The 136818-nt window shown below is 62.4% G+C and overlaps 3 protein-coding genes and 1 long non-coding RNA gene across 10 annotated transcripts; 2 read left to right on the top strand and 2 right to left on the bottom strand.

Moving 5' to 3' along the window:
• Window positions 1-28542: 28542 nt before the first annotated feature.
• Window positions 28543-34619, bottom strand: LOC131491066 (uncharacterized). The gene is made up of 2 exons (XR_009251289.1): window positions 31288-34619; window positions 28543-31203 (listed from the first exon to the last, which is right to left on the bottom strand). It is a non-coding gene; the product is annotated as an uncharacterized LOC131491066 (long non-coding RNA).
• Window positions 34620-34764: 145 nt separating this feature from the next.
• Window positions 34765-36856, top strand: TMEM250 (transmembrane protein 250). 3 transcript variants are annotated; one of them, XM_058693562.1, is made up of 2 exons: window positions 34765-34865; window positions 36181-36856. In XM_058693562.1, exon 2 carries the CDS (start codon window positions 36231-36233, stop codon window positions 36717-36719), a length of 489 nt encoding a protein of 162 aa, XP_058549545.1. In that variant the 5' UTR covers window positions 34765-34865; window positions 36181-36230; the 3' UTR covers window positions 36720-36856. The 3 variants fall into 3 exon arrangements, with proteins under 3 accessions (XP_058549545.1, XP_058549544.1, XP_058549543.1); XM_058693561.1 differs by having other exon boundaries at window positions 34787-34869; XM_058693560.1 differs by lacking the exon at window positions 34765-34865 and adding an exon at window positions 34981-35236.
• A 3305-nt stretch (window positions 36857-40161) lies between these two features.
• Window positions 40162-41201, bottom strand: LOC131491060 (uncharacterized). The gene is made up of 2 exons (XM_058693558.1): window positions 41006-41201; window positions 40162-40659 (listed from the first exon to the last, which is right to left on the bottom strand). Exons 1-2 carry the CDS (start codon window positions 41184-41186, stop codon window positions 40169-40171), a joined length of 672 nt encoding a protein of 223 aa, XP_058549541.1. The 5' UTR covers window positions 41187-41201; the 3' UTR covers window positions 40162-40168.
• A 13484-nt stretch (window positions 41202-54685) lies between these two features.
• NACC2 (NACC family member 2) lies at window positions 54686-123927 on the top strand. 5 transcript variants are annotated; one of them, XM_058693545.1, is made up of 7 exons: window positions 54686-54823; window positions 93806-94233; window positions 94567-94738; window positions 118946-119110; window positions 121382-121487; window positions 121832-121929; window positions 123266-123927. In XM_058693545.1, exons 2-7 carry the CDS (start codon window positions 93868-93870, stop codon window positions 123769-123771), a joined length of 1413 nt encoding a protein of 470 aa, XP_058549528.1. In that variant the 5' UTR covers window positions 54686-54823; window positions 93806-93867; the 3' UTR covers window positions 123772-123927. The 5 variants fall into 5 exon arrangements, with proteins under 5 accessions (XP_058549528.1, XP_058549527.1, XP_058549529.1 ...); XM_058693544.1 differs by having other exon boundaries at window positions 94564-94738; XM_058693546.1 differs by having other exon boundaries at window positions 54687-54823; window positions 94582-94738.
• Window positions 123928-136818: the final 12891 nt, after the last annotated feature.

The raw sequence follows: 136818 nt of genomic DNA, 5'->3' as shown, positions 1-136818 counted from the left end.
ACGTCACTTGAAGGTAGACCGTGGCAGGGAAGGGCGTATAATCCCTAAAACAACCAGTAACAACACAAAGATAAAGCGTCATCACTGATCAGCCAAAGGATGAGACGCAGTGAGACAGTAAAAGTACCTGATTAAGTAAAGGACAGCACAGGGAAGGGAACAGAGCAGACGGAGGAACAGAAAACAGCAGGTGCACCTACGGCCACGGCGACCGGGCTAACGGCCCCATGAAAACACAAGGGCTGCGTTCCTCGGCCCGCGACACAAGGTGGGAGAGAAGAGAAACTCGGAGCGTCTGAGTCTGTTTATGAGACCTACTGAGAGGCGCCTGGGGGCTCAGCGGGTTGAGCGTCAGACTCTCGATTTCAGCTCAGGTCATGATCTCGCGGTTTGTGGGTTCAAGCCCCGTGTCCGTTGTCGTGCTGATGATACAGAGCCTGCTTGGGATTCTCTCCCTCCCTCCCTGCCCTCCCCCTGCTCTCGCTCTCTCTCAAAATAAATAAACACGAAAAACAAATTTGTAAGACCTTCTGGAAATAGTCCAATTCACAGAAACAGAAAGTAGGACACAGGTTACCTGGGGGGGTGGGGGGGGGGGGAGGGGAAGTCAGCATTTAACCAGGACAGAGTTCAGTTTGGGAAGGTGAGAAAGTTCTGGAGACAGACACTGGTGAGGGTTGCACAACAGTGTGAGTGTCCTTGGTGCCACCGAGTGGTAGGCCTAAAAGTGGTTAAAATGGGGGCGCCTGGGGGGCTCAGTTGGTTGAGCACCAGACTTCGGCTCGGGTCATGATCTCACATCACGGTTCATGGGTTCGAGCCCCCATCAGGCTCTGTGCTGACAGACCGGAGCCTGGAGCCTGCTTCGGATTCTGTGTCTCCCTCTCTCTGTCCCTTCTCAGCTCTCTCTCTCTCAGAAATCAATAAATGGCTTAAAAAAATGTTTTAAGGGGTTAAAATGGCAAATTTTTTTTTTATTTTAATTTTTTTTTTTTTCAACGTTTTTTATTTATTTTTGGGACAGAGAGAGACAGAGCATGAACGGGGGAGGGGCAGAGAGAGAGGGAGACACAGAATCGGAAACAGGCTCCAGGCTCCGAGCCATCAGCCCAGAGCCTGACGCGGGGCTCGAACTCACGGACCGCGAGATGGTGACCTGGCTGAAGTCGGACGCTTAACCGACTGCGCCACCCAGGCGCCCCTAAAATGGCAAATTTTATACGTTACGTATCTCTCACCACAACTTTAAAAACAACGCGATCTAACAAAACCCGTCGAGTTGTACAGTTTGTTACTGTTAAGTCATCTCTGCGCCCAACGTGGGGCTTGAACTCACGACCCTGAGATCCAGAGCTGCGCACTCCTCTGACTGAGCCAGGCGGGAGCCCCAAACGGTACCGTTTAAATGGGCGCAGCGTCTGGTACGTGAGCTACGAGCTGTGTTCCAACGACACCGTTTAAAGGAAAACGACGGTGACCGTCAGACTCGAGATAAAACTCACTGTGTGCCAGGCACCGCTCGACACCAGTGGTCTGGACACTGTGACCCCCACACCGGGGGTCAGCAAGCGTTGCCTCGCCCGCCCCCAGCCCGGCTCACCCGTGCAGGGTAGACGCGTGACGAGGAGGCGCCGGAAGGGGCCGGGGCGGCGAGGCTTCCGGAGGCCGTGGGGCCCGTGGGCGCCGGGGAAGAGGCTCGGGGCGAGGGAGCTCCCGGCTGGACCCGGCGTGGCCCATCTTACCAGCATTATTAATAATAGCAAAGAAATAGCATCCTCCCAGATGTCTAAACGTCGGGGAAACCATTAAGGGTTTTATGCTACAACCAATCCATTGAGGATTTTTGCAGCCATTAAGAAAATATTTTTCAAACAGAGTATTGACTAACTCGGGGAAATGTCCGCTGCCACGAGTAGAAAACAGGAAATAAAATGGACCACGTGATGCGATTATGACGCGGCGCTCAGCGCGTGTGCACGCACACAGGTGCACACACACACACACACACACACACACACACACACACAGCTGGCGTCTCCCCCACCTCTGCGGAGGAGGAATTATGGCCCCATGACAGCCACCGCCCTGGCCCAGCCACCGTCGGGAGTGCGACACTCTGGGGCTACTCCCTCCTGTCCCAGGCTGGCCCCGCCGTTTCCCCAGGGTAACACGCTGCTGGGATGACCCCTCCCTGTCGCCCCGTCGTGTCCCCCTGCCCGACAGCCCTTGCCCGCGGCCCCGTGTGAGGGCACGCGGACAACAGGCTGTGCTGTGCCCTCGATGCACAGATTCCGCGTCCCGGGAACAAACGAGAATCTTACTCGAATCCTCATAAATCTTCGATTCCTGACAAATCCAAAGGAAGACGGGGCGAAGGAGGAAGGGGGCGGGAGAGAGCCGGAGTCCCCTGCTAATTCTTTCAAACGGCTGTTTATTGAAATGAGGCACCGGGGATAAACCACAGCCTGATCGATAATGGCCTGTCTAATACAATCAGCGAGGGCCGCCCGCACCCCCAGGTGAAGGCCAGAGGAGAGAGAGGCCGGAGAGGCGCCCCCCTCATACCTGCGCCCCCGCTGCCGCCACCCCACCCCGGGGACGCCGCGCGCCTCTGAGGCTGGCCGCCGGGCCCCCCGCAACCCCTCCTTCCCTGCAGGGAGGGTTACCCAGAGAGGAGGGCGGCCCGAGGGGAGCAGGGCTCCCGGCCAGCCTGGGGTGCGGCCACACTGCGTGCTGCTCCCCACGGGCTCTAGCTTGCCGGTGGGCTTTGCTCCCCATATCACAGCGCCCGGTCCCGGGAACGCGCGGCCGTTGTCCGCTCTGGGTACCCTGCTCCCAGCCTGGGCCTCCGTGACCCCGTGTCTCTCAGTGTCCAGTGCCCGGCCCCCACCCCCTGCTCCCCGCCTCCCCGTTCTGGGGGAGGAGCTGCAGGGTGGGGCGAACTCAGGGGCTCCCCCTGGAGGCTGCGTCTCCCTAAAGCAGCTCTGACTCTGCTGGCAGCCCCGGGCCCAGACCGCCCTGCCCCTCTTGCTCCAGGCCGCGTGGGGTCTCGTGAGTCCCAGTGGGGGTCGCAGGCAAGCTGACCCTGGCCTTGTGGGGTGGAGACCCCGGCCGCTCCCAGCTCCCCAGCGATGGTCCCGCTCTCTGTGCGCCTCCCTCGCCTCCCAAGATGATGCCGAAAGCGACCCCTACCGCGACCTCAGCTGAGCCCAGAACTAGTCTCAGGCGAGAGCCTGCCTGGTCCTGCTCCAGGCGAGGACTAGTCCAGGGTGGGGTGGGGGGCACCGAGGCAGGCGGGGCTGCAGCCAGGCCAGGTGGTGCCCACCCAGTGGCTCTGAGTTCATCAGTCGTTGGAAAAGAGCCACCTGTGAGCTGTGCTGGCTTCCCTGGCCCGGTCCGTCGTAGGAGTGTGACAGACACAGGCCACCGCGTGCGGTCCACGTCCCCACCCCACCGCGAGGGAGAAGGCGCACCGAGATACGGCGGCCTCGAAGCAGCATGCCCTCGCTGGCGGGGACGTTTACCCCATCCCATGGAATGGGAGGGCGTTGTGTGAACCCCCCTGTCCTGCCAGGATCTCTGGGGCTGAGAGGTCTCTGTGATGCTGGGCATGAGGCAGGCCCCAGGAAATTTCAGGTCAACCAATCTCACTCCAGCCTTTGTCTGACCTCGAGGGTCAGCTCGCCCTTGACCTCGCCGGGCGAAAGCTGTGGCTTTATGGTCGGTCGGCTGCCTCTCTCCAGGAGGCTCTGCGTCCCCGTTCAGCTCCTACAGGTGAGGGGTGAGCGACCAGAGAGGAGGCCGGTTTGGCAAGGTCCCGGGGCCGACAGGTGTGGCAGGACCCAGGCTCTGCTCCCCGGCTGCACAAGCAGAAGGGGAAAGTGACCCCCCCCCCCCCGCCAGGTTTTACTTCTCCAGGGGACACATCGCCTGCAGGCAGCCTTTCCTGGAGCCCACTGACCCGAGCGGGGTTTGCCGTGTCCCCTCTGCAGGGACATGGGGAGGGGCTGGCCAGCCAGCAAGGCCAGGCCTGGCCCCTACAGGATCACGAGGGACCTGCCCTCTGGCCCTTTCTTCCTCCAGGAAATGTCTTCCCTGTGACTGGTCCCACGTGCTTTCCCCCAAAGGAAAAGCACGGGACAGGGTGTTGGAGACACTGCTACCTGCAGGAGGGGAAGGCCACCTCGCCCCCAGGGTCCCCTGACCAACCACCTCTAGGCACCTGCTCCTAGAGGCCCGGGCTCCCGGGCCCCTCCCTTAGGGCTCCTGCCACAGGCAGCGTCCCCGCGTCCCTGGAAACACAGTGGCTGCCACAGGGCGAAAGCTCCAGAGCCCAGCTCCATAGCCCTTCGTCCACAACTCTGGCCCCCGTGGGCTGGCCACAGGTCTGGGGAAGATGAGGTCACACTCACGGACGTGCTGGGCGTGAGGCTTGCCGGGAGAGCAAGGAATGGCCACCTCAACCGACCCGGAGACCCCCACCCTGTGGGCCTGGGAAACGGCAGGGGTCCACAGCCTCACTAACTCCAGGCGGGTTGACGGTCCGAGGGAGCACCCTGGCCTGGCGCCCCCCAAAACTCAGCTCTGCCCAGGGGACGGCGGCCCTCCGGGGGCCAGTCCCCCTGCAGGCTGGAGACCGGGCTCGTGTCCACGCACACCTTCCACAAGGCCAAGCCCTCCCTGGGTGTGGATCTGCTTCTGGCTCCTCTGACCACCCTCCACTCTGGCCTCAGTTTCCCCACCTGCAGGGGAGGGGTCCGGGGTGGCCCCAGTGGTTCTGGGTGCCGGTGCCACGCCCGGGAGGGGAGGATTCTGCTCGCTGTCCCAGGGGATGACCAGGTGGCCATGGCGCCTTTGTTTCGAGCGCCCGGGCCCGGGGACCAGCGGACAGGAAATTCGGGGCCCACCGGATACAGGGTGGGTGAGGCTGCGGGCAGGGCCGCCCGGGCCCCGGGCACGGGGAGAGGAACGGCCGACTCTGAGAGGAAATCAAAAGCAAATTATTTTCGGGATTATGGCTCTCGAGCCTCGGCAGGATACGGCCCATTTTTCAGAGCAGACAAAGCCATTTTCCGAGGGATCAATTTTGCCCGAACAAGTCTCCTCCTCTCGGCCCACAATCCATCATATCTCCCCATTTGCAATTTCTCGTGTCTGAGTGTTTTAAGTTTCCTATGAATTATTTCGTAAAGCTTTCTTTCCTCCCGCCGAAGCAAGGCGCTCCGGCCGGGCCCGAAGCCGCGGGCGCACGCTCGGTCAGGGGCCCGGCACCGTCAGCCCCGGTCACGGTCACGGCCGCGGAGGCGAGACCCGGGTGCAGGCAGGCAGGCCGGCGGAGAGGGTGGGACGGTGGCGGGGACGGGTCCCCAGCACTGGGGGTGGGGGGTGGGCGGGGAGGCGGGTGCGGGGAAAGTTTTTGAAGAGATTTATTCTGATGTGCTGCTGAGGGAGGGCCATCCTTCAAGAGGCAGGGTGTATAAAAATTTCCCGGCCTGTTGATTGGTCTGTCACAGTGATTTGTGGCTCTTCCCCCGAGGTAATGGGGAGCAACTGTGCCCGTGAGCGACAGCCGGACAGATTGCTGCGCCGAGCGGGCGGGAGGCCGCGGCCGCCGGCAAGATTTATTGACCTCGACCCACGGAGGTCCCCTCAGTGCTTTTAATCTGGCCTTTAAGCTTGTCACCAGCACTGATTGCGGCCCGGCCGGCTCCCCGGGGCCCCACAGGGCAGAGGCTCGGGGCTGCCCCGGGTCTTGCCATCTGGCCCGCTGCCCCCCCCCCCCCCCCCCGCCCCGGATGCCCCTGTCCCGAGGAGAGACAGTGACCCTCTGCCGGGGCTGCTGCCTTTTCATAACCCGGCTTTATTGAGAGACAAGCCGCATACCACGAGGTTCACCCGCTGGAAGTGTTTGTGCGGTGGCTTTACGGTGTTCACGGGGCCGTGCGGCCACCACCACCGTCCACGGCTCTCTCTGCCCCAGAGAGAAACCCCAGAGACGGCCCGGCAGTTTCTTACTAGGCTGAGCAGACTCTCACGACGCCAGCCGGCTGGAGCTCTCCTTGGTGTTTACCCAGAGGAGTGGAGAAGTCACGTCCACACAAGAATCTGCACACGTGCATTTGCAGCAGTTTGCGCGGAATCGCCAAGTCGGAAGCAGCCAAAACATCCTTCCGGAGGTGACGCGTATGTGAGCTGGGGTCCAGCCAGGGCGCGGAATACTGGTCAGCGCTAGAAAGAATCGGGCAAAGAAGCCGGGGGAACACATGGAGACACCGAAAACACTGTTGGTAACTAAGAGAAGCCAGTGTGAAGGGACCGTCCGGTGCGGCTCAAAACCACCATGAGTTGTAGGGGCGCCCGGCGGGCTCAGTCGATTGAGCGTCTGACTTCGGTTCAGGTCATGATCTCACGGTTCATGGGTTCGAGCCCCGCGTCGGGCTCTGTGCTGACGGCTTGGAGCCCGGAGCCCGCTTCGGATTCTGGGTCTCCCTCTCTCTCTGCCCCTCCCCTGCTCGCGCTCTGTCTCTCTCTCTCAAAAATAAATAAACATTAAAAATAATTGTTTTTTAAACCACCAGGGGTTATCACCACCCGCCTGTTAGAACGGCCATCGTGACGAAGACAGGAGATGACAGGTGCTGGGCAGGACGCGGAGACGGGGTCCCTGGAGCAGGGCCGGGGAAGGCAGGCTGGGGCAGCCGCCGGGGAAACAGCGTGGCGCTTCCTCGAGAAGCCGTACAATCCAGTAACGCCACGTCTGCGTGTTTATCTGAAGGACGTGAAACCGTCGTGTCACAGAGGCATCCGCACCCGCGTTCACTGCAGGGGGCTCGTCATTCACAGGGGCCAGGACTGGAGGCCACCTGAGCGTCCCCTGATGCCATAGGGTGGAATATTACGCAGCCACAGGAAAGAAGGCAGTCCTGTCATTTGCGACGACGAGGATGGGCCTGGAGGGTGTTACACTAGGGAAACGAGTCAGGCAAATGCCGTGCGATACCCCTTGTGTGCGGGACCCAAAAGCACCTGCACCCACAGAGGCAGAGAACAGACTGGTGTCGCCAGGGTCGCAGGTGGTCAAGAGATACAAACCTCCGGGTGTAACGAGGTAAGTACGGGGCTGGGAAGTACCGCACGGTGACCGAAGTTAGCGATGTCGCGTGTTTCAAAGTTGCTGAGACAGTAGAACTCGTGAGTTCTCGTCGCTGGACAGAAGGGCTGTAACCTCGAGGGGCGAGGGGGTCCGCCGCACGTACCCCCCCTCCCCCGCCATGCCTTGTGGCCCGTGCACGTCAGTCCTGTAATAACACCCAGGAGGGGCAGGCGACTGCAGGGTGCCGCCTCTGTGACCTTCCGGAAAAGGCGAAACTTGGCAACAGTAGGAGGGTCAGGGCTGGCAGGGGCTGGGCAGGAGGTCGGGACGACTGGGGGGGGGCCCAGGGCATCGTTAGGGCCGTGAAACACCTTTGTGCCATACTGTAAAGGAGGACACACACGCCCAGTCCCACAACAGCACGGGCGGGCCTCAGGCACACCGCGGACATTGGGTGATGATGACGTGTCAGTGCGGGCTCAGCAGGTGTGACAAACGGGCCACGAGGGGGGGTGTTGGTAGCGGGGGAGGCCTTGCACAAGTGGGGTCAGGGGTGGACGGGGGAGACCTCAGTCCCTTCTGCCTGATGCTGTGAACATAAAACCCCTCTTAAAAATAGTCCAGTGGTGTTTTTCAATGTTTATTTATTTTTGAGAGAGAGAGAGAGAAAGAGAGAGAGAGAGGGACAGAGCAAGAGTGGGGGAGGGGCAGGGAGAGAGGGAGACACAGAATCCGAAGCAGGCTCTGAGCTGTAGGCACAGAGCCCGACGTGGGGCTCAAACTCACCAGCCATGAGATCATGACCTGAGCTGAAGTTGGATGCTCAACCGACTGAGCCACCCAGGTGCCCCTAAATACCTTCTTAAAAATTTTTTTTTTTTTTTTTTTTTTTTTTTTTTTTTTACTATTTACTTATTTTTGGGAGACAGAGTGTGAGCGGGGGAGGGGCAGAGAGAGAGAAAGACACAGAATCTGAAGAGGCTCCAGGCTCTGAGCTGTCGGCACAGAGCCCGACGCGGGGCTCGAACTCACAGACCGCGAGATTATGACCTGAGCTGATGTTGGACGCTTAACCCACTGAGCCACCCAGGTGCCCCGGTCCAGTTTTTTGTTTTTTTTTTTTTTTTATGATTTTGTTAAAGTTTACTTATTTAGGTAATCTCTACACCGAGTGTGGGGCTCAAACTCACAACCTCGAGATGAAGAGTTGCACGCTTCTCTTGACTGAGCCAGCCAGGAGCCCCCAAAATAGTTTCTAAAAGGACCCCCTCCCCCCACACCCCTCCTGGTGGCCACGCCCCCTGCAGACGCTGGTGCGAACGGAGCCCTGGTGTACGGCTGCTCCGGCACACGTGATGCCTCTGGGGGCCGCCCGTGGTGCGGGGGGCGGGGCGCGTCAGGGTGGCTCCCTTCAGGGCGGAATGATGTCCCCTCCTCAGGACAGGAGCGTCTTCTTTGTCCGTCACCAGTGGACGGGCCCGTGGGCTGCTCCCCCTTTGGTGGCCGTGAGCGGAGCCACCGTGGATGCTGCACACTGTCATCTCCTACTCCCCCCCTCCCCCCCCCCCACCGCCGGGGAAGCGAACGTGCCCGCTGTCCACACCCGCGGCACACGGAGGTGCGTGGAGAAGCAAACCGCTGCCTCCCGCGGACCCCGGGCGCCAGCACACCTCCCGTTCTGTCCCGGGCCTTGTTCCCTCCGCGCCAGGACCCGTCTGCCCCCCAGCTGCGTGTCCGCCTGTCTTAGCCGTGACTCCGTATTTAGCGTCAGGCTTTCCCTGCGCTCCTGAAACCCTCCCGCGAGTCGTTTTAAACCGACGTCTGCGCGTCCGGGCAGTGGTGGCCCCGCTGTTTGCTTAACGTCTTTCCCAGCGCTCTGGGCACCAAGAATGATGCCTCCCAGAGGCGCCATCCAGCCCCCTGCTAGGGGCCCAAGTCCTGACGTGGCCATCGGCCAGGTCAAGGGCCAATGACGGAGACCAGAGCAGACCCTCGGGGCCCAGCGTGTGCCTCAGGCTTGCCTCTCTCCATGACCCTCAGAGCGCCCCTTTCTTCCCTCTGGGTCCCCAACTGGCCTCCACCTGCCCTTCCGGCACCCACCCCAGGCCCACAGAGGGTTTCTGATACCCTGGGCGAGGGGTGGGATGGGCGGGCCTGGCCACCTGCTCCTGTCCTGTTCCCGGGCTGCGTCCCCTGGACACTGCAATCCAGGTTCCTAACCTTGTCCCCTGTGTGTCCGGGAGGAACGTGCTCCCTGTCCCGACAGTCACAGGGGGCAGAAAACTGCCCGCAGTCGGGATCAGAGTTACCAGCACAGAGCCCATACGTGAGCCGCTCTGTTCCGGGCACATCCCTGGTGACGGCTCACGGAACCCCCTCTCTCACGGGGAGGCGCCCCTTTCACAGATGAGCAAACCGCAGGATGAGAGGGGCCTGCTCCAGGTCTCAGGCTGGCGGGTGACCGAGCTAGTACCGCCCCGGATGGCCCCTTTCACTCTGCTCTTTGAGGAGGGGGCGTCAGGGGCAGGGGGGCCCGACCCCGGAGGAGGGAGGCCTTGTGCAGGCTGCCGTCCCGAGCAGAGGGCTGGACGGGGTCCCCTCCTAGTTAAACGACAGCAGATCTGTCTCTTGAAAGCTCTGAGGGTGACCCAGGTGGCCAGAGTGAGGGCCCAGGGTGTCCCCTGGAGTGAACCCCCACCCTGCCCTTTCTTCTGGACCTTGTGGGGACATGACCCCCTCTGGAGGCATCTGAGGGGCAATGGCACGGGCACACAGCCCACGACGGGGGTCTGGTCGGAGGGCAGCTCCCCGCCCCTCACCCAGAGCTGGGGGCCCCCAAGGAGGACGGGGCCGGGAGGCCGAGGGCAGCCCAGAGGGCAAGGTCCACGCCTTCCTGCCCTCTCAGGGACCAGACCCGCCGCGGGCCCCGTGGGAGGTGGTGCACTGTGGGGCTCCAGCCGGAAAGTGGGATGGGGGCCTTGTGCCCCAGATTCTCGGGGAAATGAGGAAGTCATGGGGCAGCCCGTCTGTCACCTGCACGGGGGCCAAACCCCCTTTCCTCCAGCAGAGCCGGAAGCCTCGAACATTTGAAGATCAGAGTAATGATCGCAGCGACACCAGGGGCCCGGCGGGGACACTGAGAGGAGGTGACTTGGAACCGATGCACTTCGCCTCTTTAAAGACACCTTTTCCGAGCCCCTCCCTCGGCCGGGACTCGGGCACAATCTATTCCGAGCTCGCACTTGGAAATTAAATTCCTTTTAGCCAAAAAGGAGCCTGGCTTCAATCAGCCTGGGGCACGTCCTCCCTCGCCCGCCCCAGCCCACCCTCCCCACCGCGGCCCCCGGAAGTATGCAAATGGGGGCACCTTGCCTTGCGGCCAGCCATCGATCCTGAGGCTCTCATCAGGAAAGCGAAATTAAAATGGAACCGCGGCTGCAGGGCTGCTTGGGTATTCTCGGACACGTCTCTCCCGGGCCCGCCTGGCCCCTGACCCCGCTGCGGTGGGAGGGCCTGTCCTGTCAGCCGATGGCCCTGACCTTGAGAACTTCCGGCGGGCCTACTGCAGGACCCCCAGCCGGGTCGGGTCCCATGAGCACCTCGTGCCCTGGCGTGGGAAAGCAGGTCTCTAAAGCGAGTGTCCCTCCAAGCATGGCCTGTGGCCCGCCGGGTCAGACTGGCCGGCGAGCGTGATGGGAATCCAGGCCCCGGTCCCCATGGAAGATCCCAGAGCGGGGAGGGGGGGCTGGCTGGGCCTGCGGTCCCCTCCCCCGGGGTGTCAGTGCAGTGCACACCCCTGAACCCTCACCTTCGTCCACGCGCCCACTCATCCCACAAATGGCCAGGGCTTCGGGGAGCCGGGACTGGTGCTGGGTCCCGGAGATGCGGAAAAGACAGACGTCGCCCCCCGAGCCTGTCAGACCGTGGTTGCTGGTGAAGGGCCTCCGGGAGGGGAAGGACGGCTCTGTGATGGGGGCGGGGGTGGTGAGGGGGACCCCCTGTGGCAGAGATAGATCGGCAGGGACCCACTGCCACTCGTCCCAGGCCAGAGCAGGCCCCGGAGGGCACTTCTGGGGTCGTGGCCCCTTCCCTCCCTGCGGGGCCCCCAGGCCAGGAGGCAGAGGCTTCCAGAGGCAGGAACCACAAGAGGGAGTTGGAACGTACTTGGGGTGAGGGCGCCCAACACTTCCCGAGCTGCTCTTGGGTCCTGTCCCCACTCAGGCTGCCCTGGGGGCTGGCAAGTCAGGGCCAGACCCACCCCAGGAGCCCACAGGAAGGGGGCCTCGTGGACGCAAGGGGCAGAGCGAGGGGACACCGCGAGCTGATGCTGTTCGGGAGGAGGCAGGATGACCGGTGGCTAGGCTCTCCTCACCCCAGCCCACCAGCCTCCTGGGGCCTCCCGTCCCTACCACAGGGCCTTTGCCCCTGCTGCTTGCTGCCCCCAGGGCCTCCTGTAGCCGATTCCTTCTCGCCACGCAGGTGACCTCCTCCCTGCTGACCTGGATCAGCTCCCTGGCCTGCAGGTCCTCTGGCACGACCCCCTCGACTTTCACCCACCCTTGACAGTCACATATTCTGCCGGTCTGTCTACCCACTGGCCCCCTGAGGCCAGGAACTTGGTGGAAAGCCGTGCTTGGCTCCCTGAGGTCAGACCTTGTGCGCAGACCATCCTGGCGCTCTGTCTGTGCATTTCGCTCCCTCCCACCAGACCCCTCATTTTGTTTCCGTTGTTACCCCCGTTTTAACAGGGTGGGACCCCTCTAATAAGGGGCAGGACGGGACCCGGAGTCCTGCGCGTGCCCCCGGGGGGCAGAACTAAGGCATCAGGCGGTCTGTGGCCCGTCTCTCCCAAAGGGGGCCTGAGGGCGGACCAGAAGGGGTGCGTGGGGTCGGTCCGGCCCCCTGGGGGTCTGGGGGCCGCCCGTGCCAGGGCGGGGAGCCGAGCGGCCCCATCTTGGATTTAGAGCTCTAACGTTAATTACGATGTGTGACGCTCACTGTAGGAAACTGATTCATTCCCAACAATCAAGGCTACACTGCATAATATATTTAATTAGCCAGATTTCCTGTGCACGTCGGCGGGACGGAACTGGCAAGTCCTCGGTGTAATACACTTAATTCCGAGATAAATCATTGTTTGTAGAGGCCCACGCTCAGCCCGCCCCACCCAGGGGACCAGGGGCACTCAGGGGTGGGCGCTGGCCTCGCCCGCCACCCCGTGGGCACATATCCGCGTGGAAGCCCCTCCCGGGGTGGGGCGAGCGAAGGAGGAGGGCCGGCTGCCTGGGCCGGGGCAGTGGAGGCCGAGGGAGCTCCGGCAGCCTGTGTTCCGCACAGAGAGCTGTGACGTCCTCCCGAGCCCTTGGGCGAAGTGTGCAGAACCCCCCCCCCCCCCCCGGGACTGCCATCTCAACTAGGTGAGGACCAGAAAAACCATCTTGCGGGTGTCAGCGCTGGGGGCAGGCTGCTGGGAAAGGGGGCGCCCCCGTCATCTGGGCCCCGTGTCCCCCACTGCAGCCCAGCCCTGGCCGCCCAGGCGGTGCCGCACAGCTCTTAGGAGACCCCGGGTCTTTGGGGCACCCTGGCCCCCACCTGAGCTCTATGAGGACCAGGGTCCCCTGACAGAATCCACACAGCTTCCATCACTGACTTACAGGGACGTCCCCGGGACCAAAGTGTAGACCTTGTCCCTCGTAGCAGACAGGAGGGGGCAGGGGAGGGGCCCCCGTGTGCGTCCTCCACCCGCTGGGGGGGGGGGGGGGGTGGCAGGGCCCTGACGTGCGTCCCTCTTGCACAGCCCGCCTGCCCCGGGCTCCCGTCACCTCATGTGCTGCCATCTGCCACCCGCGTGGCCGGCCTCGTGCATAACTCAGGCACCTTGGAGAGGCCCCGGCCAGTGCTACTGACAAGGGCTGACTAGCCTGATCGGATGTCGAGACATCGGACCCACCACGAACAGGACCCGTGTCTTTCTCTGCCCTGTCTGTGCTCCGGTGACAGGCCAGGCAAGGAGCAGCGTGGGCGGCGTCCTCCCTGCTTGGGTGCCTCAAGACACGGCCACCTGCTCGGGCGGCTCGGGGGGGGGGAGGGGGGGCGGCAGGGGGCTGGGATCCGGCCCCGGCCCTTACCTGCCTTGTGCACTTCGTCGGCTCGCCACAAGCCCAGCCCTCGAGCCTCAGTTTCCTATCTGTGAAATGGACGCCGGGCAGCTCAGCGTTGGAGCCCGGGATGAGGGCTGCCCCAAGGTGCCCGGGAGCCCCTGGCGGCCCAGCAGACTGGAGAGCTGGCCTTGAACCTGAGCCTGTGCTCGGCCCCAGGGCTCTGCCCTCCACCCTGCACGGCCACGCCCTCTCGCTCTGTGAAACTGGAGATGTAACACGGGCCTCTGGCGCCTGACCCTAAACTGAGATCTCAGACCGTGGTCTGCAGCGCCTAGTGCCTGCGACCACCCCCACCGGGGCCCCTGTGTCCTGTTGTGCCCGTGGGCTTCTGGGCGTCGTGGCTCTTCATCCCGGCCCGGTCGGGAGCCACCGGGAGACGGGGTAGCGCCCTGCCCCTTCTGCCATGAGGGTGTGGGGCAGGGCTGACCCCTGATGGCCCTTCCTGGCCCAAATCTCAGGTGTAACCACAAGGAGCTCTGGCCTAAGCGGAGAAGCAAATATGTACATGCCTGCCACCTGCTGCTGGCCGGTCCCTGCCTGTGGTCCAAGCCTGGCCCCATGTGCCCAGGATGCCCGGCCTCAGAGGACCCAGCCTCCAGGACCACAGAGCCGCCCTAACTGAGGACCCCCAGATATGTCTGTCCCAGGGGGCACTGCAAGTGGAGAGAAGGGTGGGTGGGCCGCCTCCTCCCTCTGCCCAAGGGGCCCCTTTGAAGGCTTTGAGAGTATAGGGACAGAGAGCCGAGGGCAGAGAGGGGCTCACCAAGAACCCCAAGGGCCCTCGCGGGCCCGCCCGGGTCTTGGCACCTGCTCCCGTGGTGCCGACCGTGTCCTTTCTGAAGTGGGCCCGGCCCTTCCCAGTCCTGCCCTTCTCGCGTGGGCACCTGCGGCCCAGGTAACCTGAGCCGGTGTCTCTGGGGCTGCCGCTGCTTTGTTAAGAAAAGAGGGCTCCCGGTCCTTAAATAATTGATGACAGGCATTAACAATTGACCCTGGAGAACATCTGGCAGGTACAGGGCTTTCACCCATGGTGGCGTCGGATCAGACTGCCGTTCAGGGGGCTGCTGTGGCCGAGTGTCCCCCGCCCCTCCCCATGACCCCGTGTGGAAGTGTGGGGTTGGCCCGGGGCGGGGGGCCTGCTGGGGAGCTCTCTCTGTTCCCAGTGGTGCACATGGGCTCCGACGGGCGCTCGTGAGTACACACACGTCACAGGTACGCGTGCATGCTCCCCCCCCCCACACATCGCAGGGATCCCCGTGCACCGTGCACGGCCCACGCATGTGTCCCTGCGTGATGGGTGTGCACACGGCATGCTGTGCGTGTGCTTGCTTGCACATACACCGATGCACACACCACGCACGTGTGCACATGTCCTTCTGTGAGGGCTACCTGTCGTCCCAGCCTGGCTCTGGGGGCCTCAGGGACCTCGCTCAGCCCTGCCCCCCTCCGGATGTGGGATAAGGAAGGGCCTGCACCCCGTAGACAGAAGCGGCGTCAGCAGATCTACCGGGCAGCGGGCTTCCCACCGGGGCCTGACAACACAGAGTTGGGGGTGCCGGGCGAGGAGCGGGTGGGCCGGTTCGGTGCCGCCTGGTGAGTCTGACCCCGGGGAACCCCTTCACCGGGAGTGGCTGCTCTGGGGACAGACAAGCTGGCACCCGACCCTTCGTCTCATGTCACTGCATTTACTCCTCACACCTGGGCATCATCACCCCATTTTACAGCTGGGGAAACTGAGGTCAGAGTGGGGAAGAGCTTGCCCAGAGCCGCCCAGCACCACACCGGGCGGCCAGATGCCCAAATCCTCGCTCATGCGGGGGCCTGGCAGCACCCAGGGCAGGGGGCCCACACCCTCCCGATGCTGGTGGGTGCTCATGTGGACGGTGGCGCCCCCCCTACTTCTGAGCTGCTATAAAGCCCCCTGGAGCTGAGGGCAGGCAGCCGGAGCCAAGGGCGCCCCACCAGGTGAGAGGAAGTCAGCAGCCCACTGTGGGCTGAGGCAGGGAGGGGCCTCCCTGGCTCTGGAACGTTCCAGGGCTCAGGTGCTGAAACTAGGTGGGGCAGTGATGTCTGCGGAGGGAAATGGGAGGGCTCGCCAGGGCCAGGCAGCACCCCTCGGTTTGGGGGGGAGGAGGGGAGGAGGAAGGGGCTTGCACCCCACCCAGGACCCCACATGGCTGGCTAAGGAGAAAACAGCCGCACGCCAGGTGGGGGCCTCTGCAGGCCGGGCCTCGAGACACCGGCGATCTGCCCGGAGCAGGCATGGCCTGGGGGCCTGTGACACCCCTGCCTTGCCGTGCTCCCCCAGCCCCACCCCACCCAGGGGGCATCTCACACTCTGGGCCCCAAGTCAAGGATCGCCTGTGACAGGAAGCCCGGCACGGTGTCCCTTAATTGTGGCTGTGACTGGACTCTCAGGGTCGTATTCCGGTTGATGTCCCTAATGACCCTGACGTTGGCCGAGTGTCCAGTCAGGAGGTCGACATGCCCAGGCATCCAGGACCTGCTGGGTCTCCAAGGTCCCCGGGCTCGTGTTGGGAGCCGGACTGCAGCCTGTCCCCTACTTCCCGGCGGGCGACCAGGGGGCGGGGCGGACATTGTGACCGTGCATGTGTCTGTGGAGCAGACCTTCTAGTTGCCAGGGCAGGCGGGCAGGAGCAAAACTCAGAGCGGGCCACTTGCCGGCCACACGTGGAGCTGCCCTAGTCGGGGAGGGTCCCGGGCCGATCCCAGCAGCGCCCCCCAACCCCGCCCCAGGCCGGCCTCACGGGCTCAGAGAGTCATTTCCCGTAACTGGTCCAGGCTGGGCCGAAACCTTCCCATGCATGAGTGGTGGAGGGAGGTGTGAGCCCGCCCTGTGGAGGGACGAGAAGGCCACTCTCTGGGCATCAGACTCTGGGGGACACGCCAGCCCCTCCCCTCCCGCAGGGATGCGGGCAGATCCGGAAGGGGCCACTCCCCGTCCTCGGCCCTGCTCCTCTCCTGCCCACCTCTGCGCCCACAACTTGGAGGACACGGACCTACAGAGGCGAGTGTCTCAGGGGTCCCTGGAGGGCCCATCAGCCTGCAGACCCCCGAGGGCCTTCTCCAAGTCTCGTGGGAAGGGACTGAGTCGGGGCTCCCTGTCCAGAGCCTGCCTTAGCTCCCCTTCCCAAAATGGCCTGGAGCTTCTGCTGGCCCCGGACCCCGGGGGACCCTGCAGTCAGAGAGGCAGCTGGGACACGGGGTGTCTCCAGGTGAGAGGAGCAGGGGGAGGGGCTGTCCCTCACTGCAGGCCACCTCCCACCTCACCCCCAGCCCATCAGAGAGGGAAGGGGGCCCCTGTGGCCCCCGGGCTGGGGCCTTGCTGCTTGAGCGATTTCAGTTGGCCTCCGGCATCCACAGCCACACCAGGGCCGGGGTGCTGGGCGCAGGGGTCTCCTTAGTGTGGCCCTGGCTCACGGCCCCCCTGCTTTCCCAGAGGGAACCCGCGCTTCTTCCTGGGCCAGGGTGGCCCTATCTCCCAGACCCCGCCCAGCGGCCACCAGGTGAACCGAGCCCAGAAGGGGCCCTCTCCTCCCTGGGGGTCTGCAACCTGGCCTTCCTGGACCTCTCTGGTCATCCCCTGAGGTCACGGAGCATAGAGGCCGCTGGGAGGCTTGCAAACATGAATAATGTTTAGATTTTCCGTTTTATGACCTAGAGACAGGCTTTCAAATGGCCTCACCAGGAGGACGCAAGGGTCTCACTTTGTGAGGCGCACAGGCCGGCCCCCACTGCAGGATGCCCTCGCGATTCTCGAGGGACCTCTGGCCGTGAGCGATGACTCCGAATCGCCCAGGGGACGGTCCCTTCAGCTCGTAGAATAGTGATTCCGGTCCCCCTCATTGATCTCCCTGAGTTTTTAAAGGAAATTTTATTTGTTTGGGGTTTCTAGTCATTAAGTTAAAACCAGTAAAATAGAGCAAAATCAATACCCACAGGGCACAGCACAGCCCGTCCTATCAAGATGTAAAAACGGGCAGAATAAATTGTGACTGGGATTCGGGCTGGGGGAGGGGCCACAGCACAGAGAGAGGCCGGCCAGGCACCCTGGAGATGCTCCCTGACCGCAGAGGGAGCCACCGAGGGGAGGGTAGGGTGGTGCGGGGGCTGCAGGGGTGGTGCGGGGCTGCGGGGAGGGGGCGGTGCAGGGCTATGGGGCTAGCGCCCCCCCCACACCCCCCGGCTCTCCCCTTCCCCTCCAGCCCTCTGCGCAGATGCAGATTCTTTCATTCAAACTCTGGATGCACATTTGAGAAAGTGAGTGGTTTGTGACTCTCAGCTCCGATGACACCAGCCCACATCTGCCCCTGGCGTGCGTGGGGACAGCCCGGCACAGACGCGCCAGGAGGAGGCCGGCCAGCCTCCCGCTGGGCACCGGCCAAGCACCAGGCAGGGCTCGTTAGGCTGTGAGGGCCATGAGGGGGCAGTTGCCTGGGACCGGGGGCCAGCAGGACCGACCGGCCGTGGTGACGCGGTCTCTGCCCGGGAGAGCTGCCCACGCTGCTGGGGAGGCCAGAGTCGCCTGGGCTGAGGGTTCTCGGCCGTCAGGTGGGGTGGGGGCAGAGACAGCTGAGGGGTTGTTTCGGGGCAGAGTGGGCTCCGTGTCCAGAGTTCCAGAAGCTTCTCATCACGGGAGAGCCACGCGTGTGTCTCTGCTGATGGGAGCTGGCTGGAAAACCCATAACCTCTAGTTTCTAAAGCTCAGCCCCTCACGGGACAGGACGGAAGGCGGGCAGCCTGGGCGCACCCTCTGTAATTCACGTGCCATACGGTCCCCCCGCTTAGGGGTGTTCAGTTCAGTGGGTTTTGTGCAACCATCACCAAGGTCAGCTTTAGAACATTGTTTTACCCCAGAGAGAAACCTGGGAGGCCCCAACACCGGCCATAATGCACACGGACCTAGAGGACACCGTGCTCTGCGAGGTGAGCCTGTCACCGAAGGACAAGCCCTGAAGGTCCACTCACAGGAGGCTCTACAGTCATGAGACCCACAGACACAGGGAGCAGGGGGCGTGGGGAGCAGGGCTGGGGGAGGGGAAGGTCCGTGTGTCACGGGACAGAGTCCAGTCTGGGGAGATGAACACGTTCTGGGGACGGACGGGGGGACGGCCGCACGACAGTGTGAATGCGCCTGGTGCCCCCGAACTGTGCCCCAAAAATGGTTAAGACGGCAAATGTCGTTACGTATCATTTACCACCATTAAGAGAAAGGGGTGCCTGGGGGGCTCCGTCGGTTGGGCGTCCGACTTCTGCTCGGGTCATGATCTCACAGCTCGTGAGTTCAAGCCCTGCGTTGGGCTCGGTGCTGACAGCTCGAGCCTGGAGCCTGCTTCCGACTCTGTGTCTCCCTCGCTCTCTGCCCCTCCCTTTCTCTCTCTCTCTCTCTCTCTCTCTCAAAAATAAATAAAAATTAAAAAAATCTTTAAAGGCAATCCCAAAATGTATCCCAATTAGGGAGGAGAAACGCCCTCTACAGAGTTGCTGTCCGGCCCGGGAGGACCCGGGGTCCAAGGTCGCCATCGTATATTGAACAGAGGGATGCCTAGTCCTTCTGTGGCTTCAGACAATGAAAGGCCACCGCCCACGACGCCCCGTAGGTGTTCCAGGCGTTTTCACCTTGCCGGCGTCCTCCAGCTGCGGTGTTCTTGGGGGACAAGGAGCGAGCGCTTTCTGCGCGCCAACCCCCGCCTCTCTCCCGCGTCCCCGCTGGGTGTCAGGCCCCAGTGCGGCCACCACCGGGCACTCTGCCCCCGGGGCATCTGTGGTGAGGCAGGCAGGGGGCAGCCGACACGTGCCGGCTGTCCGACCCCCCAGCCCCACTCCTGTCCCATGAGCTGGCGTGGGGCATGAAGGGCGGCCGGGCAGTGATCGGGGCTCCCCATCCAGAGGCCCACTGAACCAGAACACTGTCGCTGACTGCGGGGGTTTCCAGAAACCCAGTCTGCAGCGGGGGTCGGCCTGCCGGGCCCCGCCTGTCTTTCCCATCAGGAAAAACGCTTGGTTTCGAGGAACCCCCAGCTGGGGAGGGATCTTCAGCTAAGGAAGCCCAAAGCAGGTGTGGGGTGTAGGGTGTAGGAAAGGGGGTGGGGAGAGGGAGGCAGGGGAGGGTGGCTGGGGGGCCTGCCTGCGGGGCTCTGGGAACACAGCTCTCCATTCCGGGAGCTTTGGCCCTCGGCCGCTGTCCCTTTGTGTCCGCCCCCCAGAATCCGGGACTTCACGTGGCCGAGGTGTTTGACACTTGAATTCCACAGGAAATTAAATCAATTACAGAGTCTAATAAAAGATCCCAGGTTGTTAATTAAGCGAACCTTAATTAAATGGTGAGCACCACTCTGTCGATGCTCTGATCAGGCCCTGGGGGCTGGGAGCGTCTGGGGAGCCCGCGGGGCGCTGGCGGGAGGGGGTTGCTGACGGCACATCCGCCCGCGGGGTCTGGCTGCCGGAGGCCGGCCCTGGCAGTTGTCTCCGGACAGCCGGGCACTGAGCGGGGGCAGGGGGGCTGAGATCCTGCCCTTCAGAAGGTCAACCACTTCCGGCCCAGCTGGACGGGGCGGCTCACCATTGGACAGAGGAGGCGAGGCCCCCAGGGACACGCTTGAGGTCACAGAGCGGGGCCTTCGTCCCGGGGCACTCCGCACCCGAGCTCCCGCTGCCTCTTCTCGCGGCGGCCGTGGCTCCAGGGCACCTACGTGGTCCTCTCTGCCCGCAGCTCCCTGCAGAGGGCCAGGCTGGGCCTCGCTCATCGGCTCACCGTGCCCTGCCCGGCCCACCTGGGCTCCTCACACTCTCCTGGCCCTGAACCGCGGGGGGGACCATCTGTGCTGGGCCCGGAACGGTGGGCGCCACCCCTCACTTGTCCCCAACCGCCCGCAGCCCGGCCCTACGCACAAGTGCCACGGAGTGACCCGGTGGCCAAGCGGGAGGGGGCGGCTGCCTGGGCCAGGGGAACAGGCCCGGGAGGCTTTTCAGGAGACGGAGCGCTGGGGGAGCATGGAGGACGTTTCGCCCCCGAGGCAGGGAGGGACTGGACAGGGGCCAGTGAGGGCCGTGTGCGGACGGTGGACAGACTGAGTTCGAATTCTGATCATCACGAAGCCGCAGGCTTGTGACTTCACATCTCTGTGCTTCTATTGATCGGAGACGAAAACAGTGGTGTTGGCCTTGGCTGCTGGACAGATTCAGGGCAGCCGGGTTGCCCAAAGAGAGTTCCCAGCAGGACCGTCCTGCATCCTTCCTCCCCGGCCTCCTGAGCCCGCCTGAAACAGCACAAGCATCTTGTTTCGGGGGAATTCCTCCCTGCTGCTTGGACAGACGGAGCAGGAGAGGCCGGCCTCAGCCAGCCCCAGGCCCACAGAGCAGGGCCCTCACCCTGGGCACCCTTGGCTGGATAGGACCGTGCAGTCCCACCCAGCACTTTGGGGTGGTCCCAGCTCCCTGTGGCTTGGAACTCCGGCACACGGGGCACTGGCCTCCTCCCTCCTGGACGGCACTGTGCATCCGCTGTGGGAATCCCTTCAGGAGCCGCCCCGGGCGCGGGGGGTCCCTCGAGCTTCTCCCCTCCCCCACAGCTCTGTCTCACTGTCTCTCCCCTGAGGAGCCTGTCTCTCCTCAGGCTCGGGGCTCCGCAGCGCCTCTCTGCACCCCGCCCCGGTGCCCAGAATCTGATGGATGCGTGTCGCTGTGACACCGTGTGTGTCCTACCCCGGGCGCCGAGAACCAAACTGCATAATAAAAAAAAGGAACCTTCGCGCGATTGTCTGATCTGTATTTATTTCATAACATGCAGAATTAATAAGATACTGACTTTAAGGCAACCATGGCAACCAAATGCAGAAAGGCTTGTCCCGGCAAATAGATGAATTCATAAATAACCCTGAAGTGCTGATATCAACAGTCTCAGGACCCTGCCGCAATGCTAATGCGGCATCCCTGTCCCTGCGCTCAGGTCCGGGCCAGGGCCTCCGAGGAGTGCCCCCCGTAAGGGGTGACATACCCCCAGCCGTTACCCGGGACCCCCAGCCGTTACCCGGAGCCGGCCCAAGACGGGTGAGTGTTGTGTGGCCGGGGAGACGGCAGAGCGCCGTGCCTGTGGGGGCCGGGTGTGCAGATCAATGGCCCTGGGGGGGGCACAGGGGAGCCAGGCTGTCTCCCTACAGCTCTGACCGCTAGACGGTGGGGCCCTGGCCCTGCCTTCCAGATCAACAAGGATGCTCAGGTAAGAAGGCATTCGCTCATTCGTTTCGGCGATCATTCATTCATTCGTTTGACAGACAGATGTCTACTGGCCCCCGAGAGTGTGGGGGTACAGCAGTGGGTGTCTGGGGGAGACCCTGGGCACACGGGCAGATAACCTTGGTCAGTGAGGTTAGAGCTGTGGGCGCAGCACTGAGACAGGCCCCTGCAGACTGTCCCTGAGCACCAGGCAGAGAGCCTCCCTTGAGGCTACTGGTTTTGCTGCCTTGACTCTTCGGTTCAGCACCTGTCAACAACAGCCCAGCGTGGCACGAATGACCTCCTCACTGGCCATCAGGCCGCCCGCGGGACATGGCCAAGCCATGCTTCCCACGGGCGTGTCCCCTGCATGCAGCTGGGCAGTGCCACGGGGGCTGTGCGCCCAGGCCACCGTCAGTCCTCGGCCTGGCTGGCTCGTCCTGGGGGCGCCGGTGCCCTCGCCCCCGAGCCCACGTCTCCTCATCTGAAGGCAGTGAACCCCGGCCCCCGTTTGACCAGGTTCCCGAGAGAGACTCCAGATGAAAAAGCGCAACCTGGGTTTGGAGGAAGGGGATGAATCGGGGGTGGGGGGTGGGCAGAGGGTTTTCAGGGCACGGGATGGCCGCACGACCCGTATGGTGGGGACAGGACGTTGCACGTCTGCCCAAACCCACGGACGCCCAGAGGGAGCCCTAACGTCACCTGTGGGCTCAGCGACAATGATGTGTGGACACAGGTTCATCAGCTGTAATGAGTAAACCTCTCTGGTGGGGGTGTTGGTAGAGGGGGAGGCTGTGCTTGTTGGGGGGCACAGGGGCAAAGGGGAAACCTCCGTTCCTTTCCCTGCATTTTGCTGTGAACCTCAAATGTTCCGAGTGTGTGTGAGTGTGCGTGGGCGTGTTTAAAGCGAACCCCTCGGGGAGGTAACCCTTCTGTGTCATCGCAGACACTTTTATCAGAACATCCCCGTAGAAGAGGTCTTTCCGAGCTCGTGTGTGGCCCCCACCCCAGACCTAATGGAACTCTTCCCGGGCAACCCCTGTTCTGCAAGTGTGCTTTGCGCCCGCCAGACTCATTTGCCCAACAGATGGCTGTGTCAGACCCGAGGAGCTGGGTGGGACGGGCGGGGGGGTGAGGGCCGAGGCAGGGGTGGAGCCATCTGGGGCGGGGGATGACCCAGGCTGTGCCCCAAAGCCACCGGGGAGAGGACAGCGTGAGCCACTCGGCGGGGCTTCAAGTCTCCTGTCTGCACCTGCTGCAGCCGCCCTGGCCACCCACGGGAGACACTCGGGCCAGCAGGCATCAGCGGCCAGGAGGGTGCAAAGACGGACGCCGGGAACACTCCCGGAGAGCTGGCAGTCTGTCCCGAGGCCCATGGACCTTATCAGCAGCAGCACCGGCGGCTGGGCCCCCCGCAGCCTGTGGGGATGGGCCACACTCACCCCCTTTACCAGGAGGGCGTCCGGTGCCCCTTCCTCTGCGTGCCCCACCGGGGCAGGAAGAGACTGGTGAGTGTCCAGCTGGACCCATGACCCCTGGCCCTGCCCTGTCCCCTTGGTAGCTGTCTGGTGCCTCCACACCCATCCGAGCCCCCTGCCCACAGTCACATTTCTTATCAACCTCGGCACCCTTCGTGTTCTTACCTGTGAATTGGGGTCTCCAAGCCTGGCCTGTGGTGGGGCGTCACCACCCCCCCCCCCCGCCCCCGCCTTCCTGCAAGAAAATCTTGCAGGATTTTCCACACCCCACCTGATGACAGTGCCCTGCTGTTTCAGAAGCAAGGCAGCGGGCGCCCCCTGCAGGCCCCTGGAGGGGGGTCTCGGCGCTGGGAAGGTAAGGGTGCTGCGGAGGGAGTCCTGCCGCCCTCACCCCCACCGGGGCCGCAGGCCAGGGGTCCCAGGAGCCCGGCGCTGCCCCCTAGCGCAGGAGGAAAGCGCGGGAACGGGGCTTGAGGGGAGATCCCGAGGGCCCGGGTCAGGTGGGGGGTGGGGACTCCAGGAGGGGGCCGGTCCTGACGCACAGCCCTCCCCTGGTGCCCCCCACCCGCTCTGCTCGGGGCTCCTCATGTACAGGGGGTGCAAGTCTCTCCCGGGCTCTGCGCTCTGCTCACCCCTAGAAGTGGGGCACCCAGGGTGCGCCAAGGAAGCTGGGCTCCCCAAGCGGCCGCACCCCCACCCGGCTGCAGCTCAGCGCAGCGCGCGGCGTGACAGCAGTTACCGTGGCCCCATCTCAGTCAGCTGACCCCAAGAGGAAACAGGCACACAGAGAGGGAGCGACCTGCCTGGGTCCCTTGGAGAGACTGGAGAGCCTGAGTGCCCCGGGAGCAAGGGATGAGCGGGGGTGCGCTGCGTGCGCAGGGGTGCCCCAGGATGAGCCGGGGTGCCCGGCGGCAGAGCAGGGATGGGTAGCGGTGCCCCCGGGAGCAGGGGTGAGCTGGGGTGCTCCGGGGTGCGTGGAGGTGCACGGTCCCGGGGACGCCGCGGCCCCACGCCGCCGGGTATCCCGGCGGCCAGGGTTGCTGGCTGCGTGGACCGTGCCGATCCCGGCCCGGGGGCGCCCTCTGCCGGCCGTCGGGCCCACCAGCCGCGCCGAGAGCACGGGAAGGGGGGTGGAGGGGGCGGCGGGGGCGGAGGGGGGAGGGCTCTCCGCCGTCCCGACGCCCACCTCTGCCCTCAGCGGGTCTTCCCTCGCTGTGGCTCCGTCAGGCACAGCGGTGCTGGCGGGCACCAAGCCACCTGCTCCTTAGAGACGTACACCTGTCGGTGCTGACGCCTCCGAAGCGGGTCCCTCCTACAGTGCACCCCGTGGGGACAGCGTTTGGCAATATTTTTTCTTTCTCCGCCGTGTGTGAAACTATGGTGAACCTGCAGCCAACGTCATCTCGGGTCTGTGAAGGGCAGCGGGCAGGCCCCATGGTGAGCACCGAATACTGTGATTATTCCCGTTTGATGAGGAGGAACCTGCCCCAGGACGCCCCAGCCCTTAAGGGGCATGTGCGGATCACTGCCGGGAGTGGGCAGGGAGGGCCTCAGGGAGGCGGTTCCTCCAGATCCACATCACAGGGCCAGGGCCTGCAGCCGGAAAGGGGAGCCCAGCTGATGGTGGGCATCAACAAGCCAGTCCTGGGCCACCTTCAGGGCAGGCTGGATCCAGCACCTGAGTCCCATGCCTGCAAACGTGTGGTGCTCCCGGGAGCCCAGAGCAGGCTCTCCGGACCAAGGACATGTGCGGGAGGTGAGGGAAGGAAGGGGCCACTTGGTCCGCTCTGATGTCGACCCAGCAGGGAGGAGAGCTAACCCTCACATCTGACCCTTGCCCAGTGCCGAGAGCTCATGGTCTCCACACTGCGTTGAGGGGTGACGTCGAGGGCTGCCCCGTGTGCCTCTGTGCCCGCTGGTTCCCACCTGTCCGTGTCAGCGGCACCGCCCATCTCACTGCACAGAGGCAGGAGCTGGGCCCCAGGGGTGGTGAGACCCTGGAGGTCCAGCCAGGGTGTGGAGGCCCCTGAGGGCGGTGTGGCCCCTGTGCCACGGCCTGGGGAGCCGGTGCTTGGAGACTGGGGTCAGGAATGTGACTCCTCCGGGACGCTGTGCTCATATGGACGCAGGACAGGGCAGTTTCTGTGCCTGGGGTACATAGTTTCTGCTGCTTTCCTCGGAGGGCCAACAAACCAAAGCCGTGCCCCTTTGCTGCTCATGACACCGAGTCTTGGGAGCTTGTTCTCCATGGAGTTGGGGACCCCGCGAGGACAAAGTGGCCGTCACCTGGGCCTGGGCTGGTGCCTTGGCCAGCCAGGAACCTGGACAGGGTCGGGGGTCCCTCAGCACCAGCCTGCCTCCTTAGGTTCTGTCCCTCCCAAGGTTCACCCCGGTTGATTTCCTTCCACGAAACCCCAAAACCCAAGGGGCGGGAAGGCCCGGGACCCCCGGTGACACTGCCCCCTCTGCTGGGTCAGCGGGTGATGCCCAGGCAGCTCGAGTAGGGCCAGCACAGGTATGGTGGCCACATGTCACCCCCAGCAGCCCCCACCGAGCCTGCGCACTCTTCCCTGCACACCAAGACCAAAACCTCCTAAGCCCACTGCCTAGAAGACCCCCCCACCCCCACCCCGGTCGTGGGCCTGGCTGAGCCCTCCTCACTCACCCTCCAGCCTGCCCAGAGCTGGTTCCTGCCTGGCCCTCTGCTCCCCAGTCCCCTGGGCAGTGGGGGGAGGGGGGCTTGACTACTATATCAGCCTCTACCCCCACCCCCCACCTGAGCACCTCAGAGGCAAGACCAACCTCATCGTGGCCTCAAGGAGCCCAGCTGGGAAGGAAGGCTGAGGGTTCTGCTGAGCAGTTGTGCCCCTGGGACCCTGGGACAAACACCGCTGTCAGGCAGGCCGCTTTTAGGGGTTCCGAGAAGCTGACTTCGGCTCACCCTGGCCAGGCAGGCCCTGTGCTGGGCTTAGGGTCATACAGCTCAACCAGACCCAGGCCCTAGTCTCGAGAGGAGCTGGTGCCCAGCAGGCAGTCCTGCAGGGATAGGTTCTGAGATGGGTAGTCAAGGCATCCACTTGGCCCAGCCCTGGAGGTCAGGAAGGCTTCCTGGAAGAGGAGGGGCCTTGAGCTGACTCTTAAAGGATGAAAGGGACAATTTCGCAAGGGGACGTACCCCAGGAGAGGAGGACCCTGGCAGCTGGGTGTCCTGGGGCTGAGGTCTCCCGGGGGGCGGTGGCTGAGCCGCAGAACCTCTAGAGGCTGTGGGTCGGGTTTGGCTTTGAGAAGATTCCCCGTGCCGTGGGGGTAACTGCAGGAGGACCCACGGGAAGGAAGCTTCTGGAAGGGTGGCAGGGCATGATGGAGGACAGATCATGATTTGAAAGGCATTAACACCGCAGGTGCCCGTACGAGGCCGCGCGCTAGGGCGCTCGTCAGTCTGCGGCCTGGACACAACTCCGCGTCCGTCCACGGGGCGGGCAGCCCCTCCGTCCCCACCACCAGGAGGCCCTCCTGCCAGGCTCCGCCCACCCTCAGTCTTCCAGGGCTCTTCATTCAAGTTCAAGCAGTCAGGAGCGTGTTTTTATCTACCTCTCCCTTTCTTTGTATTGTGGTGAAGTGTTTGTCCTGTAACATTTACCACCTTAACCGTTTTGACGTGTACGTATCAGGGGCACCCAAGCACATTCATGCCGTCGTGCAGCTGTCCCCTCTGTCGGTCCCCAGAACGTGATCAGGACTCTGTCCTGTTACACACGGACCCCCTCCCCGCCCCGTCCTCCCGCCACCTGTATCTGTGGGCCTGAGTGTTCAGGGCCTCCTGTGAGTGGATCCCACAGGATTGGTTTTGCGAGTCTGGGTGACACTTCCCTGCTTCACTGTCTGTGATTTGATTAACTCGGTGCCTCTGTGAGCTGACCTCCAGGGGACAGGCTGGACTCGGGCTGCGTCCCCTGGCCGGGACCAGCTGCACCTGTACGCGGCATCGCGAGCAAGTGGGCCCGTCGTCGGGCGAGTCACAGACCATCACCCTCTCCGCTTCTGCTGGGGCGCCCTCGGGCCTTTCCTTCCGGAGACGCCCCTGAGCCCCCTCAGGGGGATGAGTGTGACATCCCCCGAGGCCTCCTCACAGAAGTCCGTGGAGCCTGCCCCTCGCCGGTGGTGACGGTGACGAGGAGGCAGCCTCCTGTCTCCGTGCTACGGACACTCTTTGCTGCTTGTTTTGGAAACAACAGGAGGTGTCATTCCCTTGATGGGTTCGCAGGACACTGAGTCTGTACCAGAGACAGCGCGGGGGGCGGGGGGGGGGGCAGAGCTCGGCAGGGAGCCCCCAGCAGAGGCTCGGCCCTGGGTCATCTGTGCAGCAAGGGGGCTGGAGGGTCTCCGTCCGGAGCCTCGAAGCGTCAGCCCACACCAGCAATCCATCCAGAAGAAACACGAAGCGTGTGCCCACAGATTCACGTCCCAGGATGTTCATCACGGCATTATTTACAACCGCCAACAATTGGCCCCGACACACGTCCGGTCGGAGGGGGACGGTGAGGTAGATGACGGGGCGCCGGCCGCCGGAATAAACGCCACGCGGCCCTTACACGCCAGACTTAGGCAGAGTGTTCACGGTCGTGGAAAAATGTTCGTTCTATACTAAGGTCAAGCGGGGGGAAAAGCAGAAGGCAAAGCCAGGTTTGCAACATAAACTCTATTTTGACAATTAAATAAAATAAACACTTTCCCTGGCAGAGCAGAGCCAGCTCAGTGAGTTCAGCTGTGTGCCACCTCAGGGGCCAGGCCTGGAGACACCGGCCTCTCCCCGCAGGCCCGGGCGCGAGCGTGGGCTCCTCCTTGCCCTGTATGCCTGTCACTGTGCCACCCCCCCGCCCCCGAAAAAGGACAAAGTGCAGTTAAGTCAAAACCCTCATTTAATCAAGAATGAGGGTGGCTCCGTTGGTTAAGCATCTGACGCTTGGTTTTAGCTCAGGTCGTGATCCCATAGTTCGTGGGTTCGAGCTCCATGTCAGGCTCTGCACTGACACTGTGGAGCCTGCTCAGGATTCTCTCTCTCTCTCTCTCTCTCTCTCTCTCTCCCCGTCTCTCTGCCCCTCCCCTGCTCGCACTCTCTCTCTCTCAGAATAAATAAATAAACCTTAAAAAAAAAAAAAAAAAGAATCAGTTTGGAATGGGCAGGCTCCAAGGGGAAAAGGCAGCGGGACAGAACGTTCCAAGCACATTCTGGAAGGGGCTGGCGTCCGCGGCTGATGAGAGCACGGGGCTCCTGGAGTCAAGCAAACCCAGAATGGAATTGGTTCCAGATGGTGATGCCCAGGTCTGGCTCGTCCAGAACCGCACGCTCGAGGGGAGTTGAGCCGGGTGCCCGGCTGATAGGCTCTTCCTCTGTGAGCCGGGAAGAGGGGATCGCTGGCCTCACGGAAAAGAGCGCCTTTCTCGGTGGCCCTCCTGCCCGCTGCTCCGAGCCCCTCCTCTCCCACGGCATGCACACCCTCACTCACTCATCAGTTCCCGGCCTCCCGATTATTCTGGGGCTGATTAAATTAGCAAATGCAATCACAATCTGAAGCAAGTTAATTGGGAGAATTTATTGGACCTGCCAGTTTTATGCATGTTTGATTAAGTATTATAAGGTTTGTTTTTGATCTTGCATAATTTAACTTTAAATCCTGCACTGGGGGGCTCATCAACCATTAACGGCCAAAATAAACCTCTTTTAAAATGCAGCTATTTGTGATTTATTTCTGAATGCAATATCTTCCAGATTTTTTTTTTGGTGCTGTTGCCTAAGTGACAAATATGTTAAAAGTAACATTTTGAGCCATTCCGCTCACCCTATAAATCTCGCGGAACATATACAATTCATTAAAAGTTTTGGAAGGAGTACAAGTTAGCATTTGTATCGCAACAAGTGACACATAAATGCGTCTGTCTGTCTTCCTGGCGCGCCGTAAAATATATCCGCCTCCCTCCCGAGCTCCTGAGAGCCAGACAAACCGCCCATGCTCTGGGGTTATGATAAACTCTGCAGCAAATCTTCTCCACTGTCAGCACAGAACTGTTCAATCAACAGGAGTAGGAGCATGTCTTTGTGAAATTAGCACAGGGGAAAATACGGCCTGGGCCCGGGGACGCGGTGGCTACAAGGGGCCGGGCCCCGTGTGAGCACCAGCCTCGAAAGCGAGCCTCCGGTGCCCCCTTCGTGGCCTGGGCCTGGGTTTTAGGAGGGCACATCCAATAAGTAAGCAGGCATAAGGCCTGCTGCCCAGGGAGGGGGGCGGGCCACCGAGAAGCTGGGCTGCGTGGCCTCCGCCTTACTGCGCTGAGAGGCCGAGCCCCTGTCTGCGCGCTAAGACCGTGTTGGTTCACAGCCATTTACCTGCTTCCCGGTGGCGGCGTGGCATTTATTGGGCACGGATTCTGCCCTGGCCTCGGCTAAAGGCTTTGCCGCTGGGGCCACACTACCTCCCCAGCTCGCAGACGAAGGCTGAGCACTTAGGAAGGTGAAGAGATTCATCCGAATGTGGAGCAGCCGCCTCTCGTAGCTTGGGGCCAGGGCACTTGTGACATCGGGGCAACCGTGTCATCGATAAACCATAACCCAGCAGCCCTGGGCAGGCCCCCGCGTCACTCACAAGGTCCTCAGAGGTGGCCTGTGTGCTTCCCCAGCGCCCGGCCTAACCCGCCTCCCTCCAGCAGCCCCCTGCCGCCCTGCTCGAGGGCGGTGTGCACGGGGCCCAGGCTGGAGCCGGGAGGGCTAAATGCCCTACGTGCCCATGGCTGTCACCGGACGACGCCAGGCCTCCAGGCTTCTGGTTTGGAATGCTCAGCGCGAACCAGGCACTTTCATCCGCCAGCCGGCCAGTCCACACCGGGCCCTGCTGTGTGCCAGGCACCCGGGACACAGGAGGAAACAGTTTTCCACCCTCAGGAGCTTCAGCCCGAGGGTGGGATGGGGGCCTGCGGGCAGAGGGCCTCCCTGCCCTGGCCACACTGAGACTGATGCCCAGCTCAAGCCTGCCCCGGACTTGGGAAGACGGGAGAGAGCCGGCCAGCCCGGGGACAGTGAGGAGGGGAGGACAGGTGAGTGAGACCCCATCCCTTCTCCCTAACTGCTGGAGGAAGCAAGCCCACCGAGAACAGAGGACCCGTCTGCCTGTCTCCCCTGCTCCGGCCCGCCGGAGAGCCGACACCCAAAGAGGAACGCTTCTGTGTGCGTTCAGGCCAGCTCGGGACAGGGACTGTGTCCGAGGCCGGCCCCTCCTAAGGCCGATGAGGACTTGAGTCCGGTGCTGGCCCCCTGAGCCCCTGCGAGACGGGGACAGTAGCGGCAGCCTTCGCAGGTTCCTGTGACTAGCGCTGTCGGGAAGCGCTCGGCGTGGCCTGGCCACTGCCACCCCTCACAGCTGTGCCCGCCACCCTGGCTGCCCAAGTGACCCCAGGACGCGATGGCTTAACATGATGATAAGCACATGTGCTCGATCACCAGGGGGCCGGTCAAAGCCCCACGGACCTCGGCTCCCAAACAGCCGCGGATCCCCCCCCATCCTGGAGGCCGGACGTCCCAGACGCCGGCGCGGGGCAGGGCTCGTTCCTCCCGAGGCCTCCCTCCGGGGCTCGCACACGGCCGTGTCGAAATCACTTAGCTTCCCCGTGAGGGACCCAGGACAGAGCAAGATGGGGGCATCACTGTCACCTCGGCCCTGCCCTCCTGGCCACGCAGGTCAGCCCTATCCGCTGCAGGCTGGCGATCGGCCACCCTGGAGGCTGACTCCACAAGAGCTGGCACCAGCTACCGGCTTTACACCCAGGGCAAGGTCAAGGCCTGTGTCCGATCGCCACCGCCTGACGGACGAGACAGAGGGGGGGCCCGGCTGACGCCTTGCCCGCAGCTAGAAAGTCGTGGAACCGGGGCCACCCTGGGCGGGCTGGGTCCCGATCACCCTGCCGCACTGCCTCTGTGAATGCCACCTAGCGTTTCTAGGGTGACCAACCTCTGGACGTCCAACCGGCCCTTGGGACAGACTGGCAGGTGGTCCCCGGGACTCCAGCCCAGGGCCCACCCTGATGAGAAGAGCATCGGGTACGGAATCACCGACGTAGAGCGTGAGGCACAGCAGGGATGGGACAGGCCGGGGTCCGTCAGCGGGGCACCCTGCCGCCCCCACGTGGGCTGGGATTCTACAACCAAAACCAGCAGGGAAACTGCCAGGGGCCAGACGGCCAGAGGCTCTGCCGGAGGGCCGCCTCAAACAGCGACGTCCGCAGGGCGTCGGGAGGACGTGGCTCGGCGTGCGTGGCACACGGAAGCCACCTGTGGGCGGTGAATCCATCCTGGCCGTCAGACCTGATGAGCAAAATCTCTCCTGTAAACAGGAGGCAAGGGCACTTCCTCTCAAGTCGGTTGTAAGGACTTGAAAGGACACGTCGCCCCACTCGAGCCACTTGGGCGTGTAAGAGACGGCCGGAGTCTAGTACTGAAAAACAGCACCTATCTCCTTCCGGTGGCAGGGTCTCCGCGGCCGGGACCGGACAGCGCCCGCGCAGGGCTTCTCTGCCCTGTGCCGTTGGGGTTTCAGCTGCGAAAGCCTAGGTCAGCCAAAGGGCGAGGCCCTGAACGACCTTCACTCACAGGCCTGATGCCCCCGCCAGAGGCTCACAAGGCAGGGCACCGGGGCCCCCAACAATGCTTCTCCACGCGACCTCCCCAAATGCCCTCCGCGTGCCCCCCACACGCCCAACATGTGGCACACAGGTGTGAGTCCCCCTCGAGCCCCTACGTGCCCCCCACATGAACCCCACAACCCCCACAAGCGCTCGGCAGTGACCATCACGTGCCCCATACACAGCCCCCACATACCTCCCACGTACCCCATGTGCCTGCCACACAGCCCCGTCACCCCACATTAGACCCATGTGCCCCCCACGAACCCTCCAAATTGCCTCCCTTACGCGCTTCCTGTACGGCCCGCACGTGACCACCACGTGATCACACGAGCCTCCTCCACTCACAGGCCTGGTACCTTCCCCGGACACACGAAGGCTGGGCTCAGATGGGCCGGGCACTGAAGCCCCCCACAGGGCCTCCCCACGAACCCCTCAGATGCCCCCACGTGCCTGTCACAGGGCCCCTGCAGGTCCCCCCATGTGACCCACTGTCCACCAGCACAGCAGGTGGGTGCGGGGAGGGGGCGTCAGGACATTGAGGTGGAAGCCGCACAGCCTCTGACCCATCCCCGGAAGTGGGGTCCCTGGGGCTCGGATCTGGTCATAAGGCAGCCGGAGCCAAGGGGCGGAGTCCCAGCCCACGTCTGTGTGCGAGGGACCGGGGCCGTCGAGCCCCTCTGTGAGCTGGGGGGCTTGCTCAGGCCTCTGACTGGACCACGGGAGGCGCGATCTCCCTGGAATCCCCAAGACGAAGCCTTCCCCCTGAAGGACACACGGCAAATGACATCGCTGTTACTGTGAGCCTGAAGTCACGCTTGACCCCTGCCAAGGCCTGGGAAGTCAAAACACGACCCGAGAACGGCAGCCGTCCTCCCCGTGTTTAAACTGGGGAGCAGGGCTCAACAAACCTCACAGAGGCCGACGAGTAGTGGTCCTCAGGTTTGTGGGCCGTTGGCTCTCTTCTCGGGGGGCTGCTCGGTTCTGCCGCGGCAGCTGGAAAGCGGCCACAGACGACACAGAAATGGTTAGGCTCGGTCTGGGGCGCCCTGGTTTGTGGCCCTGCCCTGAAGCCTCCAACGGACTCAGACCCTTTCTGCCAGCTCTCCCCACCCCAATCTGGGCAGCCAGCTCTGTGGCAACCCCAGCAGCATCCCGGCAGGTGGCGCCAGGCCACCGGCTGCAGCTCTGACCCCTGTGGGGAGGCCCGGGGCTGCAGCCGGGAGGGGGATGCTCAGGATGGAGAGCAAGATTGGGATCCCCACCAGACCCCCAAACAAGGGCCTGCAAACAAACACAGCAGGTGTTCAGGGGCTTCCCCTGGCCCTGCCACCCAGGTAGGTGTCCCTGAGGACACAGCCCCATCCTCACTCTCCTCAGGGCTCTGTACCTGTAGTGGCAAGGTGGCAGCGTCTTTTTCTTAAATTTTTTAAGTGTTTATTTATTTTTGAGAGAGAGAGAGAGAGCGGGGGGGGGGGCGGGCGGGGGCAGAAACGAGAGGGAGACACAGAATCCGAAGCAGGCTCCAGGCTCCGAGCTGTCAGCACAGAGCCCAACGCGGGGCTCGAACTCACGAACCGTGAGATCATGACCTGAGCCAGATGCTCAACCGGCTGAGAAGGTAGCAGCATCTTGATGCAGTGAAACAACAAAACCTATCAGACTGTGTGGTCCGGAGTACTATTCTGGAAGCTTCTAGAGTTGTTGAATTTTTTAAAAATGTTTATTTATTTTTGAGAGAGAGACAGTGTGAGCAGGGGAGGGAGAGAGAGAGGGGGAGACACAGGATCCGAAGCAGGTTCCAGGCTCCGAGCTGTCAGCACAGGGCCCGACACGGGACTCGAACCCACGAACCGTGAGATCATGACCTGAGCCGAAGTCGGACGCTTAACAGACTCCAGGCGCCCCTGGAGCTGTTTAAACACACGTGTGGGCCACTGGATCACAAAATAGAAATGTCTCACCGTGGGCCATGATAAGAAAACCGAGCCAGTGGGGGACATAGGTCTATAAACCAAACTGGAACTTTGGGGATGGAAGAAAGGAATGGTCGAGAGGAAACAAATCCCCTCCACTCACACTCAGGAGGGGTAAGGGGTGCCCGGGAAGGGGGGATACGTGGTTGGAGGCACCTTCCAGAGGAGAGGATACTTGACCGGGGTCTTGAAGGGTGAGTAGGAGCTCGGCAGGTGGAGAAGGAGCAGAGGAGCAGAACAAGCAAGTGTGAAGGGAAAGGTCATGTATGAGAGCAATGGGGCTTCCTCACAGAGCCCAGGAGGGGGCCTGTGGGGCGGGGGGGGGGTCCCAAGGGGAGAGGGCTGGACCTGGGGCTGGAGAGGAAAACCACCACCTCAGGGTGGAGGGTGGAGCAGGGGCCACTGCAAAATCCCAGGCCACAGAAAGACCGCGTTTCAAGAAATATTTAACATCTCCCCCTTCTCTCCCATCTTCTCCCGCTGCCCCTTCACAGGCGCTGTGGGCACTTTTCAAACCTCTCCGGGCCTCAGGCCTACCTGCCTCCCCCCACCAGTTCCGCATCCTGACCCTGCCAGACCCTCCCCACCAGCTGGGCGCGATCGGAGAACCAGGACCGCATGCCCAGTGAATCAGAGCTAGGATGTGAGTGCGCTGGGGTTAGGCCAACTTCAGGGGTGCCAGCGGATGGGGAGAGCCCGGTGGCCAGCCTGGAGGAGGGCAGCCCACCGGCAGCTACCGTGAAGGTGTCCATCAGCGTCCACACACAACTGCGACCAAGCCCAGCCCCCGGTGGCACAGACAGCCGCGTCCACGAGTGTGTGGCCCGCAGACCCCCAAGCTTGAGAGGACTCGGACACTCTAGGGGCACCCAGTGTCCCCGCGACGCTGACACCCAGTCGGGTCGAAACGCTTAAGTCTGCACTGCATCCTCATTGTCCCAGGAAGGGGCAAGCCCAGGGTTGCGGCTGGAGTCGCCCCCCGGCCCGGCCGCAGCCCTGCGGGTCGCACACGCGAACGGCCGCGGCCGGTCCGGGACCAGCGTGGACCCTCAGCAGCAACTCGAGGGGCGCGCCGCTCGCAGCCCAGCCCTCGCGGGCGCGCGCCTGCGCACTGCCAGCCGCCTCGGGCACCGCGGCGCGTGCGCGGAGGAGCTGCCCACGATCTGCGCCTGCGCAACACAGAGCGAGCCGCCGGCGGCGTACGCGGTGCGAGGGTTCGGTCGGCAACGTTAAGGGCCGCGCGCGCACGCAGGCACGTAAGCACGCACGCCCTGGGGAAGGGCCGCGTTCCGGCCGCTCGCAGTCGGCCGGAGCAGGGGGAAGGGAGGCGCCTTCGGTGTCGGCACGGGCGGAGGGGTGGGAGGGAAGCCCTACGGTGGCCGCGGAGGGACGGCGCTACGGCTCCCACGCTGGGCCAAACGCTGCCGGCCGCCGGACGCGCGAGCCCCGGGCCCTCCGGGGCGCCCTCGGGCGGGGACGCGTGAGCGGCCGGGCCCCGCAGTCGCCGCGCCCTCGGCACCATGCGGCCGCCCTGCTCCTGCAGCCCCTCGTGCCGGGGGGACCCGCCGGCCCGGCCGCCCGCACCGCCGGCCTCCCCCGACGCCGGCGCGGAGAGGGCACCTGGTGAGCGGCGGGCGGGCCTGCCCCGGGGTGGCGGGCGGCCGCCGCGTGCCGGGTCCCCGCCGGTCCTCGCCCGCCCCGGAAGCCCGCGGCGCCGACGCTGGAGGACCGTGCGTGGGGGCGGCGGCAGGCGCGTCCCCGCGACGAGCAGGGAGCGGGCGGGGACCCTGCGGACGAGGCCGGGCCGAGGCGAGCCGCGCGGAGCCGCCCGGAGGCGCGGGACCAGGTTCTGGCCAAGCCTGCGGGAAGGGCCGGGCGCGCCCGGCCGCCGCCTCCGAGACCCTCAGCGCAGACCCCGGGTCCCCGCGGCAGGGCCCCCGTGTGATGTGTCTCCCGAGCCAGCAACCAACCTGGCCGCCCCGGTCTCACACGTCCTGTACTTGCATGTTTTTCCACCCACAAGTTATTTAGGCGACCTGTGAGTGGCAGTTACCAGAGAGCCACTTGGTATTTATTTCTCCTTTCCTTGCGCCCAATCTGTGGGCCTGTGATGGCACCACTGGCAGTCAGCTGTCCTCCGCCTGCCGGGCACGGCCACCAGCTAACCCCCAGCACCCCGGGGAGCACAGCGCAGCGAGCATCCCTGCTTTGCAGAGCAGGGATGGGAGGGTGACGTAAACCGCTCCAGCTTGCTCGTAGTGGGTGACCGCGCCAGGGTTCAGGCCCGGCAGGTGACCTCGGAGCCCCGCAACCCGCTGTCTGCAGCACTTGGCCTGTCAAGTTGCTGAGGCGAACTCATCCGTCTGTGTCCCCGTGAAATGTCCCCAGTAGTGCCTGTGGAAAGAGCAACACTCCCTCCCCCCCCCCCCCCCCCCCAGCCCCAGCAGATCCCCCTGACCTAGACTCAGTTCCGCCGCGGCCCCAGGGCTGGCTGCTTTCCCAGAACGGATGCACCTGCTCACATCGTCCCGGGGCTGACCCGGCTCCTCTTTGTCGCTTTCCTGCAGGCCACCGCCTCCCCCAGGGCTCAGCTGCTGGCTTCCAGGCCTAGGTGCCCATGACGCCTATGCTGACCACTGCCCGGACACCACCGCTGCCACAAGCTAGCACCACCGCCCGGGCCCCAATGCCGGTCATGCCCATCCCGCGGCGGGTGCGCTCCTTCCACGGCCCGCACACCACCTGCCTGCACGCAGCCTGCGGGCCGGCGCGCACCTCCCGCCCGGCGCGCACTAAGTACAACAACTTCGACGTCTACATCCGGGCGCGCTGGCTCTACGGCTTCATCCGCTTCCTGCTGTACTTTAGCTGCAGCCTGTTCACGGCCACGCTGTGGGGCGCGCTGGCCGCCCTCTTCTGCCTGCAGTACCTGGGCGTGCGCGTCCTGCTGCGCTTCCAGCTCAAGCTGTCGGTGCTGCTGCTGCTGCTTGGCCGCCGGCGCGTCGACTTCCGCCTCCTGAACGAGCTGCTCATCTACGGGATCCGAGTAACCGTGCTGCTGGTTGGGGGCCTGGGCTGGTGCTTCATGGTCTTCGTGGACATGTGAGGGGCAGCGGCGGGCCTGGCTCTGGGGTTTCTCTGGCCCGACCGGCGGCGGTGGGTGCGCCTGTGGCCGCGTTCTCCTCGACGGGGTAGGTCAGGTCCTTGTTCTTCCCAAGCCGGCTCACGGATGGGGGTCGGCCCGTGGGGGAGGGGGGCTGAGGCTGCGCCGCGAAGGGGACGCCGGTGCCCCCTCTGCTGCCGGATTTCCGCCTCGATCCTCCTGGTGTGCCCGCGTCGGTACAGCGCCCGTGGCCGCCAGCCTGTACTTCCAGCCCCCGCGCTGCCAGGGTGGGCCCCGTTGGCCCCGTCTGCCCCGGGGGAGCCTGTGCGTCCCTGCTGCCTGTCCGGCACACAGGCGTGGGCCGGGGTGTGCGAGTCCGTCCTGGCCAGCCGCCGGCCCCCTTCCCGCGAACCCCCAGCCCCTGCCCCAGCCTCAGGGGAGCGTCGGGCTCAGCTTGCTGAGGTACCACACTGCCACGAGGCTGTTCCCTCTGCCCTGGGCCACCGAATCCGGGCACGGCTCGCACACTCTGCGTCTGCGACCCTGAGAGGCGTAGGGGGTCCTGCGTCCCAGGCCAGGCTTCAGGGTCTTGTTGGTTTGCTTAGATGCAGTCCGGTGGGGGTGCGGGCGGCCTTGGCAGCTTCCCTAGACCAGGGGCCAGCCCTGGGCAGTGCTGGGCCCGGGGCAGGCCCGTCTTCTTCGGCCGGTTTGTTGACCTCAGGTTGGATGCCACAGCCTCTTCAAGTGTGGATTTCTGAGGAGGCAGCTTAACTCCTTGCTTGCTGGGGGAGGGGCTCTGGCTTCTCTTCCTCGGAGGGGTGGCTGGAAGGGAACCGCACGTGCACGGAGCTGACGTCAGAGGTCTCGAGGAGGTGCAGCACGGCCTGAGCGGGCACCGCAGAAGCACAAGCAAAGCTTCTGTGTAAAAAGCACCTCTCAGGGTTACGCGTGTGCCCCAGGGCCGGGCCTCTAAGCCAGGGACGTTCAGCCCCGTGCTCCTGCCCTGGTGGCCGCCAGAGCAGCTGTGGAGTGAAAGGCAGAAATGCACGGGGGGCGGGAGAGAACAAAGGGCTGGTAGTCCAGCGGGGGCCAGTGTGTTGCCCGGACCCCTGGCCTTGGGCTTCTCTGTCGGAGGAGGACAGAGTGGCCTGGGGGCTCGGTAGTCACCGTGGGTCTCTGGGCAGGTGAGAAGGCGCTTTGAATAATCGTGCTGGGGCAACAGGCAGAGACCAGGGACAGGACACGGCCCCATACTAGGGAGTGACAGACCCACGCTTCACCCTAGCTTGTCCCCACCCCCACCCCCGGGCGTGGGCAGCGCCCCTTTGACCCTGCCTGGCCGGGCAGTCCGGTGGCGGCGGTAGGGAGCTGTCAGACGGTTGGGTCCCACTGGAAGAGAGCCCCCAAGTCCGGTGGAGGAGGCGAAGGGCGCTCGGCGGCGAACCGCGCTCTGACTTGCAGCTTCCAGGTCGCCGACCCGAGGGCGGCCCGAAGGCTCCTGGTTCGCAGTTCTCTTAGTTCCCGGAGGGCAGGCGGGGAGCTGACCTGCGTGCACGCCGCTGCTCAGCGCCGCAGAATCTTTTGCACTAAGTCGTGCTGTTTCCTCAAAGTTTTGTTTCGTGTTAATTGGCTCGGATTCCCCCAGAGCTCCCGTCGGTGGGGTGGGCACGTGTCCGCGAAGTCAGGACGGCAGGAGGGGTCCGGCCGTGCCAGGGGGTGGCGCACTGAACACAAAGATACTCTGCGTCTCGAGTGCCTGTTAAATTCTTTATTGAAATGAGCCACCTGCATTAAACTTATTTTTTTAACGTGTTGACGGAGTGATTGTTTAAAGGTCAAAATCTTATTTTATTTTTTAAGGATGTAACCAACCGAAAACGTCGCAGATGGCGTCTGTCACGAGTAACACTGGGAACGTGTTGAAGCGGTCACCTGTGATGCCAGGGGAGGGACAGGCGTGGTGGGCTTTGGCGGGCCCACCTTGACCTCGAAGTCCTGGGGACCCGGTCGGGATGGCAGGGACAGTGGCAGCGCTGGCGGGGGGCCCTGGCCGGGTCCACGAGGGCCGACTCCCACCAGCAGACGGGCGTGAAGGGTCCTTACAGGGCGAGGAGACGCCCGTGCGGTGAGTGGGAACAGGTCACAGGAGTGAGCGCAGCGTGAGTTCCACTTCAGGGGAGGATACGTGTGTGCGGAGAGAACCCTGGCTGAAAACTAAAGTCGTGGTTCTTGTTTAACCAAAAGCACGTGGGGCGCCCGACCGGCCCAGCCCGCAGAGCGTGCGCGTCTCAGATCTCAGGGTGGGGAGTTCAGGCCCCACGTTGGGTGTGGAGGCTACTGAGAAAAAAGCGTAAGTGACCAAAACACTCGGAAAGATGACAGACGCCTGATTACTTAGCGCCCTCAGCTTGTCAGGGTTTCCTGGCTTCTGTGCAGGGACGCCCGTGTCTGACTTCTCCCAGGTCACCGACGAGGGCAGCATCCCTCCAAGCTGCCGTGGCAGCCAGAAAGTGCCACGCAGAGGCCGTTCTCTGCGGCCTCCGGAATCTTGTGGAACGGAGGGTTTTCTCAGAAGAAAACAATCCAAGTCATGTGGGGGGTAGCCTTCGATGGCAGAGCTGGTAACATCCCCGAGAGTGGCAGAGGCTGCTCAGGAGGTGGCGTTTGTCCCGCCTCGGGCGGCCCTTGGGGCCAGGCCGGGCGTGCACCTGTAGGCATGGTCCCCGGCACGCCGAGCCTCAGGACGCCGGCCTTCCCGGGGCTTCGCCTGGTTTGAGGCCGCGGGGGGGGGGGGGGGGGGGGGGGGGGGCGGGTGCTGTCTTCCCAGGCGCCCGAGGCCTGCGTGGCGGGGGCGCTGCTGCGCCACCGGCCTCGCGGGACGCTGAGGCCTGACCCGGGTGCCGTGGCTCCCAGGTAGCGGACCAAGCAGGCTGTGATGGTGCTCGGTGAGCGCGAGCCCTTGGGGTTTGAGGTGCCGTCCAGTGAGGGGTTTCCCGCCAACTCCCACCCACCTCGGGGCCGAAGTCACCCCTGCCCTCAGCCCCTCTCTTCGAGGACAACATGCAGGGTCCCGGGCGGGTGGACGGCAGGAGGGATGTGAGGTTTCAGTTAAGGAGCTGCCACTCAGAGTGGTCCGGGCCCCGGGGCACCACGTGAGGTGGTGGCTGGCTCAGCTGGGGAGGGTGACCTGTGAGGGCAGCTTCTGGGGAGAGCAGGCTTCCTGCCGAGGTGTCTTCTTCAGAGCAGAGCATCTGCTCATTGTGGGCTCGGCATCTTCAAGAAGAAAGGAACGACCTACAGGCCTGGAGGCTTCCGGGGGCCACGAGGAGGCAGGTGCCGGGGCCAAGTGGAGGCGAAGCCTGGCCTGAGCACAGGAGCCAGAGCTGGTCTGACCAGACCCCAGAGCCAGTGAGCTGGGAGGGCAGAGGGGGCCCCTGGTGGAGAAGATGGGCTCAGAGAGCATCTGGAAGGTTCTGCAAGTGGCAGTGCTGTCCCCGGTGATGGGACAGGACGGAGGTGGGGGCGAGCGGGCCCTTGATTTGGGAACCTGGCCTGCCCGAGAGCTGGGGGGGTGGGGCTGGGGCTTGGCCCGGGGGCAGTGGGTGTGGGGGAGAGGGAAGCCAGGCAGGAGGATGGTCCAGTTGGCGAGGTCGCAGGGAGGCCAGGGTGAGGACAGAAGCAAAGGGAGGCACAGGGCGGGGGCGGGGCGAGGAGGAAGCGGGGAAGCACTTTCCTTGAACAAAGGCGCAGGTGCTGGGTCCCTGCGGGCCAGAGCCAGGTGCTGGGACGCAGGAGGAGAAGCCTCTGGACACTTCTGTGCACTCAGGTTCACTGTCCAGTTTGTCCCTTTGCTGAGGGACTCCCAGGGCCTGACTCCTCCGTGGCTGGTGTGAGGGGCTGTCAGAGGGGATGGCGGCCAGGAGGGGCAGTGACTTGGGAGCTTCTGGAAACCAGATGCTTATTTGAGAAAGTCTGGGTGCCGTGCAGACCCCGGCGCAGCCGACCGGGCACCTCATGCTCTCTCTGCACTTCTGGCAGCCCCTGAGGAGGTCGCACCTCGAGGGGCAGTCAGTCCCCCGTGTCGTTCCCCATCCCCGCACCCCCTTCCCGGGGCGGGGGGGTGGGCAGCCAGCTGCATGGTGGGAGGAGGACACAGCCCCACCTGGGAGGACGACTGGGGTGGGCACGGCCCCTCTCTGGAGCGGAGCGTGACCCCCTCCCCCGGGGGCTGCTGCGGAGGACAGGGCGATCTGCTGGGGCTCCCTGCACAGATACGGCTGGTCCCTGACCTTGAGAGGTCCCTGTCGCTTCCAGCGTGCGATTGGGCGAGGGAGCTGGCGCATGGCAGGGCGTTAGGTGCTGATTCAGCCCTTTCTGGGAAGGGAGCGAGCTTTCTTCTCCTTTCTCCCTCGGTGCTGTTAGGAAAGGGCCTCTCTGGGCCAGCTCCTCCAGGATGGCTTTTCCTCCCATCCCCTCGAGGCTGGCCCGTGCCACTTTCCAGAAATCCCAGCCCGGGGGGCTGCCGCCTCCCTGACAGCTCCCAGAGGCGGGAGCGCCCTGCCTCAGCAGCATCCCTGCCCGGAGGGGACAGGGAGGGCGGAGGGCGGGAGGGAGCCGCTGATTCAGCGGCTCCTGGGCTGCGCCCCTCCCCCTCGCCTCCCCCCCCCTCCCCCCCCCGCCGCGGGCAGCGTGCCCAGGCCTGCTGGCGGCTGTGTCACACGGGGCCTCTGGCAGGGTTGCTGTGGCGCTCGTTGTGTGGCCGGCTCTGCGCCTGGTGCTGGGGGAGGGCCTGCCGCAGAGGAGGGTGCGCGGTGAGCAGGGCTACCTGGGCCCGGGAAGCGAGCGCGCCCTTGTCCAAGAGAGGGCAGAGCCCCACTCCTGGGCCCGTGCGGCCTCACAGGAGCCCAGGCCAGGCCAGACTTCCTCCAGCTCTGGCCAGTTCGACCAGCTCACCTACCACCCTGACCTGGGGCGGGACGCTTCCCCAGCCCTGGGCGGGGACATGATGCAGTGCTGGCCTGTCCTTGGCTCCGGCCTGGCCAGCTGAGGGGGGCAGCTGGGGCCAGAGCCCGGGGGGCACGAGCCAGAACCTCCTAGGGTCCAGCATGGGCCTGGTTTGCTCCTAACTGTGCTGGGAAGCCCAGAGTGGCAGGTGGCTGGGGGGGCGGGGCACTGAGGGCAGGCCCCAGGCCAGGAAGGTGCTGGCGCCCTGTGAATGGGGTTGAGCGGAGACGGGCCCTTCCTCAGCATGCCTGTCACGGAGGGGGCCACGGGCTGGGGGCAGACACCTGGGGCAGGGTGGGGACCGGTGTGGGCCTGGAGGCCCAGGAGGAGTCTGGAAAGGCAGGAGGGAGGCCACAGGAAGATGGGGTGGGGGCGGCTAGGCTAGGTCGCTGGGTGGGGAGGTCTGTGTGTTTGGGCAGGGCAGGGCCTGGGGCACCCCACCGACCTCTGCGTGGCAGTCCTATCCGTGGGCGAGTGTTCAGACAAAAGCCCACGGGCCCACCGGCCGATGTGCTGATGTGCAAGCCTGACCAGCGCGTGGGCAGCAGCGTGCTGACCGCCATCCGGTCCCCTTCCTGAGAATATTCATGCCTAGTCCTGGCTGAAATGCCGCATGAATATTCATGCGGAGATCAATCAGTCCAGGCCGACGGTGATGTGATGTCACAGGGAGGAGAGCAGTGAGCAGTCAGGTGGCGGTGCGTCCCCTGTGCGGTGCCGGCGAGGTGCCCCCACCGTGGGGCCGGGTCCAGGTCCCCGGGGCACAGGAGGCCGGGCCGGGGCTGCAGGCCCTTTCCTTCCAGGTGGACCCAGAAGAGGCCTCGGGGCTTTTGCACCGGGTGCCGCGGTCTCAGAAGGGCAGGGAACGGCGACCTGCCTGCCCTCACTGGGGTCAGGAGTCCTCCCCGGGAGTCCCCCGGCCCCAGGCACCCGGGGCCCCCTCCTGACGCCCTGCCAACTCAGGTGAGCAGAGGTGGTGCGTTTCCAGGTCTTTGCAGCGGCCCAGCCGCACCCCTGCTCCATTCTCCCACCGCCTGGACCCCCAGAACTCTCCTCCCGCGCAGGGCAGGGGCAGGGGCAGCCCTTGGGTGATGGAATGTGAGTTCGTTATTTACAACACGGCCTGACGGCCTGACGTAAGGGTAACGGGAATTACTTGTGCTCGACTAGCCCCGCCCCCTGTTCGCGGCTCCAGGCTCCCGGATGTGGCGCGAGGGTCCGCCGATGACACAGCCTGGAGTGGGTTCAGCCCATGCTCAGCACCACGCGTGTGGTGAGTGTGCATTTCAGAGCAGTGCAGCCCCTTCGGCCCGCCGCGTGGCTGGGGTGTGCGTGTGTGTGCACTCACACGTGCGCGTGCCCCTGCGTGCAGGTGTGTTTTCTGTTCACCCAGAGACCGAGCAGGGCGGGGTGGACAGGTCCTGGCCCGGCCCACCGGCACCGGTGTTTCCCCCAGGTGCTCTCCGAGGGGACCAGGGGAGCCCTCCATGGCCACTGTCCCCGTGTCCCTGCCTTGAAAACAGACTGCTGTAGAAAGCTGAAACCCTTCCCGCGTCTGGGTCAGATGGTCCTGAGCTGAGCCGCATGAAGGGCCTTGTTTCTTGGACACTGTGCTGTGCCGTGTTCCCTCCCCTCCGGGACCAGCTTTCCCTGCAAGATGGGGGAGAGGAAAGCCAGAGCGGCCGGACTCACAGTCCGGAGGGGACAGGGCTGCTGCTGCACGAGGCTCTTCCCACAGCGGGAGGGTAGCCGGAGCAGGTGTTTCCCACTGGCAGGAGCTGCAGAGGGGAAGGTGGGGGACTCCTGATGTCCGTCCCCACACCGCCCCGGTGGGCCAGAGCTCTGGGTGGCCCTCTTCTGGGGAAGGCGTGGAAGCCAGGGGCCGAGGCTGCGTCAGGGAGATGAGATGGCCCTGTGACAGGGCAGGAAGGCCCTTCGTGGCCCAGACGTGTTCCAGGTCCTGACCTCAGGGGTAGGTGGCCAGACCTCCGGGGGTGCGGCATGCTGGCACAGCTGTGGGATGGACGAACAGGGGTGAAGCGCTGTCCTATCTCAGGGCATCCCCGCGGCCGTAACCCAACACCACCGACGGCCCCACGACCACGGCTCTGGAGGCTGCGAGGCCAGGATCCTGCACGGGCAGACTTCTCGCTGTGTCCTCCCGCGGTGGGAGCTGCGAGGGAGCTCTGGAGTCCCTCCCCCGAGGCTCCACCCCACGACCCCCTCCGCTCCCCAAGGCCCCGCGTCCTAACACCTTCACCTCGGGGTGGACCCTGAGGATGGCATGTTCTCGTGCCCGTAGGCCCTTGACGCTTTCTGCACGACTGTGTCCAGGGTCACTCCATGCTCTGCGAGCTCGGTGTCCTCGGCGGAGCGTCTCCCTCCAGGAGCGTCCGTGGGGATGGGCGGCTGCCTTTGGCCGAGCTCTCCTGGGCAGGTAGCCGCCGCCTCGGACCTGGCCCCCGGCGCCCTCGCACGGGTCTTCCCTGGGCGTCCCCGGCTGCGCCTCCGAGGCCCGCTTCCGGGCAGTGTGTGTCCGGCCCTCACCTGTGTCCTGCAGGAGGCACAGACTGTCCCCCAGCTGCTGCGCCCGCCCTGGCGTGACCGGGCCAGGCTCCGCCGTCCCTCCCGGGAGGAGGGGAGTCCGCGAAGCCACCCCGCGCCTCAGCCTTCTCGGGAGCAGGAAGCCACAGCTGCTGTGCAGCTGCACAAAGCAGTGGAAATTTAGGACAAAAGAGGAAGGAGATGGGAGCATCCGATTTAAACTGAGGGGAGGCGCGCAGAAGCCGAAACGGTGCTGCCCTAATTCACGTGCACGGAGAGCCACCAAGTCCGCCGCCGCTGACGCGGAACCAAAATACTCACCCAGTTTCCTTCTGTGTAAGGGATCCAAACTCGCCTCCGAGGACTCACAGATGTCCCCGGGCCCCGTGGGGCGCGGCCTCAGATGGCCCCTGTGCACAGCAGTCCCCCTCCGGCCGCAGGGTCCCGGGGCGCTGGTCCGGCTGCAGAAGAGGGTCCAGCGGAAGCAGAGGCTGGGGGAGCTGGGGGGGGTGGGGGGCAGGCGAGCTCCGCAGTCTCCAGCCGCCGCCTGAGGACCCACTCTCAGCGGAGCCGCGGGGCCCAGGGTTGGCGAGCAAGCCAGCGAGCGGAGGGGGCGAGCCCCAGCCCCAGCGCCTAGCTGCCGGGGCCCCCCCCTCCAGCCTGGAGCGGGGTCTGTGTGCCGACACCAACTAAGCCAGTGCCAGCAGAGGAAAAGCCCATCTCTGCCAGGGTGGCCGCGGTGCAGGCTGACAAGCCGTGACCCCTCAGGGAAGTTTAGGAACCTCTGGTTCTTACTGGGCCTCAGTTACAAGCTCCAACCGACCAGAACGAGCCTGCTCTGCCTGGGTTTGGGAGAGGTGGCTTCTACGATCCAGAGGATTCAACCCAGCTGTCTGTCCAGGCCTTTGGCGAAATGCCCAGGGGAAACCCCTCCCCTGCGCCGCTTTGGAGGGGAGTCAAGGAGAGGGTCTGCCCCTGCTCACACACCTGTCTGGAGCCAGGCGCGCCCAGCCCGGGATGCCCTGGCTGGGGCCGGGTGTGGAGCGTGGGGGGCGGGGAGGGGGCAGGTTCCACCACCAGCGGGGGCCGGGACCCCACACCCTCAAGCACCTTCGCCCTTTCTGTTCACCGGGGAGACACTCTCGACCTGGCTCCTGCCTCCCCCGATGTGCCGTTCTCTCTCTCTCTCTCAAATAAATAAACTTAAAAAACAAGGAGGTACCTGGACCCAGTGGACACAGGGCTGTGGCAGTTCCCCAGTGGGGCAGGGGTTCCAGCAGCCATGGGGACGTGTCACCAGCACGTAGGCCAGGCCTGAGCTAAGGCCACACCTGGTGACCGGAAGGCCCACTCTGGCCCTTCCCCCAGGCTGACCACCTCATGTGGGCAGCCTGAATCCGAACCACCAGGGCCTCTCCCAGAATTCTCCAGGACGGGGGCGCCTGGGTGGCTCAGTTGGTTAAGCATCTGACTTTTTTTTTTTTTTTTAATTTTTTTTTCAACGTTTTTTATTTATTTTTGGGACAGAGAGAGACAGAGCATGAACGGGGGAGGGGCAGAGAGAGAGGGAGACACAGAATCGGAAACAGGCTCCAGGCTCCGAGCCGTCAGCCCAGAGCCTGACGCGGGGCTCGAACTCACAGACCGCGAGATCGTGACCCGGCTGAAGTCGGACGCTTAACCGACTGCGCCACCCAGGCGCCCCAAGCATCTGACTTTTGATTCACTCACTCTCTCTCTGCTCCTCACTCCCTCTCTCAAAATAAATAAACACTGAAAAAAAAAAGAAGAAGAATTTTCCAGGACAAAAGACAGATGACGAGGATGATGGCCATGGCCAGCAGGGACCAGGGCCCTGGTGTCCACCGGGCAGGGCTGGATTCAGTCTTCCTTGCAGCCCTAGTCACCACCCAGAGCAGACAGTCGGGTCCTCAAGGGGCAGGGGATGCCCCCCCACCCCCCATCTGTCACTTTTGGCTTTTTTCCCTGGGGAAGCCCAGACCGTGGCCATCTGAGGGGACCCCACGGGCCACAGGGCAATTCTGGGACACGTGACCGCATGGCCACACACAGGCAGGGACGAGGGACAGCACACACCCCTTTCTCCTCCGGGGGGGGGGGGGCGAGGTTGTGAGCAGGAGGACTCTGCCTGGGACAGCCACATAGAGTGACTGCAGGGGCTCGCTCCATGGGCCCTCCTGCCAGCTCCTCCCGGTCGATGGCTAGCTGTGGGTCATGGGCTCCCCCTGCCCTCCCGAGCCCTGGAGAGTCTACGTGAGGCGTGTCACCTGGGTCAGGGCTTGGAGCGTAGAGGCCCGGGGCCTCCTCTGTGCTGCCCATCTGAGCAGAGAGCAGGCCCAAGACCCCTTGCCGGGGAACTCGGATGTCTTGCGAGCCAGAATGGCAGTGGAGGGAAAGGAGGAGTGGGAGCCACAGCTGGGGTGGCCCATCACCCCGCCATGCTCCACACCACCCCCAGGGGCCCGTCCGGGGGTAGGCCATGCCTGCGGTGGGCCCAGGAGCAGGGCTGCTGGGGGCTTGGAGGAGGCGTGCCCCTCGAGGCCACTCTGCTCCCAGCCTTGGGGCTCAGTGGGGAGCCCCAAGGTGAGGGACAGCCCGCAGCCCATGCTGAGGTTTTAGGTGAAGGCACGGAGAGGAGTCACCGCATCAGCGGCCCTCGGAGAGGCAGCGGGGCATGGAGAGGAGGGTCCAGCGGGTCGGAGGGCAAGAGAGCAGAGCGGATGTGTCCCCTCCTAACCCACCAGCTCTGCTGGTGGACACACCCGGGCCCACTGCGCTGGCCCCACCACCTCTGGCTGAATGGCTTTAGTCTTTCCGTGCCTCCAGACCAGCAAGCGCCCGGCTTTCCGCACAGGACCAGACCCAGATTTGAATCTGAGGGGCCCAGCTGCCCTCTAGCTGCCTGACAGTGGGTGAAAGCTCCTGGCGAAAGAGCCTGCACGTGCAGACCCCAGGTCCAGCGGTCCTGCCTGGGGACTGTGCTCCCTGGAGTCTGGGGTCTGAGCCATCGCGTCCCCTCCATCCATCCCCGAGGGCTCCGGGTCCACAGCTGGCAGCCAGCAGGGCCTGTGGGTCTCAGGCAGGGGCCCACGGGGCCCATGGGGGTGGAGGGCAGGTCAGGCAGGGCCCGACGGCGCTCCCCACAGATCCCAGTGTGGACCAGCGTACCTCAGATCCTAATGTGCACACTGGTCATGGGGGAGGGGGGTGGGTGCAGCGCAACGCAGATTGTGGTTCAGCAGGACAGGGGCCCAGGAGGAGGTGTAGCAAGTGGGGGAGGACCAAGTTGGCAGCATGGCTCGGGGGCCACTAGGTCTTTGGTGGAGGGCAGTTCGACCGCATGGCCAGATGCTCACAGACCACTGGCTTTGGGGCAGCGGTGAGCACAGGTGACGGCAGGGACCCTGCATCCCCACGCACTGGTCCCTGGCCACATCTGGTCTGACTCCCGGGGCCTCTGACTCCAGCGGGAACTATCCAGGGGCTCACGCAGCCCACACGGGAGGCCACGTTCCCCCAAACTGCCCCCCAGCAGGCCTCCCGCCCTGCTCCCTCCCCCTGGTTCCATCTCCTGGGGTCCTCACCAGCTCAGCCCTCCCCGGACTCCGGGGGAGTCCCCAGTGGGTCTCGTAGAACCCAGCGATCAGGGCCTCCTCCGCCCCCCCTCCCCTTCCCCCTCCCCCACTGCGCCCTGTCTCCAGCAGCGTGACCCTTTAGGTATTTCCCGTAAGCGGAATCTGAACACCGTTCTGCTGTAAGAAAGACGACATCCGGCGGTCCCATCGAAGGACACGGGTTGTTTCCACCCCTTGGCCACTGGGAAGGGTGCCGCGAACGTGGGGGTGCAGGCAGCGCTCCGAGCCCCTGCTTGCAATGTTGGTTCGTACCCACAAGGGGACCCGCTGGACTGTGTGCAATTCTACGTTTGATCCTGGAGACCCGCGCACCTTTCCCGGCCGAACGCTTTCAGTCCGTGCGGGCAGAGCTGGAGGTGAGTCTGTGGCCGCCCTGGCTGGTTTCTGGCTCCCGCTCTGCTGTCCTACCGCGTGAAGGACCTCACTGTGCGCACAGCACTTTCTAGCTTCGTTTTTAACTGACCGTCCCCCTGGCTCGGACAGCAGCCCCAGGACTGCGGCCCTGGCCCATCTTGCTCCCCAGCACATCCGTGGCCGAGCACCAGGCCTGGCACACAGCTGTGCTCAAGGATGACCTGATCTTCCTGCTCTGGGGGCAGGCGAGCCAGTCTGTTCGCCCCCCTGCCCCCCCCACCTTGGCGAGGGGCCTGGCCCGCAACCCTCCCAGGCTGCTGGAGCTCAGCAACTGTGGCTCTTCACCCTGGGTAGGGGCCCGATTAGCCCATGTGCTATTAGCCATACCTATGGCTGCCTTGAGGGGCCCCAACCCTGCGAGAGCCACCTGGGGGGGCGGGATGGCTTCCCTGAGCACCTGAGACCACCACCTAAGGGACGAACCCATCCGAGTTCACTTGCCAACACAGAGTAGAGGTATCCCAGGCAGGGGAATTGCAGGTGCAAAGGCCCTGTGACAGTGGGCACAGGGGAAGTCAGCCAGCACAGGCGGTGGCCCGTGTGCTACAAGGAGGGCGTGGGTGGGTGGGAGGAGGACCAAGGCCGGGGAGCGGGTAGAGGCCAGCTGCTCAGGCCTGCTGGGAACTCACTGAGCACAGAATGAGGCCCTGGCCAGGCCTTCTCTGCGGGGCCGGGACCCTGGGACTCCGCTGCCAGATCCGCCGCAGAGCAAGCCTGGTCCCCGTTCGTTGTGGGCCAGTGCCTTCTGACGTGGACCTGGCGGTGGGTGAGGGGTGCCAGGCAGCTCGAGCCAGGAGCCACCGTGGCCTGCACGCCACGCTGGGCTTCTGAGCACAGCAATGACACCCCAAAAGAGGTGCCAGTGACCACATGTGCCCTTGTGTGCAAGGCCCACGTAAGTGCCTTGCAGCCCAGTTCATCCCCAAGGGGGAGTGGAGGGCCCCCCGGGGGGGAGGGTCTGTTGTCTCCTGGGGGTTCCCCGCCGATCCTCCAGGGTAACCGTGGTAAGGACAGAAATGGCAGGGGGACCAGGAAGGTATGTGACAGGCCAAGCTGGCAGACGTCCAGGTAAGTTTGGCTGCCAGCCCCTTCCTAGGAGGGTCTGGGGGAGGGGCAAGGCCCCTGAGACTCCCGACCTGCTGGCACCTCCCATTGTCCCCTCCTCCAGCAGGAATGCACAGAATGCTCCCTGGGGGCAGGCCCTCAGCTCCCCATCCGCCCCCAATCTCCAGGAGCTGGGCCAGGAACCAAGGCGAGGTGGTTTCCTGGGGAGGGGCGTGGGCTGTGTTTAAGGTCGGCCACTGCCCTCCAGATGTCCTGTGTTGGGCTTTGGCAGGAAGGCTGGCCTGGGTCCGTGGGGTCCCTGCCTGGTGTCCTATGCCCTATCGCCCAGGACGGCCACGAGGTGTGGGCAGCTCTTGCCCCCCCACCCCACCCCTTCCCGTGGATCCCGGCTCCCCTCAAAGGCTCCGCAGCGCCACCCTGGGGTCCTGGGCAGGCTTCCTGGAGGGTGCGGGCCACAGGATCGGGTTGGAGTGTTTAATGTTAAAAGGGGTGGTGGCCTCCATTTGAATTCCAAACTGGGGATGGGGGATGGGCGGGCAAACACCCGGAGGCCTGACTGCAGATCTGGGGGCGGGGGTCTGCGGCGTGGCTGGCCTCTGCCCCCGCTGAGATCCCGGAGTCCGGGGTGAGACTGGGGGCCCCACTCAGACCCTGGCCGCGAGGGGACAGCCGGGGCTGTCGGGCCGGGCCCCCCTGCACCGCCCAGTCGGCAGGGAGCAGGATCCCGACAAAGGGATGCTTTGTGGGCTGCTGGCGTGTGGCCCCAGACCAGGCAGCCGGGGCCTCTCCCGGGTCTTCCCTGACTCTGCCGTGCTGGGACCGCCGGGCGCTCACGGGAAAGCCCTCCCCGTGGCGGCGGTGGCCGGGGAAGAGCCCACCTGGGGCAGCTTCTGAGGCAGGGTTAGGGACCTGCGGTCAGTCGGTTCCTTTGGGCCCCAGTAAACTCCTCTTTGGACGCTGAAAGAGGCTTCCTCCCGAGAGGATGCAAATGCCATGGCAGCAAAGGGCTTTTCGACGTCGTTGCTTCTGTACCAACAGGCGGGAGTGGGGGGCGGACACCCTCCGCCCGCGGTCCCTGCACGGGCCCGGCCCGGAGCTCCCCGCTGTCGCCGAGAGGACAGGCCCCTGCGCACATCTAGGGGGGAAATGCCGCTCTCCTGCTCCATCGCTTATGGGGCTGTTCGCGGGCCAGCAGTCCTGGCCTGGGCTCTGACCCTGAGGTCCCCTGCCTGCCGCTTCCCTTCCTGCTGACTGGGTACTCCTGACACTCCACGGGCAGGAAGGAGGCACCCGAACTCAGGCAGGTGGGCAGGGGCTCCGGCCCCTCATCAACGGGGGCACAGCACCCCTCGGGCTCCCACATGCTGCAGATAGGTACTGTCACCTGACCTGTGCCGGGCATCCCATTGGGCCAGGGCCAGGGTGGTGGGCAAGACGGGGAGCCTGTACCCGTGCGGGCAGGGGAGAAGGGGTTGTGAATGTCAGGAGTGGATTAGCATTAGCCCCAGGGTTGGGTCGGGGGAGCTGGCTGGCAGTGGCCCATGTGGCTCTTTTATATGGGAGGGTCGGGAAGGCCCAGGCTCCAGGTATGACTGGCAGAGACCCAAAGGAAGTAAGTAGTCTCAGAGACAAGGGGGGGTTGGGGGGGTGTGGTGGAGAAGGCGTACAGGTATTGGGAACAGCAGGTGCAAAGTCCCTGGGGCAGAAGGAGGCCAGCAGTTGGAGGGCCCATGCAAAAACCGGTGTGGCTGGCGTGGAGTCAGGATGCTGGCGCTGCACGGGGACCAGGTAGGGGTGAGTGTGGGGTGGGGACCCAGGTCGTGGCCATCGCAAAGACTCGGGCTCAAGTTCTGTGTGGGAGGGAGACTGGGGGACCCGAGCAGAGGGGTGATGTGATCTAACACGTTCCAAGCCATCTCTGTGCTGCTGCGCCGTGACAGACCCGGGCAGGGGCACTGGGAGGTAGGGAGACAGGGAGCCCGGCTTCAAGGCCGCTGCAGTAATTTGGGGAGAAGGGGGTCGGACCAGGAGGGCAGCAGGGAGCGCGTGGGTTCGAGAGAGGTGACGAGGAGGGGTCCGAGGTGGTTGGGCCTGAGCCGCCCAGAGGCTGAGCTGACGTTCCCGAAGCAGGGGAGGCAGGGGCGGGTCTGGGGCACGGGGAGCCGCTCTGTGTGGCCATGTGTCCGTGACACGGCCCTCAGCCACCCAGGCGGGCAGGAGTCGAGGAGGCGGCTGGCGGAGCGAGGCGTGAGTTCGGGTGTGCCTGCTGGGCCTCAATCCTTGTTGGAGACGAGCCTCGGATGGAGGAGGTCGGCGTCCTCCAGACCTGGTGTCGCGGTGCGCACAGACCTGACGGCTGCATTCGGTCCTGAAACCCCTCGGTTCAGAGGCCCAGGAAGAAAACCGTGCAGGATGCAGAGTTTGGGGGTGTGTGTGGCCAGGGGAGCCCAGGGAGGAGAAAGGTGCTCCCGCCGCCCTCCTCGATGGAGCACCAGCTCCGGGGAGTCATTTCCCCGGCAGGTGTTCGCAGGGCACGCAGCCACCTGCAGGACGTCCCCCTTTGGTGGGGCGCCAAAGCCTACTGCGTGGGGGAGGGGGAGGCAGACAGGTGGCCGGGCACTGGTTCTCCGCCCTGCTCCTCATACTCCACCTGGGTGGTTCGTCAGTGTGCAGACCTCTCTCTGGTGACTTCCCTCTTCCCCTACAGCCCGATGCTCTCCGCCCCGGCGGCAGGACCCCACGCCAGGCCGGGCCTTCCTGAGCGGAGAAAACCCTTGCTGGCATCTCAGAGGGGCTGCGGTGCCAATCGGGTCCTGCGAGAGGGGCCTGCGGCCACCGGGCCGGCGTATCAGCCAGCAGCAAGCTGGCGGCTCACAACGTCTGACTCACAATGGTCAAACGGAGGCAGGAGATGCTCAGGCCCCCCCCCCCTCCCCCCCCCCCCCCCCCCCCCCCCCCCCCCCGCCCTGGCTGGGCTCAAGTCCTCCCCGCCTGCTGGGAGCCCTGGCTGAGCGAGCCCCAAGCTGGCTGCACTTTCTTGCTGAGCGGTGCTATTCTCATTAGCAGAACAGGGGTAGAAAGAGCTAACCTCACGGGACCCTCGGAGCGTAGTTAGCCCGCACGGACACGCACAGAGCACGCAGGGAACATGCACAGAGCACGCAGGGAACACGCACGGACACGCACAGGGCACGCACGGACACGCACAGAGCACAAACAGACCACAAACAGGACACGCACAGTGCACGCACGGAACACGCACGGACACGCACAGGGCACGCACGGACACGCACAGAGCACGCGCGGAACACACACGGAGCATGCACGGAACACGCATGGACACGCACAGGGAACACGCGGTGCAGGCCTGGAGGCGAGCGGCTGTCAGCATCTGCATTTAAATGTGCTTGTGCAGTGTACTCACACCCAGTTGCACAGAGACTGCAGCAAATCCTGTTACCTTCGGGGAACAGGTTTTTGGTCATCTGTTGTCTTTTAAAAACTTTACAATGTTTTCCGAATGTCCTCCATTAAAGAAGAAAGACTTTCTTTGAGATTTAGAAAACAGAGTGATGGAAGCAATCAGATCGTGCAAATATGTGAACCAGCTCCCCACGGGCAGGAGAGTGCAGACGGACGCCTCCCATGCCCTGTCTAGGGAGGCCGTCACACCTCTAGACCCTCTGTGGGTCCTTATCCACGCAGGGACCCCGGTGCTGGCCATGAGAGGATCTCAGGAACTCATGGATGGCTTCTCGTGCCCTCGCCCTGGGCTGGAAGTGCTCAGACACTAGTCTGTCCCTGCTCACGCGTGTCCTCTGTAGAAGCCCAAATTTCCCAGGGCCGGAGGGTGTCTGCACAGCCAAGATCCTCGGTAGCACGTAGGAGCCGGTGGGATCCTGAGGCCCGGGGCCTCTGCCCCACATCACCCTGCGGGCATCTGTGCTGGCAGGGCACCTCCTGGACCACGTGAGCACAGGCCAAACCGCAAGTCTGTGCCTCTGGTGGGTAGAGGCCCCTTGGACACGCCAGACTGCCCCTTGGGCTTGGAAACTGCAGTAGGCTGGACTGGTCTGGGGGTGAGGGGATTGGGGCCCTGTTTAGGTCCGAGTGGGGTTCCGGGGGCGTCCCAGAGAGTCCTTGAGAGTTCACACCCATCCTCCCAGAGGGCAAGGCAGGGGAGAGCTGGTGGGAGGCTGTTTTCTGTGCAGTCTCAAGTTGGAGTTGGGGGGGCCGGAGGGGTCAGTGTACGATCAAGGTGAAGGACCCGGCTTGTGCTTGGGGACGAAGTTCTTGGACGGGCTTCTGATCATTGTCCTAGGAATGACCTTGGCTAACTGTCTTGCAGGGCTTTAGCCCTAGCCTCTTACCCCCAAGGGGTCCAGAACATTCTCTGGGAGGGTGGGTGGGCATCTTGTTCTTCACATTAACCCCCTCCTCCTGGTGAGCCCACGCTCCAGATCACTGTTTTGGTACCACCCCCATTTTCCCATGAGGACCCTTGTGGGAGGGAGGGAGCCAGGCTGTCTCTGGCCTGTCCTGACTGAAGACTCCAGATTGAAAAGGGGGCCTTTGTGGGGTGCTGCGGGTGCGGGTGCGTGGCCTGTTTGACTTGAAGGCGCACCTGCGTCTACAGGAGCGTGGCCTCAGGCAAACCCGGAGCCCTGGCGAGGGGAGGGGAGGGGAGGGGAGGGGAGGGCGGGGTGGGGGGGAGGGGAAGGGGGAGGGGCGGCCGGTGGGGATGAATGACAATAATGCGCCAGCGCGCCCGGATCCAGCCAGGCCTGAAAGCAGCCCCGGCCAAGTTCCCGGGGCCGAGCGAGAGGCCCCGGGGCCCCGACGCCAGGTTCGCCCAAAGGCGCTCCCGCATCCCCGCTTTGCGCGCACGCCCTCCCGCCGGCGGCCCCCGCTTGGCGCCGCCTTGCGGAGGCTGCTCGGTGCTAGCTCGGGCGCCGCGGGGAGGGGGCGCTCCAGGGCCCGGGGCTCCCGGTCTCCGCGGGTCCGTGCGAGGCCTGGAGGGCGGAGGGGGGGGGGGGCGGGGGGAGGGTGTGGGTCGGGCCCGGCCCAGCGTCCCGCGCAGGGCCGGACGCGCTAAGCCGGGGAAGGCGGCGCGGAGGGGCCGAGGAGTGCGGCCCCCGCCCCGGGACAACTCCCACCCCGCGCCCGGCGCCCCATTCCCCCCGCCGGCACCTCCCCCCGCCCACCCCGGCTCCCACCTGGCGGCGGGGCGGCGCGCCCCGGGGCGGCGAGTGCGCGCGCGCGGCCGGCGCGCTGTCCCTTTAAACGGCCCGCGGCGCCTCCCCGCGCCCCGCCCGCCGCGGTGCGGCCGGTGCTGGGCGAGGCCGGAGAAAGTCCATGTGAGCCGGAGCGCGGGGACGCGAGACTTCCTGCCGCCGCAGGCCGGACCGGGCCGGGCGCCCGCAGGTACGCCCAACTTGGCGCCGCCGGCCGGCTCGCCGCCGCCGCACTTCCCGCAAACTCCGCGGCGCGCCCGGCCGCCTCCCTGCCGCAGTGCCCGCCGGCCGCCCGCAGCCCAAGTTCGCGCGGCGCGCCCGCCCGGCCCGGGGGAGGCGGCGCGGCCCGGCCCGGGAGGCGGCCGGCCCGCGCCCGCGCCCAGCTGGGGCCCCGGGCGCCTCCCCCGCGCCGGGCCGCCCGGGCCGCCCGGCCTCCGGCCCCGGCGTGGAGGCCGGGGTCGGGGTCCGAGGCCGGCCGCGCGGCTGCGCATCCGCCGGGCCGCCGCCTCTCCCTCCCGGTCCCCGCGGGCCCCCTTTTCCCGGGCGCCCCTGCCCGCCCACCCCCCCCCCCCGCACCCCCGTTCCTGCCCCGTGCGGACCCCAGCCTGGGGAGAACCTGGGCGCCGGCTGCCCCGGGAGGGGGGGCTCGCACCTGTCACCCGCTGCGCCCACCCTGCGGAGCGGAGGTCTTGTCGCCCAAGCCCCTTATCCAGGAAGCTCAGAGGTGACCTCTGAGCCCGTTGCCCACGCCCATGGCCCGGGCAGGCGACCCAGGCTCTTCCGAAGTCTGCCGCGTTGATGTGTGTGTGTGGGGGGGGGGGTGGGGGGGTGGCATGAGGTCAGAGGTCACCTCCGGGTCCCCTCTTCCGGGCTTCTCAGAAGTTTGGTCTTGGGGCTGGTGATTACCAACTCTGTCCTGATGCCCTTTAATTAAACCTGTGGATTTGCCGGTGGTAGGTCCCTTGGAGCTGGCTTTATAGACCATTCCCACTGCCTCCTCCCCCCCCCCTCCCCCCCGGGGGCCTCTAGATCTGGGATGTTTTGGGCGCATAGGCAGTCGGGCGCCTTCTTTCCAGTGGTAATTCTTCGGACTCACTGGGCACCTGGCTGTGTGCGTCCCCTGGCTGTCCTAGTCCAGCCCATCCTGGGGGGGGGGGGTTGGTGCTGGAGGCAGCCATCCTCTCTGCCCTCCGTGTGCCCACCATCCCGTAAGGCTGCTTTTTGTGAGCAGCCCGCAAGGTCAGCCACCCTCCTCTTCCTGCGCCCGGCTGGGCTGGGCTGGGCTGGGCTGGGCTGGGCTGGGCTGGTGTGGGTCTCTCCCCTGGTCTTCCCTCTCGCCGCCCCTGACTCCCCACCCCCCTCCTCTCCTCTTGAGCCCCTGACCCCACTCCCCTCCCTCTCTCCAGTTTGCCCAGGTGATGGCGGTAGGTGGCTCTCCACACTTGTTGTCATTTAAGCCTGGCAAGGGCGCCGGGAGAGGTGGGCTGTGTTATTGGCTCCGTTTCGCAGGTGAGGAAACAGCCTGGCAGGAAGGAGTTAGGTAAAGGGTCAGGCAGCGGGCACTGCCTTCCCCTTCCAACGAATCACCTTGTCCCTGCTCCTGTGGCCCCCTGTGGTGCCCGTCCCTCCCAGGAGGCCCGTTGGCATTTCAATAGGGTCATTCCAGGGTTGGGTGGTACCTTGGCTGGAGCCTGAGTGAAGGAAATAGAAGGAGGTGAGAGCGAGGTGTGGGGCCCCCGCGTTCTTCCGTGAAGGCTGCTGGAAGGAGCCCGCAGGTAGAAGATATCACTTGTCACCTCTCAGTGGCCAGAGACCTGCTGTCGGTGGTCACGGCCCGGGCAGAGGCCGGGCTGGACGGGGCGTCTGACACCACGCTGACCCTGGGGCGACTTTGCCCCTTCTCTCCTGCAGCCGTTTAGAGCCTCCTCCTGAGCAGGAGGGCAGCACGTACTCCTGGCGCACCCCTGACCTGGGAGCACCGGGCCGCACGGGGGTGTCTCGGGATCGTCACTGTGGACCCGCTGGAGGGTGTGCCAGGGCGCCCAGAGAGGCCGTCTCTGGGAGGCTGGACTCCTGGGTCACTTTCGGCAAAATCCTTCAAAGCTTTCTCTGGTTTCCAGCTAAAGCGAGCACGAGGTACTCACGGAAGGGGTGACGGCAAGCCCTGAGCCGGGCCCTTCGTGCGTCCTTGCCTTCGGGTCCTGCCTGCCTTGCGTCATGGCTTGAGGGGGGCCCCGTACCCCTGGTGGGACAGGGGATAAGAACCGTGGCAAGGAGTCTTCCAAGGGTGTTCCCAGGGCTCCACCCCACACCCCTGCCTCTGAGGTCTGAGCTCCCCCGAGTGCAGAGTTGGGGATGGGCCGCCCAGGCCGGGCCCCGGGCTTCCCCTGACCGGCGGCAGCACCTGCCATCCAGGAGGGCGAGAGCGTCAGTGCCCTGAGCCCCTCCCCCCCACCCCTGCCGTGGCCCAGCCCCCATGGGCCCTCTTCCAGCTCACCTTGGCCTCCCCTGCCTGGGCTCTGCCTGGGTTCTGTTGTCCCGAGAGACCATAGGGTGGCAAAAGCCACCCTGGCCGGGGGCAGCGTGGTGAGTGTCTGCCCAACTGTCCGCGTGTGGACTGCAGCCCAGATCACGGCCCCTCGCCCCGGCACACTCGCGTGTTTTCCCGGGAACCAGGGCCTTTGACAGACCCCGGTGTGACGGGCATACTTGGGAAGTGCGACTAGGTTCGTGGGACGCGACGAGCTGACGTTCGGTTCGGAGTCCTGTTGGCTACCTGGCTCGTTCTCGAGGCTGCTGACCCTCAGGGGTGCCCTGGGCTCAGGAACCCGGGGCCGGTCTTCCAGCCCTGGTCTTTTGAAGGGGAGCAAAGCCTGTGGTGTGGTGCCACTGTGTGTGGGGGGGTGGTTCCAAGGCAGGAACAGGTGCCCCTGGTGTCCCTGGCTGGATCCTGAGCTTCTCCCAGCTCTGGGCGGCCCCACTTTTGGGGGCTTGTAAAGTCTGGTTGGGTGAGGGGTCTGCCCGGGGCCGGGGAGTGGGCACAGGGCCTGTGCAGGGCTGGCTCCTGTGGGCCTCTCCTCTGCCCAGGCCAGGCCGGGCCCCGGGCCCCCCCCGGAGCCCCTGTCCAGCACTGCGCGTCAGCCCTGCCTGGCCTGCTCCCCTCCCTCGTGCCCTCTTGATGAGCAGGGGGCTCCAGTCAGTTGTCTGTGTGTCCGCCTCAGTTCAGAGATGTGCGGACCCCACACCGTGACCTGCTGCCACCTCGGGTGTGCCTGAAGGGTCACGTCCTCCCCCGACTTGGACCTGGGCTCCAGGGGACCTGGCTGCAGGCTGGCGAGAGCGTTCAGCTTGGTGAGGCCAGAGGCTCGCCTGCAGGGCAGGGCAGGGCAGGGCAGGGCAGGGATCCTGGCCGTCTCTGCTTCTCTTTTAGCAAGTGCTTGCTCTCACCAGGCCTGGCCTCGGGCTCTGTGGACACTGGTTCCGGGCTGCCCACGGCTCCCTCCTGTGCCACCTGCAGCTGATGCTTGCTGGGAGCTGGGCCTCCCCCTCCACGGTGGCCTCTGGCCTTTCAAGTGCTGGGTTCTGGAAGTGGGCCCTGTGGGCGAGGGCCTGGCGGCCCGTGGGGGGGAGGGGGCGGACACAGAGGTGGCTGGAAGTGGCAGCCGTTGATGTTTGGGACGTGGACTTTGGAGTGGGGCTCCCTGGTGGCCGCCTCTGTGGTTAGCATCTTCAGAGTGGGGCAGTGCCCTTGAGGACAAGGGCGGCGGGAGCACATCTGAGCGGGGGAATGGATGGAGGGGCTCTGACCGTGACCCTGGGCTCTCCGGGCCCCTCCCTGGCCTGGGTTCGGGAAGGGGGGGGCGGTTGTGAGCGCGAACTCCCGGGTCCCTCCCAGGTCTCATCCCGCCTGGAGCTGTGTGACCTTGGATGCGTAACTCGCCCTCTCTGAGCCCCACCCTGGCCTGTGAGTTCCAATGCTCAGCGGTAGCTTCCTTGTTTGCTTGGAGGCTGAAGGTGAGCGGGCCGGCCTGGGGCCTCTGTGCAGGTTGGGCCCAGCCTGGAGGCCCTCCCGGGATGCCCCCTCCCTGTGAGTGGGCCGCCGCCAGTGAGAAGCACATGGCCCTTTAAGGGGAGGCTGCTTCTCAGTCTCCAGGGAGGGCACAGACATACTTTCCTCCGAGGCGTTGTTCTCTGGTCCCAGGGGGGGAGGAGAGGCTGGCTCTGGGTCTCTGAAGGAATCTCCCCCTCCCCCTCGGCCCTGGGCCCTGGCATCCAGGAGGGCACATGGCCATGGATGGGCCCCGCCTAGCGCCTGCCTGTGTGCCTGGGAAGCAGCGGGCAGGTCGGGGGCGGAGACCGCAGAGGCCTGAAAGTGCCCATATATAGTCACTGGGTTTGAGCAATCAGCAGGAACGCAGCACTGTGTCCCGGGCCCCGGGCTGGCCGGCCCCCAGGCCCAGCCAGCAGGTCCCCGAGGGAGGCACGGTGTGGGGGCTGTTGCAGAGAAAAGGCACGTCGGGGAGGGGGGCGCAAGCCATCAGATAGAGCCACAGGCGACAGGCTTGGGACTCTGAGTGTTTGTTGATTGAAAATAAAAATCTGCAGGGCCCTCGGTAGTCAGAAGCAGGTGTATTTGTGGAAACGCTCGCTCTCTTTGAGAGCTGGAGCCGGCTGGCCAGGACTGCCCGGGTCCCTCGCCGTGGGTGTTGGGGGCCGGATGCCCACTTATCCGCCACCCCAGCCTTTGCCCCGCAAAATGCCCGCCGCGTTACGGTGATGTCCCTAGATGTCCCCTCCCCTTCCGCACATCGGCGGGGGCCTTCCGCCCTGATGGCTGGTGTCCTCTGGACGGTGCGTCCCTCCTCCGTCCCTCCGGCTCCTGGACGCGGCCGGCAGTCTGGACTGTGGGTGCTGCCCCGGCCTGCGGGTCAGGAGCAGAAGGGTCCGGGTCTCAGCGGTACCTGCGCCCACGGCTGCTGCCCCGCTGTCTCCCGTTTTTTGCCCCATCGCTGTCTCTGTGCCGAGAAGGGAGAAGTAACCGCCTTTGCCGCATTCCTGACTTTTGTGCCGTTAGAAAAATCACAATGTTAACGTAGTTTTGCTCATTTAATTTAGTTTCCATTGCGCTGCTAAGCGCCTTTGTTAAATTTTGTATATTGATACTTTTTGTTGTCGTCAGCAGTTTTTTCTTCCCTGTTTTTGGATATAAAGCCATTAGAGAGGGAAGATTAAAAAGATACATTACAATTAAAATGTTAATGAAATCTGCATCATACAACTTACGAAGCCCTTTAGGCATTAATCTTGCCTGTGTCATGTCCATTAACTCTGGCCATTCTTATTTCACACTGACCCCTGCTGAGAGATTTGTGCTATAATTGGATTTTTTTTAATAAAAAAGAAAAAAAAAAAGCTTTTAAGAAAATAAAGGTTGAGTGGTGGCCCTCGCTCCCAGATGAAAGGAGAGGAGAGCAGGGGGCACGTGGCCTCTTCTGTGGGGGTCCCCTTCTGAGCAGGGCGGGCGCCCCTGCGGCTCCCGGCGCCCCCCCCACGGCCACCCCAGGGGCCGCATCTGTTCGGGCCCTCGCCATCCCCCCCCCCCAGGCACCGGGTCGCCCATGACGTTCGGCCCCCCGGGCTGTCGGAGGCACCACGGGCTGCATCTGGGGTACGGAGGTGCGACAGTCTAGGACAAGCCCACCTGCCCGCACGCTGGGTGAGGGGTGACGGGTGACCCTGGCCAGGCCGCAACCTTAGAAGGGCCTGTGGCACCAAAGCCTAGACTTTTGAGTTCTTAGGCTTGTGTATTGCCTGTGATCCCATGAAGTCTGGCCCCCCTCCCCCCCCCCGGGGCACTGGGGTCTCCAGCGTGAGGCCGGGGCTGGGGAGGGTGGGAAGGGAGAGCCTGCCAGGGCAGTCGGGACCCCCGGCAAGAGGGGGCGGTAGGTGCCCCGTGAACGTCCCCGTGTAGACGCACCCCTGCCGGGAAGGGCCCCCTGGCCCCGGTGACGATGGGGCTGGGGCCCCGGGGGTGACGTGTGGCCCCTGGTGTCTGGGCTTCCCGGGCCCCGGTGCTGCAGTCACAGCCGCCACTGGGAAGCTGGTCAGGTGCTTGGCAGTGGGGCTGCTACAGACAGATTTCGTGTCTGTGTGTTTTTGCAACACCTTGCTATAAAGGGAAACATAATTTAAAATATGATTACTTAGTGTTGTAACAGCCGCCTCAGCGCTCCACGCTATGCCGAGATCATTATCAGAGGCTGATATTAACTTGCAAAGAATATTATGCAAATCGCCCGCTGGCTCCTCCGGGAACCTTCTCCCAGGATGGGCGTGGGGCACATGGGGGTGGCGGGGGTGGGGACGCTGAGGGACCCGGGGAGCCGGGGGCAGAGTGGACGCGGTGGAGGCTTTGGCGTGGCTCTCGTCCAAGCTGCTGCCGGGCTCCGTGAGGTTTGCTGAGCTCGTGTTGCCGCCGTGCCGGGGCCGGGCCCTCCCTGAGGTCCCCGTCCACTACAGGTAGCCGGCGGTGTTTGCTGCGCTGGCCTCTGGGGTTCGGGTGAGTCCCCGAGGAAGGGACTGAGGTCACAGACCCGGCTCTGCCCCCGGCTACTCTAGGCCGTCACCCTGACCGGCTTTGCGGCTCGCAGGAGGGGCTCGGGGCGGCCTCGAGGGACGTGTGGCCGGCCTGTGGATCTGCGAGGTGGCCAGATCTGCGAGCTGGTCCTGACGGGGGGCGGGGGGGCTCTAGATTCATGGCTTTGCGATCCCTTCCCAATGTCCTCTCTCTCCCACCGTCTAGAAGAAGTTGGGCGGGGCCAGTGTGGAGTACAGATCCGTGACCCCTCATGGCAGAAGAGCCCATTTACAGGTCCCCAGAAGTAGGGTCCGCCTGGCAACCGTGGAAGCTGGTGGTGCCCCGGGGACCTCAGGTCTCCTGCATTTCCCGTGGACGTGGTCACATATGGGCAGGGCCAGGGAGCCTGGGACCGAGCGCACGTCCCCCCCCCCCCCCCCCCGCCGTGTGGATGGGAGGCTCTCTCCCCCTCAGGGCCACACAGGCAGGAAGAGGACAGGGTTTTGGGGGCCGCTGGGACTGGACGGGGCCGTGACCATCCCCACGATCCTGTCGGGGCCACTCGGGGCTGTTCTCAGCCGAGCGGCCACTTTCTGCAGAATCCAGGTTCGGAGCGAGTCTCATCTCGGGATTTTTGAGCGCCGTTCCTTACTGTGTACTGTGCTACCGTGGCCTCCCTGGGCCTCAGTTTCCCCACAAGTGAGAAGAGCTTTGAAGGAGAAACGGAAGTGGGGCACCGCCCACTCTCTGGTCACCGAGATGGCCCCGGAAAGGTGCCTCGTGGGCTCCACGCACAGACGCTCTCGCTGGAGGGTGGGGGCCGTCTCCAGTGTGCTGGTGCGTGCCGTGACCCGGCCGTGATGAGGCGGTGCTGCTCTCTTCCCTGCCAAGCTCCTTCCCCTCTGTGGTGCCCCCCTCCGTTTTGTGACTGCTGCTCTGGGGCGCCCCATGGGGTCTGTCCGCCCCGGGAGAGCAGTGATATCTGCCAACAGGCAGGGAGGGCACAGGCCGTGTGAGCCCAGGCAACAAGTGACCATAAAGCCGGTGGCTTCAAAGGACAGAAATGTATCCCCTGCGCCGTTCTGAGGCCGCAGGTCCAAAGTCAAGGAGGGGGCAGGCCTGGCCCCTTCTGGAGGCTCCAGGGGAGAACCTGGCCTCTCCCGGCGTCTGGTGGTGCCGGAGGTCCTTGGCGTCCCTTGGCTTGTAGACCCGTCCCTGCCACCTCTGCCTCGGCTGTCACATGGCCGCCCTCCCTCTCTGTGTCTGTGTTCAAATTTCCCTCTTCTTACGAGGACACCCGTCACGGGATGCGGGGCCCGCCCTCAACCCAGGACGGTCTCGTCCCGGTCCTTAACCGATCACATCTGCAAAGACCCAGACTCCAAGTAAGGTCCCGTTCTGAGGTCCTGGGTGGACCTGAATCTGGGGGGACGCTGTCCGGTGTGCGGAGGTCACAGAAACCCCTTGGTGCCGGAGGGGAGGGGGTGCTGTTTGGGAAGTGGGGGGCTGGCCCTGTGCTGGCCTGGGAGGGTGGGCAGCCAGACAGGCAGACAGAGGCTGCTGCCCCGACGGGTACTGGCTGGCAGGGCTGGAGGGCCAGTACCAGCTGGGGAATCTAGGAGCAGCTTTGTTTCCAGGACCAAAGCCCGGGGTCGAGGGCAGGAAATGGGGCCATGGGCGGAGGAAGTTTCCTGAGGCACAGTGTCTGCGGTTATGTAAGTTTTGGGACAGGCGGCAGAATTTGTGTTAATTGTTGTAACCCAGTTTAGCTGGCCAGCCCCTGTCATGTGAAGGGCCAGGGAAGGAAAGGCGTGTCGTCCAGAGGAGCCCTCGGGGCTGGGCCTGGCCGGGTGCTGGATCCCAAACCTTAGAGGCCCCTGGGGCCTCCTCCTTCCTCCCCCTAGAAGGAAAGTAAGCTGATGAGGGGAAATGATGCAGCGGAGGAGGTGGGAGGGCCACAGCGTCCCGGCTGCGGGCCACGGGAGCCGAGAGGCTGTGCTGTCCTTCGGGACCACACGAGCCCGGATCTTGAGGGGCCCCGCGGGCCCCGGGACCCCGAGAAGCAGGCGGCTGGCTCTGGAGAGCTGTGATGGGGGCCTCAGGTGCTTCTTGGCGGAGGAGCAGGGTCCCTGGTCTCTCCCCACACCGCTCCAAGCCACGCAGACCGACCTGGGCCAGGCTGGAGCACAGCAGTGAGGGCCCTGAGGTTGTGGGAGGCTGGCCCGTGGTTTTGCTCTGGGTCCCTTGTCAGGTTCTCGATAACCCAGGAAAATGGGAAGTCCCCTCCACCGAGCATCCTTGGGAATAGGCCCGAGTTCTTCTTGGGAGGCCCCTGGGGTGTTTGGGGGCACTCCTCTGCCTTCCCCTCCCCCAGCTGCTGGGCGTGCTGCAGCTCAGAAGGTCCTAGAGGGTCCTGGCCACATTCAGAGACTCGTTTCTGAAGGCTTTTACTGGCTGGGCTTGGGGTCGACCCGCAGAGCCTGACGTGGGGCTCGAACCCACAAACCTCAAGATCACGACCTGAGCTGAAACCAAGAGTTAGATACTCGACCGACTGAACCTCCCAGGCATCCATCCCTAAAGTTTTAATTTAAAAAATCCTAGGGGCGCCTGGGGGGCTCAGTCAGTTGAGCGTCCGGCTTCGGCTCAGGCCATGATCTCGCCATTTGTGGGTTCGAGCCCCGCGTCGGGCTCTGTGCTGACAGCTCGGAGCCTGGAGCCTTCTTCGGATTCTGTGTCTCCCTCTCTCTCTGCCCCTTTGCCCGCTCACACTCTGTCTCTTTCTCAAAAATAAATAAAAACATTAAAAAAATTTTTTTTTAAATCCTAGTTACCGTATGTATAAAGCTTACCACCTTAACCAGTTTAAGGGCACAGTTCAGGGGCATCAGGTGCATTCACGCTGTCAGGCAGCCGCCCCTCCCCCTCCGTCCGTCCCCAGAACGCGTCCGTCTTCCCAGACTGGACTCTGCCCCTTTACACACGGACCCCCCCCCCCAGGCTCCCTCCCCCCCACCCCCGGTCCCACCGGTCCCCTCCCCTCATCCCCTCCCCGCGTCTGGAATTTTCTTCCCCCTCCCTCCTTTACTGTGCTGAACGACACAGAGCATCACGTCCACCATCCGAGCGTTTGATGCGTGCAGTTCAGGGGCGCCCCGCGAGTGGCCGCCCTCCGTCCCGGGACCGCTCGTCGGGCACATAGGAGCCCCCGGCCCCCAGCTCCCCTCTCTGTGTCCGTGGGTCCGGCCGCCCCAGGGTCGCAGGTGAGCGGATCCTACGGCGTTCGTCCCTGGCGTCTGGCCGTTCTCACGGAGCGCGTGTCCTCCGGGGGCATCCGCGGCCGAGCTACGGCTGAGGGGGGTCCACGCCGGGTCCACGGCGGGTCGACCACGCTTGCTTCTCCGTTTGCCTGTCGATGGATACTTGGATCGTTTCTGCTTCTTGGCTTTGTGAATAATGCTGCTGTGAGCGTAGGTATGCTCTTATGTGGTTGAGGTTTGTTTTTTTTTTTAATTTGTTTTAATGTTTGTTTATTCCTGAGAGAGTCAGGGCCAGGGGCAGAGCGAGAGGGAGACACAGAATCGGAAGCAGGCTCCAGGCTCTGAGCTGTCAGCACAGAGCCCGACGCGGGGCTCGAACTCATGAACTGCGAGATCGTGACCTGAGCTGAAGTCGGACGCGTAACCCACTGAGCCACCCAGGCGCTCCGTGTGTTTCAGTCTTATTGTGTCTTTTAGGCTCCTTTAGTCTGGAAGCTTCTGTGGTCTTTCCCTGGCTCCTGTGCCCTTGACTCTGGAACGCAGGCCAGGTTCGCGCAACGCCTCCCAGCCCGGGTCTGTCTGTGTGTCTCTGGGGGGAGTGATGGGCCACACGGGACCCTGTGTGCAGTGGGGAGTTTGGGTCTCAGGCCCAGGGGGGCCGGAGTGGGTGACGCTGTGGTCCTGTCGGGACCAGCTGCTCCCGGAGGCAGGTGAGCGGCCAGGCCCCTCGGGGCCCCAAGTCTGGCAGCTCTGAGCTGGCGGGGCTGTGGCAGGCAGTGAGGAGGCGTCCCGGACTCAGAGCACGCCTGGCCGCCCTCGTTCTTGGCAGACATTGTCCAAGTTGGAAAACCAGTGGCTTCCCATTGCTTCCGAGCCGGGGTCAAGGTCGATGTCGGTGGGGCGGGTGTGTGCGGGTCCTGATGCTGCTGAACAGAGGCCCACGAGCTTGGGGAGGGGGGGGCGGGTCCAAACAGCAGGACTCAGTGTCCGCCTGGGTCCAGAGGTCAGACTGTCACCGGGCCGTGCTCCCTCCCAGCCTCTGGCCGCTGCGGGCGTCCTCAGCTCACGACCACATCCCTCCTGTCTCTCTGTGTGTCCCATGTGTCCACGCCTGCTTTTCAGAAGGACTCCAGCTGTTGGGTGTAGAGCTCACCCTCAACCCAGTAAGGCCTCTTCTTAACCTGGCATCTGCTGCTGGTTTCGCCTGAGATCCCATTGTGAGGTGGGATTCGGGGGGATGTGGTTTGGGAGAACCCTCAGCCAGTACAGGAGTGAAGGCCCCGCTCCCCGTTGTGCACGACTGCTGCCCCCTCCTTCTGCCAGCCCTGGCCTTGGAAGGGACGGCACAGCCGGCCCCCCGAGCAGGGACATGTCCCTTTGTCCCCCGGGCTGGGGTAGGGCCCCCCTGGTCCTCTGACCTCCCGCCCGGGGTGGCTCCATCTCGGAGCAGAGGAGTGTCGCGGGGGGTGTTCCAGCCCGGGGCCAGGCCCACACCCTCATGGGGACAGAGGAGATGGGCATGATCGCTGTCGTGTCTGCACGGGTCAGATGGGGCCCGAGTCACTGCAGCTGGAGAACACAGGATCATTCCTCTTGCTCCAAAACTTGATGGGAATGAGGCAGTCAGCACAAAACCCTCGTGGTAAAGTGGGCCATCCGTGAGGGTGAGGGTACAGTCAGCAAGAGAAAACCGGCCGCTCTTGGAAAATGCGCGGTTTTCTTTGTGGGGAGAAGGAAGCAAACACCCCTGCGAGCTAGCCCCACCCAAGGGGGAGAAGGGTGGGGGCCCGGGCTCTGCGGGGGCCCGCCGGCCGCCGAGGGGCAGTGAGCGCCGTGGGCCTGTGTCTGGGGGTCCAGGAGGCCCAGGCCTTCCCACCCGCGGCCCCGGGAGTGGGGTCACCCTGCAGGCAGGGAGGCACCGCCTGGGGTGGATGGGGGGGGCCTCTCCTTGGCTCCTGTTTTGTTTGGGGTGACTCAGGGCACCCCCAGGCAGAAGGCTCGCGGGTCAGCCTTCCCCAGGGGTCAGGCCGCTGTGCTCTACACGGGCACCAGGAGGAGGCCGGTGAACTGTGCCCGAGAGGTTCAGCCACCAGCTCCAGGCCGCGAGGCTTGGGACAGCACTCCCGGCTGCCCTCCTTGCGTCGGACCCCTGTGGCCCCTTTAGGAGAAGCCCTTCCTCTCCCCTCCCCCTGCCTGCAGGGGTGCTGGGCAGTCATGGTTTTGCTTTGAGCTGCTGGCGGGTCACGCCGGGACCCACGGTCTCTGGAGAGTATCTGATTCTCCCCTCCATTTGTGGAAGGGAAATGAGGCCCGGAGGGGTTGGGTCCAAGAGCTGAGCGGGGTGTAGGGATAACTACCCCCCCCCCCCCCCACTGATGGTTTTCTACGGGTGCCAGGGGGCCGCTCCAGGTGGGCTGGGGTGAAGACAGCAGGGCCCCTGGGCAAGGGGGTCGCCAGCTGCCCTCGAAGCCCTGCCCCGCCCTGGCGCTCCCGGTTGCCTGGACCGGGTATATCCAGGTGGCTATAGCTGGGTCAGGGTGGGGTGGGATGGCTCCGAGAGGGGCCAGCAGGAAGGGGCCGGGTGTCCTCGTCCTGGGCGGGGTGGTGGGGTGGCCGGTGAGGGCATGGCCACAAGGTGGGGCCGCCCCTCCACCGGCTGTTGGGTATTCCTGAAGGTTTCCGTTTCTCCTCGCTGTTTCTTAACTGTGCTTTCGTAATAATTATAACCGAATGGAGCCACTGAGCGGGCTTGTTCAGAGCCCCAGCAGCTGTGATTACATTACAGTCACTGATTTCCAAGAACCCTCACGAGGGAATTGGTTAGAGCCCGAGGTGGATGCAGACGCCCTGCACGCCTGAGCCTCGACGCCTCGGGACCCTCACCCCGTGCATCTGGACCACCCCTGCGGGGACGGGGCACTCGCCAGTTCCTGGGGCAGGCGAGGTGGCCCCGGGGGCAACGTTTGCAGGTTGTTGGCTAATGTGGGCGGGCCAGGTTCGCCCGCTGACCCCCGTCCTGCCTCTGCCAGAGCCCCTGAGGAGCTGGCTGGCCTCTTTCCCCTCTGGGTTTCCAGCGGCTTGGGATCCTGCAGGGTCCCAAGGTGGGTGTCTTGGTCCTGAGCTTGGTTTGGTGTCTGTCCTTGGGAAGCCTTTCCCATGTCCCTTGTCGGCCCTGGGATATATGAACACGTGTGAACATGTTGTTTCTTTTCCACGAGACTGCTTGATCCTTGACCTTGGGCTGTGGTGTTCTAGGTCAGCCTCTTCCATTCATGGGAGCAGGCACCCACGGGGTTAGCCATCCCCGGGCCTCCTGGAGGGCACAGGGAGGGGCTGGCCTCCCTAGGCTGTCCCCAGGCCTGTCCTGCTGCTCAGGTGGCTGGGACGAACTGCACACACTGGGTCCGGCCTGGGCCTTCCTGGGGCTGGGCTCGTGGCTGCGTGCCAGGGAGGGCGGCCCCGGGGCCCAGAAACGCTGTCCTTGCGGTGATGAAGAACACAGCAGTGTGGCTGGTTACTTGTTCTTGAGCCACTGCTGGAAAGGCCGTCTGTTTGCCTGTCACTGACTTCCCTCCCTGTCACCCCAAAATGCCCCGTCTGGGGGCCGCGGTGCCCGCCTGCTGCTTGGGGGGCTTGGCTGGGTGGGGGCTGCTGGCCGCCAGCTCGGGTATCTGGCTGCTCTCCTCTCCCCGGGCCCCTTCTGCCTGGGGTGTCAGAGTGCCCCCCGTGTGTCTGGAGAGGAGCCCCCTGACCTGATGTACCTCCGGCCCCCCAGAATGGGACAAGCAGGAGCGCACCACAAAGTGTCCTTTGTTGGCTAAGTTCTGTGCCGTCTGGGTGGGGGTGGGGGCGATCCAGGCACCTACTGGAGAGTTGATGGCTGTTGTTGAGACCCTGGGGCAGTGGGCTGACACTCGGGGAGGGCCGGCGGCCACGCAGCTTCCCTGGATAGAGCCCCGCGGGCGACGGAGGGAGGAGGGGCCCAAGCGGACTCTGCTCTAGAGTGGGCCTGGCCTGCCACCTCCGTCCCAGTGGCTGCTGGAAGCTCACTCCCAAGCTTGCTCCAGTGCCAGCCGAGGCGGGAGGGGCGGCCGGTGTCCCTCCTCCAGGCCGTACCTGGGCAGGCCTCGGGCCGTCCTGGGTTGTCCCAAGCGCGTCCCGGGCAGCCCGGGCAGTCCCGGGTCTGCGGGCCCTGCTCCCCCTGCATGGGCCCGAGTCGAGCCTTGTGCTGGTGGGAAGTGTCCCCTGTGAGCAGCCAGGCAGCGGCACAGGGGGCTGATCTCACGGGGGAGCTGGCGGGCCGGCCTCCCCTGATGCACCCTCGGCCGTCCCCTTGGCCCCTCGTGGTCAGTGTCCTTGCCCAGGATGGAATGCCCAGACGTTCGAGTGAGTGGTTTTCAGGTTCCCTAAACCGATAGAGCGTGCACTTTGTTTTAAAAAGCCGTGATTGAAGTCAAATTAACATATTTACCTTCAGTGCTCCCCGGGGAACCGTTAGGGAATCAGAGAGGTGCGGCAGCGGCTGCAGCGTGTGGTGACGGTGACGGTGGCTGTGGCTGTGGCTGGCGGCAGTGGCCCCGGCTCTCCCGGCTTTGGGACGGATGGTGGTCCTGCGCGTCAGCCCCCAGGCTCCCCTGCAGCTCCCTTGCTGCTCCCAGGGGCTCCCGGGCACCTGTCCCTGGAGGGGCCCAGGCTGGTGGGGGGGTTGTGCCCCGGGGTTGGGGCTCTGGCCCCACCTGCCTCCGCCCCCACGTGGCCGACGACGCCCAGGACCCTGAGCCTGGACCCTTGTCCCCCTTGCTCTCCGGCACTGGGGTGGGTCCCTTTGGTGCACGTGCCCTCAGCGGCTTGTGGCCCAGGAACATTTGGTCCCCGGGTTCTGTCTGCACCAGGAGGCCTGATGTCCACTCTCGAGATTCAGGTCAAGTTCCTGGGCCAGCGAGCCAGTTGGCTCCCCACGCAGACCCTCGGTTTCCCTACCTGTAAAAGGGGGGTGTGGCATTTCTCGCAAGCTCGGATAAAAATGCTGCACAGCACCCGGACATTTCGACCATTGTGACAAGACCTGGGATTTTCTAGCCTCCCGCCTGTATGTCCACTCTCCCGTGGAGATGGGGTTCTGAGGCCTTGGGAGCTCTAGGCCGAGGGGGTGGCCGTCCTGGGGTGGGGGGGGGGCCGCTGCTACAGCACAGGGTGTGGGTGTGCACCCGCAGCCTCGGTGCTGCCCGCCAACACTATTTTTAAAAACCCGCGCGTGGATTGTTGAGCTACGTGGCGGAAATTTTCATCGTCGGAAAGCTATTAATAGAGCGACATCACTTACCTGGTTTTTGTCCCGTAAAAAGCACACCTCTGGGTAGTGAAGTGCACAGAGGCGTTTAAGTTCACCAGTCAGGTCTCGGACTCGTCGCTCACCTGGCCGTGCAGCTCACAGGAATGTGCATGATCCTAAGCGCAGAGTTCGATCTGTTTTCATGCAGCTGACACATCAGTGTGTGACCGGGGTGCAGGTGGACAGGGCCAAAGTGTCACCCCCCAGACCTCTTCCCCCCCCGCCCCCCGGCCCGCCCGCCAGCCGAGCTCCTAGCACCTGGACGGTGTGCCGTTGGATCCCAGGTAAGGGAGTGGGCCGAGGCTCCCTTCTTCTGTCCCTGAGTCCCCGTGGCACCTGCTGTCTAGAGGTTCTTAGTGGGCAGGTGTTCCTTGGGGGGGGCACTCCCCATGTTTCCAGCATCTAATCTGTCATGGGCTCTGGGGTCAGTTCTGCTGCGGGGCGCAGACGGACGGCCTCTGCCGAACGACCTGGTGTGTGGGGGGTGAGCCCGGGGGAGGGGGGGTACAGGTAGCTGGCCCCCCACCCCGGCCCCTCCCTCCCCTTGGAGGCTCTGCTTCATCTCCCTGGTGACTAATCCTCCCTCCTTCTCCGGTGCCTTTGGATGCTGTCCCCTGAGTGCCTGTTCTCAGCTTTTCCCTCCCTCCCAGCTGAGTTGTCCTTTTCTTGATTGGCTTGTAGAATTCTTTCAAGGTCCTGACCACACAAATTTGCTTTACAGGTATTGTAAATATCTCTTCGTCCTCCTTGTCTTTTTTTTTCTTGGCGCTGATCTTCTGAATTCTCGATTTCAGTGAGAAAATTGGTTGGTACAGTTTGCCAACAATGCCCTTTATGGCTCCTGCTGTTTGTGTCCTCCTTGGAATCCTTCCGCCAAAGGTCACGTTTCTCTTCTGTTCCTGACATTTGACTCTCGCACCCTTCACACGGAGGTCTGATAAATTATTACTTAAAAAATTCTAATGGAAGAATACACATGACATAAAATTTATCATCGTAGCCGCTTTTAAGGGCACAGTTCAAGGGCGTCAAGCACAGTCACACTGTCGTGCAGCCGTCCCTTCTGTCCCCAGAACGTGTGTGTCTTCCCAGGCTGGACTCTGTCCTGGGACCCTCCCCTGCCCCAGCCTCCGGCCCCCTCCCCCCCACCCTCCGTGTCTGTGGCTCCAACTCCTCCCCACGGCCTCCGGTGAGCGTCCACCCCTACAGGACGTGTCCCCTGTGACGGGCTGACGTCACTCAGCACGGTGCCCTCCAGGTTCGTCCGGTTGTAGCAGGTGTCGGGATTTGCCTCCTTTTTAAGGCTAAGTAATATTCCGTGGTGTGGACAGGAAAGCCGGTTGCAAGAGCATTGAGGAACTGCGTGTTTCTAGTCGCCGAGGAAAGAGTATTGGAGTCTGGTTGTTCGGTTGGTTACAGAATTGCTCAGTGTCCCACAGGACAGGAAGACCAGAGCCTTCGGGGCTCCCTTTGCTACTACGCAGAAATCCCCATTTGCCCCCCTTTTGGGCACCGATCTAAGGACTGACACGACCCGGTCCGGAGGTAACGAACGTCAGATAGTAAGTCAGACAGGAGGATCTGAAGGAGCCAATCCTCGGTGGGCCCGCCGGACCCTTCCTCCTGTCACCCGGAGACGGCACACGGTTACCCTTTGCCACGTTCCCAAGTTTTGGGTAAGTGTTCCTAGCAGCATCCTCTTGTGGTCATAACTGAGCTCCAAATATGGTTTTCGAGAGCGAGTTTCGCTGCGTTCTGTGTGATTCACGGTGCCACGCGGCGGGGGAGCACGAGGGTGTGGCCGGTGGCCCCCGTGGCCTCGACGACCGCGGGGGACACCGGCTCCCCCCCCCCCCCCAGATCACAGGAGCCGGAGGTCCTTCTCGGCTGCGCAACCAGCCCGGGCGGCTCCGTCGGGGCATGGGGGGCGGGGGTGGGGGGCAGGTTCTCAGGGAGCACTGCAGACTGCTCCGCTGCCATGAAAGGGAAAGAGACTCCAGAAAGGTCTCTGCTTCTGAACCGAGAGGCTAGGGAGACGGCGCTCGCGATGTACAGAATGTTCCCTTTGGAATGTTTCCACGCTGTGTACAGCAAGAGGGCCGGCGGTGGGTCTCCGGGGGAGAAAGGGTTTTCCGCCCCAGAGCCCCACGGCCACCACCCACCGTGGTCCGTGGGGGCCTTGGTCCACAGCCCGCGCCTCCGCGCAAGGAAAGGCGCCTGGACACGGGGTCCCCTTGCTGGGGGTGAGCCGTGCGGCACGCCTCCTCGGGAGACACCAGCGTCCCTGTCTGGCCGGCAGCTTCCGGGCAGCAGAAGGCACCTGCTGATGGCCAGACAGGGCCGGGCGGTCTCCCAGGGAGCCCTACGGCGCCGGCCTGGAGGAGGTTAACCCCTGCACGCAACCGAAGCGTCGCGTGAGGCCGTGATCGCTCTTTCCCCCAGAGGAAGACCGTAAATGGACGGTGTGGAGAGACCCGTCTCCTGGAAGGGAACGTGTGAGAATTCTCTTCCTACGAACGGCCCTTGACAGTTCAAGCTTAACCCTGGAGGCCTCTGGCTGGGCAGCCGAGGCCTCCTCCGGGGCGGTTCTGGAGGTGCGGTGGGGACGTCCCGGCGCCGCGGTAAACCCCGCGTGCCCCGACTCACACGCCCGAGGCCGCGGGCCCCCGGGAAACTACCGGGCTGGGGAGTCAGGAGAAGACAGATCAGTGCCATCGGAAGAGATGAACATTCCACGGTGGGACGACGCCTGGCTTTCGCCTGGGTGCTTGTTAATCGAATAATTATAGTCTCGGAAATCAGGAACGCCTTTGCGAGGAAACGTCACTGCTTTGGGAGTGAAGAACTTTAATTTTTTTTTTTTAACATTTATTTATTATTGAGAGACGGAGAGACACAGAAGGTGAGCAAGGGAGGGGCACAGAGAGGGGGAGACAGAATCCGAAGCGGGCTCCAGGCGCCGAGCCGTCAGCACAGAGCCCGACGCCGGGCTCGAACCCACAAGACGTGAGATCATGACCTGAGCTGGAGTCGGACGTTCAACCGACTGAGCCACCCAGCCGCCCCTATTTACAGGTATTACAAAGCAAGAGAAATAAAGATCACTTTGTGCAAACCTCCTACAGTTTCCCATATGTCCATTTGAAGTTTTAGGTGCTTTTTTTTAAGTTTATATATTTTTGAGAGAGAGCGAGAGTGCGTGAGCAGGGGAGGGGCAGGGAGAGAGGGGACAGAGGATCTGAAGCAGGCTCCGGGCTCTGAGAGCAGAGAGCCCGATGGGGGGCTCGAACTTGGGAACCGTGAGGTCGTGGCCTGAGCCGGCGTCAGATGCTTGATCGACAGAGCCATCCCCTTCCGCATGCTGGGACAGACAGCCATTTCCCTCTAAGACAAGATACCTCTTTTCCCCTTGGTAACAGAAGACGCCCTTTGATATTCTTGGACCTGTAGTCACACTTCTTTGTTCCCGTGTTGTTATGTCTTTGGAAGGGGGTGACTAACTTCTCTCTGACAGAGAGGGCTGCGAGTGGAAGGTGATGGGGGCCTGCCTGTCCTACACACGCGTGTGCCTGCCACACCTTGTCAGAGTGGCCGGGAGCGTGTTCCTCTAATCTGTGATGAGGACAGATGAGTAAAGTACCTGCTGTCCGAACACTGTTTCCATCAGGTGCTGACTGATCACGCGGAGCTGCCTGAATGCTGCTCGTTCCGTTTAATGTTCGCATGGCGTGTTACAGTGAGCGAGGATTTGGGATATCTTACGTTGACACGCTGACGCTTTTTGGTTTTCGTTTTAACTTTGTATTGGGAGATAATCCTAGGTTCACGAGCAGTTGTGAATCGTACAGAATGAACGGAAAAACAAAGTGGTGCGTCCCTGTAGGGAAGGTTATTTGCTCATAAAAGGGAACGGGTGGATTTTGTGGTATCTCAGTACAGCTGTTACTGGACCAGGTAGCACTACCGAGAGAGCCAGTGCACCCTCCACAGGCCCCCCGGGGCCCCTCACACCCCCACCCCGTAGCCTCTGACAGCCACCACCCTGGTCTCTTCTGTAAGTGATCCATCGTCCCCCTCCGTCACCAGCATTTGGTGTTGCTGCTGTTGGGGCTGTAGCCGTTCTAATAAGTTTGTGGCCCATCTCGTAGTGGCGTTAATTTGCGTTTCCTGATGGCTGATGGCGGGGAACATCTTTCGTGTGCCTGTTTGCCACCTATATGTCCTCTTTGGTGAAACGTCTCCGTGTCTTTTGCTGATTTGTTTTAAATTGTATTAATTTTTTTTTTCAACGTTTTTTATTTATTTTTGGGACAGAGAGAGACAGAGCATGAACGGGGGAGGGGCAGAGAGAGAGAGGGAGACACAGAATCGGAAACAGGCTCCAGGCTCCGAGCCATCAGCCCAGAGCCTGACGCGGGGCTCGAACTCACGGACCGCGAGATCGTGACCTGGCTGAAGTCGGACGCTTAACCGACTGCGCCACCCAGGCGCCCCAAAATCGTATTAATTTTGAGAGAGAACGAGAGCGAGCAGTGGAGGGGAGAGAGAGAATCCCAAGCAGGCTCTGCGCTGTGAACACCAGGCTCGTCACGGGGCTCGAACTCACGAACCGGGAGATCACGACCTGAGCCGAAACCGAGAGTTGGATCCTTAACCGACTGAGCACCCCCAAGCGCTCCTTTTGCTGATTTTCTAATTGGACTGTGTTTTACTGTTGACATGTGGGGCTTCTTTATGTAGCCTGTATACTAACCCTTGGTCGTCCATGTGCTTTGCAAGTATTTTCTCCCAGCCGGTCTTTCCATCTTCCTAACAGGGTCTTTTGACGAGCAAAAGTTTAAAATTTTGATAAAGTCAAGTTTATGAGTTTTTGCTTAGGGAAGAATGTTGTGTCTAGCCCTAGATTCTGAAGTTAATTCTCCTGTCCTTTTTTCTGGTTTTACGTCACACATGTAGGTTCTCAATCTCTTTTGGATTAAGTTTGTACACAGTGTGAGGTCGAGGTTCATTTTGTTTGCCTCTGGATATGCACTGGCTCAAGCACTGTTTGCTGAAAAGGCTGACTGTCCTTTACTGAATTGCTTTTGCATCTTTATAAAAAGTTACTTGGACATAATTGTGGGTCTTTTTCAGGGTTCTCTATTCTGTTATTGATCTGTCAGTCATGCTGTCTTAGTCTCTATAGCTGTCTGGAAAGTCTTTATATCAGGCGGGTTGGTTTCTTCCACTGAATTCCTCTTAAAAATTCTCTCACCTATTTTAGTTCCTTGCCTTTTGATAATACATTTTTGGTCAATCTTGTCTGTATCTATAAAAAAATATGCTGGAATTTTGGTAGGATTGTGTTAATAATTGTGTATAAATTTGGGGAGAATTCTTTGGGGAGAATCTTTCTTGTGTCATCTTTCCATCCATGAACATGGTATGTCTCTCCATTTATTTAGATGTAGATTTCTTTCATCAGCATTTTGTAGTTTTCAGCATACAAGTCCTGTGCATCTTTTGTTTTTGTTTATGTTTTTGTGTAGTTTTTTTAAAGTTTATTTATTTTTGAGAGAGAGGGAGAGGGAGAGAATGAGCAGGGGAGTGGCAGAGAGGGGGAGACAGAGAGAATCCCAAGCAGGCTTCATGCTATCAGTGCATAGAGCCCAATGCAGGGCTCAATTTCATGAGCCATGAGATCATGACCTGAGTGGAAACCAAGAGTTGGATGCTTAACAGACTGAGCCGTACTGGAGCCCCTACCTGTGTGGATTTTTTTTAATGTTTATTTTTGAGAGAGAGAAAGAGACAGAGTGCAAGCAGAGGAGGGGCAGAGAGAGAGGAAGACACAGAATCCAAAGTAGGCACCAGGCTGTGAGCTGTCAGCACAGAGCCCGACGCGGGGCTTGAACCAACAAGTCATGAGATCATGACCTGAGCCGAAGTCAGACACTTAACCTACTGAGCCACCCAGACACGACTGTTGTTTGTTTGTTTGTTTGTTTGTTTGTCTGTTTGGTTTGTTTTGTTTAGTAAACTCTACCCCCCGTGTGGATCTGGAACTCACAACTTTGAGATCCATTTCACGCTCTACCAACTGAGCCAGCCAGGCACCCCTTACATATAGATTTTTCTGAATGATCGTAGTATCATCTTGGTAATTGATTGTATATAGAAACACAGTTGTTTATCTTGTATCCTGTGACCTTGATAGACTCACTTATTCTAGAAGGTTTTTTTGGTGGATTCCCTGGGATTTTCTATGTAGACAATCCTGTCATCAGCAAATAGGGACAGCTTTTTTTATTTCTTCCTCTCTAATCTGTATGCATTTTCTTGCCTTATTGCACTGTGTTGAGTAACAATGGTGAGGAGGATGTCCTTGCCATAGTCCCCATCTTAAGGAGAAAGCATCAGCTGTAAGATTTTTGTAGATGCTTTTTGATCAAGTTGAGGAAGTTCTCTGAGAGTTTTTATCGTGGGTGGATGTTGACTATCGTCAAATACTTCTGCATTGAATGGTACGTTCATGTGATTTTTCTTCATTAGTCTGGTGATAGTGGGTTACATTGATTGATGTTATTATTATTTTTTTTTAAGTTTTTTTTTAATGTTTTTATTTGTGAGACAGAGTCAGACAGATCGCAAGCAGGGGAGGAACAGAGAGAGAGGGAGACACAGAATCCAAAGCAGGCTCCAGGCTCTGAGCTGTCAGCACCGAGCCCGACGTGGGGCTCGAACTCACAGACTGTGAGATCATGACTGGAGCCGAAGTCGGACGCTCAACCGACTGAGCCACCCAGGCGCCCCTACATTGATTGATTTTAAAATGTTGAATCTGACTTGCCTCCCTGGAATAAATCCCACTCGGTCGTGGCGTATGATTTTATTTTATTATTATTTTTTAACATTTTTATTTATTTTTGAGACGGAGACAGAGCATGAGCAGGGGAGGGGCAGGGAGAGAGGGAGACACAGAATCCGAAGCAGGCTCCAGGCTCTGAGCTGTAGGCACAGAGCCCGACGTGGGGCTCAAACTCACCAGCCATGAGATCATGACCTGAGCTGAAGTCGGACGCTTCACCGACCGAGCCACCCAGGCGCCCCTGGTTTTATTTATATGTTGTTGAATTCCATTCATATCTTGTTCAGGATCTTGCATCTGTATTACAAGGAACATCGGTGTGCAGTTTTCTTTTTTGTGCCACCTTTGGTTTTCATATCAGGGTAATACTAGGTTCGTGAGTGAATTGGGAAGTGTTCCTTCCTCTTCTGTTTCCTGGAAAAGATTGTGTACAAGTGGTGTCAATCCGCCTTTCGATGTTTGATAGAATTCTCCAGGGAAACCATCTGGGCTTGGAGATTTCTCTTTTGAGAATTTTTAAAGTTACAAATTCCATTTCCTGAATAGTTAGAAGGCTATTCAAATGCCCTGTTTCATACTAGGTGAATTGTGGTAGGTTTTTTCCCTTAGGAATTGGTTATTTCATTTATGTTGTCAGGCTTATGTGCAGAAAGTTGTCCGTATTATTCTTTTCCATCTGCAGGGTCTGTAGTGATATCCCTTGCTTTGTTTCTGATACTGGTGATTAATTTGTCTTCTCTCTCTTTTTCTTGTCAGTCATGATAGAAGTTTGTCACTTTCTTTTTTTTTTTTTTTTTTTTTTAATTTTTTTAAAAAAAAATTTTTTTTTTCAACGTTTTTTATTTATTTTTGGGACAGAGAGAGACAGAGCATGAACAGGGGAGGGGCAGAGAGAGAGGGAGACACAGAATCGGAAACAGGCTCCAGGCTCCGAGCCATCAGCCCAGAGCCTGACGCGGGGCTCGAACTCACGGACCGCGAGATCGTGACCTGGCTGAAGTCGGACGCTTAACCGACTGCGCCACCCAGGCGCCCCTGAAGTTTGTCACTTTCATTGATCTTTTAAAAGAACCAATTCTTGGGGCGCCTGGGTGGCTCAGTTGGTTAAGCTTACGACCAGCTCAGGTCATGATCTCGCGGTTCATTTATGTAAATAAACGTAAATGTATGTAATACAAATAAATGTAAAAAAAATTTTTTTAAAGAACCAATTCTGTTTCATTGATTTTTTTTTTTTTTAATTTTTTTTTCAACGTTTTTTATTTATTTTTGGGACAGAGAGAGACAGAGCATGAACGGGGGAGGGGCAGAGAGAGAGGGAGACACAGAATCGGAAACAGGCTCCAGGCTCCGAGCCATCAGCCCAGAGCCTGACGCGGGGCTCGAACTCACGGACCGCGAGATCGTGACCTGGCTGAAGTCGGACGCTTAACCGGCTGCGCCACCCAGGCGCCCCTCATTGATTTTTTTCTCTATTTTTTTTTATATTTTCAATTTGATTGATTTTTTCCCTCATCGTTATTTCTTTTCAGTTTATTTTGCTTCTTTTTCTACATTCTTGAGATGAGAGCTTAAGGTTATTGATTTGAAATTTTTCCTACTACAAGTACTTAGTATAAGCTATAAATTTTCCTCTCCGCTCTTAAGTAGTGTCCCACAGGTTTGGATATGTTGTATTCTCCTTTTCATTCACTTGATTTCCTGAAGACTTCTGACACGTGGGTGACTTAGAGGGGTGTTGCTAATATTTCCAAGTGTTTGGAGATTTCCTTGTTACTTTAGATTATTGATGTCTAACCTGATTTCATAGTGGTGGAAAAACACACCCTGAATGATTTCAGTTCTTTTAAATTTCTTGATGTTTATTTCCAGGTTATTGCTTGTCTTGCTGTAGGTTCCACAGACACTTGAAAAGAGTGTATATTCTGCTGCTGTCGGATGGACAGCTCTGCGAGTGCTGATCAGATCCTGTCAGTTGACTTTGGCTCTCTCTGTACTTTTGCTGTGTCGACAGAGGGTTGTCCAAGTCCCCGGACGCGATGGTGGATTTGTCTCTGTCTTTTAAGTTCTGTCCATTTGTGCTTCATATATTTAGCTGTTCTGTTTCTGGTACAGATACTTTGAGTACCTCTGTGCCTTCTGGGTGGGTTGACTCTTTGGTCCTTGTGAAATGTCTTTCTTTGTCTCTGATAATTTCCTTTGCTCCGAAATCTACTTTATTTGATACTAATATAGCAGCTCCCGTTTTCTTTTGATTATGTTTGCATGATTTACCTTTTCCTGTTTTTTTGAAATTATCTGTATCATTATGTTTGAAAGTGGATTTCTTATGGATCACTTATAATTGGGTCCTGTGTTTTCATCTACTCTGCCAATCTCTGTCTTTTAATTGGTATATTTAGGCCATTTACATTTGGTATGCCAGGGCTTCAGTCTGCCATTTTATTTTTCAGTTCTGTTTGTCTTTTTGTTTCTCTCTCTGTACTCCCCCCCAACACCTTCCTGTGGGTCTCTTGTCATTTAAAATTTCATTTTGGCGGATCTGTAATTTTTTCTCTTTGAAAGAAAGGTTTATTGAGATATAGTTCACACACCATACACGTCACTTGTAGGCACACAATCCAGTGGTCTTTAGTCTACTTGGAGTTGTGCACCTATCATCACAGTCAATTTTAGGACATTTTCAGAAAGAAAACTCTGAAAGAATCTTGCAGAAAGAAATTCTATGCCCTTTGGCTGTCACTCTGATTCCCTCTCTTCCTCCCTGATCCCCCCACCACCTCCAGCCCAAGGTAACCACTCATCTGTTTTACGTCTTTATAAATTGCTTGTTTTGGGGGCACCTGGGTGGCTCAGTCAGTTGAGCGTCCAACTTCGGCTCTGGTCATGATCTCGTGGTTCATGAGTTCGAGCCCCGCATCGGGCTCTGTGCTGACAGCTCGGAGCCTGGAGCCTGCTTCCCATTCTGTGTCTCCCTCTCTCTCTGCCCCTCCCCCACTTGTGCTCTCTCTTTCTCTCTCAAAAATAAACATTAAAAAAAAATAATAAAAATAAATAAATTGCCTGTTCTGGACGTTTCACATAAATGGAATCGTGTAACATGGTCTTTTGTGACTTTTTTTTTTCTTAGCATGATTTTTTCAGGGTTCATCCATGTGATAGCATCTGTCAGTACTTCATTCCTTTTTATGGATGGATAATATTCCATTGTATGGTTTTGCCACATTTCATTTATCCATTCATCCGTTGATGGATGTTTTGGGTTGTTTCCACTTTTTGGCTATTGTGAATAATGCTGCCGTTCATATACTGGTTTTTACATGGATATTTGTTTTCATTTCTGTTGGCTGTACCTAGGAGTGAAGTTGCTGGGTTATGGCAACTCCATATTGAACCTTTTGAAGAACTTCCAGACCGTCGTCCACACTGGCTGCATCCACTTATATTCCCATCACATCTACACCAGCACGTTTACTTATTTACTTACTTAATTTTTTTAAAGATTATTTATTTATTTTGAGAGAGTGAGCAGGGAAGGGGCAGAGAGAGAGAGGTAGAGAGAGAATCCCAAGCAGGCTCTGCACTATCAGTGTGGAGCCCCACGCGGGGCTCGAACCCACGAACCGTGAGATCATGACCTGAGCTGAAGTCGGACGCTCAACCCACTGAGCCACCCAGGCGCCCCTTCCTCTGTGTTTTAAGAGTCGTATCGTTTTATCTCCTACATTCAAATCTTTGGTGTGTTTTAAGTTAATTCTTGTATGTGGTGTGAGGTGAGGGTCCAACTTCATTCCTTTACATGTGGACGTCCGGGTGTCCCAGCACCATAGTTTGAAAAGGTTGTTATTTTCCTGTTGAATGGTCTTGGCCCCCTTGTTGTTTGTTTCTAGACTCCCACTTTTATTCCATTGATCTATATATCCTCGTGTTAGCACCACACCGTTTTGATTACTGGAGCTTTGTAGTAAGTCTTCAAAGTGGGAAGTATGAGTGCTCCAACTTTGTTCTTTGTCAGCATTGTTTTGGTTATTCTGGATTCCTTGGGTTTCCATAAGAATTTTAAGATTGGCTTGACAATTTCTGTGGTGATGTCACCTGGGGTTTTGATTAGGATCCCACTGAATCTGTGGGTCAGTTTGGGGAGTATCTGCTGCCTTGGCGATGTTAGATCTTCTAATCCGTGAACATAGGTATCTTCCCATTTATTTACATCTGTAGTTTCTTTCAACACAGTTTTACAGCTTTCAAAGTGTAAGTTTTTACACTACTTCTGTTGAATTTATTTATTTAAGTATTTTGTGCTTTTTGATGTCGTTGGAAACGAAATTAGTTGCTAATTTCATTTTCAGATTATTTGTAGCGTACAGAACTGTGTTGGAGTTTTGTCTACTGATCATATAGCCTGCAGACTTGCTGAACTTGTTTATTGGTTTTCATAGTTTTTTGGCCGACTGCTCAGAGTTTTCTGTGTACGAGATCATGTCACCTACAATAGGGATAGTTTCATTTTTTTCCTTTCTAACTACTTTTGCTTTATTTCATTTTCTTGCCCACTGGGCTCCGTGAGGGCCCCTTGTGCTGTGTTGACTTCCTTACCTTTCTCCTGACCTTAGGAGGAAAGCAGCCAGTTTTCTGCTGCTGAGTAGGATGTTACTTGTGGGTTTTTCACGTGCGCACTTTTTCAGGTTGAGGAAATTTCCCCCTTTCCTGGTTCACTGAGTGCTTTTATGTGTTGTTTATGTGTCACGTGTTTTTGGATGACAGATGCTGGAATTATCTTGACAGAGATTCTGTTTTTTTATCTTTATTTTTTAATGTTTATTTATTTATTTTGAGAGAGAGCGTGCGCGTGCATGAGCAGGGGAGGGGCGGAGAGAGAATCCCAAGCAGACGCCCCATCATCGGCGCAGAGCCCAACTCGGGGCTCGATCTCACGAACCATGAGATCATGACCCGAACTGAAATCAAGAGTTGGACGCTTAACCGGCGGAGCCCCCCAGGCGCCCCAACAAAGAGAGATTTTAAAGAATCACTCCCGTGTTCCATATTCCCGGAAGTAGAAATTCAACACAATTTTGATACAAGTTTTGGCATCAGTTTGAGTTATTCAATAGAGTCGACCATAGATTTTCTATTTTTTCCTAGTCGGGAACACATGTGTGTGTATCAGTAGCTTCTCTGATTGGTCAAACGGTGTAAAGAGTTTGGGAAATTCCGATTAACTACTTTCCTCGTGAGAAAACACATCCAGATCCTGATCATAAAATCCATGCTGGATTTATAAATTAAAGACATCAGGTTGGGGGCGCCTGGGTGGCTCGGTTGGTTAAGCGTCCAACTTCAGCTCAGGTCATGATCTCGTGGTCTCTGAGTTCGAGCCCCGCGTCGGGCTCTGTGCTGACCGCTCAGAGCCTGGAGCCTGTTTCAGATTCTGTGTCTCCCTCTCTCTCTCTGCCCCTCCCCTGTTCATGCTCTGTCTCTCTCTGTCTCAAAAATAAATAAACGTTAAAAATTAAAAAAAAAAAAAAAAGACATCAGGTTGTTTTTAATTTTTTTTTTAATCCAAGTTATCGGAGCACTCTCATTTGTTCAAGATTGTGGACATTTGGAGTTTTGCTTGGAAATACTTTTTGAGCTGGTTGTTTTCTCTGCAAAGGGCTCCCTCCTTAAAATGCTAGCTCACTTACAACATTAGAATTTCCTTCTCTTTATATTCTGGGAATTCCAAAAGTATTAGGTTTGTAAAGTTACTTATTACGTATGAGTGCACGAGGACACCGCTCTCCGAGAGACTCTGAGTCACAAACCCCTTCAGAAATTCCAACGTGAGAAAGGTCTGGACACAGCCTGCGCCACCGGCCACGGGTCAGAAGTGAACATGGAGAGCGGCTCACCTTGCCTCGTCTGATGAGAGAGAGGATTTCCTTTGCAGCGGATGTGAGCTCTTCCCTTGACTGATGAACAAACACGACTGACGGCACAGGCGAGACCCCTCACCTGCCCCTCAGAGTCTCCCCGTGGTCACACTGGAAAGCCGGCCGTCGGCCCGCTCGCTGGCTCCCGGCTCCGGTGGTGCCCCAGACAGGGTGGTGGAGACCAGCCGGGGCCCCGGCGACTGCTCCTTCCCGGTCCTTGCCACGGAGAAGGGACATGGCCCGGACCACACGTTACCCGGGATACGGGTGGGCTGACAGATTAGGCCAGAATAGTCAGATTAGTCTAATAGGACTGTCTAATCTATTAGATCTGTCTAATAGGACAGATTAGGACGGAATAGTCTTGGGGCGGGGGGAATAAACCGTCAAACGGAAGAAGATGGTCAGCGGAGGCCGGGGTCTGCTGCCCCCCGGGCTCACTCGACGGGAGGCTTGCGGGCCAGCCCGCGGGATGTCCGTCGGCGCATAGTTAGGCCCCAGACCCGCGTACACATGCAAGGTGAGTGTGGTTGCAGATGTGCTGAGCTCTCGGAGGAGGAGATGGCGGGTTGGAAGGTGGCCGTGAGGGCGCCCGAGGAGCCGCGCACGCCGAGGCCCGAAGGGGAACGGGTGGTCTCCCGGACCTGCCAGGCCAGACCCGCGGCTGGCTCGTGTCCTGCAGAGCAAAACCCCGCACCTCTGGGGCTGTCTTTTCCAGTGGAGAGAAAGTTTGCATCTTTCCTGGACGAAAACGAGCACGTTTACGTGTAACTTGGCAGAGCCTGGGTAGAAAGGGAGTCGGAGGGCGTCCTCCCGGACGGTGGTCGTCCTGGGACGACCTTGCGGCGGCCCGGCGGCCCTGCCTCCCTGTGATGGTCATTTCCAGGTGTTTGATAATTCTCTGAACGGCGTCCCGTCCACCTGGGGTTCACGATCGTGTCTCTCCCGAGCTTGCTTCCCTCCCAGCCTGCCCGCCTGCCGTCAGCCTCTCGGCCCTTCCCTGAGCTGGTGCTTTTGGGGCACCTGGCCGGGGGTGACCGGCATGGCCCGTCCGCCCACCGCTCCCTGGCCTGCCTCTCTTGGCTCCTTCCTCTGCCGTCTTCCCTCTATCTCCAGCTTCTCCCGCAGGCTCGATTGATTCCCAGCTGACCCCCAGTGGCCAGGTCCCCCCAGTGAGAAGGGCAGGCCCTGCGGCGGGACTTGGGGAGCCCGGTGTTCTGCGGGGCCGGGGGAGGCATCTTCGTGGGACAGGTGCCAGGTGCGGGGCCTGCTGTCTGTCCGAGTGGCTACTGGCAGCCCGGGGTTCAGTCCCGTGTGCCTGGGGCAGCGGGAGCCCTGACCTCACCCCACTGTGCCCCGGCCAGGCCGTAGGAGGCCACCTGGCGTCTGGCAGGACGTGAGCTGGTGGCCGCGGGCTCCCTGACCTCCGTGGGATCCCAGGGCAGCTGGGGGCCAGGCCTGGGGAGGGCCTGCCACTGCCCCCCTCCCCCAGCCCCTGGGGGAAGGGTCTCCTTCAGCCTAGAAGGTAGTGGTACCACTGGGCCTTGTCCCTACTCTGAGACAGTCCAAGATGAATAGTGTGATCCCGGGCCAGGAGATCTGGGGACACCACACACACACACACACACACACACACACACACACACACACCCCTCTCTCTCCACCTCCTCTGCTCCCTGCAGACCTGTGCAGACCCCCCACCCACAGGTGCCCAGGAGGCGTGTGGGTCTGGGAGGGCTTGGGGCGAGCAGGCAGCGCGGGGGGTTCTGGTGAAGGCGCCGCCAGCTGGATGCCCGCATAGCCGCTACCTGGCAGGTGGGAATGAGCCGGGGAGGGCTGGGGCCCTGGGCTCCCAAGGGTGGTGAGCATGTGCCCCAGGGCACTGAGGGTCCTCAGAGAATGTGGTGCCCACCAGCTGCGTCTCTGACCGGCACGTGGCTTTGTCCTCTGTCTCAACCCCCACCCCTGAGGTGTGGGGGGCCAGCCCGTCCGGGGGGGGGGGGGGGTCCCACCCTCCCGGTGTGAGCACTGCACCCCGCCGTTCCCGGCCGCGCTGGCTGGTCCTGTCCGTGCCCCACAGATTCCACGAGGTCTGGGGCTCTGCGGCCCCTACCCCCCCCCCCCCCCCGCTTGCCACGGGAGCCACGTGAGAAAGCGGGGTGGGGGCCAGCCCGGTGCCTCCACCTGTGGCACAGGGGAGCCGCCTCTGGAACCCACCGCCCTGGCAGTAATCCTCACTCCCAGGCTGTAAGGTCGGGCGTTCGTATTTACGATCTTTATTTTTCATATCAGTAATTACCTTTTATGGCCCCGGCTGTATGCCGCGGCCTGTGCCTCTGATCGCGGGCCAAGCACGGACCTGCCCCCTCCTGCTCCCCCCACCTTCGCGCGGCAGGATGCCTCCGCCTTGCACAAGGGCTTGGGGAGATCTGGGTTTGTGGTTAAGATTCTCACATTGGAGCACGAGGACAATTATGTGTAGCTTTTATTCGGCCCCCAGGATTCTTACTGCATTATCCGTATTTCCTTTAATTTGTGGGATTTCTAGTAAATGGGCTTAAAAATAGGTCTGGGCGTGATGCCAGGCAGATGCGGGCAGCAGGCATCTCTGTGTCTCCTTGTCTAAAGGCAGAGTGGGGCAACCCCCGTGTCACTTGGGCCCAGCCTCCTGCATGTCCCCTGAGGCAGTCCCACTGCCACCGCCCCCCCCCCCCCCCCGGGAAGGGCGGGGCCGGGCCAGCCCAGGTGCCCTGACTCCTGGACGGGAAGTGGGGCTTGTGTTTGGGGCTGCCCGGGAAGGCAGGGCCAGGGGCATTTGGGGACTCTCTGAGGGGAAGGAGACGGGCGGATGCTGTGGGGCTCTGGTGCAGGGCAGCGGGCGGGCTCCTGGCTGTCGGCATGTGCACCCCCGGGCTCACCAGGTGGCAGCCCCCAGGCACCCCGAGACCTGGGCCCGTGCCACCTGCTGGAGCCCCGGAGGCCCCCGTGGTGCCCGTCTGTGAGGGCTGGTACTGTATTGGGCTCTAAGTGGCTGGCGTGGCCTCCGTCCCCCAGACCCTTCTGTTCTGCAGGTCCCGATGCCCCGTGTCCCTGCAGACAGGGGGACTGGCCCCAGAGCGTGGTGCCGGAGCCCCCTCTGTCCTGCTTGTGCGGGGCTGGAGCACCCTCTGGCCAGGGTCTCCGGGCCAGGGGGGCCGCCGCCACCAGCCGCCGCCTTGCCCGGAGCTCCGAGGTGGGGGCTGCTACGTCGTGGCCCCGTCTCCGTGTAATTGGACCCCCCCCTCCGGCAGCTGATTGAGTATTTCTGTGTCTGTCTGATTTACATTAGGTTTTTAAGCATAATTAGAAATGCAGGGGAGCTTTGTGTCTTACCTCGACTATTTATGGCACGATATGCAGATGAGAAAGGCTATGAATATTAAGGACGGGGGTGTGTGGCACAGCCGCTGTGGATGAGGAGCCGGTGACCGGCCCAGGGCAGCGCCCTCTGGCGCCGGGACCCCTGCCCGTCCCCCAGGTGCTCCGGGACCCCCACAGGCCTGTGGGAAGGGGAGGGTGCCCAGCGGGCTGAGGAGGGGATCCGGCTCCACGGGGCCCGGCCCGCTCGGTCTGGGCAGCCCCCGGTGCCCCCGAGCCCCGCCCTCCAGCCGGGGGTGCAAGGGGGGACCTCCCGCCAGCCGATAAGGGGGAGGAGGCCCGTCTGCCAGCGAGTGGAGCTGGCTTTTTAAGTTATTAAACTATGCCCGAGGGAGACACTCTTCAAGCTTACGTTATTTAAATTACAAATACGGGTGAGGGAGATTGTCGGCTCTGTTCAGAACACTGCTTCATTCTTTGGGAGCCTTCTGGAACCGTTTTGTGGCTCGAGAGCGGACCTGCTGGGTCCACGGGCTCCTGGCGGGGCGGCGGGCCAGTCCCTGCTCCTTCATGCCGTGTGGCCGTGTGGCCGTTCGTGCCGTGTCTGTTTGGCACCCCCCCCCCCCCAGCCCCATACCCACAGTAAAGTCAGAGTATTTGAGAGTGAAGGGTGGGGGGGCTGGGGTGTCGAGGAGCCCCTCGGACGTGGGCCCGGCTCGGCCACACGGACCACCAGACCGGACCCTTGTCGGAGCCCGTGCCGTGGGACACGTGCTGAGATGCGGGACCCGCTGCCCCGTCTGGCCGGGTGTCTGCCCAGTCCGTGCCCAGCTCCGTGGCCCTGCAGCAGCAGCGGCTCCGATGGCCGTTGGTGGCCTGCCTGGTGCCGTGGGTCCCTGTGTGCGTTGAGCCCCTCCGAGGACCAGCCCCGGGTGTGTGGCACCCTCCTTGGGGCGGCGAGGGGGAAGGACTGATAAGCACATGTTTGAATTTGCAGATTCTGGCAGGCTGCCTTTTTCTGTTTGGGGGAAGGAAAAAAAAGCTTCCAGGCAAACGCTTGTTGTGAAGTTGAAGCCAGTTGAAGCCAGCTGTGGTGCCCGATGCCGGCCCAGGCTGCGGTCGGGGGTGGGTGCCGGTGGGGGGGGGGGGGCACGGTGAGCCAGGGCGGGAAGTGCGTGCCCCTTCCCCTGTGCGAGCCCCGGTCCTCGAGGGGTGACTGGCCCTTCCATTAGCAGCGAGGCCCCGAGGCCCCAACTGGCGGGTGCCTCACCCAGCCCCTGGGGACCTGGCACGCCCAGCTGGCCGCCGTGCTGTGCCGGCAACCGACACCTCGACCCTTGAAGGGTCGCCCTCCCCGGCGAGGCCAGAGGTGCTCGGCACAGCCAGAGCACTGACCGGGCGTGGGGTGTAAGTGAGCCTCCGCTCCCGCAGGCCGGTAACCGGAGCCTGCGCTGTAATTGGAAAGCTCCCTCCCCGCCCTCCCTTAACAGCCTGGACGCACACAGCAGGCGAGGCCCTGGTGCCCCCCCCCGCCCCCCCCCCGCCCCCCCCCCCCCCCCCCCGCACTCACGTGTGCGCGCTGACTCACGGGCTAACTTGCCTGCCTCCCAGTGGTGAGGCACTGTCCTGGGGCTGCAGCCTGCCCCGCCCCCGCCAAACTCGGAGCACCTTGACTTTCAGGAGGTGTCCCCGTTGCTGAGCTGGCTTCTCCCCGGACGGCAGGGCTTGGCGGCCGGGCCGAGGGGCTGCCCCGGGGACGGGCCTGGTGCTCGCTCGGGGCAGGGGAAGCAGGGAGGCAGAAGGGGCTGCTTTGTTTCCTGGGGCACCTGCCTCCCTGCCTCCCTGCCACGGGCGTATTTGATAGCTGTGCTTTTGCCGAGGCCCAGACCTCTTTCTTATTAGATTGGAAGAATTAAATCCTGCCCAATGATCTTATTTAATTTCATTTGTCATTTATCTCGCCTCTCCTTCCTGGGCTGGTGGTGGCCCTACAGAAGGTAGACGCTGCATTGTCCCACCTCAGGAAGCTCCTCGGGATCTGGGGGACGGGTGGGGGGGGGGGGCTTCTGACAAGGACCACCAGACCTTGCAGCCGTATCTGCGTGGGGTCCTGGGGAGGAGGCACCCCTGCTTGGAATGCCCATCCTTCTCTGGTCCTCTGGGCCCCCAAGAGAAGTCCTCGGCGTGTTCCCAGTACCTGTTGGAGCCCCTGCCTCCCCAGGTGCACCTAGAGCCCTGCGTGGCTGGCCTTGGCCTGGCTGCAGCCGAGAACCTGTGCCCCGTCCGCATCCTGCCCAGGCCCTGGGGCGCACACCCTGCGGCCAGTCCCTCGGTGCCTGTGTGGGCACCTGTTTGTGGCTCCTGGGGCCAGTACCCTCACCCCCTTCTCGTTGGGCTCCTTCCCTGTGCACCTGCTGGCCGCGCTGCCCGTGGGGGGCCTGGAGGAGCTCTGGGTGACCGCCCGTGACCCTGGGTCCTAGATCCTGGCTCTCCCCGAAGGAGGGTCTGCGGTGAAGAGACACCCCCCCTCGCTACCCACGTTTTCTCATTCTGGGGGGAGGTCGTGGAGTCTGAATGGGGTGGGGGCCCCCGAGGCTGGCACAGCTGGACTCTGGCTTCGGGATTTCCCAAAGTGGGTTCCGTCCTGAAGGTCGTTAGGAGGGGGCGGGGTTCCGCGGTGCGGTGGCTTTGAGGATGGCCAGAGTGAGCACAGTTAGAAATTTCTGCCGTTCCTTCTGGCTCTTCAGAACCTTCAGTAATAGGCCAGCGGGCATGGCGAGTCTCGCTGTGGCAGGGGAAACCGAGGCGTGGAAGGGGAAAGGCGGTCTTGGTGGGGCTGGTGCCCGCTGCCCTCGGCCCACTCGGGTCCCGGCCCCTCGTCTCTGGCAACCGCACAGGGTCGGCCCTTGACCTGCCCTGCTTTGACGGGTCTAGGCACGTAAACCAAGCCTTTATCTGGTTCTTTTCTCCTAAAGTTCAGCTTTGTTCTTGTCCCGGCCAAGGCTTCTAAGAAAGCAATCTAAAACCAGCTCTTGCAGGGCTGTCCTGGGCTGGGCCGTGGGACGGCAGCCTGGCCTGTGCAGGTAGCCTGAGGACACACGTCCCCCGGGACCCGATGGCCTCATCACCTTCCAGAGGAGGAATGGTCCCCTCTCCGGGCCAGCAGTCTGGCCCCCGGCCCTGGGGCACAGGTGTGGGCGGGGATGGGCTGGGGGCTGACGGAGGCACCCACCTGGACCACCGCCTCCTGTCCCAGTCACCGCAGGTAACGGCATTGTGACGCAGGTTACTGGGGCATAGAGCATGCCACGTTCGCCGTCCGCCTCGACCCTGTAGTGACCGTCAAAGCGTAAACCTGACCCCCAGGGGACAGATGAGCGTCCCAGATGTGGTGCCATTTGCTTGAGGCCACAGGACACGGATAGGAGAGCAGCAGGGCCGGGCTTGTGGGAGGCGGGGGGAGGGCATTGCCCGGTGGGACCCAGGATTGCAGCCCTGCTGACCAGCCAGGACCTGATGCTTGGCGGGACAGGCTCCGAGGGCCTCTTGGTGTCCCTGCCCTCAGTTTGGGACCTGGCCACTGGCTGGCCCAGCCCCAGGCCACTGGGGCCCTCTGGGCACCGATGCACAGTGTACCTTTGCTGGCCAGGCTGACTCACCCCTCTCACGGCCCTAGAGCCCTCATCTGGCTCAGGGGACCCCATCTTGCTCTCCAGGAGACTCCTGGCAGTGGGTGCTGTGGGTCTGTGAAGGGGCCATTTGGAGGGCCCCTCTCCTCTGTGGTGTATTGCTAGCCAGCACAGCCCCACTCTCGTGGCCCTCCCGGCGTGCCCAGCATTGGGCTAAATGTCCACCAGCATTGGAAACCCCCCCCCCCCCCCCCCCCCGCCCCGACCTTGCTCAGGTCAAGAGACACCCTTGGCAGGCTTCTCTGAGGAGGTGACAACAGGTCTGTTCCAGGCAGGGCCGGGACGCAGCACAGCCAGCGGTGGGGGCGGGGGGATTGCTCCCGCAGAACCGGTGGAGGCCGCGTGTGCTGGGCCCTGGGGCCCAAGGCCAGCACCCAGGCCAGGAGTGGCCCTGCCCTGCCCCCCATCACGGGTCCGCCATGCTTTGGCCTCTGGGGGGCCCTCTGTTTCCCCATGTCGGCTCCGCCTGTACCCCGGTCTGCTTTCTTTTGTGGCCGGGTGGCACGTGGGGGGTTGTGCCCCCAGCCCCCTCATCTTGGGGCCAGTGGGCTCCTCCTAGGCCCCAAGACAAGGAGGCTGCCAGGACAGCACAGTCCAGTCGGGAGGCCTGACATGGCTCCTGGCGGGGGCAACCCTGGGTCTGTCCTTCTGGGTCTGGATGCCGGCGAGGCTGTCCCACCGCCCCCCGGGGTTGTCCGGACACAGGCGTCCGCGTGGACCCCCCGGCAGCTTCCCCAGGGCAGCGGGGCCAGGCTGTGCGGAGCACGAGACCCTTGCCCTGAGGCCTGTCTGCTGTTGACCGGGCCCCCCGCGCACCCCCGCCCTCCCCTGGACTTGCTGCTTCGACACCCTCCAGGTAGAGGAGAGCGAGGGCCCAGGGTCCGGACTGGCTCCATCGCCAGGGGGACGAGGGCCGAGTCCCCCGTCGGAGCAGCGAGTGGGGACCGTTTCTGCCGACGCTCCAAGCTCAGCGCTCACGTGGCTGCCACACCGAGTCGCCATCCGTCCCACGGAGGAGCCCGGCAGCCACTGCTGCTGGGAGGCCTCCCCACACCTGTATTTCTTCCTGTGCCGTTCCTCCCGCAGCATTTTATCTGCTGTGGGAGGCTGAGCCCGCCGCATGTGAGCGCGGACGCGCCAGATGGCCCTTTCTCTCCCTCCGGACGCGCCGCTGCCGTGGAGGGGGCGGTGGGAGGGCCGCTGCCTGTGCCCCGGCCCCTCCCGCTCCGGCCGCCAGGGTCCAGGGTTAGGTTCTCGGTGGTGGCAGCCGTGCCGTCACCTGTCTCAACCGTCTTCCTTTTTGCAGGCTGTGTGTGTTCTTCCCAGGGCCGCGGTTGGGGGCGAGAGGGGAGACCGAGGCAGGGCGGGCCAGTGGTTTGCCACAGGCGGGGGTGTGGGCCTGGAACGGGACGGGCCCTGTGCACAGCACAGCCTCCCCTCCCAAGGGAGGCCCAGGGGAGGAGCCCAGCCTCCTTCACACGGGCACCCTTGCAGGTGGTGGCTTTGCTGCCCGGCTGCTGGGAGGGGCCCCCCTCGGCCTGGCCCAGCTGCACTCAGAGTGTTGTTCTTCTTGAAAAGACCCGCGTGGGGGCTTGGGGGACAGGGTGACTTTCCTGGGTGAGTGGGATGGGGTGTAGGGCTGCACAAGCGGGCCCTGCTGCTTCCGGGCCCCAGGGAGAAGTAGGGAGGCGAGCAGGGGCCACTGAGGAGCCCTGTGGGGGCACTGGGGGGGGGAGGCTGGGCCTCGTCCTCGCCCCCCCTTCCCTGTCTCTGGGCCTCTTCTCCCACCTGTGCTTTCCTTCCTGCCTCCTGTTCTCATCACCTGCCCCTCTTTCCTCCCGGGCTCCCCACCTTCACCCTCTGCCCTGCCTGTGCCACCCCGTCGCCCCCCTTCCTCCTTGCCTCCCTGCCCTCTACGCCCCCCTGTGCCCCCACACCCTCATCCTCCTGTCCCCGGCTCCCTGCCCCCTCGTCCCCCACCCCCTCTCCCCTGTCCCTTTATCCCCCCTGCTCCCTCATCCCCCACCGCCTGACCCCCCGGCCCCCATGACCCCAGCCCTCCACCCCCCTCATCCCCCACCCCCCCCCGTCCCCTTATCTCTCTACCCCTTTGTCCCCCACCCCCTTGGCCCACCCCCCCCCCTTGGCCCCCACCCTCCCTCCCTGGCAGAGTTGGTGGCTGTGCCAGCCCTGCAGACTGTTTGGAATACTTTAAATGCTTTGACACTCGGGCTGTGCTGGATGGCAGGACGGCAGTTTACTGGGTAATTCACATGCAGAGCCGCACCATAAATCTCGGCGCTCGGTTGCCGCGGCACCACGGAGCGTTTCTCCGCGTACAGTACAGTATTTCTGCCATCTTTGTTTGCATTGTGGTGAGTCATCAAAGTCTGTCTTGTACCAACACCCGGAGCCGTGCATTCCTCTGGCACCAACACTCCACTGTTTTTAAAGCCGGGGCTGGAGCTGGCATTTACTTGGGCTCCCAAGTCAAAGGCCGCTATTCATTCCCGAGAGCTGCCTGAATGTCCGTCTGCATCCGGCCTCTTCATTTAGATGCTGTGCGCTGCCCCCGAGAGCCGGGCTGGGTACAGCTGAGCTGCGGCCGCCGAGCCCAGCGCCGAGACTCTCTGCCCTGCTGCTGCTGCTGCTCCTCCTCCTCCTCCTCCTCCTCCTCCTCCTCCCCCAGCTCCTCGCGCCCTCCCCACCCCAAGGGCTCCCGCTCCCGGAGCAGCTGGCGAGCCTGCCCCTGCCAGGCGGAGCGGGCACTGCCGGGCCACCGGCGGCAGCCGCCAAAGGTAGGTCTCCCCCGCGGGCCGGTGCCACGGCCCGACCGGCAACTTCTCCGCAGCGGGGGCACTGCGGGCCCTCCCCCCGCGGCCACCCATCTGCCCGACTCCTGTCGCCGGGGGTCCGGGCGCTCCGCCCTCCCTCCGCCCTCCCTCCTCCGGCCGCCCGGCGCCTCTGCGGCCGCCTGCACTTTCCTCCCTCGGGACAGAGCGGCCCTTTGTGCGGGCGCCGCTGTGCAGAGTTGGGCCGGCGCCTTCTCCACCCGTCCGTGCCCGGCTTCTCCGAATCTTCTCTGAATCGGGCGTCAGATCAACCTCGCTGGAGCCCCGGCCCCGGCCCCTGGGGCGCCCGAGGAGGCAGTGGCATCCCAAGCCCTTGCCGGTCCCTCCCCCCCCCCCACTCCTCCCCGACTCCCCCCCCTGACCCCTTTAGTCACCTGGGCTGGGGCCGAGCCAGCAGGGATTGGCCGGCACGGGGAGCTGGGGGACCGGGAGGGCAGGCAGGTGGGGTTGCGACAGACTCCCGACCGCTGGTCCAGCCGGGTCCCTGACGGGCGCTGGCGGCCTGGGGAGCCGGTCCGGGGGAGGGGCGGGGGTGGCCAGCCACTGACTTCTGGCTTCAGCTCACTCCCCTGGGCGCCCCCACCCCCACCCCTTGCCCGCCTCTGCAGGGGGACGAGGGGCCAGCATCTCAGCCAGTGGGGTGGGACTCCCCCCTTGTGGGCCCTCCGTGTGGCTGCTCTGAGGGAAAAGAGGAAAAACAAACCAGAAACCAAGAGCCTCCGAGAGACCCCCTGCGAGACCCCCCCTCGCTCTGGGCTCCAGCCCCTCCGAGGGGCAGGGCTGTGAGGGAGGGGCTCCTTTGCTGCTAACTTTTTCTTGGGGAGAAGAGTTTGCAGACGCAGCCTGCCGCCCTCACCCCTCCCAGCCGCCGCGGGTGGCAGTGCCCTGCTCCGTGTTCTGTCCTCCATCCACCCCGTCCTCCCCTGAGTGCAGGCCTCTGTTTGCATTCCTGGCTTCTGCTGACACGGGGCGTCCCGGGCCCCGAGGGCTCAGGCGCTCTCAAGGGGGTGGGCTCTGGGAGCCACGCAAGGTGCGGGGGTGTGTGGGGGGGGGGGCATCCCCCTTCCCCTTCCCCTTCTTCCCCCCACCCCCACCCCCGGCTGGAACACGGCTGTGCGGCTCTGAGTCCCGTGCAGCGCTGGCTGCAGGCCCGGCCAGGGTCCTGCCGTGAGGAGCTCGGGCCCCAGGACCTCCCCTGGGTGGCTCTGCTGGAGGGGGGCCGGGGCGGGGACCGCGGCGGAGGAGGGCGCAGCGGCCGAGTGCCTTTCCGCACCCTTGGCCGGCGGGCCCTGGCCGTCCGGGGAGCCTGACCCGCGTGTCCCCGCGCCCTCTCTCCCCCGCAGATGTGCCCCGCTCGGGCGCTCCCGTGCTGAGTGTGAGGCGAGCCCTCTAGCGCCTGCCCGCCATGTCTCAGCTGCTGCACATCGAGATCCCCAACTTCGGGAGCACGGTGCTCGGCTGCCTCAACGAGCAGCGCCTGCTGGGCCTCTACTGCGATGTGTCCATCGTGGTCAAGGGCCAGGCTTTCAAGGCCCACCGGGCCGTCCTGGCCGCCAGCAGCCTGTACTTCCGCGACCTGTTCAGCGGCAACAGTAAGAGCGCCTTCGAGCTGCCGGGCACTGTGCCTCCCGCCTGCTTCCAGCAGATTCTGTCCTTCTGCTACACGGGCAGGCTGACCATGGCGGCCAGCGAGCAGCTCGTGGTCATGTACACGGCCGGCTTCCTGCAGATCCAACACATCGTGGAGCGCGGCACGGACCTCATGTTCAAGGTGAGCTCGCCCCACTGCGACTCGCAGACCGCCATGATCGAGGACGCCAGCTCCGAGCCCCAGAGCCCCTGCAACCAGCTGCAGCCGGCCGCCCCCGCGGCCCCCCCCTACGTCGTGTCCCCCTCCGTGCCCATCCCGCTGCTGACCCGCGTGAAGCACGAAGCCACGGAGCTGCCGCCGGCTGCCGGCCCGGGCCTGGCCCCCAAGCGCCCGCTGGAGGCGGGGCCCCGGGATGGCGCCGCGGTGGCGGCGGGCGCGGCCCCCCTCAAGCTGCCCCGGGTCTCCTACTACGGGGTGCCCAGCCTGGCCACCCTCATCCCCAGCATCCAGCAGGTGCCCTACTCCCAGGGGGAGCGGACCAGTCCGGGGGCCAGCAGCCTGCCCACCACCGACAGCCCCACCTCCTACCACAACGAGGAGGACGAGGAAGATGACGAGGCCTATGACACCATGGCGGAGGAGCAGTACGGCCAGATGTACATCAAGGCCACCGGCAGCTACGCAGGTAACACGCCGCGCGGGGGGCCGCCGGGGCCCGTGCGGGTGCAGAGGCAAGCCCGCCCCCTGCCCCGTGGCCCCTCACAGCCTGGCTGTGACCCCTCGGGGAGACCGCCGCGCCGGGCCGGGCTGGATGGGCTGTAGGGCACGACCCAGGTCAGCCTCTCATGGCCTTAGCTGAGGCCTTGACAGCTGATGCCACGTGAGATGGGAGCCGTGGGAAAGCCGAGGGACCACCCACTGGAAGCTGCCGTCCAGCACGTGGGATGGGGCTTGGTCTCCCGCTCGTCAGACGAGGAGACCGAGGGCCTCAGCGGACCAGGGACCCGGCTGAGGGCTCACAGAGTGCTGTGCGCGCCGCCTGCTCGAGGCCCGAGGGGCCCCGTCAGCAAAGTGCCAGACGCTGTTGGAGGCCCCAGCAGGCCCGTCTGCATTACCTTTGACCTCAGCCGGCCCCCCCCCACCCCCCCCACCCCCCCCGTGTGGTTTCACCTGCCCCGTGACTCTCAGTGAGGCCAGAGACTCCCCTGTAACGCATGACATTTGCCACCACCTCCCTGGGTCCGCCACCAAGGGCCAGGCCAGAAAGTGCTTGTTGAACTGAGATACGTCCCCCCAAGTTACTCGTGGGGTGCTTCCCCGCTGGGGACCCGTGCGTCTGAGGTGCCCTAACTCGGCATGGCGTGACAGACCGTATCACATCCCTGGAGACTGTTTGGGGTTTGTTGGGCGGAGGGTCTGGTATTTGGGGCCCCGGATCGGGTGTCTACCTGCCTTCCGTGTTCCCCGAAAACTGGCCGTGTGCCTGGGCTCGCTGCCTGCTAATTTGCATGCAGGGCCCGTGGTACCATCGCGAAGTGGCGATGTAGAACTGGGGCCCCGAGGGACCGCGTCGTGGCTCTTTCCTCCCCTCTCTTCCCCCACGTCCTGGTCCCTGATGGGGCAAACACTGCTCCCCCCACCAGCCTCCCTCTCCAGTTCCAGGCAGGGACTTGTTGATCAGTGCTGGGGTGGGGGTGGGGGGGGCGGTCCCGACCAGCTAGGGCCCTTGGGACGGCCGCTCCCCCGGGGCAGGCGAGGACTGGACAGTCTGGCCAAGCCGGGTTCCTCTTAGCACCGTGGAGAGCAGGGAAGCACCGCCCTGGGGCACCCCCCTGCCCCCTACAGGGGCCATGGGTGGATGGTTGTTCCCTAGAAGTCATTACTTTATTTAAGTGCATGTTGTTACGTTTGCATGAATCCCACAGGACGCTAGTGCAAAGACCACCTTGACCTGGAAACCTGCAAGCTCTGCTCGGCCCTTCAGAGGGCCGCTGGGCCCAGGCCTTAGGGGAATCTCCGGGAAACTGCCCGGTGTGCAGTGCCCTCTGCCCACGGCCGACAGCCACCCAGGGGGCCGTGTGAGGGCCGTGTGGAGCCCCAGAGCCAGCCACAGGGAGCTGGAATCTGCCAAGGGTCCCGGGGCGGGGGCTGCGCGCTGGTGGCCCACAGTGGTACCCCACGGAGGAGATGGCACAGCCTCCAAACGTCTCCATCCAACGTGGCCATTGGCCTTGGCAGGTTTGGGGTAGGAAGAAATAAGACGAGGCCTTGGCATCTCTGGGTGCCGGTACTCTGAGACGGCCCGTCTGAGTACACCTGCCCTTCCGGCATGGTGAGCCTGGAGCCCTGTCTCCACCTGGATGGCAGTGGCCTACCTGTGTCCTTGGGCTTTTCCAAGGAGCCAATGGGACAGTGGCCCTAGAACGGCCAGGGTAGGGATTGGGGGGCCGGGCCGCCCCACTGCCTCGACTCTGACCCGGCCGTCTCACCAGCCCCCCCACCCCCACCCCTAGCTCTCAGGCAAGATGCCAGGGGCACAGGCCTGGCCCAGGGCAGTGTGCCTACAGGGGTCTCCCGTGCCTTGGGTGACAGGAGGGAGTCCGGCGGCCATCAGAGCCCCTTGCCCCCATCTCCCTGGGGGCTGTTGGCAGGAGAATGGGGTGCTGGGAAGCTGGGAAACAGAAAGGGACGGTGGGCCGAGGTGGGCCGGGCATGGGTCCAGCCCTGCCTCCAGTCGGCCCGGGGCGCTGCAGTCTGGGTTTTCTCCTCAGTGAGACCATAAGTGGGGCAGGGCGGGGGGGGGGGGGGGGGGGTGTGATTTCTTGGTTAAAATCTAGGTTATTGGCAGTGACGTCGCTGGCATCACCGGCCGCTGGGAAGACGGTTATGGGGGAGGGGGCGGTGGGGGCAAGCAGGCAGAGATGGGGGCCTGTCCCCCAAGGCTGGCTGCCCCTTGGGTGCTGGCTGCCTGTACCCCGGGCTCCCTCTTCGCCCTGGCTTGGCCTGGTTGGGGGACATCCTCACAGCCCCTCGGGCGGCCGGACAGCCTGCTGCCCCCGGTCCGGGGTCCGGATGGGGGCGGGGCGGGGCCGTCGAGAGCTGGTGGGATCGGGGATGTTCCAGAGTGCATGCCTGCCACATACGGACGCTTGGGAGTCCGTTCTTCCCGGCCTCAGTTTCCCCACCTGTCAAGGGAGAGGTTGGCCTGAGTGACCCTCAAGGGTCTTTTGACCAGCAGCCTCTGTGTAGGGAAGTGGGGGACACCACACAGACACCCCATGTCTATCCCCCACCTTGACAAGAACCGTCAGCAGCTCCCGTCCTGGACATCCAGGGATTCGGTGCGGCAGAGGCAGAGAGTTGACTCTGACCGTGCCCCAGCAGCCCCGCCGTCCCACGCGTCTCCCACCTGCCTTCCGAGTCCCGCGTTCTCGTCCGCGGGGCGGGCACACCACAGCTGACTTCCTAGTCCCCGAGGACACTGGGTTGGTCTTCTGATCTGTTGCTCTTAGGACTGACTGATGCGCCAGGAGGGTCCTGAGGCGGGTGGGACCCGCCTGGCCGTGGGGCCCTCTCCCCACGTCAGGGCCCGCTGGGTCCCTCCTGCTGGCTGGGGGAGGGTCTCCTCCGGGGCTCAGGAAACCCCTGCTCCAGCTCGAAGGCCGCTGGGGTCTGCACGCCTGCTTGCCATGCTGGGAGCGAGGGGCTGCCCCCGTCAGGGCGGCGGGGTCGGGGGGGTAGGTGCTGGTTCCAGGGTGCGCAGGGCACCGAGGGCACCCCAGTGCAGTAAGGGGTCTGCTCTCACGGCCTCTACTTGGCCACACTCCTTGGGCACGTCTGTACCCACGGGCAGACGGGGAGATGGACGGGCAGCAAACAGGACCTCGAACAACTATTTAATCTTGGCTGGGGTCCCCGTGAGGCAGGACGGGCTGCCCCCTGGCCCCAGGGAGCGAGGCTCGGTGGTGGGGAGAGTGAGCTGCCCAGGGGGGTGGGGAGGGCTCCCTCTCCCATCGCTGCCATCTCTGCGGGAGGAGCGTGGGTGGCCGGGAGGAGCCACCTTCGGGGCCGTTGCCCCAGGACCGGGCTTCCCGTGGCGCCTTCCGCCGCGGGCCCAGCCCCTCCTCTGCGCGGGCAGATGTTTGATCGTTGTTGGCAGACGCCGTTCCCTGCGGATGAGACAAAGGCACTCCTCGGCACTTACGCTCTAGCCAGGCATGTCCACGTTAGGGGCCCCGCGGGGCGCTGTGCCGGGATGGGACAGGTGGCCGTGGGCTGGTGGCCCTGCCTGGGCTCGCCCTCTCTTCCCCTCTGCGGGCTGGCTGGCTCCTCCGGGTCTGCCCTCTGTCCCGGCCCCCGTACACGGGACAGACACTGGCGGTGCTTGGGATCGGGTCCTGTCTCCCCTGCCTCGAGCAGAAGCTGCAGACGACTCCTGTGAGCCCTGAAAGCATGCAGAGCGTGTGCGCCCGGCCCCGGACCAGGCCCTGGTCAGTGCCACCATGGCCTGTGGTACCCTTGTGTCCTGCTCACTCCAGAACCAGCACCGACCCCCTGCCCCCGACCCTACCTCCCTGACTAGGGCAGCCCCTCGCTCCCAGCATGGCAGCAGACAGGCAGACCCCTAGCCTGTTGGGGGGGCTGCTCCCGCCTGCAGCCCAGCTGCCCCTTGGGGGTCCCGCGGGGAACGGGGAAGGCTAGGTTTGTCGTGCGAATCCCAATCCTAAGCAGCCCTCACTGCCTCCTGACCTGGGCCCAGGGTGTCTATGCTGTTGGATCCCCGCCCAGCTGCTGGGAGGGCCCCGGGAGCAGTGGGTGCGTTTTGTCCCTGGCCTGGTCGGAGCGGGGGGGGGGGGGTCCCTCCCTTTGGAGGCAGCAGTCAGGGCACGCGAGGGAGGCGCGGGCCCCAGCGTGCCTGTCCCACACGTGCCCAGGGAGCTGGCCCCGGGCTGTTCCGAGGTTCCGGGGGTGGCCTCCCCGCCTCCCTGGCCCTCAGCTTCTCCTGTCTCAGGTACAGGGACAGGGCACTTCTGTGCAGTGTCACGTGTGGCCCCCAAGCCCCGGGAGACCCCGAGGTGCCCTCTTACGTCCGAGTGACTGAGGTATGACGTCCGTGCCTCCCCAAAAGGGGCGTGAGATACACCCGCTTGAGTCTTGGGCTGTGGCACCAGAGACGGAGGACACTGCCGTCACCCGCCCGCCCCAGGCAGCCCTGGATCTGCTCTCTGTCACTCGGGATGCGTTTGCTGGTCCTAGAACATCAGGTGGGCACGGTCGCGCGCTGCGTCCTTGCGTCTGCGTCTCTCCGCAGCATTCGGGTGAGACTCGTCTGTGCTCCCGGGTCAGGCCCACCTTTCCCTCCCCTTGTTGGGTGGTTATTCCAAGTGTTTGCACCCAGTGAAATGTACCGATTCCAGGTGTACAGGCGATGACTCTGGGGGCTGTAATCAGTCGAGTACCAGGGTCACGGTCAAGATCAGATCAGTCTGCCTCCCCTCAAACGTCTCCGGGTCCTCCCGCCCCAGCCCTGGCCCCCTGCGGCCTCCCCACCGGCTTCCTGTCCTTGTCGATTTGCCTTTTGCAGAACCTTTTAAGTGGCATCGTTCAGAACGGAGTCCTTTCTTCTCACTCACCGTATTTCGTGGCCTGTCCACGTGGTGCCAGGTGTCGGTCCTCCTAGTCCTAGGCCGTGGACGCGGCCACCAGTGGCCACCGCACGGGTGGCTTCGGGGGACAGGAGCTGTTGTCGTCTTGCTGCTGTGAACGTCCTCGTGCAGGTGGCACTGCTGGGTCACGGGAGAGGCACGTGTCCACGCTGCCACACGGTCACTGGTCTCCTGAGACTTGTTTTCTGTCCTGAGCGGCGACGCGGGTTTTTGCCTGGATGGGACACGTGTGGTGCTGCATCGGTTAACTTTTTTTTAATTTTTTTTATTTTTTAATTTTTTTTTAACGTTTATTCATTTTTGAGACAGAGAGAGACAGGGTATGAACGGGGGAAGGTCAGAGAGAGAGGGAGACACAGAATCTGAAACAGGCTCCAGGCTCCGAGCGGTCGGCACGGAGCCCGACACGGGGCTCGAACTCACGGACCGCGAGGTCGTGACCTGACTGAAGTCGGCCGCTTAACCGACTGAGCCACCCAGGCGCCCCACATCGGTTAACTTTCTAACGCGGAGCCACCCTCGCAGCCCCGGGATGGAACCCACGTGGCGTGGCGTTTGTGCCGCGCTCGGTTCAGTTTGCTGACGTCTTCTCGGGGGTTTCTGCGCCCGTGTGCGTGGCGGGCAGTCACCTGTAGTGCTCTTAGGATAGTCTCGGGGATCAGGAGAACGCGAACCTTCTCCTCCCTTCTGTAGTTTTTGAGAGTTTGTGTGAGTTTGATGTGACTTCTTTCTTGTGCGTTTGATAGACCACATCCACCCGTGAAGCCTCTTGGCTCTGCGGGTTTTTATTGTTGTTAATTGTGGGAGTTTTTAATGATAAATTCTGTTCCTTCAGGTACGGAACGAATCGATTTCCCTTTCCTCGTGCTCTAGCCGTGGCGGTTTGTGCGTTTCCTGGAGCTCATGCGCTTGTGAAGGCTGGTCTGACGCGATCCCTGTGGCCACGCCGGCTCCCGTGTCTGGTGCGCGCGGGGCGGGGGAGGGGGTGCATGCTGGCACACAGCGCGGGGTCGACGTTGCGGGTTCATCCGGTCCAACTTGAGTCTCTTGACACTGGGAATGAGATTTGACGGAGGTGGGTTCACACATGCCGTCTTGCCATCCGTTTCCATTGGCCCCGCTTCCCGGTTTCCTCTCTGCCGGCACTTTTTGGGTCGAGTTTCTCCCAGTATGGCTTTTTTAGCCCCGCTGTTGACCTCTGTCTTGAGCCGCCCAGCCCCCGGCGTCTTCACCCCGTCCCTGGGGCCTTTGTCCCTGACGCCGCCCCCTGTGGCCCCCTGTGCAGTCGCGGTCACGGGTTTCCCTTCTTGACGTGCGACCAGCCTTCCCACACGTCGTCCTCTTTACCTGAAACAGCCAGCCGGCTTTTCTCCACTTTCGGTCCGTTCTATTCATTTAATTAATTTAATAAATTAATTACTTTTTATTTAAAAAATTCTGTAAGTTTTTTAACATTTATGACATTTTTTAGCGTTATTTTTGAGAGCGTGAGTCGGGGAGGGAGAGAGAGAATCCCACGCAGGCTCTGAGCTCTCAGCACGGAGCCCGACGCGGGACCCGAACCCACGCACTGTGAGATCGTGACCTGAGCCGAGGTCCGACGCTTCGCCGACTGAGCCCCCCCCCCCGGGAGCCCCCGTTTTCAGTTCTTTGAAGTCCCGAGTAACGTACCGGCTTCGGCCTGCGGCTCTCCAGTTCACACCAGTGCCGGCAGCCCTGTCCTCGTCTCTGCCAGCGGGTGCCAGGCCGGCCCCCTCTCCGCGGCTGCCCCTGCTCTTGCCCCGCCGCCCCGCCTTCTCCTGTGGGTGGGCCGCCAGCTGCTCCGCGTTCCCGCCAATGCTTGGTCTTGTCTGATGTTGAAAGCTGTGCCTGGTGGCCGCAGCGGTGTCTCCGTGACATCTGATGATGTCGGACAGCTTTCACGTGGGTCCGCCGGGTCCGCCGTCCCTTTGAATCCGTGCCCTTCTTACTGGGCTGTCTGATTAGCGAGGGTGTGAGGCACCGTTGAGAATCGGGCGTTCTTTGCATGCTGCGGGCGGAGGCCTCCGTCGGGCGTGTGATTCGAGAACGTTTCCCCCCCGCCGCAGTCTGTCCGTTCCCTTGACAGAGCCTTTCATAAACGGACACTTTGGGATATTGATGAAGCTAAGTGATTAATTACACTGACCCTGAACGGTCCACTCAAATGTGGATTTTCTGCATTGCGGTGCCGTAAGCGTGTTTTCCCGTCCTTTTGACTCCTTTGGTATTGTTTTCTTTCCCCCCAGCTCACCTTGTGGTAGGAACACGGTATATGGTGCATAGAACGTACCGACCGTGTGTTAATCGACTGCGTGTGACCCGTAAGGCTTCCGGTCAACAGTGTGCTAGTTACGTGTGGGGGAGTCCAAGCCACGTGCGGGTTTTCGACGGCTAGGGCGGCAGTCGGTGCCTCTGATAACCGCCTTGTACGAGGTCAGCAGTATTTCCCTACAGACCGCGCTCTCGTGGTGATTAAGTCTTTACCTGACCAGCACACAGACATTTCCCCTACATTTTCTTCCAGTTGTTTTACGGCGTTGGGTCTCACATTCGGCGTGTGGCCCGTCCTGGGTCAAGTTCTGCGTGAGGCGTGAGGCGCGGGGCAGGCTCCTTTGTCTCTCACGTGATGTCCAGTTTTCTTTCTTTTTTTTTTTTTTTTTTTTTTTTTTAATATATGAAATTTACTGTCAAATTGGTTTCCATACAACACCCAGTGCTCATCCCAAAAGGTGCCCTCCTCAATACCCATCACCCACCCTGCCCTCCCTCCCACCCCCCATCAACCCTCAGTTTGTTCTCAGTTTTTAACAGTCTCTTATGCTTTGGCTCTCTCCCACTCTAACCTCTTTTTTTTTTTTTTTTCCCTTCCCCTCCCCCATGGGTTTCTGTTACGTTTCTCAGGATCCACATAAGAGTGAAACCATAAGGTATCTGTCTTTCTCTGTATGGCTTATTTCACTTAGCATCACACTCTCCAGTTCCATCCACGTTGCTACAAAAGGCCATATTTCATTCTTTCTCATTGCCACGTAGTATTCCATTGTGTATATAAACCACAATTTCTTTATCCATTCATCAGTTGATGGACATTTAGGCTCTTTCCATAATTTGGCGATTGTTGAGAGTGCTGCTATAAACATTGGGGTACAAGTGCCCCTATGCATCAGTACTCCTAGTCCAGTTTTCTTTCAAAGAAATGTCACTTACGAAAAAACCCGGTGATAGTTACCGCACATACTCATTTTGCGAGACTTGAGCTTCTCACGGTCCTAGTGAGGGACCCGCAGCGGATTCTGAAAACTCGCAAAGACGTCTTTATAGCGTTTGACAGTCTGCGGTGGTGATGTGTGATTTACGTGCCGTGAGGTCAGTCCCTTGTCGTTGTGCGGGGGTGTCCGTGGCCGCGAGCGTGCGTGCCCTGGAATTCTGGGCGGACGCTTGTGTTCCGCCTTCTCTTGTTTTCTTCGTGGGGACTGTCGTCCTTCTGTGTCCCTTGTGCATGCTGTGTCTCTGCAGGCCGCCTTTGTCCCTGACCGTCCTCCACCTGGTTTCGACGTGCCCCTGTGTGGTGTCCTCTGTGTTCATTCCGCTGACGTCCGTGGAGCCTTTCAGGCACGTGCATTTATACCATGGTTTCTTCAGGTGTCTTTGTGCCCCTCTGTCCGGAACCCCGGTCACGTGGCCTTTTGCCCCTGTGATCTCCGAGGCTCCGTTTGTTCTCTGAATAGTTCCTATTGCTGTTTCTTTTTTTTTTTTAAATATTTTTCCAACGTTTTTTATTTATTTTTGGGACAGAGAGAGACAGAGCATGAACGGGGGAGGGGCAGAGAGAGAGAGGGAGACACAGAATCGGAAACAGGCTCCGGGCTCCGAGCCATCGGCCCAGAGCCCGACGCGGGGCTCGAACCCACGGACCGCGAGATCGTGACCTGGCTGAAGTCGGACGCTCAACCGACGGCGCCACCCAGGCGCCCCGCTGTTGCTGTTTCTAATGCTTGCTGATCTTCTCTGCGGTTCCGTTTGGCTCTTATTTTTGGCTCCCTGTTTCTCTCCTCATTGGGTTCCTCTTTTTTTGTTTTTTTAAAGTTTATGTATTTATTCTGAGAGAGAGAGAGAGAGAGAGAGAGAGAGAGAGAGAGAGAGAACAAGCCGGAGTGGGGCAGAGGGAGAAGGAGAGACAATCCCCAGCAGGCTCTGCACTGTGACCACAGAGCCTGATGCGGGGCTCGATCCCACAACCCTGGATCATGACCTGGGGTGAAATCAAGACTCAGACATTCAACCCACTGAGCCACCCAGGCGCCGCTGGCCTCCTCTTTTGCACAGCTTTAAAAGTTGTGGTCGCGGCGCCTGGGGGGCTCGGTCGGTGGAGCGTCCGACTTCGTCCCAGGTCATGATCCCGCACTTCATGGGTTCGAGCCCCACGTCGGGCTCTGTGCTGACGGCTCGGAGCCTGGAGCTGCTTCGGATTGTGTGTGTGTGTGTCTCTCTCTCTCTCTCTGCCCTTCCCCTGCTCTGTCTCCCAAAAATAAGTAAACATTAAAAAAAAATTTATTTTTAAGTTGTGGTCACGTTATGTGGCTAGTTTAAAGCCTCTGCCACTGGTGCCGTCCTGTGTCGTTTCCTGGGGTGTCTCTGCTGACCGGTTTTCTCCTCCTTAGGGGTCATCTTCTTGTGGTCTGTCCGTTGTTTGTGGATACGGGACATCGTCAGTGTTACCTTGTGGAACACTTGCAATTTGTCACCCCGGGTCTCTCGCGGTAGCTGGTTACGTGTCACCCCGTAACAGCGGGCGTGGCAGCCTGCGCCCCGGAGCCTCCCTGCTCTTGTGGGCTCCCAGCTGCCCTTTGTGTCCTCTGTTGGGCTTGATGTCATGAGGTCCGTTCACGATTTAGCGATGGCAGTTTTTGGGTTTTGTTTAAAGACCTCTTTCTCCACGTCTGGATGGCTGTGATGTTCTTCTAGGTGTCACTTAAACAATTCTGATTTGGAATCATTTTATTTTACTTATTTTTTTTTAACATTTATTTTATTTTTGAGAAGGAGGCAGCGCGCGAGCAGGGGAGGGGCAGGGAGAGAGGGAGACATAGACTCCGAAGCAGGCTCCAGGCTCCGGGCCGTCAGCACCGAGCCCGACGTGGGGCTTGAACTCACAGGCCGTGAGATTGTGACCTAAGCCGAAGTCGGGCGCTCAACTGACTGAGCCCCCCAGGCGCCCCATGATTTGAAATCATTTTAAATTTACAAAAACGTTTCAAGATCAATGCCCTTTGCTCAGACTCGCTCACGGGTAAGAATGTGCCACGTCTGTTTCTCTTCCTGCGGAGAGGCTGTGGGGTCTTTGGACCGTTGGGGGGCGAGCTGCAGACGTTGTGTCCTTTTGCCCCCAGGGTACTGATCGTTTGCTGCAAGTGGGGACAGTCTCTTCCATAGACACAGTCCCGTGCTCCACGCACAGGAGGCCGGGCGGTGACGCCGTGCTGCTCGCCGGCCTGTGCCCGAGTCCCTCCACGTGTCCCCATGCCATCCTCCAGAGCAGCGCGGTTTTCCCCCAACCTGTGCCCGGTTCGGATGCGCACAGTGTGTATCGTGGCGGTCTCTGCCCTCCCCTCCTCGGCCTTTGCCCTTCAGGACACTTCTCTTTCCGAAGAGCACAGTTCAGCCGTTTGGCTGAATGTCCCTCTGTTTGGGCTCAGGTTGTGCGTTTCGGCCGCATCTCGGGGGAAACGGTGCCTGGTCCCTCCCGGCGCGTCCTCTCGGGAGGCACCTGAAACCCGTGCGGCTTCACGGTGGTGATCGGTGACCCCGGCCGGGTGGGTTCGCCCTCGGTGTCTGTTGATGATCCTGCCTGGGCTGGTTACTAACTCCTTCCGCCCTACCCTTGCTAGTTGGCCCTCTGTGCTCGGGAAGGGCTTCTCGACATATCCCACTCCACTCCTGCGGTGGTCCCTCACTTACTGTGTCTCCCGTGTGAGTGGAGACGGGTTTTTGGAGCATTTGTCATCTCGTTTGGCAAAAACCCAGCCGTCTCTCCCTTCAGCGGGGAGTGGCGTGGAGAATTCACCATCCAGGTGCGAGGTCTGCGTGTGGCCACAGGGACGTCCTTGTTTTCAAGCCCCCCTGTCCGTCAGAGCTGGGATTCATAGATTTTAAAAACCGCAAGTTCGGGCTGGTGTCTCCGAATCCAGCCCGACCCCAGGGTTGTCCTAGCCTCCCCTCTTCCTGATGTCCGTTCTCCGAACAGACAAGATCCAACGCTCCTGTTTCTGCGTGAAAGGCGTTTACGTCTGTAGTGTGAGTGGAATCGATGTTTCAACGTGCTGTGATCTGGGGTCCATGGTTTACTTTTTTCCCACCCAACTTCCAAGTGGGTCTGCCACTTTTCATTGAGAGACCACCTCTGTGGGCACCGCCCTGCTGACCCCGTGTGCATGCGGCATGTGGGCCCCATGCCTAGCCCTGCCCTGTCCCCTCTGTCACTGCTGGTCCCTGTGCCAGGGCACACCGCCCGCATTCCTGCATGAGGTCGGCCTCTGGTTTTGTTCCTTACAGCCGTCCTGCCTTTTTTCTGCATTTTTACGTGTTTTGTCAAATGCCACACAAAAGTACCTGCGGGGTTTGGTTGGGATTTCGTTGACTCTGCAGATCAGGCTTGTGCTGAGATCCCTCCAACGTTGGGTGTTTCCTCCATTTACTTACATCTTTTTTGGGTTTTCTTGGGACTGTTTTGTAATTCTCTGCATGTCTGTTGTTAGATTAATTCCTGGAAATTCATTTTTTGTTTGAATCTACGTGGTATTTTTTTTTTCATTGTTTGTGGCTTGTATGTAGAAACAAATTGGATTTATTATTTAAAAGCAAATCTGGGGGCCCCTGGGTGGCTCAGTTGGTCAGAGGTCTGACTCTGGCTCGGGTCACGATCTCACGGTCCGTGGGTTCGAGTCCCGTGTCGGGCCCTGTGCTGACAGCCCGGAGCCTGGAACCTGCTTCGGATCTTGTGTCTCCCTCCCTCTCTGTTCCTCCCCCGCTCACACTCTGTCTCTCTCTCAAAAATAAGTAAACATTGAGAGGCGCCTGGGTGGCTCAGTCGGTTAAGCGCCCGACTTCAGCTCAGGTCATGACCTCACAGTGTGTGAGTTCGAGCCCCGCGTCGGGCTCCGTGCTGACAGCTCGGACCCTGGAGCCTGCTTCGGATTCTGTGTCTCCCTCTTTCTCTCCGCCCCTCCCCTGCTCATGCTCTGTCTCTCTCCGTCTCAAAAATAAATAAAAATATTTTTAAAAAAATTAAGAAAAATAAGTAAACATTGAAAAGTAAATAAAAACTAATAAAAACAAAAAAATTTTTTAAAGTATTAAAAAAAAACCCTGGCCACCGCCCAGTCATTTATTCCAATAGTTTCCCTGCAGACTCTCAGATTTTCTCTGTGTCCCATCCTGTCACCTGCTGGCAATGGTGGCTTTATTTCTGTTCCTGGCCGTTTTGCTTCCTTTTTGCCCGACCGTACTGGCCACACCTTCCGGTTCACTCGTCTCATCTCTGAGCTCAGGAAACGCGTTCAATATTCATCTTGAGGTAGGATATTTGCTCTAGGCTTTTGTGATGCGTGTTATGAGGTTAAGGACGTTCTTTTCTTAGGTTAAGAGGTTGGTGTGTTTCTTTTTCATAAATCAGGGTTGAATTTTAACAAAAGCCTTGTCTCTAAATACTGAACCGGGCATCCCGCTTTCCTCTCCTGCCCGTTACTTTTCTGAGTTACGCTGATTGCTTTCTTGAACGTTAAAAGAACAAAACACTTGTGTTTCTGGAATAAGTTCGGCCTAGTTACGATTGAATTTCTGCATTCGGCCTCCTCCTCCTTTTTTTTTTTTTTTTTTTGCCCGGTTTTGGTGACCGTCCTGAGGTGTGAGGCCCTCCGCAGTGTCCATGCCCCGGGAGGGGCCTCAGGCAGTGTGGAAGGGGGCCACCTGCTTCAGTGGGAGCCTGGGCACGTGGCCTGCACGGTCCTGGGCTCCGGCCTCAACGCCAGGAAACCTGCTGGCACAGGCCCCACACGCGGTGTGGGCGCCCCGGTGTAGACACATCCCCACCCCCACGCCCGCCTCGGAGGCGGCGGGGGGGCTCCGAACCAGGGCCTGGGGGCCGCGGAGAGCGCCTTGAGGGTCAGATCCGTTTCACGGGCGGCCACCTGCCGCGGGAGCGAGCCTGGACGTTCCTCGCTTGCGAGCACCGGGCCGCGTGTCTCATTTCCCTTCAGACGGTGCCTCACGCTTCTCTGCGGGGTTTTCCACCTTCTGAAATGAACCGAGAATTCCTTCCCGCCTGTTTTGTACTTTTATGTCTTCTCAGTCGAGGACTCGGTCCGCCTGGAAGCGTGCTCCTGCCTCTCCGGACGGTTGTCGGCCGCATCTGGTTTTCTGACTCATTGGTGTGAACTTGTCCCTAACATCCTCTTAAGGCCCCTCCTGACGTCTGGAGCGGGGCCGTCCCCTCGTGTGTTCCGTGCAGCCCACGACCTAAGGATGCCGTTTATGTCGTTAAAGAAAGATCTCCCGGGCGCCTGGGGGGCTCAGACGGTTAAGCGCCCGACTCTTGGTTTCGGCTCAGGTCACGATCTCACGGTTCTTGGGTTCGAGCCCCGTGTCGGGCTCTGTGCTGACAGCGCGGAGCCTGCCTGGGATTCTCTTCCCACGCTCCCTCTGCCCTCCCCTGCTCTGTCTCTCAAGATAATTAATTAATTAACAGAAACATGTGCAGCTAAAGTCCCGTGCGCCCCAGACGGCCTCAAATACTTCCCGTCGGTCCGTTCACCCTGGAGGTCTACAGGCCCCCGTCCTGCAGGGGCCTGTGCTGTGTTCCGAACACTGTTAGTTTGTGCCTTTTTTTCCTTTCCCTTTTCTTCAGAGAACCAACTTTTGGATTTTCTTCTCTATTTTCCGTCTTCGTATATGTTTTCATCTCACCGTACTACAACTTTCTCTGAGTTTATTCGCTGTTCTTGCCCTGGATGTTTAAGACAGATGCTTAGGGGCGCCTGGGTGGCTCTGTCTGCTGAGCGTCTGACTCCATTTTGGCTCAGGTCATGATCTCAAGGTTTGTGAGTTCGAGCCCCTCGTCGGGCTTTCAGCTCTCAGCACTGAGCCTGCTTCGGACCCTCTGTCCCCCTCATTCTCTGCCCTTCCCCCACTCTAAATAAACTTGAAAAAAAAATAAAAAGGACAGATCTTCAGATGACTGATTTCTCAGCCTTTCACGGTAAGTGCGCGTGGGGCCACGCACTTCCTGGGCCGCGCGGCTGGCTTCATCCTGTCTCGCACGTTTTCATCGGCACCCACGAAACAGATTTTCTGGTTGTGTTACCGAGTCGCGGTGTTTTCCTCGACCCTTGGCTTGTGCGACGGTGTGTCCCTCAACTTCCAACCACACTTTGGGTTTTCTGGTCATGTTTTTGTTGAAGTTTCCAAATCAAATGCCCCGCGAATTTCATACCGCCTCACTGCTCTGGAATTCGTCAGGAATTGCTTTCTGCCCCAGAATATGTTCCATACGCACTGAAGGAAGCAGCCAGACCGTCAGCTTAATGAACTGCACCCATGATTACGTCGCATCCCACATGCGCCCGCACGGTTGTTCTCGTGTTCCTGCTGGGGTGTCTGTCGCGTGCCCTCAGGTTGGCCCGCCGGCCGCCCCGGTCCGTGGCCGCGGCCGCGCTGTGTCGTCTCCACGCGGCTTCACGATGTGTCGTGGGTTTTGGTGTTTTTGTCCGGGCTTAACAAACCTTCATTGTTTTCTCGCACACAGTCCGGTTCCATCTCGTGTAATCACTGGTGTCTTTGGGTTTCACGTCCCGTCTTTCTAGCGATTTCCCATCCGTCCCCTCTGATCTGTGTTTCTCTATTTTCCCCCTTTCTGGCTGATCAGCCATTTGGTTCTGTTTATTTCCCTTTCTTTTATTATGAGTGTGGGGGCTGCTGTCTTCAGGGTTAGAGAGTCCAACATCCATCTGAGCACGGCCTCCGTCCCGGAGCGTGTTCAGGGCCCGGCCCTCTCCCTCTTAGCTGGGACCTCTCGGTCACCCTGGCTCCCGTGCGCCGCCGGGCCTCCTGGGCTCCCGGGACACGGGGTCATGCTTGCCCCACGTTCCGTGTCTCTTTTGCTCTTTGTGACTCTTGTGTTTCCTTTCTCCGCTTCAGTCTGGATACTTGGCATTCTTTTCCAGGTTGGCATTCCTGTCACCTGCTCTGTTCTGTCTCCTCCAGCGACACCGATCTTCCGTCCAGGGTCTGATCCTTCCCACAGATTCTGGTTTTCTGGTGCAGCTCCCCATTGTGTTGCTACGTTTCCTGCCCTGTCGAGAGCAGGCGCTCCACGGGTGGTGGCCATTGTCTGGGACGGACCACCTTGGGTCTGATCTAATGTCTTTTTGTAAATTGGTTTCTTATTACTCATTTCCCCCTGTTCCTGCTGAGTTCTCGTTGAAGCTCGACACGGTAGGAAGCATCTGGGAGCTCCCGCCAGCGCTCCTCCACAGACGGACGGTCCGTCGTTAGAGGCCTCAGGTGGGAGCCGGCGAGGTGGGAGCCGCGGCTCCCAGGCCACGGCCGGTCCTGGGGTTCCCAGACCGCCTCCTCCCGGCGGGCCCCCGAGTCTGCTATCTCGCACGTGGGCACCACATCCCCGATTTCACCTTTCTTTGGTTTCTGAATCTGGTCCTGCACACATGCTGCTTAGTAGTGGCAGGAAGTTGAGGGGAAGCCGGGCCATCTCCCAGGCCGAGGCCCCTCGAATCTGCACGCTCCAGGCCCGGCTGTCCCTCCCACCCAGCCCTACGGCAGCTGTCCCCTCAGCTCAGGGGCCTGGCCCTGAGACTAATTTTTTTTTTTTTTTTTTTTTTTTTTTAATTTTGAGAGAGAGCCTGCGCAAGCAGGAGGGGCAGAGAGGGAGCGAGAGGGTCCCAAGCAGGTTCCACACTGACAGTGCAGAGCCCGACTCAGGGCTCAAACCCAAGATCGGTGAGACCTTGACCTGAGCCGAAATCAAGAGTCCCACGCTTAACTGACTGAGCTGCCCTGGGGCCCGTTTTTTAATGCAGCTTTTGGAATTGTTCTTGATGGGGGGGGGGGGTCACTCCCCCATTGCCGTACAGGGGTCTCTGGGGCACCTCACAGGTTAAATGCGTTTGTGTGTAGCTGATGTGTGCTAATCATTGTAAAGAGTATAGAAGGTCACACTGGGGAGAGCTGTTCACCCGTTGCTCTGCCTCCTGCCGTCTCCCAGCGGCCTCGCGTCCCGTGTTTTGTCTTCAAGCATAGCCCGTGCGTGCATCTTACATAAACACGGTCCCAGGGCACGCAGAGCCCCACCGTGTTTTCAGGGTGACCAGTGTCACCTGGTGTCACGGACCAGGATCTGTCCAGGCCGTCCACGGTGGACGTCTCAAGTCCGCGGAGCTGACGGAGGACAATGCGGTCAGGCCGGCAGTGCGGGCAGCCGCTGGGTTTGCCGGGACACCAGCTGGGGCCTCGGTGGGGTCTCCCAGGGCCAGACGTGGGTGCTGGACACAAAACCAGCAGACCTGTGGGGTCTGGGGACAGGCAGCATCCATGGCAGGTTTGAGTGGGACTGGCTGAGTCGGATGGGGAGCCTCCCAGAGGAGGTTTGGAATGTTATGAGCCGGGCCCCAGAGGAGCTGCGGCTCAGGGTCGCCCTGGGTGCCGTCCAGGGCTGCAGGGTCAGAGCCTCACGTCCTGTCCGGCCGCTGTGCCTGCGCCTGCCTGCGCACGGGGACCCGGGGACCCTACCTGTGCACGGAGATCGTTCCCGCGTGGGGGTTCCCCCGCAGGGCGTTTGCACACAGTCTCTCCTCAGCGTTTCTGTGTCTGCTCGTAGGTTTCGTTCTTCAGGGCTTTCCCTGCCAGACTTGTTATTTTGTGCCCGATGTGCTGGGATCTCGGTTCTGAGATGCCTTCTGTCCTTCCTTGCCTTTTAGCCCCCGCAAAATAGGGTTCATCTCACAGTCGCTGGGGGACGTGGCTACATTGGTGGCATTTCTGTCTTCACGTGAAAGAGCAGTCATCTGTGACGACCCCCAGCTGCTGATGCTCTGCCCCACCCCTCGGGGCCCAAGTGCGCCTTTCGGAAGGACTCCCTGCCCTGTATCCAGGATGCCAACACGGTTGTGTTCAGACGCATGGGCGCCTTTGTGGGTGTGGCCCTTTCAGAACTGCCCGCCTGGTGGGTGTTGGGGGGGTGCCTCCTGGGGCCCAGCAGCAAGGGGCAGGGCAGGGCAGCGCTGGGCGGGCCACCTGGGCGCTCACGATACACAGCAGCTCCGTCAACCCTCCGTGCCGCCCGACATCACCCACCCCCACCCCATCCCCTGGCGGTCACCGATCTGTTCTCTGTCCCCACACGAGACACTGGGCCGTCTCCAGTCAGGGCATTTGTGAGCAGAGCCGCTGTCCGCATCCTTGCTCAGGGCCCGAGCGGACTGTCTTCATCCCGTTTCCCTGGCTGAGCACCCAGGTGAGGGGGTGCGGCTCCCACACTCAGCCTGTGTTCAGCTTTGGAAGAGCTGTCCAGCCATCCTCTGGAGTGCCCGTGTCCCCTGCCCAGCCATCCCCCGGGGTGCCTGTGTCCCCCTGCCCAGCTGCCTATGGAGTGCCCGTGTCCCCTACCCAGCCATTCCCCGGGGTGCCCGTGTCCCCTACCCACCCATTCCCCGGGATGCCCGTGTCCCCTACCCAGCCGTTCCCCAGAGTGCCTGTGTCCCCCTGCCCAGCCATCCCCCGGGGTGCCTGTGTCCCCCTGCCCAGCCATCCCCCAGGGTGCCCGTGTCCCCTGCCCAGCCATCCCCCGGGGTGCCTGTGTCCCCCTGCCCAGCCATCCCCCAGGGTGCCCGTGTCCCCTGCCCAGCCATCCTCTGGAGTGCCCGTGTCCCCTGCCCAGCCGCCTATGGAGTGCCTGTGTCCCCCTGCCCAGCCGTCCCCCGGGGTGCCCGTGTCCCCCTGCCCAGCCATCCCCCAGGGTGCCCGTGTCCCCTACCCACCCGTCCCCCAGGATGCCCGTGTCCCCTGCCCAGCCATCCTCTGGAGTGCCCATGTCCCCCTGCCCAGCCGTCCTCTGGAATGCCTGTATCCCCTGCCCAGCCGTCCTCTGGAGTGCCCGTGTCCCCTGCCCAGCCGCCTATGGAGTGCCTGTGTCCCCCTGCATAGCCGTCCCCCGGGGTGCCCGTGTCCCCCTGCCCAGCCGTCCCCCGGGGTGCCCGTGTCCCCCTGCCCAGCCGTCCCCCGGGGTGCCCATGTCCCCTGCCCAGCCATCCCCCGGGGTGCCTGTGTCCCCCTGCCCAGCCATCCCCCAGGGTGCCCGTGTCCCCTGCCCAGCCATCCTCTGGAGTGCCCGTGTCCCCTGCCCAGCCGCCTATGGAGTGCCTGTGTCCCCCTGCCTAGCCGTCCCCTGGGGTGCCCGTGTCCCCCTGCCCAGCCATCCCCCAGGGTGCCCATGTCCCCTACCCACCCGTCCCCCAGGATGTCCGTGTCCCCTACCCAGCCGTTCCCCAGAGTGCCTGTGTCCCCCTGCCCAGCCATCCCCCGGGGTGCCCGTGTCCCCTGCCCAGCCATCCTCTGGAGTGCCCGTGTCCCCTACCCAGCCATTCCCCGGGATGCCCGTGTCCCCTACCCAGCCGTTCCCCAGAGTGCCTGTGTCCCCCTGCCCAGCCATCCCCCGGGGTGCCCGTGTCCCCTGCCCGGCCATCCTCTGGAGTGCCCGTGTCCTCTACCCAGCCATTCCCCGGGATGCCCGTGTCCCGTACCCAGCCGTTCCCCGGCGTGCCCGTGTCCCCTGCCCAGCCATCCTCTGGAGTGCCCATGTCCCCTGCCCAGCCATCCCCCGGGGTGCCTGTGTCCCCCTGCCCAGCCATCCTCTGGAGTGCCCGTGTCCCCTGCCCAGCCATCTCCCGGGTTGCCCGTGTCCCCTGCCCAGCCATCCCCCGGAGTGCCTGTGTCCCCCTGCCCAGCTGCCTATGGAGTGCCCGTGTCCCCTACCCAGCCATCCCCCGGGATGCCCGTGTCCCCTACCCAGCCGTTCCCCGGGGGTGCCCGTGTCCCCCTGCCCAGCCGTCCCCCGGGGTGTCTGTGTCCCCCTGTGCACTGTGGCTGGGGACCAGCGCCCAGTGGCCACCCCTCGCCCCACCCGGGCCGCAAGCTCAGCCGCACCGTGCGTGTGGAGTGGTGTCTCCATGTGGTTTTATGTGCAGTTTCCGGTGGCCAACGTGGCTGCCTCTTCAGTGCCGGTGTGCCGTCTGTGTGTTCTCTCACCAAGCACCTGTTTGGATCTTTTGCCCATTTTAAAGATCGAGTTGTCCGTTTTCTGGCTGTCGGGCGTTGAGAGCCGCTGCGGGTTCTCAGCACAAATCGCCTGTCGGGTGCAGGCCTGCCGGCTGGGGCCGCTGTCTTTGCGGGAGGCTTTCCCTTCCGTAGGGTCCCGCTAATCAGGCCATTCCGTCACGGGCTGTGCTTTCGGGGTCGTGTGTAAGCTTTTCGCCGAACCCGAGTTCACGAAGATTCTCTTCTGGAAGTTTTGTAGTTCTGTGTTTTACACGAGGTCCCGGGTCATCTTTGTCAATTTCCGCGTCAGGCGTGAGGCTCAGATCAAGGGCGGCTTCACTTTTGTGATCTGTCCGTGCCTGGCTGCTTCCTCTGCACCACGTGCCGAAGCAGCTGTCACCTCCCCCGTTGAGTGGCGAGCGAACCTTTGTCACAACTCAGCCGAGCGTGTCTGTGCCGGCCTGTTTCCGTGCTGTGGACCGCGTGTCCCTTCGCTTGCCCGCACGTACCGTTACGATTGGTTTATAGTGAGTTGAAAGTGGGTAGTGTGACCGGCCTTTTTCTTTCCGTTTGGCTTTAAGTTGTGTTTTCCGATATAATCAAGGACTAGGGGTTCGATTTCTTATTGTGCCATTTTAACAAATGACACCTTCTCTGAGTGTCCCCTTCCTTGTCCCCACACCTCCGCGCGCAACCTCCCAGGGGCTCGGTCACCTGCTGGCGGCCACACACATTGGTGGGGGCTCCCTGCCAAGGGTGGGGGCTGCCTAGGCCATCTCCGAGGGGCCGCCGGAGACACCCTGTGCATCTGGGGACAGGAACAGAGGCCACACCGTTGGGGCGTGGCGATGCACCGGCATCCCGTGGGCTGGGGACTCTGTGTGTCTTGTTCGGGGAGAGAGTCCAGCGCGTTCTCCAGGTTCCCAGTCAGTGACCCACAGGAGGGTGAGAAGGTGCAGGGACGGAGGTCAGTGACCCTCCCGGGGTCCCTGCAGGCCTGCGTCACCAGCGCTGCCTTCTATCCGGGCTTAACAGACTGCGAAACGAGGACCACGGCCCTCGTCTCCCACAGAGGCCTTTCATTCTTTCAAGAGAATCGTGTTGTTGGGCTGGAATATCGTGACGCAGGATTTGCCGTGACAGCTGTTGCTGAGGGCACAGTTCGGGGGCGTCGGGCACACTCACGCTGCCGTGTAGCCGTCCCCTCCGCCCATCCCCAGGAGTGTCCGTCTTCCCAGACCGAACTCGGTCCCGTGACACACCGACCACCCTGCCCCCCGTGCTGTCTGTCTCTGGGTCCGACTCCTCTCGGCCCCACAGCCAGTGGAATCTGACGGGACTTGTCCTTCTGTGCTGGTTTCCTCTCACCCAGCACGATGTCCTCGCCAGCTGGATTCATGCAGCGTCACCGAGTCAGGGAGCAGCTGGGTCCCTTCTTGGTGCCCAGAGTCCCTGGCGGGTCCACCCATGAGTCCTGTGTCCACAGTTACAGTTTGCTCTGTCCGGTGATCCGAGGGAAACTCTGCCTGTCCTTGGTTGCGGCTGCCCCTTTGGCCCAGATCAGCTACTGTTCCGGATCATTCCGTAGAGGCCTTTTCACCGGGACTCACCTTTCCTACAGGGAGAGCAATTACTCACCTCTCGGGACAAACACCTAACTGCTCTTCACTTTCATGTCCTTCTCTCCAAATTCCACGGGCCCAAAATATTCAGAGCCCACGGTCCTGGAGACTGGAGCTGTTGCTGGTTGAAAACGAGGCCGTTGACGGTGAGGGTGGTGGTTCCGCCGCGGTGGCCAGTCCCCGAGTGACCTCAGTGTGATCCGTGGGTCCGTCTGCGGGCTGCCGTGTCCCTGCCCACAGCCCACCGAGGGGCCTCCCGCCAGCCCCGCAGTCAGGGACGCCTGTCCGAAGGCCACGGGGACTCGTGAGGGGCCCCGTGCACGCTCTCCCAGGCTCCCAGAACCTGGTTGTAAGCTGCCCCCTCCTCTCCCTAGGAGGAGGAGACTTGGGGCCCGGGGCAGGGGCAGGGGCAGGGGCAGGGAAGGCTTTGGGAGCACCTTTCCAGATGAGCCACCACGCGGGTTCGGGTATTTTTAGCTGGCGCAGTATCCGGCGCTAGGCAGAGCAGAAATAGAAGAGGCTGTTCTGGGTGTTCTGGATCTGCTGGTCTCTGGCTCTCTGGAGCTGGGCTGGGGGCCGGGGGCGGGGGGCCGGGGGCCAGGGGCTGAGGCGGGGGTCCGGGGGTGGGGGCTGGGGTGGGGGGCGGGGGCAGGGGGCTGGTGGCCGGGGTTGGGGGGCTGGGGGCTGGGGGTGGGGGGCGGGGACTGGTGGCCGCGGTTGGGGGGTAGGGGGCTGGGGGCCGGGGGCCGGGGGTGGGGGGGCAGGGGCGGGGGCTGGGGGCCGGGGGTGGGGGGCGGGGACTGGTGGCCGCGGTTGGGGGGTAGGGGGCTGGGGGCCGGGGGCCAGGGGTGGGGGGCAGGGGCGGGGGCCAGCCCTGGGGGGGGGGTTGGGGGGGCAGGGGTTGGGGTGGGGGGCTGGGGCTGGCGCTGGGGCGGGTCGGGGGGCAGGCGAGAGGAGTGGAAACAACTTCTGCTGTTTGGAGAAACACGGCAGGCTGCGTTGTGGACGCCGTTATTTCTGTTGGTGAGCGCTCTTTATGTAAATGCCGCGGCGCTGGCTTTGGCTCTGCGTCTGCGTGTGTAATCACAGCAGGCCGTGGGGGGGGGCGGGGGCGGGTAATTATGTTTTAAAATACCACCCGGGTTGTTTTTCCTGTGCTCCCTGAGCCCCCGGGTATGCCAGGTTTGGAAGGTTCTCTGTTGCTCTCTGCTCATCTGCCCCCACCCGCGTTCCCCACACACACCTGGTGGGAGGTGCCTCCCGTTCCCCAGAGCGATTGCCCCCCCCCCCACTTGAGCCCTGATCTGGGGGGGGGGGGGGGTGCTGGGCACTGGAGCCCAGCCTGCCTTCTCCCGAGGGGCTCTCCTGTGGCTCCAGGAGGCCGGCCCCCACCACCGCCCCGACGGGAGCTTGAGGCTGCAGGGTTCTGGCCGCCTGGGGGTGAGGGTCTGCCCAAGACGTTTCCTTGCCACCCTACCCCCTTTGCAGCAGCCCCCGTGTGGCTTTCCCAGGTCTGTGGCCCGGCCCAACCTGGCACCTGCCACAGTGAGGCCAGGTGCTGAATTTTCCTGTGACCCCCTAAGCGGGGATGGGTCACAATGCTGAAGGGACAGGACCACTGCTCCAGCCTGAGTGGCCAGGTGTCCCCGCCTGGAGCCTGATGGAGAGCAGGTTCCAGCCTGGCCCTGCCCTCCAGGTATCTGGGCACTACAAGGTTGGACAGCCACCCCGCTCTGGCCCAGGAGCCGCTAAGGCTGCTACAGAGAACTGCTGTCCTTGACCATGAGGGCCCAACCCTGAGTGACCCTCTGAGCAGCCCGAGGCCCTTGCCGGCATGCAGACCTTGCCCCCGTGTCTGGGTGGCTGAGGGCGGTCTGGGCCGTGCTCTCTGCCAGCTGTGTGGGGGAGTCCCCTGCCCCGGACCAGCTGTGATTTCTCAGTGACAGCAGCTGGCCGGGAGCAGGTGGCCCTCCTGGGAGGTGACCCAGAGTGGCCCGTGTGCTGGGGACACAGGGTGAGGGAGGCGGGGTGAAGCATGCCGGGCTGATGGCAGCATGTGCGTGGCGGGGGGCTTTGCCCTGGAGCCCTGCCCCGCGCAGAGGCCCTTCGCTGACCCTGTGGTGAGCGTGCGGCTTGTGTGGCTGCTGGGGTGGGGGGGCAAGGAGACCAGGGGGCTGCAGGGAGATGGGGGAGGATGTGGGGCTGGACTTGGGGGCACCTGCTTAAGGGGTCTTGGGCCACAAGGCCTGGTGGGGCTCGGTCCTCTCCACCACGGGAGCCTCCCTGTGGCGTCTCTCCCCACCCAGCCTGGCCACCCGATGAGCCCCCGACGGGGCATCCCCTGAGGGCCTCTCCTCCTCGGCCCCCCAGCACCTGGACGGCACTCGGTGTGGCTGGTGCCCAGTAGACTCGAGCCCCCACCCCGGCCTTGAGAGACCTGTGTCCCAGCCAGGGGAGGGTGGAGGGTGGGGCCTCGGGAGGGAGGGGAGGGGAGGGGGGGGGGACAGTGGCCTTGACGTCCAGCTGCTGTTATGCTCCTGTGTGGCTTGGGGACATCAGAGTGGGCTCAGCCCCTGCCCCGTCGTAGCTGCAGGTTCGGCGAGCTCAGGGGCCCCTGACTGTCAGCTGGCAGTGGTTTGTCAGGAGCATTCCCAGACCACCTGGAGGGCTGGAGGTGCCCTGGGTGCCCTGCCCGACAGTGCCACTGCCCAGCTTTACTGCTGGCAGGTACTTACGGAACTGTCTCTCGTCCCGGCAGCATGGCACAGCCTCCGGGAAGTGCCCACTGGCAGGCAGAGGCCCTGTGTGCCCCCACCTGTGGAATGGGACCGCCCCCAGCCATCAGGCCAGGGGCACAGTGCAGGCCCTATGCGCTCCAGGCCTGCACTCCACCCGGCAGAGTGCCCGATGAGACCTCGGGGCCAGCCCGGCTGCCCTCCGACCAGCCCCTTGCACATGCCGTCCTGAGCCCCCCGTCCTGCCTGATCTGCAGGCCTGTGTCTGGTGGGCACCTCCCGGGCCCTCGTAGCTTGTTCACAGGTCTGGGTGGGCATCCCTCCCTGCCTTCTTCCGTTCGCTTCTCCACTCTGGTCCTTCCCGCAGAGGTCAGGGTGAGGTGGGCAGGGAGAGAGTGGGGAGGGCAACGAGGCAGGGAGGGAGCCGTCGAGCCCATCGTGGAGGGTCTGACCCGAGCCTGGCTGGGCAGGATGTCCGTCGCCGCGCCTGAGAGCACCCCTAACCGGATCGGGTCTGTGTCCGCAGTGCAAGAGAAGCCAGAACCCATGCCGCTGGAGAGCCGCTCCTGTGTCCTCATCCGCCGCGACCTGGTGGCGCTGCCCGCCAGCCTCATCAGCCAGATCGGGTACCGCTGTCACCCCAAGCTCTACTCAGAAGGGGACCCTGGCGAGAAGCTAGAGCTGGTGGCAGGTGAAGTGCCCCTCGCCGCCCCGTCCATTGTGTGCAGATGCCCTCGTGTATCTCCTTTCCCTCAGAGCTCTGAACAATGTACGCATCACTGATCGGTCAAAAAAAAAAAAAAAAAAAAAAAAAAAAAAAAAAGAACACCTCAAATTTCCTCTAATTTCCTCTTAGGAGAATGTGTCAGTAAGAGGAGTCATTCAATTGAATTAATTTAGCATTTTGATTGAATCCCCTGGGCTGGTCGCGCATCCGATTGGCAGGGGCTGCAATCGCGATTGTGTTTTAATTTAGGTGGCAGATAAAACCAAATCGAATACAGCGCACGGGCCCCCCTCCCCCACGTCCCAGAGCGCCCCATCGCTGCGCTGACGGGTAGCGACCGGAGGCTCCAGACGCAGGTCCGAGTCAGAAACGGAATTCTGCCAAAGCGAACGACACAGTAGAGTCCGAAAGCCCATTAGGGCCTGGTGCCTTTGTCAGAAATACTTATCTTTTCAACGTTAGGGTGCATCTGGCCTCGCAGGCCCCTCGTAGATTTCTTTTTTTTTTTTTTTTTTTTCCCAACGTTTTTTATTTATTTTGGGGACAGAGAGAGACAGAGCATGAACGGGGGAGGGGCAGAGAGAGAGGGAGACACAGAATCGGAAACAGGCTCCAGGCTCCGAGCCGTCGGCCCGGAGCCCGACGCGGGGCTCGAACTCACGGACCGCGAGATCGTGACCTGGCTGAAGTCGGATGCTCAACCGACTGCGCCACCCAGGCACCCCTATTTCTAAAGCTCTTCACAGGGAAGACGGAAGACGCTGCCGTCACCCTCGGTGGGGAGGTGGAGCCACTTGTCCCCCTCGCTAGGGAGGTGGAGCCATTTTCCAGGAGTCTCCTGCTTGGCCGGGGGAGCCCCTAACAGGCTGGCCAGGACCCATGGGCTCCTTCCCTCCCTCCGGTGCTGGCGTGGACCTTCTGTGAGCTTCTGCCCCGCCCCCTCCCCCCCCCCCCCCCCCCCAGTCCTGTTGGGCACTCCTGACCACCACGCCCTGGGCAGCATCATAGGGTTCTGCCTGAGCTGTCCCCTCTGCTGGGAGCCACTGTCCAAACAGGCAACCTTAGAACAGGGCAGAGAGGGGTGGCTTTGCCTTTCAGCTAACAGCCTGTCTGTCGGGGTTGGGGGTTGGGGGCGGGGGCCAGGCCTGGGCACCATCCCTGGCCCACCGCAAGTTGGATATCAGGTTCCCAGGCCCCACTGTGTCCCAGCCCCCCTTTACAGGTTTCCCCACAACGAGGGGGTGTCCCCCGTGTGGCTCAGAGTGACCTGCTCTGCTGTTGGGTTGGAGCCTCTGCAGACGTGAGCAGGGTGGCCCTCAGGGACACCTGGCATGCTGTGGCTGAGGACCGTCAGGCCACACTGACCCGACGCCCCCGGCGGTGGTCTCCATCCAGAATCACGTGTCTGTTTAAACAGTGGGCCCAGGCTCCCCCGGAGACCTGGCCCGTGGAGGGAAGCCAGCCCCAGGCCGCCCAGCTGGGGACCCACACGCAAGAACACCTCCTGTGTCTTCCTTCCACCCTGCCCCCCGAGAAAGGAGCCCCCCCCCCCCCCGCTCTTGTCTTTTTCACAAGATTCAGCACCTGGTCTGTGACAGCTGGGGTCATAGAGGCCTGAAGGAGGCTTCGGGAGGCCCCAGAGCCCGTTGGGGTTTACCGCACTGTTGTCTCAGGGGGTCGGGGGCACCGTCCGGTGCCGGCTCCTTTCTCCACAAGCAGCGTCCGTTAAATGGAGGCCACCCCACGCTCTGGGCATTGTGTCCTCTGCTGGCTTGGCCCACGCCCTGCTGGGCCCCTGGGCCTTGCTAGGTTTCTTTGGGGTAAACAGTACCATGTGGGCTCACTGCCCCCACCCCTGCCCTGGGCTGGCGGCGCCCCTCCCCCCACAGGCACAGGGCCGGGTGACCTCCAGAACTCCAGGCCCCAGCGCTGCCCGAGGTGCTTTGGTTTTGGGGAAGGGGTAGAGAGGCGAGGAGCGTTGCCCAAACCCTAGGCTGAGCAGAGAAACCCCCTGAGGCTGCCAGGGTGATCTGGGGACACGTGGCCAAGGCTGCCTCCTCCAGGTGACAGGGCACGCCCTGGGGTGCTGCACCCAGAAGTCAGGCGGCCTTGCGCCGCTCCCCACACCCCCTGCGCACCTGCTCTGGCCCCAGGAGCCTCCCGGGGAGGTCCTGGCCTTGGGCTGTGTGGGTGGTGAGGCCGAGCGCCTCACTCTTCTGTGTCTGGTGGTCACAGGCTCTGGCGTCTACATCACACGAGGTCAGCTGATGAACTGCCACCTCTGCGCGGGGGTGAAGCACAAGGTCTTGCTGAGACGGCTCCTCGCCACCTTCTTTGACAGGTGGGTCCCTGGGCAGGCGCAGAAGCCTCGAGGGTCTCCGGTGGCTGACGCCTCTCGTGTGTGAGGCCCCCCACCTTACTGACTTCACACTTGGGTGTCCGCCCGGGGACTGTGGAGGTGAGGGAGGGGGGGCCTGGGGTCTGGGGAGGGCTGTGGACCACCCCCCCTCTAAAACAAAGACCTACGTGCTTCACTTCATGGGTGGGTCAGAAGGTGGCGGGCCTGTTCCCCACCCCTGCACCCTTGGAAGTCAGGAGCGGCACAAGGCGGGGGGCAGGTAGACTTCTGGGTGGGAAAGCCCCATTCCCGTGGCACCTCTGACTACCCCTCCCCCCCACCGCCAGGAACACACTGGCCAACAGCTGTGGCACCGGCATCCGATCGTCCACTAGTGACCCAAGCCGCAAGCCTCTGGACAGCCGGGTCCTGAACGCTGTGAAGCGTAAGTGGACGGGGTCTCCCGGGTCGGGGGCGCAGGAGCGGCGGGGTCCCCCGGGGACCTCAGCCGGGGTGGGCGGCCTCTCCCCGGCACCAGGCTGGCCTTACAGGGCTGGGGGGAAAGAGAAAAGAACAGCTCTCAGGAGCCAGGTCTCGAGGTGCTAACGTTCTTGGTAGGTTTCCAAGCATGATGGATTCAGCTGCGTGCGAAACTATTTTAATATGTGAAATAGATCTAATTTTCCTTTTTGAACAAAACCCCTTATTTACATTTCGAGGTTATTTTGAGCCTTTGCCATCTGCTTGCTGGCTCCTGCCTCCCGCTCCTGGGCGCGTGGGGGCGGAGCCGGTCCATCTCCGCAGCCGACTGCTGCCCCCCGGCCCCAGCCCCGGCCTCGGGAGGAGCCCACCCGCTCCCATCGGGCCAGACGGGCCGAGAGCCGGCCCTCCTGCGGCCGTCGGCTCACGAGACACTGTCTTATTTCCTTGCTTGGAAAACATCTCTTGTGAGGCTAATTCTGTTTTAGAGCAAAGAGGGGCCTTTGTGGTGGATAATGGGAGTCCCAAAGCGTGCAGTGCCAGTGGGGCTCCGGGAAGAGGCCAGGAGGTGTGCGGCCGATGCTGGTGTGAGGGGCTCGCCCTGGGGACCTGGCTCTGGCTCCCAGGTGGCTTGCAGAGCGGGGTCCTGTGGCTCCCAGTGGAGGACCAAGGAGAGGCTCGGCACCGTTTTCAGTGATGACGGATGCGGCCACCGGGGCTCACTTCCTCCCGGCTCGGGCTGGGCCGGGGGAAGGTGCTGACCGGCTCCGCCTCGCTCCTTGTCCAGACTGTGAGGAAGCGCCTCTGATTAGCAGGTGCCGAGGGCTGCCTGCCCTCCCTGCCCCGACTCCCCTTCTGGCCAGGGCAGGGTTACCCATCAGGCTTGTCTGAGCAGGTCTGGGACCCAGGGTGGGTGGGGCAGCGATAAATGAGGCCCAGAGATGCCAGGGACCTGCCCAAGGCCACACAGCCAGTGGGTGCTCGGGGAGGTACCACGGCCTTGTGTCCCGATGCCAGTTGTCCCGAGGGAGCAGGGCAGGGTCTCCAGGACTGAGTGGAGAGAAGGGTGACCCCCTGTCCTCAGGCTGAGGCCAGAAGAGGCCTGGGTGGCCATGACGTCTCTGGAGGCCCCCAGCCATGCCCCCACTGGCTCAGGAGCGGCCACTCCAGCAAATAAGTGCCCTGACCCCGGGGCTGTGGGGCCCCTCGGGAGGCGGGAGTCACCCTGACCCCGGGGCTGGTGGGGCCCCTCGGGAGGCGGGGGTCACTCAGCCCGTGCCCCCGCGCCCCTGTGCTCGCAGTGTACTGCCAGAACTTCGCCCCCAGCTTCAAGGAGAGTGAGATGAACGTGATCGCGGCGGACATGTGTACCAACGCCCGCCGCGTGCGCAAGCGCTGGCTGCCCAAGATCAAGTCCATGCTGCCCGAGGGCGTGGAGATGTACCGCACGGTCATGGGCTCCTCCGCCGCCGGCCCGCCCCTCGACCCCGACTTCCCGCCCGCCGCGGCGCAGGTGTTCGAGCAGCGCATCTACGCGGAGCGGCGGGCCGACGCCGCCACCATCGTGGCTCTGAGGACTGACGCCGTGAATGTCGACCTGAGCGCCGCCAACAACCCCGCGTTCGAGGCCGGCGAGGAGGCGGACGGGGCGGGCTCCGTCATCCAGGAGGTGGCCGCGCCCGAGCCGCCGCCCGCGGCCGCCCAGAGCCCCTCGCAGCCCTTCGAGCAGGGCGGCACCAGCTCCAGCCGGCCGCAGACGCCCGCGGCGGCCCGGAGACAGGAGGCGTCCTACGCAGGGACCTTGTAGAGGAGCCGCCGGCCCGCGGGACGGTTTTCCAGCTGCTTGCATGCGTTACTAATACAACAAATGTGATCAAGCCACTTACCTACGGAACTGCTACTGTTGCCTGAAAAAAATGTGATTTTTATCCTGCTTGTATTTAAAGTTGATGAAGGAAACACACGCATTCGATATACTGTAAGGACGAGTCCGCTGGTGACCTCGCGAGGAAGGTCCCAGGGCCCCTTTTGATATCTGCGAGGTTAGCCTCCAGGCTGTGGCCCCGCCGCCCGCCCCACCCCCACCCCCACCCCCACCCCCACCCCCACCCCTCGCGGGGGCGGGGACGGGGACGAGAGCCTGGGGGAGGGGAGGGGGGGAGTCCGCCTGCCCTGCCTCCCTGCCCTGCCCGCCCCCTCTGCCCAGGGGGCCTGGGGTGTGGGGCCCGCGCCCCCTGACACTCACTGCTCACCCCCCTGGGGCCAGGGGCCAGGGCTGGGCCCCCGGGGGCCAAACTCCTCTGGTTTTCCTTCTTCCTGAGACTCGGGGGTCAGGCCTTCCGGGTCCACTGTGTGCGTGGGGTGTGGGAGCGCGTGAGGGCGTGTGTGCGTGTGCGTGTGTGTTTGAGCGTGTGCGGGGGCAGCGGGATGGGCCGCCCACAGGAGGAGGCAGGGTTCCGGCATCTCTGTCCTCCCACCCTGTGCCCGTGGGCTCCCCTGGTCCCCCAGCTCCTTGGTCCTTGGTGCACCGGGGCCCCACAGGCTGGGCCAGCTGCCATGAGCGCCCGCGGCTCCCGCCCGGCCACCTGCCATCCTGTGGGGCGCGGCCACGGCCCTGGTGCCGCCCCACAGCCCTCAGCCACGTTGGGATTACGTTTGTCTGTTTATTTGTTTTTGTCTTAATTCAGATCTATTTCATGTATGGTTTGAAAATTTTCAGACCCAAAAGAGCAAAAAATTAGGGAGGATTTGGTGTCCCTGCCTCCAACCCACTGTGGCTGGGGGCTGGGTCATCTGTATCCGGGCCCCGCCCGGCCCTGGGTCCCACCTCCCTCCTGTGCAGAGCAGGGCCGTAGCAGGGAGAAGCAGCCGGGGCAAGTGACACAGGAGGGTGCTGCGGGCCCTGCCTGGGAGGAGGCAGAGGCCAGGCCAGGCCGGGCTGGAGCGGTCCCCGTTTTGTGCTTCAAACCCTGGGGTGTGCGCCTCTGCGGCTGTGGGTGTGCGGGGGCGGGGGGAGCCTTAGGGGTGCGGTCTGGAATGCACGGCAGGGTGCACGGAAGAAGGGCCCCTAGAAGTTGCTGGAAGGCTCACTTTGAAGTTGAGTTGCTGTGTTTTGGTGAGGGAGGGCACGGGCTGCATAGAGCACTCAGGTGGCCACTTTGTCCGGGGGCTTCCTTCCTTCCGAGTCCCAGGCAGCGGTTAGGCCAGACCCGAGACACCCCTCGGTTTTCCGGACCTGAAGGGGTCTGTTGGACCCCTCCCCTTCCCTCGCACTCTCCCCGCCCCCGACTGGGTGCAGAATAGGCCCACCTGCCTGCGTGTGCCTGTAGGTGTCCCTGCCCGGGACCCACAGAGCTGAGCCTCCCCCAGCTGCGGGCGGCCTGCAGGGGCTTAGGCCCCTTTCCACGGAGGGTCCTACTGACTGCTGCCCTGTGTGGAGAGGCCCTGGGGGAGGCTTAGGGAGGGGGCTCCCTGCACGGAGCCTCCAGCCTCCTCCAGCCGGCCCAGACATGTGCCCACCCTCCAGAAAGATCTGATGGCTCCCGGAAGAGGGGTGGGGGGACCTTGGGCAGGCACGGGGGAGCTGATCGCAGCCCCTGTGCCCCAGACCAGAGTGGTCCGGGCCTGGAGGTTGGGGCCCCGAACCCACCGCCTGGCCCCGAGATACGCCTCTCTCTCTGCCTCCTTCTCCCCCCGACTTGGGCCCAGGTGGGGTTGGCTCTGTGTGGGCCCCTCAGGACCTGGCCCTCCTGGGACTGCGAGAAGGCCTCCCCCCAGCATCCTCAGGCGGCCCCTGGGGGGTGGGGGTGGGGATGGGTAAGGCTGACCCCCATCCCCCCATCCCCCCATCCCCCCTGCAGCTCCCCTTCCTCACCCCAATGTGCACTTTAATTTGACCATCCCTGAGGACCCTGGGGAGACGGCCAGCCCGCCCCGGCCGTCAGCAGAAGGGCTCCCTCGCTCTCCCTCTCTCCCCTCCGGTCCAGAGTGGGAGCGGCCCCCGACCCGAGGCCAGGTCACGCAGGGGTGCACTGGCCCGGTGGGGGCAGTGGCGCCTGCACAGAGAAGGCCTGACCGCCACTCAGGCCAGCACAATGTCCCGCGACCTCTGTCCCCTAATTGTTTATAACCGCCGTCTGTTTTGTTGTTCTGGGTAAGGAAGGCAAGAGCTATATATAGGTAAAACTTTAATACTTCAATGTGAATGGGTTCTGAGCTCCCCCTGTGCCCCGGGCGGGCCAGGCCGAGCGTTTTGCACTAATGTGTCCCGCGGTGGACGTGGGTCCGGAGCGTTTGCAGACGGGCATGGCTGATGATTGTATCTGCCGGGGCGCTCCCTCCGCGTCCTGAATGTTCCGCGGGGCGGGCGGCGGCGGGCCCGGGCTCGGAGGGGCCTTCCAGAGTGCCTTAGCATCTTCCAATCATTTTTCCCAAGGAAAACCAATTAAGAAAACCGGACCCTCCCCCTCCTCTGTTTACAAGACGGCTAATTCCTGTCCCGTGAGCGTGACCCTGACTCACCCAGACCCTGTAGACCGAGAGACAAGCCACTCAGTATTTATGACATTTCTGCACCTTTACTCCCAAGCTTGACTATTAGCAATATGCATACACTATGTAGAGTCTATTATAGAGCTAAGTTAGACCCGCGCCTTTTTGAGGAGGAGAGAAGGGACTGGACCCCGTCAGAGCGGACGTGGCGGGCAGCCGGCTGGGCGCCCATCCTCCCCCGGCGGACGGGCTGTGCCACAGGAGGCAGCTGGGACGGAGTGCAAAAGGTCCAGGAGAAGGGACGGGTAGATGTGACAGATACTGTGAGCTGGCGGGGCCCCCCCGGCCTGGCCGGGGCGCCTCAGTACTTGAATTCTGTCTTGTTTTCTGCACTGTGTCTGGTCTCACCCAGAGTTCTCTGTGGTTGCTTAACTTTGCGTTTGGTTCGATTGTCTTACCTTGCCCCTGAATGTGGCCGTGGCCGGGGATTAGAGGCCAGGGGAGATAGCTTCCCAGGGGCGGCCTGCAGCCCCTCTCCGGCTGGCTGCCGTGGTGCTGGCTGATCGTGGGCCTGGGGTTCACATCTCGTCTGCGCAAGCGAGCTCCCGGGCGCTCCTGGGCGGCGTTTGTGTTTGGAGCTGGAAGGAAGGCAGAGGGGGAGGGGCGCGGCGGGGGGGCGGGGCCGGAGCATCTGCGGGGACTCGGGGACTCTTGGTGTGCCCGGCCCTGACCTATCCCCACCGAACGGCAGAACTTTCTAGCACCAGCCCAGTACCACCCCCAGCCATTTACCGCCTAGACTCCCCTCAGATGGGTTATTTTTATGGAGATGTCTTGATGCCCGCGGAAAGAGGCCGATGGCCCATTAACCAACCGAAAACTGCGCGAAAACCTCGGTTTGCCCCTGCCAGCAGTAAATCCTAAACACAGAATTGAGAGTTCATAGCTGTCTTGAGCTTTAACTACTGTGATGCATAAATGTGTCATCATGTCAGCCAGCCAGCTCCGAATACCCGCCACCCGCCACCGGGAGGTCGTTAGGGCTTGGTACAAGATGTTTCTAACATGGCCAAGGTTCTGGGTTCCGTTTGTTTGTTTGTTTTGTTTCTTCGAGAAAAAAAAAAAAAATGAAAAGGAAAATTATGCAGAATCTGGAGCGTTCAGATTGGACAACCTGCTTGAATTCAGATCAACCCCTTCATTGTTAGCGTTTTGCACATGATTGTAATTTTTACGTCAAAAGAAGCCAAAACTTGCAATACTATTTTTAGCAGACAAAAAAAAAAAAAAAAAGAACTTAAGTATAAAATGTATAAATATTTTTGACTTGAACATGTGGACGGCACTGGGTGCAAACAGACCATTCATGCTTTGGACGGAATGTTTGGGAAAAAGAGCCTTTTGATAAAGGAGACTGTCGCCGCCATACGGTCTGGTGGGGGTCGTTAGGTAGTGCTGTAACTCACGACTGTTAATAAACGAATGAGATCACTGTCCCTGTGCCGTGGAGGAGGTCTGTTTCCTGAGCCCCGAGCTCCGTTCCAGCCCCGCAGGTGCGTCCTCTCTCCTTTCTGCTGCTACTCAGCAGAGTCAAGATCGTTGCTTTCTCGCCGTGGCTGACGCTGCACCGGTAACTCGACCCTACAGACGCGTCCGCCGGCCACCGGGAAACCCAGGGCTTCTGTCGCGCTCAGAGCCGATTCGTGAGGTGGAAATCCGTTACAAACAAACAGAAGGATGTGATCGTTCATTGTATAGCGCTTTGTAAAATTCACATTTACGGAATAATAAAGTCAGTTCAAACCCAGCTGCCCGCACCTTGCTTGGTCAGTGCGACTGGGGAGACGCTGGGGAGCCAGGGAGAAGGCCGGCTGTTGGGCAGGTGACCCAGTGACTCGGGTCGCCCTCAGGACCCAGGATCCCCAGGTGGGGGAAGGGCCATCCCCAGGCTCCGTGCCCACGGGCCCCCCACCCCGGGCGGGAGGGGGGGGGGGTTACGTGCTTGTGGGAGGGCTCCGGGCTGAGCTGGGAGGGGCTCCTTTCCTTTTTGTTGTCTGCCAGCTGGGAAAGCCACCCCACCTGCCTCACCTGCCTGCCACCCGCCAGGTGTGCGGCTATAGCCAGCTGTGCCCCGGCCACCTCCTCCTGGGCCGGGCCTGCCCCCAGGTGGACAGAGGGGGGATTGCAAATGGACAGCAGGTCCCCTGGCCGGACTGGGAGCCCCCGGTGTCCGGGGGGACACTCCCATCTCCCAGCCGTCTCTGGAACTGTCCCCCTCAGGCCAGCTCTGGACTGGGGTTCTCAGATTCAGGCCTGGCAGCTCTCTGCCCCCTTCGTTTCTCTGCTGAGAGCTCGCCCTGAAACCAGAGCGCTGGGCAAGGGAGGCCGTGCCTCAGGGTGTCCCTGAGACCTGGACTGGGCCCTCGCACGTGCTTCCCGCACCCGGGCACCTGTGTGGCAGGCCCCCGTCTTCTCATCGGCACCCCCGGTTCTTGCCCGGGCTGAGCCACGGGTGTATTTGCTGACTTGTTTATCGAGCTTCCCGGGGGGGGGGGGGGGGGGGGGCCTGTAGGTCTGCTTCATGGTGGTGTCCCCAGAATGGGGTCCCCTGGAGCCACGGCCAGCACGGAACAGGCACAGAGTCTAAAATGGGCGCACGTGGTTTTCAAATGGGTGCTCTACCCCAGGGACCCCTGCATCAGCGGGTACGCTGGCTTGGGTCAGCACATCACGCCGTCTCCCCCGGAATGCCCAAGGAGCCTGGCCCAGGCAGGGCTGGGGACCTGGGTGTGCCTGTGCCCACCCCACTGCCAAGCCCAGCTCCGGCCACCGGGACAGTGTGTCACTTCAGATCTTGTTTTCAGAGCTGTTCCCTGCCACCCCCATTCCAGCTGACCAGCTCTGGCCCCTTCCCGCCGCGGCCTCACAGCTGCTGGACGTGGTGGAGATACCCCTCCTCTGGGCCATGGGACACACACCTGGGAGGCCCCAAAGCCCCCTCACAGGCCTCCAGATGCCCCATCCGGGTGGTCTGGGGCCGACTGAGGCCCGTGTGCAGTGGGAGTACAAGGAGGGTCCCGACTTGGAACCCGGTTCGGAGGTGGGGACCCTGTGGCACGGGGACCCACCTGGCCCAGCGTGTCCCAGTGTTTCAGGAGGAGGGGGAGCCCGGCAGCTGCCAGCCTGTGCTCTGTCCCCTCCAGCCCCTGTCCTTCAGCGGCCTCCCTGCCCTTGCAGCCTCCATAGAAACTGGCTGAGGCATCAGAACCTCAGCCCCTCCTCTCAACCCTTTGTCCTGATCTGGGAGGGGGTGCAGCGTCAGCAGGCCCGAGGCTGTGCCCTGGAGCCCTTTGTCCTCCGCACAAAGGGTCCGAGCCCCGGGGAACGGGTGGTCCCGAGCCTGTGGAGGAAGGGCCCCGGGGTCCCGGCTGTGCACAGGCCAGGGTGAGGGCCCAGCCAGGGTGGGGGGGGGGGGGGGGCGGTGAGCAGGGAGGAGGGACGGCCCCGGGCAGGAGCCACACTGGTCACCTTTGTGCCAGCTCCCACTCGTTGATAAGCCTGGGTGGCGCATTCGTCACAACCCGCTCTGGATGGGCACCACCCCTCCCCGGAGGGGGCACGGAGGCCCTGTGCCGTCACCCCGCGCCATGCTGGCAGTGACCCAGCCCATCTGCTGCTGCTGAGGAGGCCTGGGGCGGCTCGGTCACAGCTCTGCGTTACGTCCGCTCGGTCAGGTGGCCCCAGAAGGGCCAGGTGGGAGGGTCCACTCAGCAGTGGACACAGACGCTTGTCCAAGGACCACGGAGGGATCTTCCTCGGGAAGGAAGGAGAACGGTGGGCAGGCCGGCCGCGGTTAGGGCCCTGGGCTGGGAGGGAGGGAACGGCCGGGGAGGAGGGACAGGGTGTTCAGATGCACCCAGCTCTCCGGTATGTCGGCCACCAAGGCACCCACGTGTCTGGGCACTCGGGGGACGGGCAGGGGGTGAATTGGGTGACAATGTCAACAGAGCTCCTGCTGTGAGAGTAGGGGTCATGGAGGCCGGGCTGCCTGGGCGCCCGAGGGCGGGGCGCGAGGCCATCCCCCGTGGGCGCTGACTCTTGGGCCCCCCTGGGGTGACCAGTGCAGAGAGCTGGGAGGGGCCCCGGGAGCCTGCTAAGGAGGGGGTGGGACACATCAGGTGGCCTCAGTAGGAATGCCACAGAAGAGCAGGGGCTGGACGGGATCTCTGGCCCAGATCTGCCCTTCCCTTGTGGCCCACCTCCGGGGTCCCCGTCGTCTGAGGGAGGCTGTTCTGAGTGGGCGCGGGGTGTGGCAGGTTTGTGACTGGGAGCCTACGGAGAGAGGGGGCGGGGCAGGGCAGGGCGGGCACAGGGACCAACGAGGCAGTGTGGCCCAGGCAGTGGCGGCCCCGGGGGTCTCGTCTGGGCCCCCCACCCCGCACACACACCGGGGAGGCAGGTCTCGCTGAGCAGAAGCTGGTCCCAGCCCCCTGGGACCCGTAACTGCCTAACTGCTCCGGACAGACAGGGAGCTGGGAGGTGGATGCCCTTGCCGCAGGGGGAGGGGCGCGGAGGCCCTGATTTCCAGGAAAGGCAGCCTGTTTCTCTAGGGCTGGCCATCAGGGGCCGGGGAGAGCAAGGCCTTGCCCAGCGCCAGCCAGGCTGGCACAGAGCCCACGTGCACGGCCTGGGGCTGCCCGGCTCCTGCCTCAGGTCCCTTTTCGCGTGAGGGACGGGCTGGTGCGGGGGTGTGGCTGTTTCCCGGCAAGGAGCCAGCCACGCTTGTCCCTCTGGCCTCCCCACGGTGGAGCAGGTTCTGGAAAAGGGCTTCCCCAGCAGCGCTGGCACCTTGTTCGGGAGGCCGCTCTGCCTGGTCACGGAGGTTCCAGGGCGCCCCACGCTGGCACCCCAGACAAGCCACCCCTCGGGCCATACAGCTCTGTGGCCTTTGCCCTGCTCAGACCCTGGCCGGCCCTGGTCCTGGAGGGGGCAGAGGACAGAAGTTCACCCTCCAGGAAGAAGTCCTGGCCCCCAGCTGGGGGGCTGCACCGGGGCGGGAGGGGAGGAAGGTCACCCCTGGCGGCCGGCCGGGTGTTCACATCCAGCCCCCCCAGGAACAGTCGGTGAGGCAGGGGGTGGGGAACTTGGCCTCCACAGACCCCGATGGTCTGGGTCTCCATCCTGAGCTGTTTCCAGAGCACTCCCACCCTCCCACTAGGCGCTGGAGGCCCGAAACAGCTTGGGGCTGGGAGGGCATTTCCTGCCCTGAGGGAATTAGCGCCTCGTGGACCCCGAAACGCCTCCCTGCCGACCGGGCCCTGCTTGCTCAGCTGTGCGATCCTTCATCCATCAGCCGGCTGCCCCCCCCCCCCCCCCCGGGCCCCTGGTCCTCCATCCCCCCAGGGACCCTGACCTGCACGAGAGCCGATGATTTTAAGCCGGGCTCAGAGCCCGAACTGTGATATGGACGCACGTGTTCCCGCCTCCGGACCTCGGCTTCGGCTTCTGGGCTGCAGGGTCTCTGGGGCCCTCGCTCTGGGAGACCCTGAGTCCTCCCCACCTGCCTGAAAGCCAGAGCCGCTGGGCTCAGGTCTCTGGTGGGGAACTGCTTTGGCTACTTTTGTCACTACAAACGACACCCACAAAAATCACAGCACATGCAGATGGCCAGGATCCCTGTGGGGATCTGAGGGGGCTGGGGTGGGGGAGGAACGCACCTGCTACCCCTGCGGGAGACCACACGGTACCTCAGGCCTCCCGGGGGTGGGGGTGGGGTTGAGCTTGACCCTGCTGACCTCTGCAGGCCTGGTGTTCATGCAGGACTTCACTGAAGCCCCAACACAACCCTGTGAGGCGATCTCATTGTAGCCCCGTTTTTCAGACAGGGAAACTGAGGCTCAGAGGTGTTGAAGGGGTCTCCCGCCACAGCCACTCCCGGTCTCCTCACCCCCACCACGAGGGTGCCCTCAGCCCTTCCTCTGAGGAGGGAAGGAATGGGGCACCTGGCCTGGCCTGCCGGGTGACCCAGGGCTCTTTGAGGAAGACAAGGGTTGAGGGGCCCAGAGCGGAAGTCACCTGCCTGGGTGGCCCCTGGGGTTGGGAGAGCAGGGGAGGGGCGGGCAGCCTGGCTCAGCGTCACCCCGAGGGGCTCCAACCTCCGAGGGGTGACAAGGAGCCTCGGAGACTCTTTCAGACAAAGAGGCTCCAGTCAGACCGGTGGGCACGTTCCCCAGTCAGGGTCCCCAGAGAAAAGGCAGGTGTGGTCCTAAGGTGCCAGCCTCGTGCCATAAGGTGGGAGCAACCCAAGTGTCAGTCGGAGGTGAGCGGGTCGAGCGGACCCCTCAGGGTCTGCGTGGACACAGAGGCAACCTCACGCTTTCCGGCCTGACCGCAGCCCCACCACCCAAAGAAACAGGGAGGGGAACTCACGGCCCTGCACACGGCTGGCCAAGTCGGCCGTCCTCGAACGCCATTTCAGAAGCCAGACGGAGATTCCTGCTAAGGGTTTGCTGGATACCGGCCGGGCCCGGGCCAGCTCTGTCTCAGCTGTGACCCACACAGGTGCCCACCCCTTTTCTGGCTGCAGCTCCTGGCTTCAGAGTTCTTGAAGCTTCAGCCGAGGGCCAGCAGGGAGTAATTGGGGTCTGGGGTGACGCTTTGAGGGGGACACTGTGACCGGCCACAGGAACTCTGAGAGCTCCCTCTTGGGGGGGGCTCTGCATTCAGCCCCAGGGCCCCCATCACTTCCAGGAGCCCCCGCCCACAAGGCTCCCCGGTCTCTCGTGGGGAGGCCATCACCCGTGACCACTCTCCCCACGGTCTGTAGCCTGCAGAGCCCGGGGCCAGCACAGGGGCGTGGCCGCGGCACACAGCCCCGCCCCCACGGAAGCCCACAGAGCCCCTGCCCACCTTGTCCCACGCCAGGTCCTGAGAGCTGATGGGCTGTGGAGAGGAGCGGGTGCTCCCAGCTTTTTGCTTCCTGTGGTCACCCACACCACACAGATGGGGAACTGAGGTTATATGGTGGGGGGTGGAGCTTGGGGCAGGGAGGGGTGGCCTCTGGCCCAGGACAGACTCTGACACTTGGGAAGCGGCTCCGGGCTTGGACTGGCTGCTTCTCTACCGTGGCAAATACAGTGGGTTGAGAAGACAGGCCCAGCTCTTTGTCTGGGGACATTGGGCAGGGCAGCGGGGCGGGGAGGCGGGGATGGAGGGCAGAGGAGGAGGGGGGGCCTGGACTCCCCGCCTGGGGGCCCTGCAGGGGCTGAAAAGAGTCCCTCTGGGCTCAGAGACTGGCTGCATGGGCTCTCGAGGTCTGTGTCTCCACACAGGCCCTGGGCAGCCGCTGGGCCTCAGGACCCGACGCGCCCCTTCGAGAGCCCCCCCAGGCCAGGGCTCCACACCGACCGGGGACGGCCTGGGCTGGAGGGCCGGTGCCCTGTGCTCCTGGGCTCCTGGACCTGTGCCCTGGGGCCTCCAGGGACTCTCGGCCACCCCAGTCCCAGGGGACATGCCAGGAGGAGGGGTGCACCGCCCAGCGCCGGGCCCGGGAACGTCTCCAGGACAGAGCGGCAGAGCCCCTCCCGAAGGGGAAGCTGGACTTTGGTTGGAAGGGACCCATCAGGCCACCCCGGCAGATCAGGGGAGACCGGCAAGGCTGGGGGGGATATTAGGACCTGAAGCCAAGATGCTCGGGTGAGCCCAGCCTCGATCAGATGGGCTTTGCTGGAGACCCAGCCCTGGTGGGAATACAGAAGTGATTAGGCCTAAAAGCTCGGGCCATTTAGCTTTTATTCGATTGGCAGAGAGGCCCTCTGTGCCCTCTGCTTTTTGCCGTTTGATTATATGTCTGTGCTCAAAATACGGTTCCTGGAATGTAGGCAGCAGGCAGGACTCATTGGAATGGAAATCAATTTGATTAGCGAGCAGTCGATTACCGTGAGGACTGAGGCTGTGATCCAGGCGGAAGCCAGCTCCACAAACATGGAACTTTCTGAACGCGCCTGTGTGGAGGGGCTCACTCCGGAGGGGCCGAGGCTGAGGTAGGCCAGGCCCGCCCGGGTGCTCGCGGGGCGGGAGGTATGGCGGAGCTCTCCCTCCTCAGCCTCGGCATGTGCTTGACTCCCCTGGGCCTCGGCTTTCCCCTCCATGAAATGGGATCAGGCCGCTGCTGCCGGGAGGAGTTTGGGGCCTCAGAGGGGCCGTGCATGATGGAGAGTGAACGTTCTCCGGAGGGGCCGTGCATGATGGAGAGTGAGTGCTGGCCGGGTGGGTTCTGCTCAGGCAGGAATCCGGTTCCCCAGCCGCACATACTCGGACCCCTGGAGGATGCCAGTGGGTGATTCTGTACCGAGAATCCAGGGAAAGCTGGTCCAGCAGCCAGAGCCAATTTCCTGAGAGACAGGGGAGGCCGAGAGGAGCCTGGGCCTGGCCACTCTGAACCTCAGTCTCGTCCTCTGTAAGTGGAACCTCTGTTCTGACCGTGTCCATCAGGCCTGCAACACACTGCAGGAACACGGTCACTGCGGCCCCCCCTCTGGTCCTCCTCTGCTGAAAGCAGGAGTGTGAAGGGTCTGACCCTCAGCCTTCACACCTGCACGGAGTCGGGTGCCTCTCTGCACGGCCTTCTCCTGGGGATCCCTCCAGCAGAGGCTGGGCCCGGGGCCACTGTGGCAGGGCCCAGGCACGTGCAGGCCCAGATCGGAGAGGCAGGCCTGTCTCTGGCCTTCTCCCCGTTCCTGCATCAGAGGCACACTGTGTCCCTGCTTCCCACACACAGCAGAGGGCAGCCCCAGGGCTCCCTGGGTAGGCCTGGCACAGTGTGGGCCCCTGGCAGGACACGGCCAGGCCTTCAGCAGACGCCCAGCACCTCTGCGCTGGTCACGACAAGGCACCCTGGGCGAAGGCAGCTCCCGGGCACATGATGGGGGTGGACAGAATGGGACCCGGGCAGCCCCTTTCATCCCCTCAGCCGGGCATCTTTGTGCAGTGAGCAGCCTGCACCCATGTGCACGGCGGCCCTGCTCTCGGGAGCCACATGGGCTGTGACAGGGTCCCGGCCCCATCCTCTGGCTGGGGGACTCTGGAATCACTTAATCTGTGCGAGATTTTGTGAATTAGAGAAAAAGTTTCTACCTCACCCAGGTGGCATGGAAATTGGAAATCGGAAATCCCCTCTCTATTTAGTACATATAGAGCACCGACTGGATGCACCAAACGAAGTGGCTGGTGCGCAGCAGGGGCTCAGGAACCGTGGCTGCCACGGCCGGACCCACGTGCCGAGGGCCACCCTGGCCGCTCTTCCTCACGCGCCACAGAAAGCAGTGATGGTCTCCATCCGACGGGCGGATCCGCCGCTGCCGAGGACGCTTGCCCACACGTCTGTGCCCCCGGCGGGGCCGCGGTTCTCAAAACGCCCAACGCGGACCTTCCACGGGACCCAGCTGTGCCACCCCCCCCCCCCCCCCCGCCCCGGCCACGCGCCCCAAGCAACTGAAGACCGATGTTAGGACCAAAACCCGTCCTCGCATGTTCCCGGAGCGCTATTCACCGTGGCCAGAGGGAGGGACCATCAGATGAGTGAACGGGGGGGGGGGGGGGGGGGGGGGGCCCCGGGCGGCGGGATGTTACTCCACCAGGAAAAAGGGAGGAGATGCCGATTCCCGCGGCGACGCGGAGGAACCTTGAAAACGCGGCCCTGCGTGAGGGAGGCCGGGCACACGAGGACACGCGGCGTGGGATGCCACGTGAAACGTCCAGGACAGGCAGCTCCACAGACAGAAAGCAGGTCGTTGGCGCCAGGGGCCGGCTGCTGACTGTGGGCACACGGCGTCCTTTTGGGGGGAACGTTCTGAAACTGGAGGGTGGTGAAGGCTGTAGCATCAGAAATGTGCTTAATGCCATCGAACTGTGCAGTTTAGAACGCTTAACTGTAAATCTTGTCTCTGCTGTATTTGGCCACAGTTTTTAAAATGTATTATTTTTTTAATTTTCGAAACGTATTTTTGAGACAGAGAGAGAGAGAGAGAGCGAGCAGGGGAGACACAGCATCCGCAGCAGGCTCCGGGCTCCGAGCCGTCAGCACAGAGCCCGACGCGGGGCTCGAACTCAACGAACCGCGAGATTCTGACCTGAGCCGAAGTCGGACGCCCAACCTGACTGAGCCACCCGGGCGCCCCGCCACAATTTTTTTAAAGTTTGTTTATCTCGAGAGAGAGAAAGAGCGAGCGGAGGGGGAGCAGAGAGAGGGAGACAGAGACTCCCACGTGGGCCCTGGGCTGTCAACGCAGAGCTCAACACGAGGCTCGAACCGTCGAACAGTGAGATCGTGACCTGAGCTGAAATCAAGAGCCGGACGCTTAAG

This window comes from Neofelis nebulosa, chromosome 12 (assembly GCF_028018385.1).
Source record: "Neofelis nebulosa isolate mNeoNeb1 chromosome 12, mNeoNeb1.pri, whole genome shotgun sequence".
Lineage (NCBI taxonomy): Eukaryota > Metazoa > Chordata > Mammalia > Carnivora > Felidae > Neofelis > Neofelis nebulosa.
The sequence above is the reverse complement of the archived record's forward strand: the minus strand, read 5'-3'. Positions and strand labels throughout refer to the sequence as shown.

Excerpts from the sequence above, each read along its gene's own strand:
- TMEM250 (XM_058693562.1), top strand. The coding sequence starts at position 36,231 with ATGACGCCTATGCTGACCACTGCCCGGACACCACCGCTGCCACAAGCT.
- NACC2 (XM_058693542.1), top strand. The coding sequence starts at position 93,868 with ATGTCTCAGCTGCTGCACATCGAGATCCCCAACTTCGGGAGCACGGTG. Across the intron at positions 94,739-118,945 it reads GGCCACCGGCAGCTACGCAG|TGCAAGAGAAGCCAGAACCC; the intron begins GTAACACGCCGC and ends CTGTGTCCGCAG. Across the intron at positions 121,930-123,265 it reads GGTCCTGAACGCTGTGAAGC|TGTACTGCCAGAACTTCGCC; the intron begins GTAAGTGGACGG and ends CTGTGCTCGCAG.
- LOC131491060 (XM_058693558.1), bottom strand. The coding sequence starts at position 41,186 with ATGGGAGGAAAAGCCATCCTGGAGGAGCTGGCCCAGAGAGGCCCTTTC. Across the intron at positions 40,660-41,005 it reads AGCGACAGGGACCTCTCAAG|AAGCTCCCAAGTCACTGCCC; the intron begins GTCAGGGACCAG and ends TCTGGTTTCCAG.